General features: G+C 40.4%; 1 protein-coding gene and 1 pseudogene across 1 annotated transcript; both read left to right on the top strand.

The window, feature by feature from the left end:
- Nucleotides 1-30680: 30680 nt before the first annotated feature.
- Nucleotides 30681-32688, top strand: LOC124236792 (eukaryotic peptide chain release factor GTP-binding subunit ERF3A-like; annotated as a pseudogene).
- Nucleotides 32689-42500: 9812 nt separating this feature from the next.
- On the top strand, nt 42501-106570 carry METAP1 (methionyl aminopeptidase 1). The gene is made up of 11 exons (XM_046656858.1): nt 42501-42700; nt 79051-79102; nt 84533-84645; nt 85551-85611; nt 89635-89726; nt 90811-90894; nt 92746-92884; nt 94420-94551; nt 97566-97709; nt 101821-101886; nt 104900-106570. Exons 1-11 carry the CDS (start codon nt 42587-42589, stop codon nt 105061-105063), a joined length of 1161 nt encoding a protein of 386 aa, XP_046512814.1. The 5' UTR covers nt 42501-42586; the 3' UTR covers nt 105064-106570.
- Nucleotides 106571-111501: the final 4931 nt, after the last annotated feature.

Here is a 111501-nt window from a genome sequence, read left to right as displayed (position 1 = left end):
GTCACCTGATTCCCCACAGTTACACATTCAGGTTATTTCGTTTTCTCCTATTATGAATAGTGTTCCAATGCTTACACTCACGAGAAGTTTGTTTTCATATTTTAAATGATGTCTTCATCTAAATGGAACTAAGTGGTTTTTAGGATACAAACAGAATTTTGACTCTTCATACATATTGGAATTCACATTGCTCTCCAAAAGTGTTGTATCACTATAACAATTCACAACAAGTTTACAAGCATTGAGTGTTAGAAAGAATATATTGTTAATGATTTTTATCACTAGTTTCAATATTTATTCATGGCCTTTACCTTTGTTCCTCTACTTTCTATTTTGGAAAGTTTTAAATCTACAAAATTTTCAAACAGTGCAATAGGCACTCATCTGTAAAACTCTTCATCTAGATTCTTTACTTGTTAGTCTTCAAATCAATAAGAATTGATAAGAATATTTGTGATAATTGAAAAGTGTGTAGCAGCCAATGGGACCTGTGCCTGAGAGTTATAGAATAGTTAATAGGAGATAGAGTCTTTAGGTGCAAAATAGATGGGCAGGCAACAAGGATATATTTGATTTGTATCATCAAAACATCAGTGATGGACAATAAGGAGGTCAAAGGCAGTTGTACCAATAAAACATAATCTTTTGCTGAATTCTTTGACATGAGCCAGTTTTCAGAGCCAAAATCCATTGACTGAAGGAATTAGGTACCCAGGAGAATAGAACCATGGCCAGGAATAGGGAAATGATTTCCTCAGTCCTTCCCCAAATGGATCTATGGCTATTTATTTGAGTAATTGTACACTTTGGAAAGGGGAATACTCAAATATTTCCAACGTTCTTTGGCTTGGGTCTGACTTTGCATTGATACCCAGAGCCCTGAAACATCATCCTTGCTCTCCTCTTAGGATGAGGGTAGATGGGGTTCAGGCAAAAATGGAATCTTGGTCAGGCACACAGTAAGGTCACTCTATCCACAAACCCACCCAGTGGTTATTTTACCAGTCCCCAAAGCTGTAATCAGAATAGACATAAGCCGTTGGTAGTTGGAACTTTGGCTCTTGGGGGAAACAGCTATCCTGGTGGGGAAGGCCAAGGGAAAACCTCCGAAACCCTCCTCCCACTCCAGTTAAGATAATAAACCAAAAGTATCCTGGGAAAGATGGTGATTGTTACTACAACTCTTAAAACTCAAAAGGGGGCCAGCATGGTGGCACAGCAGTTAAGTTCACACGTTCCGCTTCAGTGGCCTGGGGTTTGCCAGTTCAGATCCCAGGTGTGGACGTATGCCATGCTGTGGCAGGCGTCCCACATATAAAGTAGAGGAGGATGGACACTGATGTTAGCTCAGGGCCAGTATTCCTCAGCAAAAAGAGGAGGATTGGCAGCAGATGTTAGCTCAGGGTCAATCTTCCTCAAAAAAAAAAAAAATTGGGGCCGGCTCGAGGCCGAATGGTTAAATTTGTGTGCTCTGCTTCGGTGGCCCAGGGTTTCGCTGGTTCCCATCCTGGACGCGGACATGACACCACACATCAAGCCATGCTGAGGTGGCATCCCACAAGCCACAACTAGAAGGACCCACAAATAAAAATATACAGCTATGTACCAGGGGACTGTGGGGAGAAAAGGGAAAAATTTTAAAAATCTTAAAAAAAAAAAACTCAAAAGGATGCAGGGTTGGTAGTCTTCATCATATCTTGGTTAATTCACCAATCTGGGCCAAACAAAAACTAGATGGATCAAAAAAAAAATGACATTAGACTTTTGAAATTCAAGTCAACCAACTGGGGTTGCTGCGGCTGTACCAGACATGGTATCTTTGCTATCACAGATTAACATGGCCTCAGTGCATGGTATATATCCTTTAATTTCGTGAAATTTCTTTTCCATCCCTATCTAAAATGGGAATTAGAAAGAATTTGCATTTACATGGACCAGACAGTATATGTTTATAATTTTGCCCTAAGGCTATGTTATAATATAGTATATTATATGCTTCTGTCATCATATAAGCCAGTTAGATTTCGAACGTCTGGACATCCTGTAGAACATCACACTGACCCACTATGTCAATGACATCCTGCTAATTATGATGAGCAAAAATGGGCTAGCATATTGGAGACCTTAGAAGGACATATGTGCACCACAGGGTGAAAGATAAATCTACTAAGATTCAAGAGCCTGCATGTCAATACAATATTTTAGAGGTCCAGTCATCAGGGTCATGCCAGGATATCCCACCCAAACTAAAGGACCAGTTATTGCATCCCACACCTCCTCTAATGAAAAAGGAGGCACAATATCAGATTTGCCTTTTCAGGTTCTGGAGGCAACATAGTCTACATTTGAGATCAAATGACAAGAAAGGCTTCAAGGGGCCACCCGGTGGCACAGCAGTTAAGTTTGCATGTTCCGCTTCGGCGGCCTGGCGTTCACCAGTTTGGATCCCGGGTGTGGACATGGCACCACTTGGCAATCCATGCTGTGGTAGGCATCCCGCATATAAAGTAGAGGAAGATTGGCATGGATGTTAGCTCAGGGCCAGTCTTCCTCAGCAAAAAAAAAAAAAAAAAAAAAGAGGAGGCTTGGCAGCAGATGTTAGCTCAGGGCTAATCTTCCACAAAAAAAAAAAAAAAAGAAAGAAAGAAAGAAAAGCTTTGAGTAGAGCCCAGAGGAGAAAGGGCTTTGAATCAGAACCAGACTGTGGTGTATACAGCCCTGCCTTTTAGACCATATGATGCAGGAAAACTACAACGTTAGAGGTATCAATGGTAGGAAAAGATGTCATGTGGAATTTTTGGCAAGCCCCAGTGGAATAATCACAGTGCGGGCCTCTAGGGTTCTAGAGCAAGGCAATACCATTTGCAGCAGAGAATTATACTCCTTTTGAAAAACAATTTCTGGCATGCTGTTAGACCCTGGTAGAAGAGAAGTACTTAACCATGGGACACCAAGTGACCATACGTTTGCAACTACCCATGATGAGCTGCTCCTATCAGACCTATTCCACCAAGTCACAAGGTTAGGCAGTCTAACAACACTTCATTATGAGATGAAAGTGGTACATCTGGGATCCAGCATACACATGACCAGAGGGCACAAACAAGTTGCATCAGATCCTCTCTTTCAACTTGCACGATGGCTATATGGGGAATTCCTCATGATCAGCTGGTGGAAGAGGAAAAGCTCAAACTTGAATCATGGCTGGGTCAACTCAGTATGTGGGTGCAAACTGAAAATAGACGTGTCACTACAGACCCACGTAAGTGTGGCCTTAAAAATACTGGTGAGTGAAATTCCTCCCAATGAGTACACTGTGCACTTATACTTCCACAAAGTGGAAAGATAAGAGGCTCAGGGTTAGAACATATATAAACTCATGCCAGTGGTGAATGGCTTGGGCAGCTGGACAGTGGCTGGAAAGAAGAAATATTAGAAAATTAGAGTCAAGTGGATCTGGGCTAGAGCATGTAAATAAACATGAAAGTGGACACAAAGTATGAAGCTGTTTGTGTCACATGTTAATGATCACCAGAGCATCCACCATGGAAGAGACACTAAACAACCAAGGAAACAAAATGACTTGGCTACTTGATGTTAGCCAGCCTTTGTCATCAGCCACCTCAGTGTTTGCACAATGGGTGCATGAACAGAATACCCACGGCGACAGGGAATGGAGGTTGTGAGTGGACCCAAAAAGATGAACTTCTCTTACCAAAGCTGATCCAGCTACTGCCACTGGCAAACTCCACCTTACTAGACAAGAAGAGGAGTCATCAACCTGTCGGAAGTAATTGACCTTTGATGATGAGGAAGAAGTGGGACTGCTGTTAAGCGGGAGGACAGGGAGGATATGCTTGGTGCCTAGGAGATCCACTTGGGTGCCTCTTGGTACTTCCTTGCCAAATTGTGATGGCAAATGGACAAGTACAGAGATTCTGGCTAGAGAAGGGCGTGGTACCCTGGGAATGAAACTCAAGGTTTTATGAGTTATCCCTTATCCCTTTATCCCTTTATGGGATAAAGATCCGGGGCAAACCATGGGCAAACTACCAAGACCCGAAGAGGTGCTCTCTGAAGGGGAGGGGAGTTTTGAGTGGATAGTGCAGGAGGGAGATGATGAGGCTCAGCCGCAGCCCTGACATCAGCGCCTGTGCTGACGGCTGAAATTCGTCCTGCTCGTCTTATGCTTCTAAATTTCCTGGAGTAAACAGGTCTGCTGGCATCCAGGGTGAGGTGTTCCAGAATGTACGTGAAGAAGTGGATCTGAGCCGCACAAGACAAAACTGCTGTGAAAACCCTGGTGAGCCACCGAGATTCCCCTCCAATGAACAGCTTGTTGCCCCAAGCTCTATGTCACAGCCTGCTTCCCAGGGATCCCAACCAGCAACAATCCATATACATAGATAATAGTTTAAAGTTTTGAATAGTTGTGATTTGATATATAGGTGTAGAAGAACACCTATATTTAGTACATTTTAAAGAAATATTTTTAAAAATATGTACCAGCATTTGAAGTGACCTGGAGAAGTTAATGATTAAATTATACTTTATGATTAAATTGGAAAATATATAATACAGTGATTTGTCATAAAATCTTGAATACATATATTAAGCTGAATATATAAATCAAAGAATGAAAATTATTAAGTTGCAATGTGACACATATGGCAACTTAAGCTGTGATTTCCATATTTTTTTCTAAATTGCTATATAAAGAATTCATATAAAGAATCGTGAAAGGATTATTATTGCTGCTTAGGATAATACAGTTAAAGAATGTAGCTGAATACTAGTGTACTTAGATGGATGGTTTACTCATTTCTGCATTTGGAAATGCTAAAGTCCTGAAATTATATTTTATGTTATTGTATGATGTCCCTGCTATTTTTGCTTAGATTGAGAACAGGTAAAAATCCAGCATTCAGATAAAGTGACTCCATAGTCTCCAATCCCCACCACCAAATTCTAGTCTCTGCCTGCTAGGGCAAGACCTTCCCACTAAGTGACTCTATGTGACGGTATTAGTCAGGGCTCTCCAGAGAAACAGAACCAGTAGGCGGTATATATAATATATAGTAATAATATTCTATTATAGAAGCAGTATATATGACGTATGGGAATTGGCTTATGCAATTATGGAGTCTAAGAGGACCCACTATCTGTCATCTGCAAACTGGAGACCCAGGACAGCCAGTGGTATAATTCAGTCTGAGTCCAAAGGCCTAAGAACCATGAGCACTGATGTTCAAGGGCGGGAGAAGATGGATGTCCCAGCCCAAGTAGAGGGAAAATTTGCCCTTTCTCTGCCTTTTTGTTCTATTCAGACCCTCAAGGGATTGGATGATGCCCACCCACATTGATGAGGGCATCTTACTCAGTCTACCATGCAAATGCTAACCTCTTCCAGAAACACCCTCACAGACACACCCAGAAATAATGTTTTACCAGCTCTCTGGGTATCCCTCAGCCTAGTCAAGTTGACATATAAAATTAGTCATCACAGTGACATTAGAATAGTGATCTAAAAATAATATCTGGGACTCATCAGCTTAAATTAGAGTCGGACTCTTACTCACCCAGCCTCCTCCAATGTTAACCAGATGTTTTATTTTTTAAATAAATAAAGTGTTGCAGATACGCAGATACTGTTGCAACCCCTTTTGCATTCCTCCCACATCACACTTCCCTCCAACTCTTCCCCAGGGTCCTAAAGCATGAATCTTTAAAAATCTTTTTATGCACTGCTGGTCATATGTAATTTATAACAGTTAGTAATCTTTCCTGGTTTAAAATGATTGCTATTTGCCAGCTTCAAGAAAATCTTCAAGAACTTACTGTTAAGGTACTTTATCAGAACCTGCCAAATGGAATTACTAGTTTGAATATTAGTAATTAATATGACACCTAATTCATCAAGAGATTTTGGATAGAATTGATGAAAGTATGAAAATTACAGTTGTATAAGAAGAGGGAATATGTTTGTGTGACTCTCAGTTAAATCAGTCTTGGTGATTTCCAGCCCAAAGAACATGATATGATCTTGACTGTGAATCTGCTCACTGCACGTTGTCGTCCATGTGCTGGTAACAAAGAGAAAGTATTGGTAGTCTGATCCAGCTGATAGTACATGGGAATTCCTGAAGAAATAACATCCTGTATTTACAACTTTTGAGGCTCCTGTGAGTGAAAATAAAGTTCATAACAGCAAGTATAAACTTAAGGACGTACCTCAAAATGTTTTGTTACACCTAAACAAAGTAATGCTTCAGAGGTGGGGGAATGAAATGGATGTCTCCTGAAACTAAAGAGAATGTGTTACTTAGGGAACCAGCAGAAGCAAAAGGGGAATTACTTGTAAATCTCTTTTAATTGGAAGGACTTGGAAAAGACAAGAATACAAGTAGGTTTCAGAAACAGGAAAAGTGAGTGACTTCAGAACTTGCATCTTTTACGTGTGCTCTGCAGGTCTCTTCGTTCTCTCTCACTGCAAGCTTCACTTTGGCTTTCTCCAAATTGAAGGAAACGTGGCTGCCAAAAACACTAAAGCTCACTGACATCCTACAGACTTTGCCACCACAACGGTACTGACTCCCACGATCCTATGTTAAAATAATGCCAGGGAAGGAAGAGTTCTAAGAAGTGCCCACTTCTGGACCAATCAGTGGAGTCCAGCAGGGCTAGGCTGTTATCATTGGCCTAACCTGGGTTATATGCTCACTCTTGGACCAGTCAACTCGGCCTCGGGGAGAGGTGGCATTTGTAACAAGTAGTAGCTTTTGTTGAGTCAGAGGGTTGGAGGGGAGGGAAGCGCAGGTTAGAGAAAGGCGTAAAGAGAGGTGTGCTGCCAAAAAAGGAGAGTTTAGTGTAGAAGAAAAGCCAAAACAAGAGCTTAAGATCATCCACAGATGACTAATTAACCAGATCGACCATTATGAGATGAGTAAGCTCTAACAACAATAGAGTAAAAACTAAAGCATATTTTGAAAGAATAATAATATGGAAATACCCAGAAGGATACATGTTCACTGTATTAGCTGGGGAGCGTGCAGAGGGAAGAGGCCATGGAGAGATTTTCACTTTTTACACTTCTATAGTGTTTGGAATTTTTACGAATATATGTACATTTGTAGTATATCAAAGCTAGTGAAGAAATAGCAAGCAAAGACGGAAGACCCAAGATTCCTTAAAAGTCTTTTAAGCAACAGTAATAGGGGAATATTACATACTGGGAAACTAGCAGAGGAGTCATGTGATGAAAAGTACACCCGAACCTACAGAATGTAACAGTCACTGATTCTGCAGATTTGACATGAAGAGACAATAGCTATTCTACTCTCTGGGAGAAGAGTATCTGCAAGAGAAATAACATCCAAGCTGATGAAATTGGCAAGGTACTGCTCTGAGGTCACACAGTACATTGGAATCTAGATAGATAAGAATGAAAAGTAAGTGATTAGAGGAATCTGAGGCAAGAGGAAGTAGGCTGGAGAAGGTTCCAAATTTATAAGACCAAGTTGTTCAGATAGACCTGTAACCAATAATTTTTTTAAATACTAACAAAAATGGGGCAGGTGGTAAATTTAGGTGGTTCAAGGAGCTGAAAGCAAGGCGTGATATAAACTGATGAGTATGCTTCCCCAGTGAGAATGGAATGAAGAAGTGTAGTGTGTTGCCTGGTTAGATAGAACTTTTTGTTTTAACAAACTTAAAAATTGCCAGCTGCTACTCTAAGAGGAGGTAGAATTTCACTTTACAGCAGATCTTTTTTCTGAGAGGAATCACTGAAGTGGCTGCTTTTAGTTCTGTGAATGTAAGAACACAGGCACCCCTTACCCTTTATTTTGTGGCTTGACAAAGGCTCCCCTTCCTAATGTCTCTTGATATGCAAATTTTCATAGAAAGCAAGGAGGCTCCTGGTTGGAAAGGAACCCCGACCTTGACCTCTTCTCTCTCTTTTTTTTTTTTTTGAGGAAGATTCGCTCTAAGATAACATCTGTGCCAATCTCCCTCTATTTTGTATGTGAGTCGCCACCACAGTGTGGCCGCTGATAAGTGGCATAGGTCTGCACCCAGGAACCGAACCAGGCCTCTGAAGCACAGACCATTGAACTTAACCACTAGGCCATGGGGCAAGCCCCTTAACCTGTTCTCTTTTGATATTCCAACTTATTGCAATCCCTTTGATAGATTGAGATGGTCCCAACTGATGCCTTCTGGCAGTAAAGGACACCAAAGGCCCCAAGAATTAGCCATGAAGACAGAGGACGTCTTGGAATAGGGACAAAGCCCTATGTGGCATAGCACATGGCTCACAAGGAAGCTTTTCCCCTCCCCACCTCACATCTTACTTGTCATGCAGAGTGTGTTCCCAAATATAAGTTAAAATCCTATAGCTTTGGGGGCCCAAACCTAAAGTGACCTGTGTCCTATTTGGACTAGCTTAGCTATCATTGCTGTACCAGTAGATAAATCATAACCGCAAGCTGGGGCTGTCAGTGAGCTGGTCTGCATCCCTAAGTCTCTCTTCTGCAGCTCAACAGTTTGGAATTAGAACTGGCCTCTTTGAACTGAGTAAGTTTCTAGGCTTTTTAATAGTTCAGGGGGAAATGCCCAAACAGAGCATACTCTCCTAATAATAAATAAAAATGAACAAAATTCGGTAAAGATGACAGTGTAAATTTAGGGAAGCACAATTGGATTGTGATTTTAACCAAGAACTTAAAACTAAACAGTTGCAATATATTTGCCTGAACGACAGTTGTGCTTTAACAAAGGATAGTAGGTTGGTGATGATCTCCTTGTCATCTTTAAAAGAAAAGTTCAGAAAGATAAATTTGACTGTGTGGCCTGCATATTCAGAGCCCTGGAACACAAATATGGTAGCTGACCTGTGGGCCAAGAATCTCCCTATATCAGACTAACAAAGTTGGTGACGCTTGTCATTATTGAATTGGCTGTAAAACTCAAGAACAGCCATATAAAATTAATCCTGCTAATTGCTTCGAGACAAATGCTAAGGAAGGTAAGTGGAGTCCAGTCCATAGTGCTAATCTCCCTTCTGCTTCACCAAACATGTTTCTTTTCCTAAATTCTTTATCCTGGCTAATGATAAAATCATCTTCCAGTCACTCTTTTTCTACAAATCTTGTCATCATCCCTCCAACGACTGTCTCTCTCTCTCTCATCCTCCACGTCTAGTAAATTATCAGGAATTAACAATTCTTTTAACATTCTCAAATGTTTCCTCTCCTCTTCATTCTTACTGTGGTAGTGCAGTGGACATCTTTATATCTATAGCTCAGCTTTCTCCTTCTGATAATGACAGTACTTCTCTTCTCTTGGTGACCTGATCCTCTCCTGCTCTAACCATGTGGTCCTCCTGGGGTCCCTCTCATAGGTCCTCTTACTCCAGCCACAAGTGGAGGCAAATGACCCAGGGTAGGAAATTAGCAGGAGGGGCATAACTGAAAGAATGCGCTCAGAAACTTAACCTTCTGCAAGTCAAGGTTACTGTAGTGGTCATGGGAGATGACTCCCCAACACTGGTCCCTCCCCAAATGATTAGTCTAAGTCGGTCAGTCTCCATATTGTTGACATTTGGGGTCAGATATTTCTTGTTTGTGGGGGGGCTATTCAGTGTGTTGTGGGATATTTAGTAGTATCCACCCACTAGATGCCGGTAGCACCCTTCCCCCAGGTAGTGGCCAGGAAGTCTCCAGATAATGCCACATGCCCCCTGGAGGGCAACATCATGCCAGGTTGAGTACCACTGATCTCAGCCATTTATGGTAATTCCATTACTTTTTCAAGTGGTAGGTTTAGGACTGGGCCGGTCTCCTGAACCTTGCAGTGCGGCATTAAGGACATGTCCACTAGAGGGCTTCCGGGAAGATTTCCTCACTCCTAGCAAAGTGAGCCCAAAGGAACAGTCTTTTCCTTCTGAGAAGAGATAGTCTTTTTCTTGTTAGAAGTTGTGTCTGCGTATACGTGCTTAAACTGTTGCAAGTATCTCGTGACCATAAGGGAACAGGCTGTAGAATAAAGCCAATACGGAAGGAGAACTGGGAAAATGTAGAGAAATGCAAGAAACTTGCATCCTTAAGTACTGAGCTGGTGATTTCCCCTGCGTGCACCTGCAGGAATCTTATCTCTGGACTACTGCATATGTGGATGTGTAGTATATCATAAACAGCAGGGTATGCAGTATACTTCCATTGGGGGGGATGTATTTTCGAGTATATATATATATATATATATATATATATTTATATACACACACATACACACATGTATATCTACATACATATATACTTTTTTTTGCCTAATATTTGTAGGAGATGCCTCCGTGTAAATATATGTAGATCTGCTTCATTCTTTTCCTTGACTGCAGGTTGTTTCATTTTATAGGTGAAGCATGATTTATTTAACCAGCATCCTGGAGGCTTTTACATATTTTTTAAAAAACATTTTTCTAATGCAAAGAACGGTTCAATAAACTTCCATATACTTCACATATGAGTATGCGTATGGAACAGATTTCAAAGGAGGAAATGTTAAGTAAAGTGTATGTGCGTATGTGGTTTTGATAGATATTGTAAAGTGTCCTGGGCAGCAGATAAAGCAAATAACACTCATGAGCGACATATGTCAGTGCCCCCTGCCTTATACCCTCATGGATAAAGTAAGTTGTCAAGCTTGTTGTGCTTTAGTAATTTCATGAAATATGGTATTGTAATGTTGTTTTAGTTTGTATGTCTCTTCTAATGAATGAAGTTGAGTGCTTCTTGCTATAAGAACTATGTGTAATTTCTAATTTTATGAAATGTCTGTTCATGTCTTTGCCCATTTTTCTGCTGGGTTGTTAGGTCATTTTATTATTGACTTTAGAAGTTCTTTTCGTTTTAAGGAAATTTTCCCTTTGTGACATGAATTGCAAATATTTTTTGCCTCGTTTATGGTTTGTCATTTTTCTTAACTTTTGATGGCTTTTTCTATTCAAGAAGTTTTAAAAAGTCTTCTGTGATTCATTTTGTCAGTCTTTTATGGCTTCTGAGTTTATTTCATACTTATGAAGCTCTATCCTACTGAGTCATTTTTTAAGAAATCTCTCTTTTGTGAAGTTTTTATGTTTTTATATTTTAAGTGTAAATCTTTGATCTATTTAGAAATATTTTGAGTGTAATGTGTTATGCAAGAATCTAACTTTATTTTTTATGAACTATTATCCGATTGTACTATATGTTCTTTTCTTTCTTTTAGTTTTGTATTTATTTATTATTGTAGTTTTTCCCATAGTTGCATCTATAAGCAGTTTTATCCAAGACTGTTTTTTGCCCCAAAGAATATTATTGATGAATTCTCCTTGACTACTCACCCTCTCTTTACTTGGGAACTGTTAAACTCTCCTGTAATATTAAGGATGGGTACACTCTCTTTGTTATAACAACCACTATACCTTACTGTGATACATAATATGTATGAACCCAGCTTCTGGAGCCGGAATATCAGGTTCCATCTGTTGCTTACTAGCTGTGTGCCATTGGGCTTAATGTCTCTGTGGCTCAGTTACCTTACTGTGAAATGAGGCTATTGTGAGGATTAAATGAGTTCATGCTTGTAACACATTTAAGGTGGTGCAGTCAAGGCTCTGTAAGTGTTGGCTAGTATGATTACTCCCTTTTTGGCTTGGGAGAGAGAGGAAGAGGGCTGAGGCCATGGGCAGCTTGAAGACTTTGTGGATCTTGGGCTTCTAGTTTAAAAATGAACTCAGGTAGTGTTGCTCAGAGATTGTGTTCTTAACCTCTAATGTTTATGCCTCTCTCTTTAATTTTTCTTCAGTTTAGTCCAGATTCTTCTGTATTTGGAAGATGTTCCTCACAATTTTTTAAAAAGTGTTATTTTAATTTTTTAACGTGGAAGATTCCAAACATTTACAAAAGTAGTGAGAATAACAACAAACCACATTTACCTCTCACCCAGCTTTAACTGTTAATCAGCTTGTGGCCTTTCAAAGTTCTTGGTGTGAGGTTGAAAACCTTTCCCTGGTTTCCACACAAGTGAGGCTATTGTCCTTGCACCAGGAGAGTCAGCATCTGTGGGCCTGTACCTGTCCCTTCAGATTTCCTGGAAGTCTTAAACTCGATACTTGAGCTATCCTGCTTTAGCTGCGTTTTCCTGCAGCCATAACAGCCTTCTCAGGCTTTTCCATCTGTCCCATCCTTTTTATTTCCACTCTAATTGCCTCACTTTGCACCTTCATCACTTTTTAACAGTTATTGCAGTAGCAGCCTAACTGGTCTTCCCGTCCTCAGACTTCCACCTTCAGTCCACCCATCACCCTGTTGAAAGATTATTCTTATATCTCAAGGCTCATTATGACGCTCTATTCAGAAGCCAACAATTGCTCTCAGCTGCCTACAGAATAAAATTAAAATTACCTTTTTTCTATAAGAATCTGAGGTGGGCCTTTTCAGTCTTTCACCAGAGTATCTTTCACTACATACTATAGTTCTTCAATTCTAAGGTGCCATTGATTATGACAGATCATTGATTTAGTAACAGTTTTTGAGTCAGGGACCAAGGGGAAGGGTGGAACCTACACATCATGGATAAGATACATCATTGATTTCACAATTATTAAAATGTAAGGACATATTTAATGATTCCATATTTAATGATTATTAAAACAGATACAGTATTAAGGTAACAGCAAAAAATGGATGGCATATTAAACTGGGAAATTTGAGGAGAGTTTAGTAAAGGAATTATTTACAAGATGTGGGCAAGGGTTAGGGGGCCAACAGGACATGGTGCAGTATCCTGAGGCCAGCTTTGGGGTGGAAAGGGAGCTCTTAGAAACTCTAGGTCTGAAAGGGCAAAGAAGTGAGCATTACCAGCACCCAGAGAGGGAAGAGTATGGAGCAGGGCTCTAGATGAGAGCTGGGGCCTGGCCTTTCACAAAGACAGCAGCATGGGAACTCAGCAGGGAGTGGGCTGGAGAATAAATAACCCTATTTCACTCTTCCCCACCCTACTAGCTTCAAGTTAGCTGAACCCAGTTGGAAGCCAGAGGAAAAGTAAGTCTACCAATTCAGGTTAACTTCCAGAGGCACAGAGCATGATGGAGCAGAATGGAGCACAGTGCAGAGGGGATCCAGAGGGGCAGATGGAAGACCTCTGGCACACCTGCCATCCCAGTTGCTCTCCCTTTTAAATCATAGATTAAATCTCACATGTCTGTGTATTTGCCCTTTTGCTGTTTATCTAGTCTTCAAGCCCAGCTTGATTTCCACCTTTTCCATGAAACCTTCTCTGACTTCTTTAGTCAATTTGTCCTCCAATTGGCTCCCATAAAATTCCATTCAAAAGATCTAAATTTTACACTTTATTAAGAGCTGTCTACATATTTGTCTTCTTGATATATTATAAACTCTTTGATGGTAAGGGACATTTTGCAATCATTTTGTCTCTCCCCTTCCCCTGAAGACGCACAAGCCACCTGTCACAGTGTCTTCTACCCAGAGTCAGATATTTCAGATCTGGAAAAAGTCCTAGAACCAACTAACCCAACTATCTCATTTTATAGGTGAAGAAACTGGGTCTCAAATCAGTGTTCCTAAGAACCAAATAAATACTAGTCGAAGTGAAAGTGAAGTTTCAGCCAGGAAGGTCAACAGACGTCTTCAAGAGTGCTTTGAAAACAAGTGGGAAGAAAATTACCTCCTTGTGGAAAACCTACGGGGCCCTGTCACCTGGAATAGGTCTATGATTTTGGTTTTCACTCAGCCCTCATTTCCCTTATAAGAAGAATGAAATAAGCTAATGAATAAAAGTGGCTTAGCAGACGGCCTGCCACATGGTCAACTTAAATAAAAATGATTATTTGCTCTAGGGGGATTTGGTGAGATAATTGTCAATAATTGAGAAATAAGGGAAATAAGATTTTTTTCTGATACTTAACCTTGAAATTAAATTCAAATAAATGGTGGAACATTCATACAATATAATAATACATACCTGTTAAAATGATAACATACATTTGTAGTTATTGATATGGAAAAAGGTCTATAGAATATTGTTGCATAAAACATAGGTTATAAAAAATCATGTATAATGTGATTTTTCTTTTTCTTTTTAAATTCACGGTGATCTGGAAGGATGTTCACCAAAATGTTAACAGTGGTTTAACTGGAGTAGGTCTCTTGGTCAATTTTATGTTCTTTATGCTGTTCTGGAAAATATCTGGAACAAATGTTTTACAACTAGCTTGTATGGTTTTTAGAATCAGAAAATAAATGTTATTTTTATGTCAAAAACAAAAACCAATAATGAGTAAAGTTACCTTAAACAGAATGGTTTCTAGACCAACTTGACTAGACTGTAAAAGATAGAAAGCATTAACATATCTAAAGAAAGAACGTATGAATGTGTCAGGGAGCAGGGTGCTGAATAAGAGGAATCAGAAAAATAAACTTAGGCAGTATCCATCCAAATACTGTCCAAGATGGGGAGAATCATGGCCAGTGGAGAGGTTTTATTGACAAGACCGGTCCTATTGCGTAAATGGTTATCTCAGATACTCTCGGCCAGATGGCATTACATTATAATGAGAGAGAGAGAAGGAACAAACACACCATGTTGGAAATGAGAAGGAGAATGAAACCAAAACTCTGGGAGAGACTTTTAAAAATTACACCGTGTTATATGCAACTTTATTGCAAAAAAAATTTAAAGAATTTAACCAAGAGGAGTCGTGGCTAAATCCACTCATAACATCAGAACAAATTGAGAAGATGGTCAAAGAGTTAACTCTCCCCAAAACGAAAGGCCCAAATGGCTTAACTTGTAAATTATATCAGATTTCAAGGAACAGATACTATATATTCTATTTAGATATTTTGGAAAAAATATAAAAAGTTGGAAAAGTCTCAACTCACTTTAAGAGGCTAACATGATTCTGACATCAAAACCAGACAAAAACCAAAAGTTAGAATGAAATCTACTGAAACAATCACTCAAACCTAGAGGAAGAAGGCGGGTGGGAGGTAGGCAAAATGGGTGAAGGAAGTCGAAAGGTACAAACAAACTCCCAGCTAGAAGATAAATTAGTCGTGGGGATGCAAGGTACAGAATGGTGACGAGAGTTAATACTGTATTGCATATTTGAAAGCTGTTAAAATTTACTAATCTTAAAAGTTCTCATCACAAGAAAAAAACATTTTGTAAGTATGTATGGTGACGATGTTAACTAGACTTATTTTGGTGATCATTTTGTAATGTGTACATATACCAAACATTATGTTGTACACCTGAAACTAATACAATGTTATATGTCAATTATACCTCAATAAAAAAAATAGAGGAAAAAGAATTCCAAATAAAATATTAGAAAAATATACCAATTGTGTCTTAAAATGAATCATGGGAAAGTAAGATTTATTTAAGCAATACAAAATAATGCATTTATTAAAAGCTTATCAAACACATATCATGTATGTCATATATAAAACTGATGATATGAAACAGTTAAAGGAAAAAGTTTACAAACTCATTTAGATAAATACTAAAAATATATTTAATAAAAATTCAAGGGCCAGTCCCGTGGTGGAATGGTTAAGTTCACGTGCTCCACTTCAGTTGGCCCCGGGTTTTACCAGTTCAGATCCTGGGTGCAGACATGGCACCCCGCGTCAGGCCACATTGAGGTGGCGTCCCACATACCACAGCTAGAAGGACCCACAACTAAAATATACAACTACATACTGGACAGATTTGGGGAGAAAAAGCAAAAAAAATAAAATAAATAAAAAAATAAAAATTCAGTGCCTACTTCAGATTCAAACTAGAATTGCAGCCTACACCCTTGTTATCATAATTGCTTATCTGAAACAAATAGCCAAAGTTATTCTTAACAATGAAATACCACAGGCATTCTTTCAAAGCCAGTCCTGGGCATTTCATTCTTTTTGAAACCTGTACCAAGATGATAGTTGTTATGACTCTCTACATGGTTCAACTTCAGTAGTGTTCCTGAGCATAGCCCAGAAATTCAAATCCCTGCAAGGCAGGGCAGGCTGCATGAATGCGTGACCCAGCCAGAATCTAACAAAATACTTTTGCCACAAAAAAGAAGAATGCTGTCTCCTGTTTTCAAGAAACATATAACACATGGGTATAAGAAAGATTTTATTTCCCTCTGGACTTTACTACAAGTAACACAGCAACACAAGTGTGGTGATAAATGTTGACTGACAGCATTAGCCAGGGGGAGTGATTTATCACTACTGAGCGACGGCAACTGTGTGTGTGCTGCTGGCAGGGCAAGCACCTGCACCTTCGGGCACGATGCTGAAACAGAAACGGGAGAGCACACAGGCAAGGTGATCCTGGGGTGGGGCTCTATTAGTCTGGGTCTTGCATATAATTGTGAACCACATCTGTGGTACAAATCAGAGGTGGGCCTCAGGGATGTGGCATGGGGCACTGTCCGTTTATGAAATGGAAGCAATCATTCCATAGGGAAAAAACTCCCTGAAAGGATTGAGTTGAAATGTTTTATTAAGATCAATTTCATACAGTGACCAGACTTGTGGTGTGTTGTCTGGTAATATTTGGCTTTGGTTTTCTTTAGTCCCTTTGTGATTTGAGCTCTCCGACCTCTGCTTTTGTTGTGTGTGTGTGTGTGAGGAAGATTGGCCCTGAGCTAACATCTGTGCCGATCTTCCTCAATTTTACGTGGGATGCTGCCACAAGCTGTGCTAGGTCCGCACATGGGATCTGGGCCTGTGAACCCCAGGCCTCTGAAGCTAAGCACGTGACCTTAATCACTACGCCGCAAGGCCAGCCCCTCTCACCTCTGCTTTTTGCCTTGCCCATCAATACAATCTCCTGCCACCAAGATTTGCCCCCAACATCAGAATTCTTTGACCTCGTGGTCACATCTCCTCGATATCTTTTTCTCTTCAGTACTCATGACATTTTCTGTCCTGAAAATTTCTTAAAGTCTAGTCTTCAGCTTACGTAAAACAAATTAATTACAGATAATTTTGAAGTGTAAAATTCTTGAAAGCTTTTTCTTTTACTTAAAATGAAGAGCATTTACACATAAGTTCAGGAAATAATAATAGAAATTACTTATGCTTTACCATGTGTCAGGCAATGTTCTAAGCACTTTACCTGTGAAATCTCGTCTAATCCTCACCATAACTCTAGAGATAGGCACTATTATTACCCCCGTTTTCAGATGAGGAAACTGAGGCACAGAGACAGTAAGTGTGTTGTACAGGTTCACCTGCTAACAGGTGTAGAGTCAGAATGTGAGCCCAGATGGTCTGGCTCCCATCTCTGCTCCTGGCCACTTGGCCATGCAGCTGCAAGATCACAGACCAAGACGCTTAAGGGGAATATCCCTTCTTTTACACATGCCAATCGTTCATTTTCTTCTTCATTTATCATACTATTTGGAGTGCATGCTATGAAAAAAAATGCTCTTCTGGGAATGGTACAGACATTACAAAGCAATCAAACAAATGACCAACAAGTGCTACAGAAACCAAGGAAATGTATACACTCAGTATGAAATAAAACAGTTTAATCAATTAAATTAGTGGTTTATTACAATCAGATTTGCAGTTAGCCTTTATCTAGTTCATGGTAAATTATTCTTGAAACCCTAATAAATGCTTTTCACATTTCTAAAAAAAACTAGCTTAAAACTTCATTTTATTTTCTCTATTTAATTCTGTTTTATTTGGATAAAACATTTGCTCTAAGCAAATCTAATTTAGTCAATTTTTGGAGCCAGCCTCATGGTGCAGTAGTTAAGTTCACACGTTCCACTTCAGCAGCCCAGGATTTGCCAGTTAGGATCCCTGGTGTGGACCTAGCACTGCTTGGCAAGCCATGCTGTGGCAGCATCTCACAAAAGTAGAGGTAGATGGGCACGGATGTTAGCCTAGGGCCAGTCTTCCTCAGCAAAAAAAAGAGGAGGATTGGCAGCAGATGTTAGCTCAGAGCTAATCTTCCTCAAAATAATAATTTATAATAATAATAATTTAGTCAATTTTTACAAGTTATCATGACAGATTCAGTCTTTATTTGCTTTGTTCTTCAGTCCTATGAATTACTGACAGCTTTCTAAATTATTCCAGGATTCTGGATTTCAGTGATTTATTTGTGCAATAATTTCTGTGAAGTTGTTGAAACCTGGCATGTTTCTAGTTAATTACACATATTAGAATAAGCAGTGGGCTCTGACATGAAGTCAATTTTGCTTTTCTCGTCTCTACAGTATTTCTGTCTGCTTGCTCCTGTCTACGGGGATGCCTTAGTTCTGTTTCAGTGGTGGAAACAGCATATGTATTTGTGCACATTACTTGAAGATCTCCTTTAAATCTGGCAGATGGAACTGGGAAAGAACAATATGTCAACTAGTTGTTGAAGCATAGCAAGAATCCCAATTTGAAATTAGGTTAGTTTCAGGTATGAGCAGGGATGTCTGGCAAACTGGTAGGGTGGGCCCACCAGAAGCCATTTATATGAGGACAAAGTTGCCTCTTGGGAGAAATCACCTTGAAGAAAGACCAAGTCAGAAACAAAGGACCTGAGACTATAAGACAGCCTTAGTGGGAGGAGGCGAGGCAGCCTGGTGGCTATCATTAGCTCATTCTCATTTACAAGTCCTCTAAACGTGTGTCTGGGGCCCGGGAAGTGAGAGGGCTCTAAGCAAAAATTGAAAATGCTGATAGAGAACAAGCATCTTCCTTCAGTGTCCTCATGGTGGTGCTTGGTGAGATGCGGGCAGGCAGAGCAATGGCTGAGACCAGTAAAAACTGCCGTGCCTGGGGCCAGCCTGGTGGCGCAGTGGTTAAGCGTGCACATTCCACTTTGGTGGCCCAGAGTTCACTGGTTCGGATCCTGGGTGCAGACGTGGCACCGCTTGGCAAGCCATGCTGTGGTAGGCATCCCACATATAAAAAGTAGAGAAAGATGGGCACAATGTTAGCTCAGGGCCAGTCTTCCTCAGCAAAAAGAGAAGGATTGGCAGCAGTTAGCTCAGGGCTAATCTTCCTCAAAAAAAAAAAAAGAACTGCTATGCCTGTTGGAGCACAGCAGAAGCTGAGATACCTCATGGAATAGTAGCAACGTCTGCAGGGAACTTGGTGCCTGCAGTGCGCATCAAGTGATCCAGAGACCTCCCTGAGCATCAGCGGAGCCCAGCAGAAATTACCATGCAGCAGAACAGGACCAAATCCTTCTAGAGAAACACAGTGCTGATGGAAGAGCTCCAGGTTCCAGTGAGCGAATGTGGTACCTGGTGGGTGGTTGCTGAATTGGGGTGTGTTTGTGAGCATATGTGAGACACCCACTGAAGGTGCCTAAAACACCTCAAGAAAGTGTGATTTCAAAAGGGGACTAAAGTCCTGCATTATGCAGATGATAACATGAGCGGATGACTAGTGGGTTACTCCTCTTAATGTGATCTTATTTGCATCTACCAGCTAGTGGAAGCTGGGCAAATGGATATATAAAATAATCGAGAGATCAGAAGTCATCACCAGAACCATTAGGGATATTGAAGGGGGCCATCTCGGAATTTGTGTCATAATAATTTAGAGACAAGTAGAAAGTGTAATCTCATTGCGTAGTCACAGGCTACCATGTTATATAAGGTCTTATTTAAGATGAAATAACCCAGGCTTTGGGAAATGTACCACTTTGCACTCTAGTCAATGCTGAGAGAGCACAGTCAGAGCTAAAGAGACGACCAACAGCCAGTGGGACTTTCTTCCACCCGGTTGATGTCTTGGCACCGCATAAGATTCCAGAACCCCGAACAACCCTAGGTAGGTTACCGTCAGGCTCCAAGACTGAATAAGGCTAAATTTCCACATGCCTGGTAGAATGCTGGTGGTGGGGCTCAGAACCAGGAAGTACTTTGACGTAGAACATTTTTTGTCCATCTGTATCTGTGAACTGAGATTCACAGCTACTATGCTCGCATTATCAGAAAAGAGAAAAGTACTGAGATCACTTCTAAGTTTCAAAGTAATCATGGTGGCTATGACACGATTTTTCAAATCATAAGCCAAAAGGGTATGGTAGGGAATCTTAAGGACGGGGCATCAAAGTAAGGAAGACAAATATCTGTCTTACAGTCAGAGCCCCCTTCCCCACAGAGTGAATCTGGAAGGTCATCTGGGTACTAGAAACTCACACCAGTGTGTTCTCATGCTGCCATGGGGCCTACTGTAGCCCTATACCATTCTGGTGACTCAGCTACTCTTTGTGGCTGCTATTCCTGCTACTCCATTCTCTCCATTGTCTTCCTTAGCTTTTGCCATTCATGGTTTCTGACTACTCTTGACTTTTATTGTCTCATGGCTTCTGATCGTTGCCTTTTCTCTGGATGTTTGTTTGGTTTTGTTCTTTTCACTTGTTGAATTCTACCCCCATGATAAACTGCTGACTCACTGTGTGTGTTATACACAGCGTTTGCAAGAGAGAATATTGGTTCATTCATTCAGTTATTCATTCTGTTGGGCAAAGCTCTCACACCTGGGTCACCTCTGCTGCAGCCAGGGCTGTGGGCTCTTGAATCTTTCTGAGCCTACCTCACAAGGAAGGTGGTAGAGACAGATTCTGTGAGAATAATAATAAAGGGTTAACATTTACAGAGCGCTAACTGTGGGCCAAACATTGTTTCAGGTGCTTTACAGTTGGTCTGTTCAAACCTCTGAATAAAATTCCCATTTTTCAGATGAGGAAGCTAAGGTGATTAGAGTTGAGCAATATTTCCAAGGTCACAGCCAACAAGCAGCAGAGCAGGGGTCTAGCTAGGCAGTCTGGCTTTTAACCACTGCATTTCCAGTTCAACTGACTTTAAAGAAACCTACGCTGGAGCTGCTGTGCATAGCAGCTGACCACTGAAGATTCCAATTCTGTGTCCACAGTGAGGAGCTGTCATTGGCAAGGAGCTCCCCAGCCGAGGACTGTTTTCCAGTCCCTTTAAATCTAAGTAGGAGCATATGACTGGTTCCAGCCAATGTGAACCGAAGTGACGTGCTTTCCATTCAGGTCAGGGAGTATCTGATGTGACTTCCTCATGCTCTGTTTACCTTCCATGGAACCTTGGAATCCACGTATTTAAGATGGCAGTGTCATAAGATGGGAAGTGCCTTGTTCCTGGAATGACCACTTGGAGAAGAATTGCCTAGGAGAGCTGCCCAGTCAGGAAAGTGTACTAGTCTTTGCATGAGCGAGAAATAAACTTTAATGGACTGAGATTTGGGGGTTGTTTGTTAGCCTACTCTGTAAATACACCATGTAAGCACCCATTTCTTGAATAAAATTCGTAAATTTGTTGGTAAATATGTGGTTGAGAAGTTCTAACCGTATAAATATTTGGACACTGATTTTAAGTTAGATGACCTAAACAATTTTGACAAAGGCTCTGGAGAGAAAATTTATAACTCCTTACTGGTCTTTACTAAAAATTAATACATTACAGCAGTAATTAACTCTTCTATTTTGCATGTGTGGCCATATAGGCAAATATTATAGTATGTTAGGGCATCTTTACCTGGACTTCCTAGAATTATCATGCAAATCATCATCATTCACTGGGAAACACTGTGAACTGCTTCCACATTTCCTGGATCTAGATCCTGATACATCTGAGATAGCATATTTCCCAATGTTATGGGCTGAACTGTGTCCCCTCCAAATTCATATATTGAAGTCTTAACCCCCAGTACCTCAGAATGTGGTGTATTTGGAGGTTCAGATAGAGCCTTTAAAGAGGTAATTAAGGTAAAATGAGATCATGTGGATGGGCCCTAATCTAATATGACTAATGTCCTCAGGCAGCACAGATCAAGGGATGACCATGTGCGGACACAGCAAGAAGGTAGCCATCTGCAAGCCAAGGAGAGTGGCCTCAGAGGAAACCAAACCTGCCAACACCTTGATCTTACTCCTAGCATCCAGACCTGTGAGAAAATTATCTCCTGCTGTTCAAGCCCCCCAATCTGTGGGATTTTCCTATGGCGGCCCTAGAAAATTAATACAGCCCCAAAGGCCCTTTGTCCTTCAAAATCAACATTGTGCTTCTTCAAGTCTCCCACGTCGTCACAGGTATAATCTTGCACAGTGTGGGCAAAATCCTTTATGTACGTGCCAATCTCTAAATACTGTGAACACAAATGCTTTATTTCACTAATTCCACAGGCAAGAGCTCTTGGCTTTTATCCTTTGAAATTCTTGTGTATTAGAAACTGTTCCTTTATTTTCCGAGTTGAGACAGATAACTCTTCAATTAAGCAGAAATGTCCCCACTAAGCTGCTGATCACATTTCAGTCTTTGAATATCACCAACAGCGTTAGAAAGATTCTTTTGATAATTTTCACAAATTTGTGAAATGCTTTCTTCCTAAGTGAAACAGAAGAGAGAGAGAGAGAGATCTTACTATGGTAAATATTTTCCTTCAATATTCAAGACTGTTGACAGCATAACACAGTTTGTTTGGGGACCTCTATTTTTGTTTATTTTAAAAGAAAATCGAAGCCTTAGAAGAGTGGGTTCACTTACATCAGACCTTTCGGAGAGCCCTCTGAAAGTATTTTACGGTTGTGTCCTATTCAGTTTTTATAAATTATAGAATCAAGTACTTATAGGTAATACCAATGCTTTAAATAAGATGAAATGACCTGAGGAATTAGAAGCCTATCTATTCATCTTTGTAAAAAATATCAGAATCCATGGAGAAAACAGTAATAAATATAAAATTAGTTGAGAATGCTTATTAATATTCTTGTGGCAAAGACTATTATTGAAAAAACTTGCCTAATTGCACCAAATGTTGGAGATAAAATATGGTTTAACTGTAAGATAAGGAAAGAGAATCAAATTGCGTTAATCTGTTGCATTACTCATTTGATGCCGACGTGACTGTAATAAAGCAAGGTAGATAGCTTATGCAATCCCAGGTTGCACACTGACACTCTTCAAACTATCAAGGGACACAATTAAGTAGCATCACACAGTCACACTGGTCATCCTCACAACAGCAGCTGTACTCACAGCTGGATGAAGTGGCATTCTCACAAAGGCATTCTGCCCTAGGTAGCATGTCTGACCTCTCCTTTGAGCCTTCTCTGCCAGCCCTTGTAGATCTCACCTCTTGCACTGCTTTCAGACATGCCCAGAATGGGCTGAAATGGAGTCCGGCCTTAAATCAAAGTCCATGAATAGATAATATAAAATTCCTAATTTATATGCTCCATGGTGTGTATTCCTATGAGAGATGTAAAGCTATGTAAACAGAGTAACTAGAAAGCAAAGCAAAGGACCATTTTGCTAAGAAGGGAAGCAACAGAAGTTAGTAACCTCGTGTCTTCTGAGCGAGTATACCACCAAGCAGGGCGAAAAGGCAGCTGTCAAGGACCTCGTAAGAAGCTTGGCTAAGCTCTCAGATAAAAAACTAACAGATTTATGAAACAAACAGATGCTGGTCTTTCATTTCCAAACTGGTTTGGTGTAGTGGCATTGTCGTTCCTGCCATCTTCTTGGAAGGTATTACAAACCGTTCTGTCTAATTTGAGCCCCAAATGAAAGCTATAAAAGAGTTGTACTCCCCCTCGCTTCCTTTCTGGGCCTCTCTTTGCAATAAGGGTTGCTGTGACCATAAGCAGAACCCAGAAGGCTGTTTCCTTGCGTATGAACGTTGTGTTCCTTGGTAAGCGAGTCTCAATCTTTCAGATCCTGCCAGCCAATGGATAACTCCTCGCCTTCACAGTTAAAATGAGAAAAGAAGTTCAGAATCTGAAATGTGGCTTTGGTGTTAAGGCATATGGCAAACAGTCCATAATTTACGGATATTTGTCTAACTCTAATTTCTCATAGATTTCACTCTTAAATTTCTCACCAGCACTCAAGACAGAGAACCAGAATGATTTTCTGCACGTCTCCAAATCCACTTTAAAAAGAAAAAATTACTTTTGGTTCAACTTGTACGTGTAATCAATCTTAGAGAAGTCTTGTAACACCTTGTAGAATACGTCAGCAGAAATAAATTCTAGCAACTCTTCAGCATCTGTTGCTGCCTCACAGGGTTAGCAGATGATGCCACTTGCCATTTTAATTTGTTAAATGTTATTGAGGGAAACTGGACTGTAAGGTGGAGTGCACATTTCAGATTCAGCTTCTTAGTGCTTGGTTGGTATTCACCCAAGGCATTGCATTTCAGAGTTGTTTTAACACAGAATTTGAATCAATTAATTCTGAGGCTGAACTGGAACTGATACATGTGTCTTTTGGGCCAGGAGTCGGGCTTCTGAATCCAGAACTTAGACACTATTTTCTAGAAACGCATGTTGAAAAATCTTCATCTTTATAGTTGAACTGAAATCCAGAACTTGTAATGAATTAAAAAGAAATAGGAAATTTTGGACAAATAATGTCGGTTTCACATTACTATAAATAGCATAGTATGTAAGTTAAAGACATAATGATTTTCTCTTTAAAATAGCTTTTCTTCTTCATTTTAAGAAAGCATACGTTCATTAGGGATACTGGAAAATATAGAAAAGTATAGAGAAAAAAAATCTATTTGTCACTGTCCCACCATCCAAAGATAGGTATTATCCATATTTGGGAATGTTTCCTCTATACTTTTTTCATGCTTTAGTTTTGAGTTTCTGTGTGTTCTTATAATTTTTTATTCTGCCCTTTTCAGTTAACAGTATATAGCAGCATTTATCTATGTTAATGCATATCTTTATGGACAATTTTAAATGGTCATACAATTTTCTACTAAGTGTAGGATCCATAATTCATCTAGTCCCAGATCATAAGATATTTAAGTTGAGCCAAGTTTTAACTTTCATAAAGTACGCCTCTGTGAACATCTTTGTGCAAAGAAAAGGTTCTTAATTTTGAATTTTGGATTATTTATTCAGGCTATCTTTTCATAAGGGAAATCATATTTAAAGACCTTTAAAGAAAAAGGGCACTACCGCCAGAAATCCAAGAGAATGCTTTGCTTTATTGCATTCTCACCAGCATGGGATAGTGTAATGTATATGGGACTTCCTATTAAACATGACACTATGACCATATACATTTATTTTCTCTTCTACTCAAAGCTTCATTAAAGAGGCAGTAAGGGGCCAGCCTGGTGGCGTTCTGGTAAGTTCACACAGTTTGCTTTGGTGGCCCGGGGTTTGCAGGTTCAGATCCCGGGCATGGACCAATGCACCGCTTGTCAAGCCATGCTGTGGTACGCGTCCCACATATAAAGCAGAGGAAGATGGGTGTGGATGTTAGCTCAGGGCTGTCTGCCTCATCAAAAAGAGGAGGATTGGCAGCAGTTAGCTCAGGGCTAATCTTCCTCAAAAAAAAAAAAAAAAAAGAGGTAGTAAAAGAATGAAATCTATATTCAAACTCATAAGATCAAAGAAAATGGGAACAAAAACATGAGATTTGGACCAGAGGAGGCTGTGATTCCAGGAGCTGACCAGAAGAGCAAAATGAAAATATGCAGACTCTTTGCTGGGAGTTGAGGAGGTCAGATATATATAACTTCTTGGCAGGAGACAGGAGAATTACTTTCTTGAATAACCTAAGATCAGGAGAAGAGACTACCAAATAATAACGTTCTGGGCTCCTAAAACAAGTGTTGGCTTGTTGTCTGAAATATTCAGAGAGAAACTTGGAGAAGAGAAAGGATAGAAAATATAAAAAGGAGCATGAGAATCATATGGGACATGGAGAAGAAATTGAACGTATGTGTAATTGCAGGTTACTTTTAACATATATGTAAGGAGAGATGACTAAGAATTTTCAAAATCCAGGGCTAGCCCGGTGGCGTAGTGGTTGGGTTTGCGCACTCTGCTTTGGGGGCTGGAGATTTGCCAGTTCCGATCCCGCACCACTCATCAAGCGATGCTGTGGCAGGTGTCCCACGTATAAAATAGAGGAAGATGGGCACAGATGCTGGCTCAGGGCCAATCTTCCTCACCAAAAAAAGAATTTTCAAAATCTGACAAAAGGTATCAAGCCATAGAGTAAATAAGCTCTAGACTCCAAGCAGGATAAATACAAAGAAAATCATGTCTCAGCACATTGTAGCAAAACTAGTGAAAACCAAAGACAAAGAAGGAAATCTTAAAAGCATTCAGAGGGCAAAAAAAAATCACTTTCAAAGGAACAAAAACAAGACTAACAGCTGGCTTCTAAATAGGAATCCATAAAACCAGGAGACATTGTAACCGCCACTTTAAAGTCTTTCTCAGGAGTACCTCCATGTATTCCTCTTTATATCTTTCTTTTCTTTTCTTTTTTTGTTTCAAAGTAACTTTAAAAATTGAGATATAATTTCTATATCATAAAATTCATCACTTTAAAATGTGCAATTCAGCAGGTTTTGGTACACTTACAAGGTTGTACAATCATCACCACTATCTAATTCTGGAATACTTTTATAACCCAAAAAGAAACCCTCAGTCTCACCCCTTTCTCTCTTCCCCCTGACTCCTGGAAACTACTAATTTAATTTTTTGCATCATAGATTTGCCTATTCTGGATCTTTCATATAAATGGAATCATGCAACATGTGGCCTTTTGTGTTTGGGTTCTTTCACTTAGTATAAAGCTTTTGAGGTTCACTCATGTTGTAGCACGTATTATACATCATTCCTTTTTATGGTTGAATAATATTCCATTATGTGGATATAACACATTCAAAAAACTTCACTCATCAGTTGATGGATTTGTTGTTTCCATTTTTTGGAAAATAAATGGGTTTATTTCTAGACTCTCAATTCTATTCCACTGATTTATATGTCTGTCTATAAGCCCATATCACACAGTTGTTTATTTTTTTGAAAAGCAATTATGTACTCCTGACATTTATTGGATTCTTGTCAAAACCTTCAAGAATACAAACTCTGTGTTGTCTGTCGTTCAGTGGTATATCCTGAAAATCTGGGATAGTCCTTAGGTTATTGTAGGTGCTCAATAAACACACGATATAGTTGAATCTGGATTTATTCTTCTGTTTTTAATCATTTCCAAATATGGAATTTTAGAAAATCTTTCAGAGGTTTTCTAAATATCTAATTTTATTTTTTCCAGCTATTATTTGACCAGTTTTATTACCTTCAATTTTTTACTTTTGCTCTTTGATTCATCATTTTTTAATTTATTTTTCTCCAAATTGCTACTTAATTTCCCTAAGATTATTTATTCAATCATTCTTCCCTTTTATATTACTTTGTAACACTTTTATCATATATCACATGTGAGTAAATTCTCCTATATAGGAGAGGGACAAGGAGAAACTAACTGGAAATGGGGTGAATTAGAATTTGAACTCAGACATTCCTATTTTTCTCACTTCATCACTCTGCTTTCTAAACTATTTTGTCCCATGGGACTGTATTATTATACTGGTACCATATACTGTTTTACCTATGGTAGAATTAGGCTTCTCTTTTAGTTTATTATTTCTCTTCCACAATTTTGTGGCTATCCTGTACTGTTTATAAAAAATGAATAAAATTGAAAATCATTCCAATAAAATTAACAAAACAATAATAACCTATTTTACTGGTATTTTAACTGTAATTATAACTAAGCCATATATTAACTTGGGACAAACTGACATTTTTTAACGTCTGTCTTCCTATATATAAATAGTTGTGTGTGTTTCCATTTATTTAAGTCTCTCAGTTAGGTTTTCTAAATTTCTTCCTCTTGATATTAACAGGTTTTCAACAAGATACTTATTGATTTTTTTTTCTTTTGAGGAAGATTAGCCCTGAGCTAACATCTGCCACCAATCCTCCTCTTTTTGCTGAGGAAGACTGGCCCTGAGCTAACATCTGTGCCCATCTTCCTCCACTTTATACGTGGGATGCCTGCCACTGTGTCACTTACCAAGCAGTGACATGTCTGAACCCCAGATCTGAACCCGGGTACCCCCGGGCCTCTGAAGTGGAATGTGCACATTTAACTGCTGTGCCACCAGGCTGGCCCCTGCTTATTGATATTTTTAAAATTGGTATTATAGGGGCTGGCCCCACAGCCAAGTGGTTAAAATTCGGCGTGCTCCACTTCCACAGCCTGGGTTCACAGGTCCAGATCCGGGCACAGACCTGCTCAGCTCATCAGCCATGCTGTGGCAGCAACCCACATACAAAATGGAGGGAGATTGGCACAGATGTTATCTCAGGGCTAATCTTCCTCACCAAAAACATAAAATAAAATAAAATTAGTTTTATAAAAAACCTTTTTTTGCTATATTTTCTAGTTTCTTATTTCTGGTAGATGTCATTTATAATTGTGAAAATCATCCTCTTAAAAGCACTAACAAACATTTGTCAACTAATATTTACTGTGTCCATTTTTATTATGGCTTTAGCTGTGTCTCATATTTTGAATACTTTAAGAGCCTGTGTATTTATGTGTAAGGGTGGGTGTGGAAACTTTTTCCCCTGGTGATGATTCCACATACACATTGGTAAATCAAGACTAACAGAAATTTTGTTTTTCATACTCACAATTTAATCAAAGCACCTGCTAAAATGCATTTGGTACTTTATAACTGAATAAGAAGAACAAGATATCATTGCTCAGAATTGTAAACAGCCTGTTATAATAATTTAAGAATTATATTGCAAAAAAGTCACCCTATGGTAACATAGTAAAGGAAAATGACTTCTAAAGAGGTTTTAGCAAAATAAGCTAATTCTATTGCATTTCTTGGGTAAAAATCATATTGGAGACACCAGTTCCTACATCTGTTGTCTAATGAACACATCGATATCATGCATAATCACAGGGGTATGTTTTATGTGGATCATGGCTGAAGTGTACGTTTATGTGATTCCGTTGTTCTGTTATTTTGTTACTCTGTGCACACGTAAAAACTACGCCAGTATGTACGTTATTAATATTCATTTTAAAAACCACTTTCTAGTAGAATTAAAATACGTACATGCTAAAATAAAAGCATTTGAATCAAGGTCAAGCTATCACCTCAAAGTAGGTCAGGCAACTTTCGCAATACCTGTATGTCGAGCACCAGCTCTGCCTATAATTAAAAAAAAAAAGTTTATTTTACTACTCATGAGAAAAATTAGCCAGCATACATAAAATATTATTTTGTAACTACCTTTCATAGAATGAGGCTAAATTTCTTGAAACAACCTCAAACTTAGAGAAAAGTTGTAAGGACAGTACAAAAATTCATTTTTCTTAAGCCATTGAGGAGTAAATTGCCTAACTGGTGTCCCATCACCCGTGATCCCTTACAATGTATTTCCCACAACCAGGGCATTCTGCTACAGAACCACATACTACCATAAAAATCAGAAAGTCACCAGTGATACGTTATTACCAGCTAAGCCCATTCAAGTCTTGCCAGTTTTTCAAATAATGTGTTTTAGAGCAAAAGGATCCATATCAGAATCATGAGCTGTTTTCATCGTCATGTTTTGGCTTCCTTCATTCTGAAACAGTCCCTTAGTCTTTCTGCTGTTTTTGTGACCTTAACTCTTTTCCTGTCACAAGGCAGTTGTTTGTGGAATCTTCTCAGTTTCGTTAGTCTGACGCTTCCTCCTGATTGGAAGCCGGCTGTGCACCTTTGGAAGGGGCACACCTTCTTCTTATTGAACCCTATCAGATGTACAATTTCAATTTGTCCCATTGCTGATGGCATTTACTTGGATTACTTGATTAAGGTGGTGTCTGCTGGCTTGTCAATTCTGAGGTTAATTTTCCTCCTTTATATTTGATAAGCATTTTGGAGGGAAGACCTTTGAATCCATGTAATTATTCTATTCCTTAACAAACTGTCAGTATATTCATTTATCATTTTGTAGCCGTGTGACTCATTGTTCCCTACTTTAGTCAATGGGCTATAATCTATTACTAGCATTATCATTATTTTGGTTCCTTTTAGCAGAGACTGACATTTAGAAGCTGAGATCTGGGCACAAGGTATGCTCCTCGCCATGGGGATGTACAAGTCTCAGCCTCGCTCAGTGGGTGGAGCTAGGGACTGTATGCATTTATACACACATGTGCTTATGTTTACGTTTTATGTATGTCTATATCCATCTATATACATTGAAAACCATAGCTCACACTGATTCCTCCAATTCCAATTCAACACCGCAGTGTTTGTTTTAGCTTTCTACCTTTCCGTATTTGTAACTGCCTTCGCTGACAGAGAGAAAACTGGCTTCAATTATCTTTAACATATTTATTTATTTGATGGATGCAGCATACACAGCCAATCTCATTGCCACTGCTGCCCTCAACTGTGCACATTTTCTTCTTACCACATGTGGGCTCCAACACCCCACATCAGTCTCCCTGTTCCACAGGGATGACTTCCTCGCTTAACTCAGGCTCTGACACCCTGCACCTTTTCCCCAGAGACCTGCTCCTCACAGCATTCAGGCTCTGACTCCCCATGTTGGTTCACCCCTCCGGGGAGATGCCCACCTTACCCCCATCAGCCTCTGACTTTCCGTGTCAAGCTGCCCCTGTACAGGCATCCTCCTCACCAGACTCAAGGGCTGACTCTCCTTGCCAGGGTGTCCATCTGTGAGGACACCCTTCTCACTCCGCTCAGGTCATGATACCCAACCTGGACCATCAGTCCGCAGAGATGTCCTTGACTCCGTGCTGGGGCTCTTACACCCTACTCCAGGCCATCCCCCTTAGCGACGCCCTCTTCACACTGTCAGAGCTTGAGCAGGATGAAAAGGGAGTCCCCAAGAGAGGCAGCCAGTGTGGGCGTCAGCCTGAGCTGGGGGAGTGAGTTGTTACTTAGCACCACACTGCCTCCTTGCACGGACCCCCTCCACACCCTGTTTAGGTTCTGATTCCCTATTCTGAGCTATGTGGACACCTTCCTCGCTTCTTCTGAGCTCTGACACCCTGTCCCAGGTGGTTCCACTCACCCTCCCATGGACACTATCCTCACCCTGCTTGGTGTTAAGGACTGAATCTCTTGGAAAAAGAACTAAGGGGAGGACTTGCTCTTTTACATATGAATACTTGTTATAAGCTACAGTAATTAAGGCAGTACAGTATACAGGCAAGGGATAGCCAAATAGACTAATATAATTTAATAGTCTCAAGACGCAAATCCCCTCACATGCAGACACTTGATTTAAGACAAAGATGGCATGCAGAGCAGAGGGAAAAGGGTGGCCTTCGATAACCGAAGCTTTTATGTCCTGTGTAAGAAATTGCTGCCTTCCACCCGGAGGAAAGTGCCCAAGAAACGATGGAGGAGGAAGAGGAAACACCAAAACCTAACTCTGTGGTTGCACTGCCAGGTGTGCCTAAAAAAGAACATGTACACATAGTATTCATTGGGCGTGTAGATGTTGGCGAGTCAACCATGGGAGGACAAATAATGTCTTTGACTGGAATGGTTGACAAAAGACCTCTTGAGAAAGATGAAAGAGAAGCTAAAGAAAAACCGGGGAAACTTGGTACTTGTCTTGGGCCTTAGACACAAATCAGGAAGAACGAGACAAGGGTAAAACAGTAGAAGTGGGCCGTGCCTATTTTGAAACAGAAAAGAAGCATTTCACAATTCTAGATGGCCCTGGCCACAAGAGTTTTGTCCCAGATATGATTGGTGGTGCTTCTCAAGCTGATTTGGCTGTGTTGGTAATCTCTGCCAGGAAAGGAGAGTTTGAAACTAGATTTGAAAAAGGAGGGCAGAGAAGAGAACATGCAATGTTGGCAAAGACAGCAGGGGTAAAACACTTAATTGTGCTGATCAATAAGATGGATGATCCAACAGTAAACTGAGCAATGAGAGATATGAAGAATGTAAAGAGAAACTAGTGCCACTTTTGAAAAAAGTTGTCTTCAATCCCAAAAGGCACATTCACTTTATGCCTGCTCAGGACTGACTGGAGCAAATCTTAAAGAGCAACCAGACTTCTGTCCTTGGTACATTGGATTACCATTTATTCCATATCTGGATAATTTGTCAAACTTCAATAGATCAGTTGATAGACCAATCAGGCTGCCAATTATGGATAAATACAAGGATATGGGCACTGTGGTCCTGGGAAAGCTGGGATCAGGATCTGCTTGTAAAGGCCAGCAGCTTGCAATGATGCCAAACAAGCACAATGTGGAAGTTCTTGGAATCCTTTCCAACGATGTAGAAACGGATTCTGTAGCCCCAGGTGAAAACCTCAAAATGAGACCGAAAGGAACTGAAGAAGAGGAGATTCTTCCAGGATTCATACTTTGTGATCCTAACAATCTTTGTCATTCTGGACGCACATTTGATGCCCAGATAGTGATTATAGAGCACAAATCCATCATCTGCCCAGGTTATAATGCGGTGCTGCGTATTCACACCTGTGTTGAAGAAGTCGAAACAACAGCCTTAATCTGCTTGGTATACAAAAAATCAGGAGAAAAAAGTAAGACTTGGCCCCGTTTTGTGAAACAAGATCAAGCACGCATTGCTCGCTTAAGGACAGCAGGAACCAACTGCCTCGAGACCTTTAAAGACTTCCCTCAGATGGGTTGTCTTACCTTACGAGATGAGGGTAAGACCATTGCAATTGGAAAAGTTCTGAAACTGGTTCCAGAGAAAGACTAAGCGTTTTCTTGATAACCCTGCACAATACTGGGAGGAAAATTGACTGCAAAAGCCTTTTTCACACCACCTGCTCTTATTTTCTGCCCATTGACAAACCTCTTCCCATATTTTGCAAAGACAAAGTTCACAGCAAAAGTCCACATTATGTCGGCCTTCTCATATTGAGAGCTCTGCTGTGCCACTGTTGAATTTTTCCTGAGATTTTTTTCTTCCCCTCTCAAACTTGGCTTCCCTGGACAGATTTGGCAGTAGCTTTGTAAGTGATGTGGACATGATTGCCTACAATAATGAAAACCAATAGGAATTTTTTTATTTTTCATTTTCCCCTTAGGCATACTTAGTCTTTTTTCTCCCCCAGGCAGATCATCCTGAGTGTGCGAACGTGTGTGTACATGTTACAAAACAACTACCATGGTAATAAAATATTCAATTTGAAAAAAAAAAAAGAAATCACTGCCTTCTACAATGTCATGAAGATATATTCCGATGTTATTATCTTGAAGCTGTATTGTTTTAGCTTTCACCTTTATATCCACAATCCCCTCACACTGAATTTTTGTGTGGCTATCCAGGAAAAAAAAAAAAAAACGAAATGTGGCCCGACACAAAAGTCTCAGGGAGGTCAGACTTCTGCGTGGTGGTCAGGTACAGAGACGGGCTGTTCCAAGAGGAGGGTAAGTTGAGGCCGCAACTGTCTTGAGGGCCAACCTCAGAAGGTTTAATGTTCATTTGATCCGGGGGTGGTCACCTGAGAAGAAGACGGAGGTGGGGAAGACGCAAATCCTCACGTGGAGCCCTTGTTGCTTCAGATGGAGCAGAAAGAGGTTAATCTCTTGGTCAGTAGGTCCATATTACAAGCCATCCACGTGAGATTTTGAAAGCAAGATTTCAGGAAAAAAAGCTTCTGGCTCTGTTTCCTAAGGAAGGTAGACACTGCTGTGATTTCATTGGAGAACGGGCTTAGTAAGGGGCAGCAGCAGCATCTGATAAGCGATGCCTCCAAACCCCACCTCTGGGAAAGGGAACTCCTGAAAAACGACTGGGCTCTCAATAGGCCTTAATGGCAAGCACAGTGAAAACACTGCAGCGTTTCAGCTGACACAAGTGCAATATTAAGGCATTATTGAGAAGCTAAAAAAAAAAGTGAATATTAGGTAGCATTCGTATGTGCATATTCCCATTTATTCATTTATTTATTCTACAAATATTTATTGAATGTCATAGCCAATACTGGTTAGATGCTGATTAAACTCATTTCCCTATTTCAAGGCCATAGCTAAACTACACTTTCTAGCACCCCTCAGTGTGAGATGTGGCCAGTGATTGACTGTGGCAATGGAATGGGCTAGAGTGAAGCAGAGCACTCCTTGGGTTGGCCTGTTACATCTCATGCCCAAGAAGGAACAGTCACATGCCAGCCTATCCTCGGGTAAGGACTCCAAGGACCTAGAAAGGGTAGAGATGAAAGATGGATCTGGACTCTCTGATTGACTGAGGGAGCAGGGCTTCCATGGCTAACCTATAGCTGACTCTGACGTAAGGGAGATATAAACTTGGATTTTCTTAAGCCACTGAGAGTTTGGGGATTGTTTGTTACAGTGGTTAGCCTTCCCTGATTAACACTGAGGCAGTGCCTATTCTATGCCGGCCTCCATTCTGGGTACCAGGGACACAAGAGCAACAGACAAGAGAGACAATTTCCTGCTCTCAGAAGGTATATTATATACTGAACAGGAGCAGACAATAAACAGTGACCGTTTACCTTTGCATGGTGCTCTACAGTTTACAAAGTGCTTTCCTAGGCATCAACTTATGCGATTTTCATACCAATGTTTTACACATGAGGAAACAAAAGCTCAAGGATCTTAAGTGCCTTACATAAGACAAAGAGTTAGGAACTAGCCACATGGATCAGAGTTTTCTGACTGCCGAACCATTGTTCATACTATGATGCGGATGAATTTTCACAATCATAATGAAGAACGGTGACGGTAAGATATGAAGACTAAACACAGTATAAAGCCATTATAAAGTTTTAGGACACTCTTGGGAACAATAAACACCAATTTTAGGATAACGACTCCCTTGCAGGAGATGAAGTAGTGGAATGAGATGGGGGAGGGGTACATTGAGGAGTTTGACTGTCTTGGCCATATCCCATTTCTTCAGATAGATGGTGGGTACAAAATGATTCTGGATTCTCTTCCATTTTCCCCTTCAGATCCTTTTTCTACTCTTCTCAGTCTGGTCCTCTGCTCTGGGAGGCCGACTTGTATGGTCCACTGAGGATCAGTGAGGCTCCTTATCCTTCCAGCTTTAGAGTATTGGAAGGAGGGAAGAGGATGAGGTCGCAAATTCCTGACTTCAGGGTGGTTCGGGCTGGCTAGGTCTCTGAACCAAAAATTGCAGCTCTGTTAGAGGCCCTTTCCTTCCAGCTCACCCTGGCTTTTGGTATTTGCCCAGTCTCCTTACTCCTTCAGGACTAGCCCAGTTGTTAACTCTCAGCTATTGCACCATTCCTTTTGGTTTTCCAAGACACTGCCCACGCCTTAGTATACAGCTGCTTTATTAAACTCTTCACTCTTCTCAAATTACCCAGCCGAAGAGTGTCCTCTGCTTCTTGCTGGGTTCTAACTGATAGACTAGGTATTCTTTTTCTGTGTCTCTGTCTCTCTCTTGCTGTACAGACACACATACACACACACACACACACACACACATCTTCTTTTTCTTTTTTGTGTATTTGAAATAATTCACATTCACAAAAAACTTAAGAAGGAAAAGCATTTATTGAGCATTTATTATATGTTAAGCATTGCAATAGAGATAAATGTTGGGAATAGAGACAAAAGTAAGACATAAACCTCCTGTCACAAGGAAGTCACAGTCCGGTAGGTGAGACAGCCGAGGAAATAAAGTCGATGAAGTGTACTGGTTAAGACCATGGGATTTGTAGTCAGATAGGGTTGAGCTCAAGTCCAGGCTCAGTTGCCTACTGGTTACATGATCGTGATCTTACGCTAGAGAGATAAAATTGGGGTTAGTTCTAGTAGTCTTCCTCATAGGGTCCTTGTGAGGATTACAAGTAAACCCATTAGCATCTATACTTATAAATGTTTCCATATGCTTAGCATAGAGTAAGTTCTTAACAGATGTTGCTTTGAATTATCGTCAATTGCAACAATAGCACTTTGTATCCAGTTTAGAGGTAGCACAGGGGAGGCACTGATCGGCTACAGCTGAGGAGGTCAGCAAGCGTTTAATGGGTGAAGTGATGTCTGAGCTAGATCTTGAAGAAAAAGTAATTTCACCAAGAGATCAAACAGGGAAAGGCAGACCAGGCAGAGGGAGCAGCATGTAGAAGAGCACCGAAGAATGAAATAGCACTGTGTGTTCAGGGCACCATGAGCAGTTTGCTATTGCAGGAGGGTCAAGGCTGAGGCATGAAGAATAGTGAGAGATGAGGCGAATGAGTTAAGCAAGGGGTAGAGACAAAGAATCTGGTTTGGACTTGATCCCGCAGGTCAGGAGCATCTGGGAAGGATTTTTAAAACTTTCTTTTATTTTGAAATAATTCCAAATTTACAGAAAAGTTGCAAGAATTGTAAAAAATACCTCTGGTATACCCAGGTTCCCCAACTGTGAACATTCTGCCACAAATGCCTTGCCGTTCATTTTCTCTCTCTGTCTCTAGAATATACATGTATATTCTGAACCAATGATATGACTACAGTATAACTGTCAAAATCAGGGAATTCTTAAGGATGCAATACAACCAACTTCCTTTATAGCAAAAATATTTTTTTCTTTTGGTCCAAAATCCAACCCAGATCCAAGTTGTCATGTCTCTTTAGTCTCTTTTGATATGGAACAGTTTCTTGAATCTTTCTCTGTCTTTGAGACACTGGCATTTTGAAGAGTACAGGTCAACTAGATTGGCTTCAGTTTGGGTTTGGCTGATGTTTCCTCATGATTAGAATCAGTCATGCATTTTTAGCAGGAACACCACAAAAATACACCGTGTTCTCAGTGTTTCATATCAGGAGGTGCACAAAGTCGATTTGTCCCATTACTGGTGATTTTAACTTTGATAACATAGTTAGAGTATTTTCAGGGCCGGCCCAGTGGCGCAGTGGTTAAGTGCACACGTTCCACTTCGGCAGCTTGGGTTTTGCCCGTTCGGATCCTGGGTGCAGACATGGCACCGCTTGGCAAGCCATGCTGTGGCAGGCGTCCCACATACAAAGTAGAGGAAGATGGGCACGGATGCTACCTCAGGGCCAGTCTTCCTCAGTAAAAAGAGGAAGATTGGCAGCTCATGTTAGCTTAGGGTTAATCTTCCTCAAAAAAAAAAAAAAGAGTATCTTCAAGGTTTCTCCAAGGTGAAGTTATTATTTTGCTTTTTAAATGATAAATATTTCGTAGGGAGTTACGTTGAACCTACATAAATATCCTGTTCCTTAAAAGACTTTCACCTAATCATTTTAGCATCCTTTGATGGTTCTTGCCTGAATAAATTATTACTTTAATGGTTGCCAAATGGTGATTTTCTAATGTCATCATTCCTCCCATGTTTATTAGTTAATGTTCTGTTGTAAAGAAGAGCTTACTTTTGTCCCTCATTTGTTTGTTTATGTATTTTTATCAGTATAGGCTCATGGATTACTATTTTCTTCAATGGGTTATAATTTGACACTATTATTATTTATTCTGATGCTCAAATTATGTCTGGTTTGGCCAGTGGAGTGCCTTCAAATTGGCTTCTGTGTCCTTTTCATAGTCTCAGTCATTTTTGAGCTCTACTGTATGTTGTGGTAAAATGAGACTTTCCAGACTTATCTTGTACTTTCTCTGCTCTGGCCCCGGAAGGAGCCAGTTCTCCAAGGAGCTCTGATTCCTTTTAGTGGAAAATGGTATCTAGACACCCAGATCTGGAAATTAGTTGTGTTCATTGTCATTAGGTCCTCTTAGTGGTCAGAGCTTTATACACACACACATGCACACACACGTCTCTATTCTCTATCAGTCAAAACCTTGAGTTCACATTGATACTTCTAATTCCAATACAACACCACATGATCCATTCTAGCCTTCATCTTTTCCATATTTGTAATTCCCTCTTCAGGCATTGCAAATTTGGCTCTCAATATCCTTAATTTAGTTACTCATTTGCTCATTTCCCCTTCATGTACCAAGCCCCTGAGCTCCTTGACTGTCTCCTTAGATTTGGCCTTGGCGGTCCCATGGACCCCCATAGCTCTGACTGTTTCATTGGACCCAACTCTGCAGGCTCTGCTCACTTCTTTGACCCTGTCTCCAGCTCCACACTCCCTACATTGGTGAAGGCTTTGAAGCAGGGAAGGCATGATCAGATTTGTCTCTTAGAACTATTAGTTTGATGCAGGCTGGATTCAATGGGTCAGAAGTAGGTAAGAGGCCACAGGCATAGTCCCAGCAAAGGCTTAAAATCACCTAAACTAAAGCTGCAGCTAAAGAATAGAGAGAACAGAGAAAATAAATACTTTTAGAAGATACAATCTATAGGACTGAGTGATTGATGTGGGGGAATGAGGAAGAGAAAGGAGCCTAACTTTTAACTTGGGAGATAAGAGTAGAGAGAGGATGTCACTAAGCAAGATAGGGAATTCAGGAGAAAAAGAAGATTTAAAAGGGGTGGCAAAAGCGGGTAACTAGCAGAGAATTGTTTCTTTTTGGCCATGTTGAATTTGAACCGTCCGTGGACACTGGAAGTAGACTAGCCAGCTGGACAGAAGCTCTGGGCATGTGCTTAGACACCACCTCAAAAGCGCTTTTCTCTGTGCACCAGTCCAGGGAAACAAGAGCCTTCAGGGCCAAAGGACCCTTCAGATATGCCAGCTCTCACTGGAGGCTCGGAGTCGATTCTTCCTCCTGGAAGTGTGCTGGCTGAACTTTGCCCACAAAAATTAAAACAGAAATTGGATGTCCAGTGGGAACTTTGAATTAAAATCTCAGAAGAAAGGGAAGAATAACACAGGGACTATGCCTGACATAATTTAGTAAAAATCTCTTATGTTTTGTCAGTTTTTTATGCTTAAACAAAAGGGATCTTGGTAATTATCTTAAGAACAGCCGGAGGGCTGGCCGGGTGGTGTAGTGGTTAGGTTCAAGTGCTCCGCTTTGGGGGCCCAGGGTTCGCCAGTTTGGATTCTGGGTGTAGACCTATGCACCGCTTGGCAAGCCACGCTGTGGCAGGCATCCCACATATAAAGTAGGGGAAGATGGGCATGGATGTTAGCTCAGGGCCAGTCTTCCTCAGCAAAAAGAGGAGGATTCATGGAGGGTGTTAGCTCAGGGCTAATCTTCCTCAAAACAAACAAACAAACAAACAAACAAAAGAACAGACAGAAAGGTGGTCTTGGGAAGTTTATCTCACTCAGCAGCTTGTCTTGTTGGGGTGAGGAGGAGCAAGGAAGAAGTTGCTGCTGGCAAGGCTAACTAATAATGATAATAAGTATGATTTACGGAGTTCTCAAGCACTTCACAAAGTCTATCTCATTTAATTATCACAAAAATCTATGAGGTAGGTACTCTAACCTGTATTTTTCAGACACAGAAGATGAGGTTAAACAGGTTGCTCATGGAAACATGACTCAGGGAGAGGCGCTGGAGGCAGAGGTTTCAACCTAGGTCTGCCTATCTTAACGCAACATCTGTGCTCTTAACTGCCTCACAGGGCTGCTTTCCATACTAGGAAGCAGCAGCCTCCGGAGAAGACAGCCAGCAAGAGGTGGAGAATTTCCAGTCTCCCTGTGCCCTGGACTAGGTCTTCTGGACTAGAATTTTCAGAAATTCCTGTGTCTCTGTTTGATGAGGTCAATTCTGGATACAACCCATCAGGGGTCAACATATTAGAATTCCTCCAGAGCAAATGGACAAAGACTGCAAGGGATCTAAACATACTATAAACTACAAGGGAATAGTGTAAGAACTGACAAACCATAAGACATGATAGTGGCAGATACATAATGAGCTATCATATAGAAAAGGAATAGGACATTGTTTTTTCTAAATCTAAGAGTAATTTATGGCATAGTGCTAAGTGAAAATAAAAAAATATATTAATAACTGCAAATAAGTAAACATTGAATATGCATATGGATAAGGGTTGAAGGTAACAAGGACAACAACACTGACGTGTTTAGGAGATGATATTGTGGCCAATTTGTATCTTGGCTTTGTTGTTTTTTGCTGAGGAAGATTAGCCCTGAGCTAACATCTGTGCCCATCTTCCTCTAATTTATATGTGGGACGCCTATCACAGCATGGCTGACAAGTGGTGTAGGTCCACACCCAGGATCTGAATCCATGAACCCAGGCCACGGAACCAGAGAGTGCCAAACTTAGCCACTATGGTGGCCCCTTGGCTTTGTTTTTTTCCTGCAAAAAAGAAATTTTAACAAATAAAAGCAAACACATAAAAGAAGAAATACAAATGCAATAATCACAGAAAAATGTTTGGACTTATTATTTAATAAAAAATTAAAAAATATCATTTTCCATTTATCAAAATGACAAGCATTAAAAATAGATAATACCCAGCACTAGTAAGGTCTCAGGAAATAAGATCTTTAGTATAGTTCTGACCAGAGTGTAAATTTGTGCACACTTTCTGAAGAAAAATTTGGCAAACTATAAGAAACAATAAACAGTGACACCCTTTGATGCAGGAATTCCACTCTCAAGAATATACTCTAAGTAACCCAAACACCAATGTGATTATGAAATTCAGTTAATAAGAGAAAGACAATAATTTCAGAGACGCACAATGATAAATTTAGGTAAGATTATTTTAATGATAAAATCTTAATGGCAAATATGCATCTTCTTTTCTTAAAAATTTACAATTTTTATTTTTCCAATATAAGATATAAGTATATGCATATGTACAAATGTTTGCTGCCTTGATATCCATTTTAAGTAATTCCTAGTATAAAATTATTTATATATTAACATTGTTTCCATTTAATGCTATACTTTTTCTTTCCTTAACAACAACAAAAATCATGAATTCAGTAAGTTCTTTGGATGATGAACCAAAACAGATTAAGATAATAATATGATTGATGAGAAAGATACAATTTTAAATGTCTTATTCTTTCTCACTGAGAAAATCTTCAATTAAATGATGATTAACATTGCTCATTGAAGTTTTTTTTTTTGAGGAAGATCAACCCTGAGCTAACATCTGCTGCCAATCCTCCTCTTTTTTTTTTGCTGAGGAAGACTGGCCCTGAGCTAACATCCGTGCCCATCTTCCTCTGTTTTATGTGGGACACCTGCCACAGCATGGCTTGACGAGCCAGTGCGTAGGTCCACACCCGGGATCCCAATCAGTGAACCCTGGCTGCTGAAGCAGAACATGGAACGTGGGAAACCCTGCACCACCAGGCCGGCCCCAACATTGAAAAAAAAAAAAAGGAATATACTCTAAGTAAAAGAGTATTCAGAGAAGCCTTGTTTATAATATCTAAGAATTACAAATAACCTGAATGTCTATTATTAGTGAATTTGGTTCAGTAAATTATCCATACAATATTCTGCAGAAATTAAAATTATGTGGTAAAAATATACTCAACCACATTAAAGGAAGTTCACAACATAACTGAAGAAAGCAGGTAACTAAATACTCTGCAGCATATAGTCCAGTTTTTGTTAAAAAATATTTTATATATATATGCACACATATATAGCATATATACATACATATATACATACACATAGGCATTTATTTGGTGGTTGATTTCTTTTTGCTTATGTGTATATAACATTTTAAAATTTATTACTTGATTTTATCACATTATTTGTACTGCTTATATATAGCAAAATAAAGTTATTTAAAATAAAATATGAGCTTTTCTTCTCTATTAAATATGGAAAATTGTTCTAAAAATATGGATTGGTTAACACAAAGTTCACAGCACTTAGCTGATGATCAATAATAGGAGTTCCTCTCTCCTCCCTAGTGACAGCAGGTATTCAAGCACGAGCTACAAAATGGCAGATCTGGGATGTGGTTGGAGATAGAGACACCAGGTTTGCATCAGATGACCTCTAAAGCTCCTCTGAACTCTGACATTTCATGATTAATACGATTCTCCCCTTTCTGCCTCTTAAAGAATCAACTGGGAATAATACAAAAAATTATTGTTTGTGCTGAGTATCTAGTAGCTGTTGTGTTACTATTTCCAGCACGGTAGACTGTGAAGGGAGTCGGGGGGTGTGGGAAAAAAATGGGGCACGAAGGAGGACCAACGCAAATCTCAGCCCACCTCCTCACTGACAGCTCTCCGGCTCCCTTTTGCGATAATAAGCCGGGGTCCCTGGGCCTCAGAGCAGACGGTGTCAGTGAGAAACAGAACTTCAAAGAGAGAATTAGCTCCCTTATCCACGGGTGGACCAACGCAGAGGAGCGGAGAGCCCTTTCCCACCGCCTGGGTACGTGGGGGACACTTAGGACCCCGCGGGCCAGTCAGCATGGGGCGACTGGGAAGCTGCCTCTCTAGGCACAGACAGCGCGAGCCGGGAGGGCCCCGCGCGCCGGCCGCACCCGGCTTTCTGCGCCGGCAGCGGGAGGCCGCAGTCGCGGGGTCAGCGCGGGACGGCGCCCAGCAGGGTCTCGGCGGCGCTCGCCCACTGCCCCCACGTGCGCGCCGGCGGCCAGGAGGCGGGGCGAGGGCCGCGGGGCGGGGCGCCAGCTGCGCGCGCCGGGGGGCGGGGCGGGGCGCGCAGCGTGGTCCCCGCCGGCGGCGCTCCGCCTCCTTTCGCGCCCAGGCCCGCGGGCCGCGCTCCTCCCCCGGCTCGGCCTCCCTGCCCCCTGCCCTCCCTCCGCCCGGCCGTTCCTCCTCCCTCCTCCTCCTCGTCCTCGGAAGGCGCTACTCCAGCAGTCAGGCAGCATGGCGGCCGTGGAGACGCGAGTGTGTGAGACGGACGGCTGCAGCAGCGAGGCCAAGCTCCAGTGTCCCACCTGCATCAAACTGGGCATCCAGGGCTCGTACTTCTGCTCGCAGGTAGACGCCCGCTTCCCCGCGCCGCCGCCGGCCGACCTCCTCCCCTCTCCGCCTGCCCTCGCGGCCGGTCGGGACGCTCCTCCTCTTCCCCGGGCGGGCAGCCGGCCGCGCTTCTTCCGCCCGCCTCCGCAGCCCGCCGCCCCCTCCCGCCTCCGGGGACCCCGGGCTCCTGGGGACCGGACCAGGCGGGGCGCACGCGGGGCGGGGGCGCTGTCTGCCGGGCCATGTGGGCTGAGGGCGGAAGCGGACTTGCCCCGAGTCGCCGGGCCGCGCTGGGGCGCCGCGTTTAGGGGCCGGTTCCCGCCGCGCATCTTCTGCCCCGGCAGGGGCCGCCAGGTGTGCGGGCCGCCGGGACAGGTCGGGGCGCCAGGGAAAGAGGGCAGCCCAGCCGTGCAAGGCTCCACGGCTGGAGCTCCCAGCGGGCTCTGGTCTTGGTCGCGGGGGGCTGCGGGGCCGGTGGTCACCCTGGTCCCGGCAGGATTGGAGGTCGGAAGAGACCCGCCGGGCTTTGAGGAGGGGGCTGCCTGAGGACGGTGGGAGTCACAGAGAGGAGGAGTGGTGGCTCCAGCCCCACCTCTGTCCTTCGGTGCCTCGACACTTAAGCAACTTTGAGGGTGAGGTTGGAGAGGGGTCTGTGTAATTCATTCTTTTCCTTTGGCATCCCAAATTATTTATTGATTTAGCACCCCTTAACAGTATGTCACCTCGCTTTTGCTGAATTTCCCACTGATTGAAAAGGACAGTTCCATTAAGGGTTATGCTTCAAGGCGGTGGTGAATGTTAATAAGTTTTGTGCAGTGGAGCAAACAGCCTTGAATGGGGTCCTGACTGAGACGTGTGCCCGCGTCGATGTTCCCTGAAGAGTCCTAGCGTTGCGGCCGCCCTCCCCGCTCAGAACGCTGGCGGGGCGGCGGCGTGGCTCTCAGCTACAGCCCACGTCCGTCGAAGAGACGTGAATATTCAGGTATTAAATTGGTAGTGTCCTGCGGGGAGAAGAGCATGAACAGAGAGTCTGAAGGCCTGGTTAGGGCCCTGCCCTTGCCAATTAGTGTGCGAACTTGAACTAGTCGAGTTACCTAACCTTTCTGAGCTCCAGTCCTACCACTGTACAGAGGGGAAGATGATACATTTCCTTACATATTTCACAAGGTTGTTCTGAGACCCAAATTATCTAACGAGCGTGAAATGTTGGTAAAACCTAAGGCATTTTTTTAAAAAAAATAATTCTGTGGTACAATTAACACTGCTATATATAAAAATATAAATGAATAGAATGAAAACAAATATATAAGAACAATAAATACAAATAATATAGATATTTCAAATATAAAATATATAAACGTGAAGATGTATGTAAAATAAGTAAAATCCTTAAGATCATAACACTTGTAGATAAGCCATTGTAAGAGGTCCTTGCTATGTTGTATAGGTCTTGTTTTTAGATAGGATTTGATCCTTGACCTTGTTAGTATCTTTTGGAAAAAGTTGCACATGGAGAAGTGTTGCTCGTTCTAAAAATAGCTTTGGGACTACTCAACATGTATGAGTCCTTTTGTTTCTTTAAAACTTTCAAATTCTAATTTGTTGAGGCCCACGTGGGACCTGGACTTAAAACAAAAAAAGACTAGTTTGCTTTTGGAAATTGTGTACCATCTGAGTAGATCAATGTGATTTACGTTGTGTTTAAAGTTAGGTGGCAGTTTGTAATGCTAAATGAATTAATATGTACAGCCACTTACCTGTTGAGATTTTAAAAAGATCTTGTGAATCTGTATTCATGAAGCATAGGTGATATTCTCTTAGGCATGGTATTAAGTAGAAAGAAAGTTGACTCATTGGGGTTTGTGGGAAAATGCAACACATTTGTGAAAATATACAGGGTCTATTCACTATGACAAGATTGGAGGTATTTCATGTTGAATTCTGCAGGTATGTTTCTGGTACCACTGCTATATCTCTCGTCAAACAGATCCTGAGTGGCTCTCACAGCTGTCTCTCTTCATTCCTATTACTACCTCCTATGATCAGTTTTGTAAAATTTCTGACTAAGTCGGTTGTAGTGGTCTCTTAATTCATTTCCCTACTGTAGTTCCCCACCTTGCAAACACCCACAAAAAACCAACCAAACAAAGCCTTTTGTACAGAAGGCATTTTTCCCCTAGCGTAACAGTCTGCTTATCCCCCACCCGTAACAGAGTTACCATTGCTTGCAGGATTCTAGCCCCATAAGGACCGCTTCTGAGTCTAGCTTTATTCTCTTGCACTAACCAGAGGTTGTATTTTTCCTCTTTTCTTCACCCAAAATGTTACCTGTCTTCTGAAATCACAGCTATTCTTTCGGTCCCAGCTTGAGACTTTGATCAAATCACAAACTTTTCCTAAGCCAGTTTCCATATCTGCAATGAAACCAGGGCTTCTCTTTGCCACTTCTCTGATCATCTTTACCAGAAGTGATCTGTCTTCTCTCTACTCCTTGCTTTTCTGGTCCCCAGCCTGGCTGGCTGGCCAGCTTGTCTTTGAACAAACTGAGAACAAAACTGCAAGAGGCCATAACAGAAGTAAGTCTTTCCCAGCTGCTCTGTCACACTACCTTGTTTATTTCATTTATAACATTTTATACAGTCTAATTATCTCATTTGTTTTCTTATTCATCTGTCTTTCAGTCAGACGGTGAGCTTCATGAATAAGTTATTTTGTTCACTGTCCTGTTCTCATTTCTCAACACAATGTTCTCTGTGTAGCAGCTGGTCAATAAATGCTTGAATCAGTGAATAAATGTATCAAAAGGCAGAGTAGAGAGGTAGACTGCTAGATCTGAATCAGGACTCCATCGTTTACTCGCTGCGTGACCTTGGGCAAATAACCTGTTTTCTGTCACATGCTTTTAAAATGGGGCCGTTAATAGTACCTACCTCAGGGTTTTGGTGAAAACTACTAATTGTATGTAAAACACTTAGCACATTAGTAAATTTAATCAATGTTAGCTCTTTTTATTGTTTGACTATGTTTTATGCTTAAGAAGGTAAGAATATTTTTATCTAAGATGCTTAGTTTTAAGAAAAGTTTTGGTCCTTTAAGTGAGTAAAACTGTTGTACTTGAAAATCGAGTTTTTCAAGAGTTCCTGAAGTTGATTGTATTTCTTTATAGAAGCGTTCATTCTTATTTAATGTTAGTTTATCTATGTCTTATATTTCCTAGGAGTTTGTGAGAGTTTTCTGAGGATGGAGGCTGTGCTTTACTCATTTTTGTCTTTCTCCTAGTGCCCTTGCACACAGTAGGCACTCGGTACATTAAATGAAAGAAAAGAATTCAATGGGCCTGAGAAGGCAACCAAGGAGCATTCAAACCCTTAGTGAACAGCCAGGGGCAGATATTCTCTTGTCCTTAAAGGATCGGCTGAGAGGGACCTGAGTGATTTGCAACCATTTATAAGGCACAAGAACTAAAAGGTAGTATAGTGTAAGTGGAAGGAGACTGGGTTTGGAGTCAGACCTGGGTTTAAATCTTTGCTACCTTGTCCTTGGGTAAGTCATCTCGTAATTTCGTAAGACAGGGCTAACGGTGCACCCTCTTCATTGAGTTGAGGGGAAGGTGAATAAGAGAGAACGTGCAAAGTGCCTAGCACAGTGTTCAGGAAATGGTTTTATTATGCATGTAGCCTCATCCCTAATACTATTACAGTCAGTTATTAGGGAGGTTTAAAAATGTTTAAGAAGAGGTATCATTTGTTTATGAAGATTTTGAGCAAATCCTTGCAACAGGTTCTTTCAAGGAAGCGGTGGCAAGGTAAGGTGATTAACTAACTGGGTCTCTAGGAAGAAAGTGAGTGGCTGGCATCTTGTAGGGTGGAGTTGGAAAGTGAGGAAGGAATTGCCCTTCCAACATGAAACATCTTTGAAATGCAACCCTCCCTCTGAAACTCTTTCTCCTTTGGTAACAGAGTTCTGACAATGTGCAGTGTTTTTGAAGCTCATCTTCATTATCAATGGAGATATTACCACATTCTACTTTTTATTTATAGGAATTTTCTTTAAATTCCTCACATTACCTCAGACCACCCCTAGATATTTCTGTAAGATAGGCAATTGGGTACAACTGTCGTAGCTTCTTATAGGCAAAAGGAGACGATGAGGGTATAGAGAGATTGTGATTTTTTTTTTAAACAAAAATAACTTTACTAATATCTTTCTTGTAGAAAAATTAGAAAGTACAGGTGAAAAGTTACCCAGTGATAATTTCTGTCAAATTTTTGTTGTGTATTCTTATAAACATATTTATGTATTGTTACATACATTTATGTGCAGATATGTATGTTTTTATAAAAATGGCACCATAATATGCATAATCTTAGGGAATTTGCCCATCCTTATGTCTTAACCAACAAATTGGGAGTGTCTGTCATAGCTGCATTTATATTGTCCTTTGTAATGGTTGAATAGTATACTATGTTATAGATTTACTGTCCTTTATTTACTCACTTATGGTTGAATTTAGTTTCTTTTCAACTTTTTAGTTGCTATTAACTTCTCTTCAATATATGGTCCTGTAAAATTTGAATCATTTTGATTTACTCAGGGACGTAAAATAATGATAGGACTGGTACATGAACCCAGGATTGAACCATCCCAAGCTGCTGGTAGTTCTCTCAGTGGAGTCAATGAATTATTAGTGGTTTGAGGGCCTTCTGGTGGTCAGTGAGGATCTCCTTTTATTGACATGCTTGTGTTGTAAATATTTATGTTGGGGTTTGGCATGAAGTAACACTGATGTTCCAGTACAACTTGTAAAAGCAAGCATCCTTTCCTTGGTAGGTAATCCAAACTTGAATAGGTCTTTTAACTCTGAGTTACTTTTTTAGGGCTTGAAGGGCTATTGGAAGAAGATGTGGTCTTATACTGTTCATATAGTTTGTGGATAGAAGTTTTAGTCACTTTTGGTGTGTGTGTGTGAGTCTTTTCACATTTGGCCTACTTGTCAACTTTTTAGTTTGATCCTAGTAAATTTGATGGGGGACAGGCACATAGCACACAGCTAAGCACGTACCCAACTCTAGATGTTAGGAGGGAGAAGCAGTAGTGTGGTGACTCCTTCTGTGTTAATGAGGAATTGTTTTTGGTGTTCACAGCAAACATATTTAGTACATGTAATGTAGGCACGAATACTCTACCCAGCAACCATTGGGATTCTCTCCATATTAAAGTTTTAATGTAATGGAATGTAAATATAATTTTAACCCATTCCGCTTGATCCTGAGTCTTCCTGACCTCACACTTAACATGACGCTTTCTCTTATTCATGCTTGGGCAGGGAGTGCTCCCACCTCAACAATTGTAAGTCTTTTTATTTTGATTTCTTTGACTGGGATCAGTTTGTGTCTTGCTTTGAATAAAAAACAATTCAGCACACTCTGTAAGCTGGGCCTGCCTTCCTCAACATGTGTGTTTGAACCCAGGAGAAGGGACGCTGTGAAACTTCCCCTGATTTCCATGTTGCCAATAAGTTCTCTCCTTGCACCACTATTCACAGTAGCTAAGTTGTGGAAACAACCTAAATGTCCATGCACAGATGAATGAATAAACAAAATGTGGTGTATATATACAGTGGAATACTAAAAAAAGGAACTCCTGTTGTATGCCACAACATGTATGAAGTTTGAGGACATTATGCTAGGTGAAATAAGCCAGAAAGACAAATATTGCTTGATTCCACTTACAGGAGGTATCTAAAGTAGTCAGATTCATAGAATCAGGGTGGAATGGCGTTTTCCAGGGTCTGGCAGGAGGGGGAAATGGGAAGTTACTAATCAACGGGCATGAAGTTTCAGTCAAGCAAGACAAATAAACTCTAGAGATTTGTTGTTCAACATTGTCCCTACAACAATGAAAATTGTATTGATGCTTAAAATTTGTTAAGAGAGTAGACCTCTTGTTAACATGTTCTTACCATAAAAAAATTTCTCTCCTGTTTTTGTCTCTAGTAGCGTACCTGTTTTTTTTGGAGGAAGATTAGGCCTGAGCTAACATCTGCTGCCAATCCTCCTCTTTTTGCTGAGGAAGGCTGGTCCTAAACTAACATTCCTCCACTTTATATGTGCCCATTTTCCTCCACTTTATATGTGGGACGCCTGCCACAGCATGGCTTGCCCAGCGGTGCCATGTCTGCACCCGGGATCTGGGCTGGCAAACCCCTGGCTGCAGAAGCGCAACGTGCACGCTTAACCGCTGTGCCACCAGGCTGGCCCTGTAGCTTACCTGTTTTATTGCAAGGTCTAGTAGGGACTTCTTCCTGATGTACCAGAGCTGTGCCATGTCTGTTGGAACACATTCCTGAAAACCCTGTCAGCTGGGGTCTGCTAGTATGGTATTTATCTGGGTCATAGGCTCAGGCCTCTGAAGAGTGGTTAGGATATAAATAGTAAGTAAAATTATGACTTCAGCAATTTCCTTACCATCATAAAATGGGAGGCAGCAGAGACTTCTCCATATTGTGAACCTGTATTTAATGATTCTGCCTTGGTAAAAGGTGCAAAAGGCAACTCTTTGCATCACATTTTGAAGGTTACCCTGTTTTAGCCATCAAGCTTTGAGCTTCATTATTCAGTGAAATATTAGATATAAGTACTATTAGGTTTTGGATATGGCATGGCTTTTTGTTTTGTTTTTTTTTTTTTCAAATTGGGATTTATTTTATTCCTGATTATTTTGCTAAATGGTACTAGTGATGGGTTTGACTATTTGAATACTGATAACTTTGCACCGTTCGTTACTAAACAAATGTAAAGGAGAATATAAATGCAGTTATTATGTGAATAATTTAGTGAAGCTTTTTTTTGTGTGTGTGGGGAAGATTGACCCTGAGCTATCCATTGCCAATCTTCCTCTTTTTGCTTAAGGAAGATTGTTGCTGAGCTAGCATCCGTGCCAGTCTCCCTCTGTTTTGTATGTGGGATGCCACCACAACGTGGCTTGATGAGTGATATGCTGGGTCCGCATGTGGGATCTGAAGGATCTGAACCTGTGCACCCCAGTCTGCCGAAGCAGAGTGCACGAACTTAACCACTACATCACCAGGCTGGCCCCTTGGTGAAGCTTTTGAGTCGAAGTTTAAGTGTCTTAAAGTCAGGATCTTAGAAATAGTTTTTTTTTTTTTTTTTACTAAATTGTTTTTATTAGATGTTGAATAGAGCAGAAAACAATTAGTAGATCATCTGTTAGATCTAAAAAAACATGATACAGAAAATGCTTGTATACCTGCCACCTAACTTACTGAAAACTATATTACTAGAAGGACAGGTAAAACCAGAAGGCTCCTGTGTCCCTCAGTTAAGAGATGCTCCCTCTACTGAATTTTGTGTTTGTCACTCATTTGTGTTTCCCTGTGTTTGATTTCTTAGATAATGCATTGTATATTTTGGATGTTCTTGAAATTTTTATAAGTGAAATCACTGCAAGTATTCTGCAGCTTGCTTTCTTTGTTAACATTATGTTCCTGAGATTCATCCATGTTGCATGTAGCTCTAGTTCATTTGTTTTCATTGCTGTATGGTATTCCAGTGAATTAACATATAACAGTTTATTCGTTCCTTCAGTAATGGAAATTTGGGTTGTTCCAGGTTTTTGCTATTATAAACAGTGCTTCTCTAAACATTCTTGTATGTGACTCCTGTGCCTGTGTGCAAGAGTTTCTCTTAGGTTTACACCTACGAGAAAAATTCTTGGACTATAAGTATGTTGTGTTCAGCTTTGTTTTGATGCTGCCAAATTGGTTCCCAACATGATTGTACTTATACTCCCACCATCAGAAAGTTTATATTGTTCTATATCCTAGCTAGGACTTGATGTTAACAGACATTTTGATTTTTGCCAGTTGGGTCTTTTGTGTTACTTAATAACGACATTCATCGGGCTATTTCCATATCTGTAAACCTGCAAAAATTACACTGACCTCAAGGGACTTATGGTTACTTGTACAGACAGGAAGTAAATGATGAGGTGCTAAGTGAAAGTTGTATTTATTCTTAATTATTTTCAACTTTATTGTTTCCCTAGCTTTTTATTGTGAAAAACTTCAAACAGAGAAAAGTTTAAAGCAGACTATTAGAACTAATTGCAGTTTACCCATCACCTGAATTAACATTTTGCTCTATTTGCTTTACTTATGTATGTTTGTGTGTGTATTGCATTTGTCGAAACATTTTAGAATAGGTCACAGACAGCATGATACCACACCCATTAAATATTCGGCATGCATCATCTAACGACAAGGACATTCTTCTTTCTTAACTACAATGCCGTGATTACTTTTAAGAAAATAGGCAAGAAATCTCTAATATCATCTAATAGTCAGTCCTATTCAGATTTTTCAGTTATCCCCCAAGCATCTTTTATAGCTGTGTTATTTTGTTTTCTTGAATCAAGATCCTGTCCCAGCTCACAACTAGCATTTGGTTGTCCCATCTCTTAGTCTTTTAATTTAGAACAATCCTCTTATCTTTATTGTCATGTTGCTTTTTTTTTTGTTTTTTAAAGATTTTATGTTTTTTCCTTTTTCTCCCCATAGCCCCCCGGTACATAGTTGTATATTCTTCGTTGTGGGGCCTTCTAGTTGTGGTATGTGGGACGCTGCCTCAGCGTGGTTTGATGAGCAGTGCCATGTCCACGCCCAGGATTCGAACCAACGAAACACTGGGCCGCCTGCAGCGGAGTGCGCGAACTTAACCACTCGGCCACGGGGACAGCCCCTCATGTTGCTGACTTTTTGAAGAGACTGATCAGGTGTCTTGTAGAATGTCACACATTCTCAATTATCTGATTATTTCCTCTAATGTCTTTAAGTTGTTCTTTCATCCCCTGTATTTTTTGTAAGCCAGCAATTAGGTCCAGAGGCCTAATTAGATTCTGTCAAGATTCACTTGTTTAGAAGACTCATAGGTGTTGCTGCATACTTCGCATTGGATCACAGCAGGAGGTACAGAATACCTGGTCATGCCACTCCTAGAGGCTACCAGCTCACTGCTGTAAAGATACATTTTCCACTTTGCAATTGCCATGGAATCTGTGGGATGATGATACTCCGGCACTGTGAGAATACGCATTTGTTCAACAGTCTTTCTCTTGGTGGTTTTAGCATCCATGATGAGCCTTGCCTGATAGTTATTTCAATGGGGGTTACATATGGTAATTCTCACCCTGCCCCCATCCCCCATTCTATCATTTAATAGCTGATTTTTTTCCTATACGGAAGTTTTTCCTAATCAACTGGTAAATAAACTATGTTCCACCTAAAAATGGTAGTATAATATTCTTACTAAAAAGACATGAAATGGTAATATACCGATCACTTCCAGTGGTCAAAAATGTTTGTTGTTGTTTTCTCATTTTTCGGTTTAGGGATCTTTGGACTTTTTTCCTTCATTGAATATTAAAATCAGTTACAGTCCGTATTCTTTTTTTTTCTTTTTTTAAGATTGTATTTTTCCTTTTTCCCCCAAATCCCCCTGGTACATAGTTGTGTACTTTTTTTTAGTTGTGGGTTCTTCTAGTTGTGGCATGTGGGATGCTTCCTCAACATGGCTTGACAAGCAGTGCCATGTCCGTGCCCAGGATTTGAACCGGCGAAACCCTGGGCTGCCACAGCAGAGCGCGCAAACTTAACCACTCGGCCATGGGGTTGGCCCCAGTCCCTATTCTTTTTGATGTTTAGATTGACTGTCTCAAATTTGGTCAGTGGTACCACTGTGAAAGTGGCTTCTATATCCTTTTGACTGTCTCAAATTTGGTCAGTGGTACCACTGTGAAAGTGGCTTCTATATCCTTTTGACTGTCTCAAATTTGGTCAGTGGTACCACTGTGAAAGTGGCTTCTATATCCTTTTGACCCTCCTCCATTAGCCTCTGATTGCCTCCTAGCTTTCTGGCACGAGACAAATCAGGTTTACTTTGTAATTTCCCTATCCGAGATCTGGAATCAGTCCTGTCTCCAAGGAGCCCTTGTTTCTGGTAGGAATGTCTTAGAAATCTACATCTGGGTCCTAAGTGTGCTCCATGGTGCTGAAGTGTCCTTGCCTGGAGGAGAATGGGTAGTGACATATTCGAGGAACTTTGCTGATGGCTCTGTGGAGGACACAGATAAAACTGCCAAAGGGCAGTTTTTCAAAGAGGCATGCTAAATAGGTGAAAAATGGTATAGGTAAGGACAGGTCCTAGAAGGTCTCCTAAAGGAGGCGGGCGAGTTAAGAACTGGATTTTAATGAATTAAAAAATAAATAAATAAAAATAAGAAGGTAAATAAAAAGGAGTGTATAAAGGCAAAGGAGAGGACATTCTCTCCAGGGAAGGATGTGTTTGTGGAAGGAGGAGCAGGCTGAGGCATGTGTGTTACAGCGAGTACATTAGCTGTACTGTAGTGAAGAATCCAAGCACAGAAATATAAGGACGTACAATGATGGTTAGCAGGGGTAGAGACCTGTCTGTTCCATTGAGTATGTTTTTTCAAAATGTAAATATCTCCTTTTGCTTTTCATTAGAAAAAGCTCTGCATGATTTTTGCTTAAATTTAAAACAGAATCGTATACGGTCATGTCACTTAATGATGGGGTACGTTCTGAGAAATGCATTGTGGGGCAGTTTCATTGTAGTATAAACATAGAGTGTACTTAAGCAAACGTAGATGGTGTAGCATACTGCACACTAGGCTACGTGGTACTAATCCTCTGAGAACTCTGTTGAATATGTGGACCATCACTGACTCAAATGTGGTTGTGTGGTGCATGGCTGTAAAGTGCAACTCCGTGATCATATCCTGAGAAAATGTTAACAGTTTGCTTTATTATTTTTCCAGACTTTCCAGACTGTGTAATACATTGAGTTAATTTAAGAGTGTGGATACTCTGTCAAGAGGGCCTGCATTTAAAACATGGCTTTGCCCTTAATTAGCCGTCTCTTTTTTGAACATGTTAATTAATCTGTCTGCACCTCAGTTTTCTCATCTGTAAAATGGGATAGTAATAATAGTACCTACCTCTTAGAATTGTTGTGAGGATTAACTAACTGCAGGTGTGTATTAACACCCTTATGATGTGTTACAACAATAGTGAGTGCCTAAATCAGTGCTTGGCATACAGTACAAACCCTGGTGTCAGCTGTTGTTTTTATTTTTTCAAAATAAGAATGGGATCATTGGTCTGTATTATATACAGATATACAGTTTTGTAACTTACTTTTTTAAAAAAATGTATCTTATTGTGGTAAAAAATGCATAGAAACTTCGCTGTCTTAACCATTTTTAAAGGTACAGTTCAGTAGTGTCAGGTATATTTACAGTGTTGTGGAACAGCCCTCGACAATATCTTACAGAAGTGAACCTGTATACCCATTAAACAACAACTCTCTCTTGCTCCCTCCTGATACTCTGTTCTACTTTCTGTCTCAATGAATTTGACTGTTTTGGATTCCTCATGCAAGTGGAACCATATAGTATTTGTCCTTATGTGACTAGCTTATTTCACTTAGCATAATGTCCTCGAGGTTCATCCATGTTGTAGCATGTGGCAGGGTTTTCTTCCTTTTTAAGGCTGCAGAGTATTCCATTGTATGTATACACCACATTTTATTTATCTGTTCATCCTTGGTGGACAGTTGTGTTGCTTCCACCTCTTGGCTTTTGTGAATAGTGCAGCTATGAAATCTGCACAAATCTCTCTTTGACCCTGCTTTCGGTTCTTTTGGATATATATCCAAAATTGGGATCATTAAGTAGTTCTATTCTTAATTTTTTGAGCACTTGTCATACTGTTTTCTAGAGCGGTTGCACCATCCCACTATGCTTTACATAGTGGTTTATAGTTCCGCCAAGAGTGCACAAGGGTTCTGACTTCTCCAGATCTCCACCAATACTTATTATTTTCGTCTTTTTTGATAGTAGCCATCCTCTTGAGTGGGAGCTGTTATCTCATTCTGCTTTTGATTTGTGTTTCTCTGATGATTAGTGATGTTGAGTACCTTTTCATATGCATGTTGGTCATTTGTGTGTTGTTCTTGGAGAAATATCTATTCAAGTCCTTTGTCTATTTTTTAATCAGGTTATTTGATTTCTTTCTAGTTGAGTTGTAGGAGTCTTTCGTATATTCTGGATGTTAACCCCTTATCAGATATATGATTTGCAGGTCTTTTTTTTTTTCCATTCCATAGGCCACCTTTTTACTGTTGATTGTGTCCTTTGATGAACAAAAGTCTTAAAGTTTGATGTAGTCTCACTTGTCTATTTTTGCTTTTGTTGCCTGTTTTTTTGTCATATTCAAGAAATCATTGCCACATTCAGTGTCATGAAGCTTTTCCCTTATGTTTTCTTCTAGGAGTTTTATAGTTTTGGGGCTTATGTTTAGGTCTTTAATCCATTTGGAGTTAATTTTTGTACATGGTGTAAGATAAAGGTTCAACTTCTTTCTTTTTGCACGTGAATATCCAGTTTTCCTGGTGCCATTTGTTGAAGAGACTGTCCTTTCCCCATTGAGTGGTTTTGGCACCCTTGTCAAAGATCATTTGACTTATATACATGAGGGTTTAGTTTTGGGCTCTGTTCTACTCCTCCTTAGTCTCTGTATCTGTCTTTATGGCAACACCACACTGTTATTTTTTTTTTGAGGAAGATTAACCCTGAGCTAACATCTGCTGCCAATCCTCCTCATTTTGCTGAGGAAGATTGACCCTGAGCTAACATCCATGCCCATCTTCCTCTGCTTTTTATATGTGGCATGCCTGCCACAGCATGGCTTAACGAGCAGTGCATAGGTCCATACCCAGGATCTGAACGGGTGAACCCGGGGCTGCCTAAGCTGAAATTGTGAACTTAACTACTGTGCCACCAGGCCGGCCCCAAATACTTGGTTCCCATCCCTGGGTGGGCGCGAAGTACCACACTTTTGATTATTGTAGCTTCGTAATGTGTTTTGAAATCAGGAGATGTGAGTCTTCCAGCTCTATTCTTTTTCAAAATTGTTTTGACTGTTTGGGGTCCCTTGAGATTGCATGTGAACGTTAGGATGATTTTTTTTTCAATTTTTGCAAAAGAATATCTTTGGGATTTTGATAGGGATTGTGTTGAATCTGTAGGTTGCTTTGGGTAGCACTGAGATCTTAACAATATTAAGTCTTCCAATCCATAAACATGGGACGTCTGCCCATTTATTTGTGTCTTTAATTTTTCTCATCAGTTTTGTAATTCTCAGTTTAAAAGTCTCTCACCTCCTTTGTTAGGTTTATTTATAAATATTTTATTCTTTCTGATGCTGTTGTAAATGGACTTGTTTTCTTAATTTTCTTTTTTGATTGTTCATTGTTAGTGTATAGAAACAGTTTGTTTTGGCCTGTTGATTTTGTATCCTGCAACTTTATTGATTTTATTTATTAGTTCTAACAGTGTTTCACTTTAGAATCTTTGGAAGTTTTCTACATATAAGATCATGTCATCTGTTAACCAAGATATGTTGCTTTTACTTTCTTAGTTGGATGGCTTTTCTTTTTCTTGCGTAATTGCTGTGGCTAAGACTTGCAATACTCTGTTGAACAGAAGTGGTGAAAGTGGGCATCCTTGTCTTGTTCCTGGTCTAGAGGAAAAGCTTTCATTCTTTCAGCTTTGGCTTTGATGTTAGCAGTCAGCTTTTCACATACAGGCATACCTTGTTCCGTTGCACTTTTCTTTACTGTGCTTTGCAGATATTGCATTTTCTACCAGACCCTCCACCAGCAAAAAGATTGACTGGCTGAAGGCTCAGATGATAGTTAGCATTTTTTAGTAAGAAAGTGTTTTTTAATTAAAGTATGTCCTTTGTTTAGATGTAATGCTATTGCACACTTAATAGACTACAGTATAGTGTAAACATAACTTTTACATGCATTGGAAAACCAAAAGATTCATGTGACTCACTTTATTGTGATATTTGCTTTATTCCAGTGGTCTGGAACTGAACCTGCAGTATCTCCAAGTTATGCCTGTGTGGTCTTTATTATGATTCTACTCCTAGTTTGTTGAGGTTTTTATCATGAAAGAGTGTTGAGTCTTGTCAAAGGCTTTTTCTATATCAGTTTAGATGATCATGTGGTTTTTGTCCTTCATTCTATTAGTGTGGTGTATTGCATTAGTTAATTTTTATATGTTGAACCATCCTTGCATTCCTGGACTAAATCCCCTGTGGTCATGGTATATAATCCTTTTAATTGCTGTTGAGTTTGGTTTGCTAGTGTTTTGTGGAGGATTTTTGCATTAATGTTTATCAGGGATATTAGCCTGTAGTTTTCTCGTGGTGTCTTTGTCTGCTTTTAGTATCAGGGTAACACTGGCTTCATGGAACGAATGCACTGGAAGTTTACCCTCCTCTTCATTGATGGTTGAGTCTTCTCTTTTTCTTAATTTGGCTAAGAGTTGTCAGTTTTGCTGATCTTTTCAAAAACACCAACTTGTAGTTTTGTTTGTTTTTTTCTTTTCTATTTTAGTAATCTCTGCTGTAATCTTTATTATTTCTTTCCTTTGGCTGGCTTTAGGTTTGGTTCTTTTTTTCCCTAGTTCCTTGAGTTGTAAAGTTAGGTTGTTAATCTGAGATCTTCTTTTTTAATGGAGGTATTTGTAGCTATAAACTTCCCTTTAGCACTGCTTTTGCTGCATCCCGTAATTTTTGGTATGTTATGTTTTTGTTTTCATTTGTGTGAAGGTGTTTTCTAATTTCCCTTGTGTCTTCCTCATTCACCCCTTGGTTGTTTAAGAGTGTCTTGTTTAATTTTCGCATATTTGTGGATTTTCCGGTTTTCCTTCTGTTTTGCCTTTTTTACAACTTAAAACATTGTAGACTTCTTTGTATGACTATATGTAAGGTTAATTCCATTACTTTTGATGACTGTATAGAATTCACTGGCATGGTAGAATCATAATTCATCTAACCCATTTTATATTGATGGATATCTAAATTCTCTTTAATTTTTTACAATTATTAGTAATACTCGAGCGTTAAATTGCATGTATGTTTGCTCCTTTGTCAGGTTATTTTCTTTGGCTAAATTTCTGGAAGTGAAATTACTGGTTCAAATTATGTTTTTGTGTGTGGGTACATATGTTTTTGTATATTGAGTATTTGTGTACATTATATTTTGATACATGTAGCCTTCTTGGTACCAGTTGACCAGTCAGCACTCTCACTAACATTATATAGTGTGTTTGTTTGCTCCTACCCTCATCAACATGAATTGCTGTTAGTTTTGAGATTGTGGCAAAGAGAAAGATAATACAGGTTCTGAAGGGGATAGGAGTGGTGGGTAGGTGGTCACATGAAAACCATTTGATCTTAATTCTGGGAGCACCTTGTAGAATGGTTTGGAATAGGAAAAGATGAGAAGAGAGGAGAGGGCCGAGGTAGGGAGAAAAGTTGGGAAGCTGTTCTGGTCGTTGGCAGCTCAGTAGGGCCTAAAGGAGGGTGGGAGATGTTGGGATTAAATACACAAGAAGAGTGAAATAGGAAATGACTGTTCTGTCAGTGAAATGAAAACACACATCTCTTAATTCTGGTGGTTCTTTTTTCCTCTCTAGTGATTCACAATCCTGGAGTTAAATAAGAATCACCTACGTAGCCTATCCTCAGGGATTCTGATTTAATTTGAGGTGGGGAACAGCATGAGTGTTTTTAAGGAAAGGCTTTCCAGGTGCTTCTAATACATAGCCAGGACTGAAAGCCACACTGCGGCATATCAGCTCCTAAAACTGGTAGACATATGTTGATGCTAAAGAAAAAGTGTGTTCTCTTGGGGTGAAAACTCAAGTTTTACGTACTAGTTATAATAGGTAATCAATAGACAGTGCTTTGGCTGTATTAAATAGGTGGAGAACAATGCAGTGAGACAAAGTATGCTCAAACGAGTACAGAACAAGTACATGTGACCTGTTAGGCTTGGGGGTGGGATGGGCAGTGGTGTGGGCACTTTGTAGGGAAGGAAGAATTTGAAATAGACCTGAAGGGATAGGTAAAGCTGCTGAGGACACAGATTAAAGGTGTGTGTCAGGAGCAGGTAGACCAGGCTGTGGAAGGGAAAGTGTGGTGTTCGTCTGGGGATCTCTAGGTCCAGTTTAGTTAGGTCATTGGTATAGTTTTCAGAGAGAAGGAGGGAAAGATTGCCCAGTTAAGGCGTCAAAGGGTGATTCTTCAGGGAATGGATAGTCACTCAGGGTTTTGAGTGGTCCTAGTCTGGTAATGAATGGGAGAAGAAACAGAGTGAGGTTGTGGTTTAGGGAAGGAGCAGTGCTCAGTCTTGAGAGTTATTAGGAGATACAGGAATGTCCTTGACGCCTCAGCGATTTTGAAGACCACGACCTGGTTGCTTCATGGCCTTGGCGAGTGAGAGGAAGGTGGGTGTCCTTATCCAGGTGAGAAGTGTTTGTTACGAGTATTTGATTCCTTCATTTACGTGAAGCCTCATGTATCTTGAAATACAAGCATTTAGCTAATTAAGCTGTTTTGTGAGACCTTCCCCCAGTTTATTTGAGGATAATCCTTAGTCCTCTTATTAAAAAGCTGGGATTTGATGAAAGTTTCATGAACCACTCTGGTTCATATAAAGCACTCTGAAATCCTCTGAGGAAAATACAAGACAATTTGGATAGCTACTCTTCAATGAATGAGTGGAATTTCAAAATGTTAGTTGATGGTGGCTACAATGAAAATAAAGTTGGGAGGAAGGTTGATGTGGGACAGAGTTGATCCAGGGCATTATAAGCTTCTTCAGAATACCAGGTAGTCTGAAAAATCCAAAGCATGTTCTGCTTTTCCAGGAGTGTTTTCATAATTTTGTTGAAAGTGTTCTTTGCTGAGGTAAAATCAAGGATGATTATTTTTAAATCTCGGTAATTGCTCCGTAGCTTATGACTTTAGGATAAATATGAAAAGAAAATAATTTTCCATGAATACGTAAGGTGTATCTTAAGTGTTGCTCATTACATATTATCTTGAGTTTTTTACTTTGTGCACCATGAAGTGAGAACGGAGGAGAAAGGTTATGAAATATGGTTCTTTTAAAAAATTTATGCTGCTTTTAGTTTACCAGAGAAGCACATCCGCAGTAGAGAATGATTGTTAACTGAATTGTAGAGGCAGTAATTGCTAAAGAGTTTAGAAGTGTCATTTCTCACTGTGGGACAGGAGAGTTTCACAGAGAAGATGGTGTTTAAAATCACTTATTGTTGTGTCCCCTGTACTCTTGAAGGAAGATAAGGTTTGAATGGAGGAAATATACATGTCTTTGCTGTGTACGTGAAAGACACATGTAGAATTGGGCCCTGGAGGGCAGCACCAGCTCCCTGCTCTCAGGTCAGTCAGAGCAGCTCTTTTCTCTGCTTTAAATACTGAAGATTGTTCTAGATTTCCTTTGACAAGAGTTCAGTGATCACAAGGGGTAAAAAGAAAAATGGAACCTGCTCTGATACACTCCAGATGGCAAGCATTTGCAATTAAAAGTGAAAAGTCTTTGTTTAAAATTCAGGAAGATTGGGTTCTGGATGTAGTCACGTTGTAAATAACATTACCTTCTGAGTGAAGAAACTAGGAACAATCAACAAATAATGGTGAATGTGTAGACATCCCCACTGTGCAGGGTGGGTCCCTGAGGACGACTTAGGAAGGAAATGAGATTGATGTGTGAGAAAGGAGTGATCTGATTGTCCTCTTCGTGCCCCTCTGTCAAGCCTAGTTACCAGAACCGTGATGTCTCCTAGGAAGGAGCTGAAAGAGGAGCTCTGTGTGTTTTGGCCACTGCCACTGTGCGGATACTCACTTAAGGGCAGAGAGGAACTTGTGGTCATGCTGTCAGCAACAAAGTGTAAATATGTTGCCTTAATGTTGTATTAGTTGGTTTCATGTCTGCTTCAGATGACAAGATGCCTTAACTCAAGAAAACGATTTGTCTTTTAGGTGGGTTCTTCATGTGGCTAGAAAATGGCATTCAACTTAAAATACTGGCTGGCTGTAGGAAATGAACCTTTATATATATGCACTGTACGTTTTAGAGGTTATACTAATTACTTTTTAAATATGGTTTTGATTCTTGAAAAGATATTGCTTAGAGTCAAATATTCTGTAATCCTCATATGCCCATATAGGTAATCTCTTTCAACAATTTTTTTTCCAGTTTTATTGAGAAATAATTGACATATAACATTGCATAAATTTAGTGTGTGCAACATAATGATTTGATGTAAGTATATATTGTGAAATGATTATCATAGTAAGTTTACTTAATATCCATCACCTCACAGTTACAATTTTTTTCCTTGTGATCAGAACTTTTTTTAATTTTATTTATTTATTTTTTATTAATGTTATGATAGATTACAACCTTGTGAGATTTCACTTGTACATTTTTGTTAGTCATGTTGTGGGTACACCACTTCCCCCTCTGTGCCCTCCCCCCACCCCCCCTTTTCGCTGGTAACCACCGATCTGATCTCCTTATCAATATACTACCACCTATGAGTGGAGTCATATAGAGTTCGTCTTTCTCTGACTGGCTTATTTTGCTTAACATAATACCCTCTAGGTCCATCCACGTTGTTGTGAATGGGCCAATTTTGTCTTTTTTTATGGCTGAGTAGTATTCCATTGTGTATATATACCACATCTTCTTTATCCAATCATCAGTTTCTGGGCATGTAGGCTGGTTCCACGTCTTGGCTATTGTAAATAATGCTGCGATGAACATAGGGGTGCAACGGACTCTTGAGATATCTGATATCAGGTTCTTAGGATAGATACCCAGTAATGGGATGGCTGGGTCATAGGGTATTTCTATTTTTAACTTTTTGAGAAATCTCCATACTGTTTTCCATAGTGGCTGTACCAGTTTGCATTCCCACCAACAGTGTATGAGGGTTCCTCTTTCTCCACAACCTCTCCAACATTTGTCGTTCTTGGTTTTGGATGTTTTTGCCAATCTAACGGGGGTAAGGTGATATCTTAGTGTAGTTTTGATTTGCATTTCCCTGATGATTAGCGATGATGAACATCTTTTCATGTGTCTATTGGCCATATTCATATCTTCTTTTGAGAAATGTCTGTTCATGTCCTCTGCCCATTTTTTGATCGGGTTGTTTGTTTTTTTGTTGTTAAGCAGTGTGAGTTCTTTGTATATTATGGAGATTAACCCTTTGTCGGATAAGTGGCTTGTAAATATTTTTTCCCAATTAGTGAGCTGTTTTTTTGTTTCAATCCTGTTTTCCCTTGCCTTGAAGAAGCTCTTTAGTCTGATGAAGTCCCATTTGTTTATTCTTTCTATTGTTTCCCTCAACTGAGGAGTTACAGTGTCCGAAAAGATTCTTTTGAAACTGATGTCAAAGAGTGTACTGCCTATATTCTCTTCCAAAAGACTTATTGTCTCAGGCCTAATCTTTAGGTCTTTGATCCATTTTGAGTTTATTTTGGTGTGTGGTGAAAAAGAATGGTCAATTTTCAATCTTTTGCATGTGGCTGTCCAGTTTTCCCAGCACCATTTGTTGAAGAGACTTTCTTTTCTCCATTGTAGGCCCTCTGCTCCTTTGTCGAAGATTAGCTGTCCATAGATGTGTGGTTTTATCTCTGGGCTTTCAATTCTGTTCCATTGATCTGTGGACCTGTTTTTGTACCAGTACCATGCTGTTTTGATCACTGTAGCTTTGTAGTATGTTTTGAAATCGGGGATTGTGATTCCGCCGGCTTTGTTTTTCTTGCTCAGGATTGCTTTAGCAATTCGTGGTCTTTTGTTCCCCCATATGAATTTTAGGATTGTTTGTTCAATTTCTGTGAAGAATGTTCTTGGGATTCTGATTGGGATAGCATTGAATCTGTAGATTGCTTTAGGTAGTATGGACATTTTAACTATGTTTATTCTTCCAATCCATGTGCAAGGAATGTTTTTCCATCTCTTTATGTCATCGCCTATTTCTTTCAAGAAAGTCTTGTAGTTTTCATTGTATAGATCCTTCACTTCCTTGGTTAAGTTTATCCCAAGGTATTTTATTCTTTTCGTTGCGATTGTGAATGGGATAGAGTTCTTGAGTTCTTTTTCTGTTAGTTTATTGTTAGTGTATAGAAATGCTACTGATTTATGCACGTTAATTTTATACCCTGCTACTTTGCTGTAGTTGTTGATTATTTCTAATAGTTTTTCTATGGATTCTTTGGGGTTTTCTATATATAAGATCATGTCGTCTGCAAACAGCGAGAGTTGTACTTCTTCGTTACCTATTTGGATTCCTTTTATTTCTTTTTCCTGCCGAATTGCTCTGGCCAGCACCTCCAGTACTATGTTGAATAGGAGTGGTGAAAGTGGGCACCCTTGTCTTGTTCCTGTCCTCAGAGGGATGGCTTTCAGTTTTTGTCCATTGAGTATGATGTTGGCTGTGGGTCTGTCATATATGGCCTTTATTATGTTGAGGTACTTTCCTTCTATACCCATTTTACTGAGGGTTTTTATCATAAATGGGTGTTGGATCTTGTCGAATGCTTTCTCTGCATCTATTGAGATGATCATGTGGTTTTTGTTTTTCATTTTGTTGATGTAGTGTATCACGTTGATTGACTTGCGGATGTTGAAAGAACTTTTAAGATTTATTCTCTTAGCAACTTTCAAATATATCATACAGTACCATTAACTATAGTCATCATGTTGTGCATTGCATCCCTAGAGCTTACTTTTCTTTTAGCATTTTAAACAGATTATTTTGGCATTTAATTCCATATCTCTGAATAACATGATTATATTGCTATGTCTTGATAGTTTGGTTTTAGGCCTTCTCTCTAGGCTTCTTGGAATAGAAGATGACGATTTAGCTGTTGCACCCCTCACCTGTCATATACTTGTCTTCTGACCTGTAAATGGTTTTGACCACGGGGTCATGTAGTGTACTTGCCACGTAATAGCTGTGTGACCTTGGGCAAGCCATTTAACGCCTGTGGGTCTCAGTTTTCTCATCTGCAAAATGGGTATATAAATAGCACCTACCTCATGGATGTTAAGAGTTAACCTTTGTAGAGTACAGTCACGCGGCACTTAATGGCAGGGACACCTTCTAAGAAATGCCTTGTTAGGTGAATTCGTCATTGTGTGAACATCACAGAGGGTACCTACACAAACCTACATGGTATAGCCCACTACACACCTAGGCTAATAGGTACTAATCTTAGGTGACCTCCAGCATATATGTGGGCCGTCGTCGACTGAAATGGCATTACACGGTGCATACTGTAATTAGCATAGAGACTAGCACATGGCAGACACTATGTAAGTGTCATCTATTCTTCTTACATTGTGATTACTGTTCTTTTCCTGTTCACCTCCTTTACTTAGCTTTTTATGTACTTATTTTTAATTTACCCCAGCCCTTCCTTTGGCTTTGTAAACTCTTAGTATAGTTAAACATAACTCGGTATTCTGTCACTTGGTTCATGTTCCTGGAGTCTCTTCTGGAGTCTTCTGACCTCTCCACCTGGATTAGTGGGTCTCTAGCTCTGCTGTGTATTTTTCTTGGGGGGTGGGGAGGAGATCATCTCTTATCACTCTAGGATTTTCCTTTACCTTCTCTTTTGTGGTATTCCCTGATTCCTGCCTCCTGCTAAATATTTCATGGAAAATGTCTTTGAAAAATCACATTTTGAGTATATATTTTTCTTTCTAGGGTTATAAAGCATTTGTTTCTAATTTAAAACTCCATATGGGTGGCAGGTTTATTTTTTATGGCCTTTAGTTAGAAATAATTTTGGTCTTACTTTAGAGTTATATGTATAACTCCACCACATTATATATCAATAATGGTGAAAGCTATCAAATAGCTATTTTACATGGAATACCTTAGTTTGGACCAAAGACAGGTACTTTTAAAGGCAGTAAACTGTCATTTAGGGATGCATTTTATCAGTTGAGCACTCATTTAATGTTAATTGATTGATTTTGGCAACTGTTAAACCTTCTATTTGTTGAAAGTTTTGAAATAGAAACAGCCAAGTCTTAGAGTTATGAAGCCACAGTGTGGCACTGTGGTTGCTGGCTGCAGTCGCTCCAGAACTTATCAGACGGGAATGTATCTTTTTCGTAAAGGATGTTTTCCTGAACTTTTTAACGTCACCCCGTCCCTTCCTGTTCCTTATGTCTAGTAGGTCTCCCAGAATAAGCAGGTAGTTTTTTGTTTTCTTTATTTGAAAATGAGAAGGAAAGGACCTCTTGGAGCCCGTCAGAAGGAGTTAAAAAACCATGCTGTATAACATTCTGGCAGTGTTTGCTCATTTTTATTATTTCGAGGTTGTATTTTACCAACACAAAGGACTAGTGATCTAGTGGAGTGCCTTGCTTAGCATTTAGCAACTTTTCAGTAGTACAATTGACAAGTTCATGAGTTCATTCTGTTTATGTAAAGTCCATCCTAGGAGCTGCTGAGGCATCAGGATGGTTCCATTCTATTCAGTAAAGTTTTGATGCTGAATATTTTTCTGTGTATGTGTTTTAATTCCATGAAAACCTTGGAAATCTTCATTAGAGTAATGTTATCTCTATTTTAACAAAAGGTCATACATATTAGTTGCAGAGAATTTAAAGTGAGGGGCACCCCCCCCACCCCAAGTTTATCTCTCACTCCTTAGGAGCGATCACTGTAAACATTTGTTTTTTTTTCCAAACATTTGTTTTTATTTTATTTTTTTGTGCTTTTTTTTCCCCTCCCCGAATCCCCCCAGTACATAGTTGTATGTTTTTAGTTGTGGGTCCTTCTAGTTGTGTCATGTGGGATGCCGCCTCAGCGTGGCCTGGTGAGTGGTGCCGTGTCTGCACCCAGGAAGTGAACCAGTGAAACCCTGGGCCACTGAAGCGGAGCGCGCGAATTTAACCACTCGGCCATGGGCCCAGCCCCTAAACATTTGCTTTGTATCTCTAGGAGTTTTCAGAGTACATGGTACATCTCTTAATCAGCTTATTATTTAATGGAGTTCAATAAGAAGCATTCTGTTTTCCTGTCTGTGCTTGATAACATGGGTTACTGTAGTGTCTAATAAAGAAATAATTGCTAACTGGTAAGAGAATTAACATACTTTGATATAAGCTCTGTGGATGAAAACATTTAATCTTTTGTAGAATGTTTATTATGTTGTAAATATGATTCTGCTTGAGACCAGTCTTGTGTTTCTTCTTTTGCGTTTATCCTTTTACCATTTCTTAGTATATACCGAAAATTTTTTATATATTTTTCATATTTATAGTTTTAAAAACCCTAAGTTAAAAAATTTTATTTAACCTTTCTGTTAAATCTGTCTCCTTTTACCTTGATCTCATCTGCTTCTTCCTCTCTCCTCTGTGTGTTGCTAGACTGTTTTTTTTTTCTTAACAGTTACTGGTTTATTAGAAAGGATGCAACTCAGGGACAGCCAGGTGGAAGAGATGCATAGGGCAAGGCATTAGGGACGTGCTGCTGACCTGTATCTTGTCCCCTTTACTGAGCTGTCGCTTCCTCAAAGCTCAGCTGCCTTGTGAGCCTTGCCGCTATCTGGAAAGTGAGTGGACTTTGGAGCAGAAAGCCCTCTTTAAATTTCAGCTCTGTCACTCACTAGCTGTTTGAGTTGGTTCAAATTATTTAATCCTTCCCTGCTTTAGCTCCCCCGTCTGTAGAATGGGAATATTAAGATCCAGTTCCTAGGGTTAGTGTGAAGTCTGAATGAGATAAACCATGTAAGGTGCCTGACGGAAGAAAAGGCTCTCAACAAACCGAAGTTCCCATCAGCGAATGTCGAAAGGGGGCTCGACGGGCTGTCAGCCATAAGAGAAGGTGATGTCCTGCTAACCCAGCTTGGTGGGAACCCTCCTCCACAGAGAGTCACCACTTGGTCCTTTCTACTCACTAAGAAGATGACAGGGCTGTTTTCATTTTTGAGGCAAGACTGAAGCAGAAGTAATGGCTTCCTCTCTGTTATGTATGGGCCATAATCACAAGGGATGGTAGTAACGGTGAAAGGGCAGGTAGACAGGAAAGGGAAGGGAGAGCAGCAAGAAGAGCCTGAATGAAAATATCCAGCAATACATGTCGAGAGACACAAAATGACCACGACTTTGCAAAACAAATATTACCAAGCAGCATTATGCAGCATAGAAGGAATAATCCACCATAGTCAGGGAGGTAGAAATCATTAAATAATATGAAAAACTATTAATATAATACATCAAATCATTGTGTCAAATACAAAAAAAGATATTGCTTCTGTAGATGCTTAAAATATGTTTGATAAGATTCAACACCAATCCCTAATTATTATTATTATTTTTTCTGGTAACGAAGATCAGCCCTGAGCTAACATCTATTGCCAATCTTCCTCTTTTTGCTAGAGGAAGATTGTCCCTGAGCTAACAGCTGTGCCAGTCTCCCTCTATTTTGTATGTGGGACAAAAGTCAAGTCAAGGATGGCTTGACGAGCGGTGTGTATGTCCACATGCAGGATCTGAACCCATGAACCCCCGGCTGCCGAAGCACAGCACGTGAACTTAATCACTACACCACTGGGCTGGCCCCACTAATTCTTATTTTAAGAGTGGAAATGGAAAAAAATATTTCCTTAATAAAAGAAAAAGTATGATTCCTCTGGTTTTATTCTTTTTCAAAGTTGTTTTAGCTATTCTAGTTTGTTTGCCTTTTCGTATAAATTTTAAAATCGTCCTTTTCTATATCTAGAAAAAAAATCCTGTTGGGATTTTGATTGGAATTGCTTAAAGCTTACAAATGAATTTGGGGAGAATTGACATCTTTCTATGTTTAGTCTTGTACTCTATGATCACAGGATCTCTCTCTGCTTGTTTAGGTCTTTGATTTCTTTTATCATTTCTTAGTTTTCAGCATACAGCTCCTGTACATGTGTTGTTAAGTTTATACTGTATTTAATTTTGGGAGGAGTGATTGTAAATGGTGGTGTTTGTGTGTAATTTTCCAGTACATTGTCAGTATATAGAAATACAGTGGGTTTTTGTGTGTTGACCTTGTGTTTGTGACCGTGCTAAACTGGTATTTTAGATCTGGGAGTTTTTTCCTTGGTATTTTTAGATAGATAATTATGTCATCTTTGAACGGGGACAGTTTTATTTCCTCCTTTCCAGTCTGTTTTCCTTTTGTATATATTTTTTCTTGCCCTGTTGCGTTGTAAGACACCCAGTGTGATGTTGAAATAGGAATGTTGAGAGTGGATATCCTTGTCTGGTTCCTGATCTTAGGGAGAAAGCATTGTGTCTTTCACGTTAACTTTAAACTTTTTGTAGATGGTCTTTATCAAGTTGGGGAAATTCCCCTCATTTAGTGAGAGTTTTTATCATGAATCGATATTGATTTTTGTTTCCAACTGTATTATAGATTTTTATGTTTCTCCTTTTGCTTCTCTCATTTTTTGCTTCATGTATTTTGAAGCTCTGTTGTTAGATGTATACAATTTAGACTGCTGTATCATTTAGTTAATTGGCCTTTTTTTTTTAAGATTGGCACCTGAGCCAACAGATTATCTTGCCAACCTTTTTTTTTCCTCCTCCTTTTTTCCCCAAAGCCCCCCAGTACATAGTTGTATATTCTAGTTGTAGGTCCTTCTGGTTGTACTATGTGGGACACCGTCTCAGCATGGCCTGATAAGCAGTGCCATGTCTGTGCCCAAGATCCAAACCAGTGAAACCCTGGGCAGCCCAAGTGGAGTGTGTGAACTTAACCACTTGGCCACCGGGCTGGCCCCTGACCTTTTTTAATCATTATGTAATTTTCCTATTTACTCTTAGTAATTTTCCTAGTTATTGTCACATAGGTCCCTGAAGCTCTGTTCATTAAAAACAAATCATTTCTGTGTTTGAATGGGATAATTTCTTTTGCTCTTTTAGTTCTCTGAGTCTGTCCTCTTTCGTCTCCATTATGCTAGAGTCCATCTAGTTAGTATTTTATTTTGGCTATTGTATTTTTCAATTTTAAAATTTTCATTTGGTTTTTCTTTGTATCTTCTTTTATTTGCAAAGATTTTCTCTTTTTCCATTGGTTTCAAGAATGTTCTTGATTGCTTGTTGGGACATTTTAATAATAGCTCCTTTAAATTCTTTGTCAGTTAATGTTGGCCTTGGTGTCATCTTAGCACTGGTGTCTGTTGACTCACTTTCTTGGGAGTTCAAATTTTCTTGGTTGTTTATGTGCCAAATAATTTCGGGTTGTCTTCTGGAGATTTTAGATATTGCATTATGAGATTTTGAATCTTGTTTCAATCTTATGGAGAATGTTGATATTTCTGTTTTAGCTGGCTGCTGATCTGGTTAGATGCAGGCTGCAAGTTGCCACCTGCTGTGGTTTTGACTTCAGTTCAGTTTTCATAGCTTTTGCAGGCCTCTTCAGATCTGTCCACTGTTTGGTCTGAGACCTAGAAGATGGTCTGTCTACTAGTTCTGTTCTCACAAGCATCAGTATGTTGTATTATGAACAACTTTATGGGGTCACTTTCTGGAGCTCCTTCCTGGTACTCTCTGGTTCTGTGGGAATCCTTTTTTTGTCCTCTGGCCAGAAAGCTGGGGTTTTAGTTACCTGCTTTGCTGCACACTTCTACAACTGTGCTTGTGTCTGGGGACAAGTGGCAGGAGGATAGAGAGAGAAAAAGCAGTGGGTTTAGCCACACCCTCTCTGGACCACAGCTTCACTAATCAGAGAGGAAAATGCCTCTTCCCCAGAATTTTGCCTCCTACACGCTCATGTTGTGGGTCCCACCTCAGGATCGCTTGAGGTCTGGGGTATGAAAGGACAGAAAAGAGAAAAGGTGGATATCTGTACTCTTTGAGCACCAGGAGTTTCCTTTCCTGTTCCTTGCCCCAGCATTAGTGGGTTTCTCCTGGAGGATGTCTTGTGCCTCTGTGGTCACTTCCGTGTTGCCCCTGGTGATTTGGCAGGGGGCAGAAGATGGTAAACTCGTCACCAGTCAATTGGTACGTCACAGTTTGGTCTCTATCTTCCTGGCTACTTTTACTTTTCAGAGTCCTCAAATAGCTGCTCAGTGCATTCTGTTCAGGTTTTATCATGGGACTAAATCTGTGGATCTGTGAGTTTTGTCTCCTTTGCAGTGTGGCTACTGATGTCTCAGCTCAATGTTCTACTTTATATTTAAGAATTTTTTTTTAAAAAAGCCTGGCTTCCTAGGGGTTGCCTTTGTGTCTGCATAGGTTAGTATTCTGTCAAAGATTGATCACAGGTTGTGCTAAGACACCCTGAGCCAGTAGGCTTCTGTTCTCTGTGCTGGTCTGTGCTTTCTCTCTGTGGCCGAGAGGGTGTTCCAGCATGAGGCTCTGTGGTCTCTTGCATCCCCTTCCTTGAAGCCCAGGTCCTACGGGCAGTGATGCTAGTAGGATACAAAGCCACAGTAATCACTAGCTGCCTAATTGCTGTAAGTTTTGATAAGCCAAGAATTCAGACCAGGGTTGACACGCACATGTTAAAGATAAATACTTAGGTGCGTCATCTTTTTAAATTTAAAATTTAAATTGCCTTTAAAAATAATAAAATTGATGATAATTAGAATTGCACACTTATTATTGGCCACACATTTTACACAGTTGTTTTCCCTACCTTCTGATTGAGGAAAGTAGAACTTAGAGATAGTAAGATTTTTTTCCACAGTATCTTACAACTGATAAGTGACCAAGCTGGGATACAAGGCTGTCTGACTTCAAAGTCCATGATTTTAAGCTACTGCTCTAGACTTAGTTTTGAGATTGAATGTTTTAGAAAACCATGTGGGTTTTGAGTTGTCCCTGCTTATAAACCCTGTGTGAATTATGTATTATCCTTAGTAATAAGTAGGCAACGTGTTTTTTTGTAGTAGTAAACAATTAAGTGAAGATGCTCGTTTTTTGGTAATGTTTAAATGCTTCTCTTACCTCTCCTCTCTGATGGTTCCTTCCCCTTCCCTTTCTTGATTTAAATTAGTATGTACCCTCTCTTCTTGAGTTAAATTCATACGTAAACTTCTATGTTCTCTATCATGGGGATAGAGATGTTATTTTATTTAAGGAAATATATGTCAGCTTCTGTGAGGATAAAAAAAGATGCTGGATGATGCAAAAGTATTTTGTTCACATAACCAATTTAGAAAAGTTTTATAAATAGGTTGTATCAGGTTGCCAGTTATGTACAAGCAAATCTCATTTTGCACTTCTGATAGGCATGAATTTAGTGACCACAGTTTAGTTAAACAAAGTCAGTCTCCTGACGACACAGAGCCGTTACACAGAGTGCACCTTACTGCTCGCTCTTCAGTCCTCGGAAGACTGGTAGATGACGGTTGTGCATCTCGATCAGCGACTAATCATCCACTTTTTTCAGAGCCCTAGTGATTGTCACTGCATCTGTCACTCAGTTCTCATACAGACAGCACAGCCTGTAGTTGTGACGCTTTCTTGTTTCTCAGTGATAAACTGACGTGACATTTTACAAAATGGATAGTTGAAAGAAGGAATTGGCCAACAAAGATGAAAGTGCAGCAAAGAAATGAGATCATGCTGGGAGTGAAATCTACATGGAACGGCAGTGGGGTTGTAGAAGTAGCTGACTGCGCCGAGGTGTGGCAGTGTCCACCGCGCTGCTAGAGGCTTTGCCCCGCAGCCAGAGGCACTCCCTGGGGCGGACTGGGATGTGCATGAAGCAAATGGTTGTGATGAAAAGGATGACGGTGTCTCAGGGTAAGTGACATGACACAAAACTACATTAAAAGAACTCATGGGACGGAAAGTGCAAAGGATAAAATTTGGAAGCTCTTCCAAACCTAGAAAGGACTGTGACAGTTGGCCAAGCGTGAACAAGATGCCCACTCTGTTTCTTCAGTTATATGATGGTAAAAAGGCAAACAATGTTCGAACTATTCTTGATAAGTTTTTAAATAACGAAATAAAACAGTCTAATTCTCAGTATTCCTAATGTTTTAAATTACAGTGTACTAAATAAATATTAGTTTTGCTTTTTTATCCAGTTCCTGGTATATTTGTAACTGACAGAATTTTTAATATTTTGACAAAAAATTTTAAAGGTCATGGAGCCGTGGTAATTTTCGCTGTTGATTATGAAGATTGGTTTGCGTGGTTACAGCTTGCACGGTTATTTTTCTGTTTCTGCACTAGTATGCAAAGCAAGGACTGCCTGTGTTAAAAACCAGTTTTATGAAGTTCTTCAAAACCTTTCTGTGTATTGTTTAGAAAAGAGATTTTTTTGTTGTTGTTGTTGAGGATGATTTGCCCTGAGCCAACACCTGTTGCCAGTCTTCCTCTATTTTGTATGTGGGATGCTGCCACAGCATGGCTTGATGAGCGGTGTGCAAATCCACACCTGGGATCTGAATCTGTGAACCCTGGGCGACTGAAGTGGAGCGTGCGAACTTAACTACTAGGCCACTGGGGCGGGCCCCTAAAAAGGAGTTTTAATTTTGGGTTTGTGGATGGAGATCAGGGATGCCATGAACTGACATCTTTATCAGGTTGCTCCTTGGTTTAAAACCCTCAAATGGCTTTCTGTTGTTGTTAGAATAGACTAGCATCCTTAACATGCTCTGACCCCTGCCTCTCTTGTTAGCTCCTGTCTTCCACCTCTTCTCGTAGCACTGTGTATTTTTTCTTTATCCCTAAGGCTGAAACTATGTGGTTAATTGTGTAATAGTTGTCTAAAATGGTCAGGAACCGGCATTGTTCCCTGCTGAATGCCCAGCACCTAGCACTGTGCTTGGTCATAATGTGCTCTCTGTGTGTGTGCGCGAATGGACAAGCAGAATTGTATGCACATGTTTATATGTGCTTGGATGTGTTTTTTTCTGTGGAGGGAAATGATTGCTTTCCCAAGATTCTCAAAGGATTCAGTGATCTAAAAAAGTTAAGTATTGCACAACAGGAATTGATACAGTGAAATGGATACCCAACCTAGATGGCATCATTAAATATTAAAGATGTTCAGTTTCCAGTTTGAAACTGTATTTGAATATCTGGACACACAAAATAGACATGGCCCCGAGCAAGCATTTTAAATTATTACATTGTCTATAGAACATAAAATTTCATTTTAAAAAAGATTATCTGTGGTGGGTTATATTAATATGATAGCCTTTTGAAGATCTCTATCAGTTATTGCATAGCTATATGACAACAGAATAGACTTGTTGCTGAGTGGGAGAGAGATTGGTAACTTGGCAAATTTCTTCTTCTATAAAATTGTAAATTTATTCTAGTTTTAAAATCCTGTTTTCCTTTTAAAATTACATATTGATTTTTCTTAGATGGTAATTCATTCATATTTTTTAAAGGGGTTTTTTGAGCAGTGGACATATATATGTTTTAAAAATATTTTATATCATAATCTTAATTCACAATAAGGTAATTTAGATATTTCTTGATTGGGTTTATGTTTACTGTCTCAACAGCGTAGAAACAAAATGTCCATAATTAATAAAATAATTTTTTGTAACTTTTTAGTCAATTATTCAAATTATTTCACACACCTAGTCAAATGCTTCAAACTTACAAATCCTCTCCCCCCTTTCCTAATTCCCGTTCTTTTAGCAGTTTCTTTGGTCGTTTACTAATTCATCCCCAAACTCTCCCACAGTTGTGTAGAAACTCTTCTCAGTACTTTTAGATACAGTTGGCATGTAATCAGTCTGATCTTGGGAACGTCTCTCTTGGAACTCTGACCTCCTCTGTCAGAACTTCCCGCTCCCCAGGCTTGCCTCGTGGCGGTCATCCTACAGCCATCTTCAGGCCTTGACCTGGAGATCCTTTACCTCTCTCTCGCCTGCATTGCATCTTCCTCTTTCTTGGTTTATTCTCATGTTGTATGTAATGTCTCCTCCAGTAGCTTCCTGAGCAAGATTGGAAGGTGAAGTTCTGAGGTTCTGCATATCTGAAAATATCTTGCTATCTCCTGACACTTGATTTTCAGTTTTTCTGGATATAGAATTGTAGTTTTCTCAGAATTTTCATGTTATTGCTCCATTTTCTTTTAGCGTCCGGTCTATTGAAGAGTCTGGTACCGCTGGGTTCCTAATCCTGCATATTGCCTCCCCCCTTCTCTGGAAGCGTGCTGGATCTTCTCCAGTTCCGGTGCTGGGAAATTTCGTGTTGTATGCCTTGAAATTTCATGTTGTATGCCTTGAGCAAGGTGATTGTTGTCCATCTTGGGCCTTTTCAGTCTGGAAACTCTTTTCTTTCAGTTATGGAAAACTTTCTTATTTCTTTGATCTCTCCATTTTCTTTCTGAAACTTTTATTATTCATATGTTAGACTTGGTTTAATCCTCTGTTTCAAAAGTACCGTCTCTTTATTTTCAACTTTTTGTCATTTAGCTCTGCTTCTTGGGGAGATTTTCCTAACTTTATCTTTATTTTGAGATATTCATTTAGACTGTCATATTTAATTTCTAAGGACTTGTAATCTCTTCCATAATTACTTGTAAAATAGAATCATAGGCTTATAGAGCTGAAGGGTATCTAAAAGATAGTGTAGATAATGAAACCCCTTTCTCTCCAGAAATCTCTTCTGTATTGTTCTTGACATATTTTTTTTCTCATTTTTCCTGGTCTTTGCTTCATGTGCAAATTTCAGTGATGGCAGGAAAAGGGATAGCCAGGTTGAGGATGCAGACTGTGCTGGTGCTTACCTAGTAATTGGAGTAGCGTATGATTTTGGATAGGGGCTTTATGTGCTGGGCCAGGAATCTGTCTTTAATGTTTTTGGGGAAGAGTGTTTATAGTGCTGCTGCATCAGTGCCCAGGAAACAGGAAAGCCGCTGTAGCCAGAGTTTTCATTGGGCAGATGGCTGATTTGTTCTGAGCTGGCACCGTGAAAATGAGTTGAAAACTGTACCAAGCGTAGTTGGTGTGCAGATGGCTTACCTGGAGGTGAGGAGCGGCGGCCTGAAGGCCTTGCGGTGAAGAAGAGCAGTGGGGCGGTGCCGCTGACGAGCAGCCAGGGTGGGCTTGGCCTCTGGGCCTGGCAGCCTCTGGGCCTGGGTTCCAGCACCTACTCTGAACTTGTCTCTTCGCTGCCTTCCCTCCCCTCCCTGATCTCTTCGCTGACTGTCTTAGTACCATAGGCCAGACTGGAAGAAGGAAAGACAAGTGAAACTCCAGTCTGTGTCCTCACTTTTGCTAATCATGTCTCTGGTGAGGAATAGTTTGGAAAAGGGAGGAAGAGATGTTGAAATTATTGACTGAAGTTGGTTTTCTTAGCATAAGTCACATGCCTTTGCTTGCCTTATTTAAAAATTACCATAGATAGGGGGGTGGCCCCGTGGCCGAGTGGTTAAGTCAGCGCTCTCCACTGCAGGCGGCCCAGTGTTTCGTTGGTTCGAATCCTGGGCGTGGACATGGCACTGCTCATCAAACCACGCTGAGGCAGCATCCCACATGCCACAACTAGAAGGACCCACAACAAAAAAAGAATATACAACTATGTACCGCGGGGCTTTGGGGAGAAAACAGAAAAAAATAAAATCTTAAAAAAAAAAAAAAAAAAATTACCATAGATAGTTGGGAGTTGACTCCATAAATAAGATCACGTACGCAGAAAAAGCTTTAGAAAGACTGTCCTTGGTCCTTCGCCTGAGTCAGTGTAGCAGTCAGGGTCGTTCCTGCGGCCCCCTGACGTTGCTGGGTGTCTTAGTTCCTGTGGCTGCTGTAGCAGATCACCACAGATTTGGTGGCTTCATCCAACAGGTTTGTTCTCACACACTTCGGACACCAGAAGTGCACAGTCAGTTGCACTGAGCCTAAATCCAGGTGATGGTGGGGCTGCTCCCTCCAGAGGCTCTAGGGGACAGTCTGTTCCTTACCTCTTCCAGCTTCTGGTGGCAGCGTCATTTCTTGACTTGTGGCTGCATCACTCCAGTCTCTGTCCTCCTGGCCACATTACGTCTTCCTTTTCTGCATGTGTGAAACCTCTCTGTCTTTCTCCTATAAGGTCACTCGTGATGGCATTTAGGGCCAACCTGGATAATCTAGGATAACCTTGTATCCTAAAATTCTTAATTTAATCACGTATGTAAAGACTCCTTTCCCAAATAAGTTAGCATTTACAGGTTCCAGGGATTGGGGCCTGATGTCTTTGGGTGGCCATGATTCAGCCCATCACGTCACCAGTGCCACCTTCGCCCCTACCGCCTTTGTTTGGTCTGTTATTAAACAGGTCAGTGATTGATTTGCTTATGTCACTGAATTTTTCTTTCTCATAATCCAGTGTGCTTTCTAACCAATACATTTTCCAAAAGTAAAGGTGCAGAGTTTTTTATGATGTCTCTGATACTATTTTTCTTCTATGATGAGGAGTCTGGAAGTGGACATTTCGAGCCTGGAGCGGCAGTTCCACTGCCTCGTCCAGGACCCAGGCTTCCTGGTGTGTGCTTGTTGCTTTGAGGTCACAGGACTGCAGCTTCACCTGAGGCAGCATCTGGGTTTGAAGCCGGGAGCTGGGAAAGGGCAAAGAGTAGGAAATAGGTACCTCTTTTCTAAGGAGAACCTCTTTTCTAAGAAGCTTTCCAGAAGCCCCACCCAACCAACAACTGGGCTTACATTTTGTTGGCCTGCCTGGGTCACATGGCCACCTGTGTCATCAAGGAGGCTGGGAGTGTTTTTGGCAGGGGACAGTCTGTCCCAGAAGGTCATAATGAAAACAGTTTACATTTCTATCTACAAGTAGAAGAAGGCTTTTGTCTGTGTGATCTCACTAATCTTGGTTCGTTCTCCACCATATACTGAGAACCTTTTCAATGCTGGGCACAGAGACACACACGAGGATATCAGTGGCTCTGTACATTCATACTGGCTGTGTGCCAGACGCTGTTAACTGCTTTTGTGTATGTCATCTACATTATCCCCTTTAATCTGCTCTGTTATCTTCTCCTGGTGATATCAACCCAGTTTATAGTTGGTATCAGTCTCTGTATAGGTGAGGCAACTGAGAATCTGTGAAAATGATTAGCAGTTACTGTCATTTACAGATTGAAGACAAAGGTTTAGAGCTTATAATGGTATAGCTAGTCCATGGTAGAGCTTAATCTCACCCGTGTTTCTAGTTCCAGGTTTGGTGCTCAATTGATGTCCTGAATTGAGTACATACACTCCCACACCCACACCTGCCCATCCTATCCTCACTGGGGAGCAGTGAGCGAACCTGGCCTTCAGCCAGGCCATCCTGAGTCTGAGTCGTTCTTCTGCCAGGGATGGTGCTGTTATGTGACAGACAAATCACTTGGCTTGTCTGTGCTTCAGTTTGGTCATTTGTGAAACGGGGACGATGCCCTCCTGCCGGGCAGGGTTGGTGAGGTGGGGTGAGGTGGTGCCGGGCGCGGCGTGCACGTGTTTGGTGCAGTAACTCTTAGTTGTTGGCGCGGTTGTCCTCATCCCACAGCTGCACCCTGACTTCCCTTTCTTTTTCTGTCTGTAATAGGTGTGTAATGCTGAAGAAATCTCTTATTCCCATTTTAGTTCTTGGAACTTTTCCATTAATTGTGATATTCCTCTCTTGTGGCAAAGTCATCGAATTTCATTTTTCTGTGAATTTCCTATAACTCCAGGGTGGAGAGAAGTGGATCTTTTTGCCTGTTGTGAGTGGTTTTGACAGTTTGGCAACAGAAAGGGACAGCTCTACGTCCGTCCTCCGTTAGTTTTCTGTAGCTGCCGTAACAGGTAACCACACACTTGGTGCCTTAAACACAGATTTATTACCTTACAGGTGTGTGAGTCAGAAGTCTGACACGGGTTTCAGGGCTCAAGGCAGGTGTTGGCAGGCCTGCAGTCCTCTGGAGGCTCCAGGGGCAGTATGCGTTTGCATTTTCAGTTTCTAGAGGCCACCTGCTTTCCTTGGCTCGTGGCCCCCTTCCTCCGTCTTCACAGGCGGTAATGTAACGTCTCTGACCCTGCTTCCTTCATTCCGTCTTCCTCTGACTCCCACCTCCCTCTTCCACTTTTTAAGGACGTTTTACATTGATTACATTGGGCCCATCTGGATAAAACAGGCTACTCTCCCCCACTCAAGGTCAGCTGATTAGCAGCTTTAATTCCCTTTACCCTAGGTGTAACCTAGCGTGTTCACAGGTTCTGAGGATGAGGACAGGGACATCCTTGGGGGGGCCGTTATTCTGCCTACCACATCTCCCATCCTCCTCAGGAGAGCTCAGTTTTAGCTTCAAAAGTGAAAAGATGTTTACTGTTGTGGATACCTCTTCATACATTTGAAGTCCGTTGAGGTTGTAGACACAGGGAGTAGGTATGACCTGGGTTTTCCTCACTTCATGTTGCGGGCTGTGGAGGATTCAAGGAGAAGAAAGGGGAAGCGGTGAAGATCCGGCCCCGGAGGGAGACTCTGACCTCTCCGAGGCCTTGGGTAGACCTTGAGGGAGAGGAGCGTGGCCTTTGGGTAGACCTTGAGGGAGAGGAGCGTGGCCTCGGTGGTATAGTGTGGTTTCATTACTACAAAGTCCTAGGGATGTTTTTTGTGGTTTTTTTTTTCTATTTTTGTCTTAGCTTTTCTCTTTTCCCTGACTTACTCCTTTATGTTTGCAAAGTCGAAAACATTTGTAAGAATTTGTGAATTTTCTTAGTATTTGTATTGATTTGAGCAATTTTAAGTTCTTCAAATGAGAGCCTATAAAAATCAAAGCATAAATAAGATCTATGGTTGAGTTCATTTTTATGATTTACTACTTGGGTTCATTACTTGAATTCATTTTCCCAACTCAGTACTTCTTACTGGGGTCTAAAATATGTCACATGCACATATTTTCCTAAGTGAAAGCCTGGTGTTTCTAGTCATCCATCCTGATGGAGCAGCAGGTACTCGCTGAAGCTGCACGAGTGCCGCTTGGGGGCCCTGGGGTACCGTGTCTGACTTGACTGAGTCTCTTCCTCGCGGAGCCCGCGGTCTGGCAAGGCTGTCAGCACCCCGAAAACAAAGTGGGTGTGACTAAGTAGGAATCAGGAAGAATCTGTGAAATTTTCCTGTTTTTTTTTCCCTAGTATGTGGTTGACTAATTGATTCATGGTTTTTTTCAAATATTTCAAAATAATTAGGTGACATAAGATTGAAATATAACAGACTAGTATTTATAATATAGGCTAATGTTTCTTGCTTATTTGAAGTAGTCTAAAGTTTAAAAATTCAAATGAATTATTAAATAGATATAATCATTTCTTAAGCTTTTCCAAATATTAAATATAGTGAGGTCACAGATTTTGATTTTTGCAAATAAAGTTTCCAATTACTATTTTTTTTATACAGTGTTCCTTAAAATTCTGATTAAGGAAGGCCTGACACTAATTTTCATGCTTGCTCTTCTAGGAATGTTTTAAAGGAAGTTGGGCTACTCACAAGTTACTACATAAGAAAGCAAGTAAGTAAAATCATACATCTCTATGCCATTCTTCTGTCTCCTAAGTGGCTTTTGTGCAGAGAGAATTCTTCCAGTTCTGAAAGTGTATACTGGCATGTTCTGAAAGTGTAATCCCAAAAGCTAGAATTAGGACCTTTTTTGTTTCACTCTCTGTAGTGTGTAACTGTGTAAATAAAATGTGGCTGAGCTGTATCTCTGATAATTTTGTATCATGTGTGTAACCTGAAATCATGAGATGGTTGCTAGGATAGGTGGGTCTTGCTTGAGCAGTAGCTGGGAATGTCCTGGTCTCCGGCACCCTCTTCCCTTGGCTGGAAGTGCTGGCCTGTGGTAGGCAGGGGCCTGCTAGCTGACTGTCTTCCTTTAGCCAGACCTCTTGTTTTTATTTAGTTTCAATTTTGATAGCTTTTTCAACTCAAAATTATATGACTTTGTTTTTTGGCGTTTTAATGTTCGTGCTTGCAGTCTCACGTTTAATTTTCCTGTTGGGAGTTGCTTTGTGAGACGCCGCAGAGTGGAGCTCTTGCTGCTGCTTAGCTGTTCTTTCAGCCCATGGGTCTCTCACCGATTCAGATGGCCTTTCCTGCTCTGGCTGCTCCTTTTGTGAATTCGAGTTGTCTTCAGCGTGGCTGGCTGAAGACACCCTGTCACAGTTACCTGAAAATTGACAGGACCTTCTGTTCTTAGAGCATCGCCATCTTGATGGACGAAGGCTTGGCAGACTGTCCATGGTTCTTGGTAGAAGGTTTCTGTTTGAACCTACCGATCTTGTATTTTTATTCATTTACTTGTATGTTTTTTAGGAATTGGCTGATTTCATAAAGTTTGGTAGATTGTTTTATATATATAAAGGTATATATATATATATATATATATTCCTTAAAATCTCATTGAGGTCAGTTTAAGCACCATTTGAAAGAAAAGGAAATAAAAATTTAAAAAGATATTTTCTGTGGTTGTGGAAAGTCAAGTCTACATTTAAGGAGAATGCTAGGCTCTTGTGAGAGGAAATGTGGTCAGAGATGAGGAGAAATGATTGTGAACAAATGAAAGAGTTTATCACAGCGTGAATGACAGGATTTGTTACCTCAAATCAAAGTATAGAGATAGGTTTGAATAATGCCGTTTAACTTCTTCACTCATACGTTAAATACTCCATTTCTAATGTGTTAGGTGTTTTTAGAGCTCTTGGGGGCAGTGATTAACATTTTGTACCCAGGAGGTTAAAGCGTAGGGAAGGGAATGGTTGAGGTGAAACTGTGTTGGTAAGAGCTTGGCCTGGGTCTCTGCCTCAGGCATTTGCTCACTCACTAAAGTGCGCTGGTTTCTTCAGTGCTGGGTTCCTGAGGGTAGAGCATTCCATTGACAGTTGATGTTTCCTTAGTCGAAAGAACATGATTCTTACTGCATCGGACTGAGATTGTTTAGGTTTTACTTATACGTCCAGTGTTTAGATGGTGTCTTCTTGGCTCTTTCGTGGTGATTTTCTTCAGGTGGTGAATCGAATGTTCTTGATCCCTTTGGGCTGTGTTGGATGGAGAAAGCCCCGTTCTTTCACACCCTAATAAATTGACCCCCGCGACAGCACTGTGGATGACACTCCTGGAGGGGGAATGGTGTGGGGAAGGGTGATCTGCAGAGCTGAGAAGAGATGGAAACTGAGGGAAACTGTTGGGCTAGGAGGGAACCAGGTGTCTTAAAGGATAGCACCTTATTCCAAGAACAGTGGTGAGATAACAGACAGCAGGCAGTTCATGTCAGGGTTCTTTTCCTAAGTGTAATGTGTGCTGATCTGTAAGGATGCCTGATTTATATTTGTGTTCATGTGGGGTATTGGTCTATAATTTGCTTTTAATATCTTTGACTAGTTTTGGTGTTAGAATATTTTTGGACTCATAAAATGGGAAGTGGAAGAGGTTATGTAGAACTGGTATTTTGTCCATCAGTAATGTTTGGCGGAATTTACCAATGAGTGCCTGGACCTGGAGTTTTCTTTTTGTTTTTTTAAAGATTGGCACCTCAGCTAACAGCTCTTGCCAGTCTTCTTTTTTTGCTTTTTCTCCCCAAATCCCCCCAGTACATAGTTGTATATTTTAGTTGTGGGTCCTTCTATTTGTGGCATGTGGGACGCTGCCTCAACATGGCCTGCTGAGCGGTGCCATGTCCGCACCCAGGATCGGAACCGTTGAAACCCTGGGCCACCCAAGCAGAGCTCGCGGACTTAACCACTCGACCACCGGGCCGGTCCCCTGGAGTTTTCTTGATTGCAGAAGCTCATGAGGCCTTAGGAAAATTTCACGAATGAGTTCAATAAAGAACTCAAGGGCAGGGGCCCGCCCGGTGGCGCAGCGGTTAAGTGTGCACATTCCGCTCTGGCGGCCCAGGGTTCGCTGGTTCAGATCCTGGGTGCATACAGGGCACTGCTTGGCAAGCCATGCTGTGGCAGGCATCCCACATATAAAGTAGAGGAAGATGGGCATGGATGTTATTTCAGGGCCAGCCTTCCTCAGCAAAAAGAGGAGGATTGGCAGCAGGAATAGCTCAGGGCTAATCTTCCTCAAGAAAGAAAAACAAAACAAAAACACAAGGGCAGAATTTAGTGTGTGTGTGTCATGGTCAAGAAGACCAGTTAGATTGTGCAGCCCTCAAAGGCACTTGATATGGATGCTTGAGTGTGTATCTCCCACACTCATCTCCTGCTGAGTGTACATTGCAGTATTTGCTTTTAGTCTGAGCTGTAAAAGATGTAGCACCTCACATCTCAGTCCTGTATTATTCTACTCTCTTTTTATGTATCAGTGATAGATTCAGTGTGTTTCTTTGTCTCCCATTTTCCTAAAGTAAAAGGTGGAAGCATTTGACAGGTACCTTTTGAATAGCCAAAAACGTGATATAAGAACTCCCTTAAAAAATTCTGAATAGTACTTTTTATTCTACTCATCTACCCCTCCAAACTGGTGTGCTTGATTTTTCGGTTGCAGAGGGGAGGTGTTATGTAATATTTTAGAGCGCCTTTCACCAAGCATCCTGAACATGGATCACTTTAAGCCTCACCTCCAAGTGCTGAAATCATAGATTTGTTGTGAGGATTAAACAAACAAATCCATGTAAATCATCTTTGCTGAACAGCTATTTAGGTACCATCTCTGGACGAACTGAGTGAGGATTCATCAGAAAACCCTGTCCCAGGCAAAGCTTAGACACCTGCAGTCCTTTGTCAGCTGACTGGAGGAGGCAGGCCGCACAGAACCTTGTAAAGAATGGAGCCTGGCTGTGATGTGCTTCGGGCCAGACCCTTCCCGTACCCGGTGCTCTTTGACACTACCTGCAGCTTTCCTGGCCCTGTTACTCTGTGATGTCTGAACGACAGCTTACAGTGTTTATTTATGCTGTCCTGTGCATTCACACTCTTTTGAAAAAGAACATTAGTGTGCAATTTTGTTACCAACCCCCAGTCCAATTCATATTTGTTAGGTATCTGCTACCTGTCTAGGACTTACGGCTTAGATCAAATTGATCCTAAAATGTAAACTAAGTTACTTTTGAAATGTAAGTTTCCCTAAGTAAAGTATACCTGGAGATGAGAAGAGAGCTTGCCAGATTTCAATTTTACTTGTCGAGATAGCTTTTGGGTTATATTATTTGTTCGAGGTCTGCTTTCAATTCTTTTTTGAAGATAGATTGTGGAAGGAGAAGCAGATCAGCAGGAAGCTGTGAAAGATTTTACATCCATCCCTCTCCTTGCTCCCTCCACAGGAGTGTGTGAACGCACAAAGCCTGCATTTGATTGCTAGGCTGTCCTAGGTCTCAGGTGAAGATTATTCTTGAGGCTCGTATTTCAGAGAAAAGCAGTTGATCAATTCATAGCTGAAGCAAGTGTCAGTTGGCCTGCATTTCAAACTATTTTCTGTAATGTTTGACTCCAGTGGCAATGAGTGGAGTCCATTTTTGTCCTCGGATGAGAAACAGTTTTCCTCTTGACGTTAACATTCACGGTGGCTTTCTTGAACTGCAGAGGAAAGAAAGATGTTTAAACAGCAGCCTAGTAGAGCTTTTCTTTCCCTTTTCTGTTCTCATTCTTAGTTACTATTCTTGTTCTGTTCTATTCCTTTCCTTTATATGTAGTATTATAATTGTGTCCTCTTCCAAAGTAATGTGACTGGATTGGGTGTATTTTTGCATTCTTGTCACTTGTACCTCCAGGACCTTTCACTCCCAGGTTGCACATGCTCTGTGGAGAGTTCTGGGCGGAAGCCAGCGTTCCCACATCTCTGCCGTGGGAGCCACATCACTTCAGTGTCCTCGTCTGAAAATGAGGAAATCAGACTCCGTTGTCTTTTTGTTGTTAACTCTAGTCTCCACGCTGTATGTTACCCCCCAGAACTCATTTATCTGACCACTGAAACTTTGTGCCTTTTGACCGCCTGCACCCGTTTCACCTTTCCTCTCTAGCTTAACATGATATGATTCCCTCTCTTCTCCAGTTCATATTTTCAATAGATTGTTTAAAGAGGGAGTTTTATTTTTCTTGTACACTTTAAAATTATTTGAAGTCTGACTTTTAAAACCCGTGATAGCATGACATCGGGAAAAGGAAAAGATGGGTGCGCACTGGGAGGTGTATAGGTCTATACATGGTGTGGGAGGGATTTGAATTCCTGCTGTTGGGAGTCTGGGTAGTAGTTTCATTTTACTTTGTGGATAAGAGATGCAGTCAGTGTGCTGACATCAGTCACACGGATCTGTTCTGTGTGAGAAGGATTCTTAGGTGCTTCTCAGGTGCATTAGACAACATGATGTAGTGGTAACTAACCTGGCGGGGGTGTGTGTGAGTGAGTGTGAGTGTGATTATTTTCTTCATTTTCCTACTGAGTTTTCAGTAACTTTCTGTTGATTGTTCCCTCCCCTTATCTTTGTCTTTTCCTACCTCCTTCTATTACCCTCTTCCTGAAAAGAGACAAATGATGCTCATAAAATTTTCAAAGCAATCTGGAATACTGACTTGAAAGCCATGCGTCACCTATTTGGGAAATTTTTGTTTTTTATTTTAAATTTGCTTTGGGATTATTTAGAATCTGTTCTGAAGTGAGGGCACAGAATCCATTTGTAATATCTGCTCTTAGTTGGGAAGTTTTGCCTAGGCTCAGATTTTATATTTCAAAAAACAGTCTTCCTATAAATTGACATTGTTGAGAGAATACCTTTAGCATTTACTTGAGAAAAGGAGTTCTACTATGAGCTGTTCCTATTCGATATTGTTTAAAATCTTAGAATATGTTTAGGTTAGGTGGAAGTTTGTTGGATTTCTGTGCCTAGGCCCTTTGGCTTGGTTTTCAAACAAGTGATGGTTAAAGTATGCTGCTGCTCAGTAGCTTGACCACTGAAGTGTTTCTTTTTCTCTCTCTCTCTCTCCATCCATCCGTCTCCCAGAAGATGAAAAGGCCAAGCGAGAAGTGTCTTCCTGGACTGTAGAAGGTGATATTAACACTGACCCATGGGTGGGTTATCGATATACTGGTAAACTCAGACCACATTATCCACTGGTGAGTAAGTAAGGTAATAAAAATTTAACATTCTTTTAAACCATTTTCAGTTTCCTAAAAATGATACTGTAATTTTCTTTCAGTTATGAAGCATCTAGTGAGGATTAAGTTTACGTTCTAGCTCTTGAGCTTTTATGGTATATTTGGAAGTTAGTAGGGATACTTGGCAATCATGGATGAAGTGGAAAAAATTTAGATGAAAGGATTAAAACTTCTTTAATATTAAAAAAGAATGAGGTGCAATAGATATTTTCTGGCTGGCACAATGATAGTGCATATATTACTACTTTTCTAAAATTTTTTTTAACATGATTTATTTCTACCTTAATTTAGACATGGCTTTTCTGCCACTCCCACCCCTTCCTATGTTCCTGGCAGACAGACTTCAGAGTCTTCACATAGGAATGTACTTAAGTTGAAATATATTTGTAATCCTTAAGTGTTTAAATTCTCTTTAATTTTTAAAGTTTGGAAAAATATCAAAAACCTAAGAAAGTCTCTTTAATCCTCCCTCCCAGAGATAGTGACCGGGAACATAATGGTGTATGTTTACTTTAGGACATTATTTTATTGTTGGTTTTGGTTTGCCAGTTTGTTTGGAACACAGGGGCACCTTGTTGTCTGTGTGTAGTCTTGAATCCTTAATGGCCTTGGCCAGTCTCCTCTTTCTTAAATAGCCTAAGAAAGCAGGTGGCATTATCTCTGGGAAAGTAATGCTTGACTTTGTGAAATAGATAGGATATTTAAGATGTCATTTAAAACTTTATTTTTCATTTACATGAAATGAGTGAACTTTTTTCTTGAGTGCTTTTTTCCCCCCTTTTATTTTCTTTTTAGTAAATTTTAATAGTGAAAGTTACTTTTATATTTGAGTTGGTTCTAACTAACCTCTTTGATGTTTTTAGATGCCAACAAGGCCAGTGCCAAGTTATATTCAAAGACCAGATTATGCTGACCACCCTTTAGGTAAATTCTGCCATGCTGATTCTTCACATTTTGACTTGGGGGCTTGATGACTACCGCAAAGCAAAGGAGTGCTTTTTTTGTGGAAATTTTTCGGTACTGGATTTCTAATAAATGCAAATAGGTTTTTTTTTAAGACACACTAGAACATTTGAGAGAATTAAAGATTCTTTCCTCCCATTAGAAATCTACCCAATTCTGAAAACATCGTTTATGTAGCTGTTCAAGGCTACATTCAACATAATACTGTATTTTGTGTTGTTATATCAATTTCTAGATTTAAAAAATAGTTTTGATTTTAACATGTCTTCCTACCTTAAATAAATAATATCTGTTTAGATAAAAGCAGATTGTGGAGGCCTTGAGTGAGTGCCTAAGTGAAGACCCTGGGCTGTAGCGGTAACTGAAGTCGTAGTGTGGTCCTGAGGGTGATGGTAGTAATGATGGTGGCGATTCTGTCACTGACACTTACTTTTTCATAACTGTGTGTTGGGTTCTGTGTGAGGTTCTTTACACGTGTCCCTCCGTTGGAACTTTCAGCATCCCTGAGGTGGGTTCTCTTGTCCTCTCCGTTTTGTGGATAATGGTAGTGAGACGCCCAGAGAGGAGAGGGAGTTATGCACAGGCTAGGGGAGCAGTCTCTGACTTTAGGGCTTGTGCACATAACTTAAGTTAGACTATGTGAAATTACTGATTTTGCAAGTCAGAAATGGTTGAATATCAGCATTTTAATGTACTAAGCTAAGCTACCTTTGCCTGGTTCCCTAAGAAGTGGGGAACTAAGTTCTTATGAATATCATTTTGAGATTTAGTTAAATGACTATTTCAGATAAATTGAAGGAAAAGACAGTCTGAATGAAAGAATACTGTCGAGGATATGTAATTTCATTACTCTCTAATCTTGAATATAGTTTTGAATTGCATTTTTTAAAAATACATAGACAAGATAAATTCTGATAGGGTAAAATGTTACACAGTGAAAAGAGAGTCCTACTCCCCAGAGGGAACCCCTATTAACAGTGTCTTTCAGAACTTTCCAGAGGTCTTGCTTGTATGTACACACATCAACACCCTCCCCCCAGTTATACACAAAAGGAACAAACTATATACACTTTTTCACCTTGTTATATTTTCTCAATGTATCTTGGAAATATTCCGTATAAGCCCATCTGGAGCCAGTTCTTTTTAATGACTGAAGAATGTGTAGATGCATCATAATTTATTAAACCAGGTCCCTACCAATTTTTCTTCGCCCAATTTGACTGCAGTAACCATTCTTGTAATTACATCTTTGTGCACATGTGAGAGTATTTCTCTAGGTTAATTGCCCAAAGTAAAATAGCCGGATCAAAGGATACATGCATTTTTTATTTTGAGAGATACTACAAATTTCAGAGATTTTGCTAGTTGTTACTCCCATTAAAAACATAGGAGAGTCTCTTTTCCTCTATCTTCCCCAGCATAGCGTGTTATCAAACTTTATGATCTGTGCTAATCTGAAAGATGAAAAATGGTATTTTGCTCTTATTTTAATTTGCATTTATAAATTATGAGTAAGGTTGAGCATCTTTTTAGGTGTTAAAAGTTATTGTATTTTCTTTGCTTTGAACTGTCTATTCGTATCCTTAAGCCTTTTTTTTTCCCCCGGGTAGATTACTAGTGTTTGCCATAGTGACTTAAAATTACCTTTTCTGTATTAAGGAAAATAATCCTTTGATGTATGAGCTATAAATGTTTTTTCCCATTTGGATATTCACATTTTGTCTTTGTTTATAGCATTACATGTATGACAAACTTTCAGCATTTCTTCTGTAATAAAACTTAGTGTTTTCTTTTAAGGTGTCTGTGGCTTTATGATCTAGAAAGACCTTTTTGGTTCAGGGATTATAAAAATATTTTCCCTCACCATTTTTTATGGTTTCACTCTTTTTGTGTGTGATAAAATTTCTGGTCCATCTGAAACTTATTATTTGGAGTTAAATAGGGATACAACTTAATTTTTTTCCCAGAAGAATATCTGGTTGTGACATCACTAGTTATTGAAAAAAATCAAGCCTTCTCTTACTGATTGAAATGCAACGTATATCATTATATTAAATTCTCACATGTCTTTGGGTCTGTTTTTGGATTCCATTCTGTTTCATTAACCCATTTGTCTAATCATGTGCCATTGCCAAACTCTTTAATTCTTGTAGCTATATATGATGTTTAATATTTGGTAGGCCTTGTTGCCCCCACCTTTCCTCTTTTTCAGAATTTTCCTGGCCATTCTTGCATGTTTGTTTTTCCATGTGAAATTTAGAATCAGCTTGTCTGGTTCCCAAAAATATCCTGTTGCCATTTTTTATTGGGATAGTGTTAAATTTGTAGACTAATTTTGGAAGAATTGACACCTTTACAATATTGAGTCTTCCTATTCAAGAACAGGGTATGTTTTTCTATTTTAAGTCTCTTTTTATGTCTTCTAGTGGTGGTTTCAGATTTTCTTCATTAGGTCTTAAAAGTTTGTTCCTGGATACTTTAACTTTTTTAGTTATTCTGTGAATAGTATCTACTAATATATTTCCTAGCTCATTGTTTGTGTTTGGGAAAGTTACTGATTTTCATATGTTTATCTTAGACTCTGCTAACTTGCTGCATTTCTATTTCTAGTCTTTTCCTAGATAGTCCCTTGTTCAAGGGACATATATAATCATCTCTGAAATTGATAAAAATTTTGTCCTTTTCTTTCTAATTTTAAGTCTTTTTTCCCCTCTTGTTTAATTACATCTGCTAGTACCCTCAGAACATTGTTAAATAATAGTGCTGATAGGAAGCATCCATGATGTCGGTTCTTGACTTGAGATTCATAGTTCTCATGTTACGGTGGTAGTTGGCCATGCTATCAGAATTATCTGCCTGGATGATCATTTATTTTTCCTTCCTTAATCTATGGCTATGATGAATTTCATTAATAGATTTGTTGATGCTGAACCATCCATGCCCTTCCAATATGAATCTCACTTAAGTCATGATGTATTATATGCTTTTTGGATTCTGCTGATAATACTTTGGAATTTTTATATTGGTATTTATAAAAAAGATTAGTCTTTTTTGTCAGATTGTGAAAGAATACTTTTGAATGTATGAATAACTTAAGCTAATTTTATTAGTGAAGATTCTTAGGACAATATTTTTCAAGCTTTTTTTTTTGAGGTAACTACTGCCAGTCCTCTTTTTGCTGAGGAAGACTGGCCCTGAGCTAACATCCATGCCCATCTTCCTCTACTTTATATGTGGGACGCCTGCCACAGCATGGCTTGCCAACCGGTGCTGTGTCCATACCTGGGATCCGAACTGGTGAACCCTGGGCTGCCAAAGCAGAACGTGTGCACTTAACAGCTGCACCACTGGGCCGACCCCTCAAGCTTTACTGACCATGATGCACAATGAGAAATGTATTTTAGATCTGTGTATATGTGTGTGTATATAAATTAATAATCAAACATTTCACAACAATACTTACCCCTACCCTGTATGATATAGTCTAATTTTTTTCTATTCCGTTTATTTACTTTTAAAAAGATTTTAGTCATAGCCCACTGAAGGGCCACAAACAGCAGTTTGAAAAATATTGACTTAGGTCCCTGTTTAAAAAATAAATGAGTGTAATTGATTCGTCAATTGTTGGTATATAGTTGCTTCATAAGATGATGATCATGAAAGCAGTTTGTAAATTGTATGGTACTGTTCAAATGTAAATCATTTAGTGATCTTATTAACATATCGCCTGTCATAGAATAAGTGCTGCATATTGACTGATTTCTAATGGATCTGGAAGTTTGTTCTTTAGAATTCTTTCCTTCAGTTTGTTTAGCAAATTTCCTTTGCATATTAAAAATCTGACTTGGACCCTCCCAAATTATGAAATACCATTGCATGAAATGGTGAGGTTTGACTATTATTTTGTCATCAGGGAGATAATTGTGCTAATAAATGCTACATCTTTCTGTTGATTTGGTTTTACTTACTGATTTTCCTTTCCAGGAATGTCTGAATCTGAACAGGCTCTTAAAGGTACTTCTCAAATTAAATTGCTGTCATCTGAAGATATAGAAGGGATGCGACTTGTATGTAGGGTAAGTTATTTTTTCCCCATGGAGTAAGACACGTTTAAGCATTTAGGAGAAATGAAGTCAGTGATTTGCTGATTTACAGAGGTAGCAAATAGGTTGTAAGACTGACTGGCCATACTTACTTTTCATCAGACTATTGTTAGTATATAATTTTATGCAACAGTTGTTTTCTACATAAACAGCCTATTTGAAAATTAATATGGCAGGTAACCTATATTTAGTTGACAATCTGTTTCTTTTATCCCTTGTATTTTTTTTTTTAGAGAACCAGGTTTTTATGATTCTGTCATTTTCTTTTTGTGAATCATCATGACATAGGGCAAAGTTTAAACCTTTAATAAAGTTAAGCTAAAGCTGCTGTTGTGAAATACCTATGAAGTATGGTAGTAGTGGCTAGTACTTATTAGTTGAAATCACATGTTTGTATTTTTCTAAAGAAAAATAATATTATTCATTTAGTCCTGAGCTAACATCTTTGCCAGTCTTTCTCTATTTTATATGTGGGTTGCCACCACAGCATGGCTGACGAGTGGTGTAGATCCGTGCTGGGATCTGAACCCACGAACCCTGGGCCACTGGAGTGGAGTGCACTGAGCCTAAGCATTAGGCCACAGGGCCAGCCCCCGTTAAAGTTTTTATTCTGTGCTTAAAAGTGATTTGATAATAATTTTCTTTGATAATCTGGAGAAATTTGTATTTCTATCACTTATTTGCTTTGATTCTTTGAGGAAAATCATTTGTTTATTCTCTTATCTTTCTCCCTTCCCTTCTAGGAATTTAAAATGACTCAACCTTCAACAGTTGATCAATGTTTAGATTACTTAGGATGTGCATTTTCATGTAGAAACCAGTCAGGCTGACTTATTAAGCTATTTGCTGGCTAGCCCAATTTTGTGTATATATTTACACGCACACATGCATTTATTGATGGGTGTTAGGAATACAAACGGTTTTGACGTGAAAATTCAGAATTATAATTTTCCAGGTGAGAGCCATTTGCAATCTCTCACAAAAATCTAAGGTAGTACAAAGATTACAGATTGATTTCTGTCTCATTTCTTCTTGGTGTGTTGCTTCTCCTTTGCAGCTTGCTAGGGAAGTCTTGGACATTGCTGCTGGCATGATTAAACCGGGTGTGACTACTGAAGAAATAGACCATGCTGTACACTTAGTAAGAACTTTTATGCTTTGAAAACTTTTTTCACATTGGATTTCTAAAAATTAAGTAAACTTAAGTTCTGGATGTCTAAGGTAGTGTGGCTAAGCTAATTTGAAAGCAAGTTTTTACTGTTTCAAATACAGAAAATATTCAACAGTAGTCATTATTCCCATCTTTAAGTATCTGTGAGATTGAGGTCGGAAGTGAACTTGAAACATTTTGTGTGTGAAACCTCAGATTTCATAACATCTTAGTTTAGCTTTTAGAAAATGATTAATTTTATTAGTGCTTTAAATAAGTCTTGTCACCAGCATACATCAGATATTCTGAAATAAGAAAGAATACAGCTTCTGAAACTAGGTTAGTAGAGAAAGATGTTCCCTTTCATAGCCATCGTGACGAGGCAGTGGGCGGACCAGACGAATACTTGCAGTGGGCCTGATGCAGGGGCCTTTTTAACAAAGACCACCTGTCCGTCAGGCAGAGCCCTTAAACCCTGTAGCAGGTGCGTGCACACATTCTGTAAGTCATGGAAGAAGAGCAGTGACTAATCAGTGAATCCTATGGCAGACTAATTAAAGCTGCTCTGGTAATCAGACAAATGCAAACCATAGAGACCTACTAAGTTAGTGACTGTTTTAAGATGTTTATACCCATTGCCTGTGTGGAGATGCTGAAACTGGTTCTCTTTTACATGATGGTGATACTGTAAACTGGGACAACTCTTTTGAAAGGGAATTTGACAGTGTGTTTTGAGCTATAAAAATGTTTATAAAAATTTTTTTCAGAATTTTATATAAATCCTGATCTTTGGGTATTGTTCTGTATGCTATAGAATGTGTAGTGTGCGGTAACAGCATTTTGAGTGCTTCCTGTGAGCCAAGTGCTCTTTTATGTCTTCTTTTACTAACTCATTTAATCACAACAGCTCCACCAGGTAGATGCTACTGTCATCTCCACTTTACAGATAAGGAAACTGAGGCAGAGAGAGGTTAATTAAGTTATTCAAGGTCACACAGCATGGAAGTGATAGTGTTGGCATTTTAAGTCAAGACTATTTGCTTCTGTGTGCGTTTCACCACAGTTTATGCTGCTGTGAGAAGTACAAAGTTTGTCGTTAAACAAGGGACCAGTGACAGGCAGGTAGCTATGGTTTGTAATCATTTTTGTAAGTGAGGAAACAGTTTAAATTTACAATAATAGTGGAACTGCCAGTAAAATTATGGTACATTGCACAAATTTTATTGTGTGCCACTATTTAAAAATTATTAGTCTGAAGACTGTGTGGCAGTATGGAAAGAGAAGTTAGGTAGACTATGACTACCACTGTGAAAACGTCCAAGTAAAATGAGATGTTACAGAGACCCAGACCGTTCTCCTCGAGGTCTCTGTGCTGCTCTGCGGGAGTGCAGGCTTCCAGTGTCTGCGGGAGTGCTGCCCCAATGCTTGCTTCTGCTGGGTTCATTGTTTGCTCATAGGCATATAGGCCTGTGTGTCTACAAGAAATTTCAGCTACATCAAAGTACATGTTAAAATTTACTTTACTTATTATCTTATTACTTTCATTAATATATTTTTCATAAGGAGTAGTTAATTTTAAACTAGAATCTTCATATAGTAACTTTTGTATACTTTGCACTTATCAGTTTGTCTAACTGGCACAAAAACCCTGTGGTATACTGTTTAAGGTGATATCTACTACTATTTCTAAAATAAAATATTAAGTAAGTTCTTCTCTATGAGCATCTGTACAACAGATTTTTTTCACATTTTTCAAAGTTTAAAATCTGGTTAACTGCATACAGATTAATTTTTTCTTTTGCATATTCCAAATTATTTTCTCTGTATTTTAATTTATTATAGGCATGCATTGCCAGAAATTGCTATCCTTCTCCCCTGAATTATTATAATTTCCCAAAGTCTTGTTGTACTTCAGTGAATGAAGTGATCTGCCATGGAATTCCAGACAGACGGCCCTTGCAAGAAGGTGATATTGTTAACGGTAAGAAATACGTTATTGTGACTTTTGTCACCATGAACAAAGAAACAACAAGGTTTGTGAGTCTAATAATGACTTGTGGTTTTCTTCACTTGCTTCCTGTCTTTAACTTATCTTTTTTCATGTTTAAAATTTAAAATATTAAATCTGGGAGACCTTTTGTATGGTTTGAGATACTTACTGCTTTTAAGATGCTTCTGTTGTGATGTGTTTGGTACAGCATGTGTTCCTTTAATGCGGATTATCATATGTGATTGGGAAATAGGTGAAAAATATCAGTGAAATGTGAAAGCAGTGTTAATTCAGGTGGCATTTTTCTTTTTTTCCTTCCACTAATGGTTTTGAAGAGATCAGGGCAGTCTTTCCCTACACGTAAAGAGAAATTCTTAGTAATACATGAAGAATTTAAGAAAAAAGCTGAAAATCCTGTAGAAGTGTTTTCTTTGGTGTAAGAAATTTGGAAAGTGGCTTTAGGGACCACTCAGTTAAGCTGTTTTGGGAAGCTGCACGTGCAGAGGAAGAAGCTGCCAAGACATTTCCCTCTGTGATTAACAAGTAGTGAAGAAGGCCCCCCCAGGTGGTGTTTTTAATATTGATGCACTTGGTCTCTTTAGTAATGAGGTGCCTTCAAGGACCTACATATCAGATGAGGAAGCATGAGTCCCACTATGAAATGCTGCACGGAATGCACTGACCCTGACTCTGGCTGTGCCTGGCAGTGGAGACGTAACTGACACTGTTTTTATTTGGATTGCTGCTAATTTAGTTACAGTATCTGTTTTTAAACTTCCGTAGGTTTTGAGGAGTCTGCCCAACCTTGTTTTTCGTAGAAGCCCTGTTATTTTTGTTACGTGCATATGCATTAGGTTTTGCAGTGATGTATGTGTTGTGCTGGAGCCAGTACACCTTACTGCAGTATTGTAGGTTGAGTGAAAACCCTGGTTTAAGAATACTCATTTAATGTGCCCTCTGGTATGCATTTGGTGTATTATAGGGTGTAGTTGAAATTTCTGTTCTTAAACATGGGGACACAGAGAAGGGTAGGTATTCACAAATAAGTGAAAGGCAAATGAGTTTTTGAAGAATAAATGTAGAATACTGTAAATTTTTCTATTTACTGATTTACTAGGAGGAGAAAAAAACTCCTTAATGATAATATGTGAAAGCAATTTTTTCTGTCTATTGTCAAAATGTAGCAAAGTCCTTCATTTAATGTTATTAACTTGGGTTATTGATCTTGCATGACTGTATCCTGGATTCATTTTTCTTCTGCTGTAAATGATCTGATTACTACCATGAGGGTATAAAAGTCCACTGTCTGGCTTGTGCTGCGTGACCTGTCCCTGTTCTCCATGGTGGGTTTACTTGCATTACAGACAAGGAGTCTATTGGGTGATGACTCTGTATCTGTTGGTGTCTGATTTGAGAATGCAGAACTATCTTTCTTGTTAAACTGCTTGATGCTGACATGTAGGAGAAACTTCTGTTTTGAAGTAAAACCAAATGTGATCTTTATATTTGCACACGTTCTTTTGCAGTGGACATCACTCTTTATCGCAGTGGTTATCACGGGGACCTGAATGAGACGTTCTTTGTTGGAGACGTGGATGAGGGAGCGCGGAAACTGGTTCAGACCACTTATGAGTGCCTGATGCAAGCCATCGACGCAGGTCAGCCTCGGTGCAGGGCCCAGCTGGAACCGCTGTGTGTTGGTGGGCCTCAGATGGCTCTCGCTGCACCGGCACTGCTTGTCCCCACCAGCTTTGCCTCTCCCTACCTGAGTTAGCTTTGGGTTTTAGCAGTACTGGGTTTAAGGATGATTTGGGAATCCCCTGATGAGGATAGACTGGATGATTGCTTATCATCCTCGTCTCTTCTGTGATTTATCTTCCTTTTCTCTGGCTGATAAATGAGGAGTGTATAGGTAATTCTTGAGTGCAGTTTTTTTCCTACTTTCTTATTCTTTTGTAAGTACTATATTCTTCTTATAAAAATTTAAAACAAGATGCGAGATGATGAGAGAGAAGTGAATGATCCTCCTTTACACTTGTCTCTCCTCTTTCCTTTTCATATCTCTCTTTTCTCCAGAGGTATCCACTTTTTACATTTAGGTTTTGTCTCCCCTGTGCATTAACACACACGCATGCACACAAACCCATGTGTACGTGCTTAGTTAGGTTAACTGGAATCATAATATTTGTAGTATTCTCTAATTTGGTACTTTTTAAACTAATAATATCGTAGAGATCTTTCCACATTGGCCCGTGTACCTGCATGCACAGATCTACCCCATTCTTTTAATGCCTTTATGTTATATTCCATAGTGCAAACCTTCCTCCAACCAGTTCCCTACTGGATTTTGGAGTTTTCCAGGTGTCTTGCTGTTGTAGTCAATAATACCTTTGGGTAGAGGTGTATTTCTGTAGGATTTTCCTCAGGCTGTCTTTGTCCATACAAACCGTTCATTCAGGTTTTTTGGGTTATATGCTATATCTTGTGAGGAGAGAGAAGGAAAGGCATATTGTAAATGTTAACAGATGATTGAAAAGGACAGTTTGAGGGCAAACAACTTTTCAGTTGAAATTCACAGCATTTCAGCTTTATTTTCTTGTTTAGTGTATTATGCGCACCCACCTCTCCTCCCCCAGTAAACCGGTTGTATCATCAACAAAGTATTGGACAGGACAGGGTTCTTAGGCAAACGTATAGTTATCTCTAATAACATAGATTCATTATTTTTGTTGTTTTAATCCATTTAAAATGCATGGAGGATGAAATTTTTACTAATTTGGTAAAGTTGGAGGAATGAAAAATGAAAGCATGTGATATTTTCATGTATCAATATGTGAGATTTTCTTTTCACTTACTACTCACTCTTGATTATTTAAAAACTTTTAATACTCCTACTGGTATTGTGAGATGGGTGCTTAAGTGTTTAGTTTCTCATTTGTGGAAGCTTTAGGTTTTTTGTGTGTGTGAGGAAGATTAGCCCTGAGCTAACATCTGTGCCAGTCTTCCCCTGCTTTGTACATGGGATGGTTCCCCAGCATGGCTGATGAGTGGTGTGTAGGTCCGCACCCAGGATCTGGACCTGCAAACCCTGGGCCACCAAAGTGGAGCGTGGGGAACTTTAACCACTCAGCCATGGGACTGGCCCCTGGAAGCTTTAGTTTTAAATAATTTTTAGAGTTTCTGCCAAATAATGTGTTCAACGTTTATATCCTTTTTGCTTCTCTGTGAGTTGGTTGAAATAATCAGACAGCTGGAATGTTGTTGTTATAAAAGACACAGGTGTAAAACTTTCTGAGAAATTACCAGAAACCAAAGTCTTCATAACAGTAGCTAGGAAAGAACAAGAATTGCTTAGTCTCTGGAAAATGCTATTAAAATACGCCTTCATATGTATCATCTCTGCCCCTTCTTTTCCACTCAAATCATTTGGCCGCTCACCGTGGTGCAGAGCACTGGAGAGCTTGACCAGTTGTTGAAATTAGCCTGCTAAGTAGGCTTCTCATCCTTCACTTTAATGGCATTTTGAGCCTGGTCATTCTTTGTAATGGGGGGCTGTCCTGTGCATTGTAGGATGCTTAGCAGCATTCTTGGTCTCTACCCACTACATGCCAGTTGCACCACCACTCCTGCATATGACAACCAAAAATGTCCCCAGATATTGCAAAGCGTACCCTTGGGACCAGAGTTGCCTCTAGTTTGAGAATTAGGGAGGAATCTCCATCTCAACCTCCCTCATCATTGTTTAACAGAGGTTTTCTTTGTTGTATACTGTGTGACATGGGTTAAATTTTGCTTTCTTCCCCACCTGCTAGGGCTGATAGGAAGGTGTGGGTGGTAATGCAAGAAAATCATTATGAAAGTTGGCATGGTTCCTTAAAATCGTTATTCTCCCAACCCTCAAACAAGTTAAGCTGGAACATGTGGTTAAGAGCAAGTAAATGTTAATTAAAATGATTCCATGAGCTGTTTGCTCAGAAGTTTGATTGACTAGAGAAGATATGTTGTACGTGAACCTCAGGTGGGAAATGAGATAGGCAGAGTAGGAGACTGTAGGGAGTCAGAGGGTCCCCAGAACCACTACTAGAATCCTCAGGAGGCTGGCAGCACCCACATCCTGGGGTCTCAGTGCTAGGAGAGCTGTAATAGCAATGAGAACCACATCTTCTGTTTTGGTTTTCATTGAAACAATGGTAAAAGTCATAAAAGTTGAACAGGGCAGGTGATATTTAGTGAGAAGTACCTTTCTATACCCTGCCCCCAGGACCTTCTGCAGAGGCAATATGAATAATTTGAGAAGCACTTTTACGGGGATAAAGAAGCAGGGGAAGTAATTCTTTGAGAAGTAGACCAGATTAGAGAAGGAGAGGAAGAGATGTGTGTTTTCCATTCTCTTGTTTATTCAGAAAGCAAAAGGTGCCTTTCCCCAGCCCCTTAGTACTGTGCACGAGTCCCCTCTTCTGCATCAAAGGAGGAAGTCTGGGTGCTACTGGATTGAATCTCAGCTTTGCCATTTGCTGGCAGTATGGCCTCTCTATGCCTCGGTTTCCTCATCTGAAAGTTTCGGCATGTAGGCGAATAAAGCATTCAGAAAGCTTCCTGGCACATAGATGGTAATTGTTAGTAAATGTTAGTTATTATTGCTCTTTGTCCTGAGCCTTTTCTCTTCTTTCAGTAAAACCTGGCGTTCGATACAGAGAATTGGGAAACATTATTCAGAAGCATGCCCAAGCAAATGGGTTTTCAGTTGTTCGAAGCTATTGTGGGCATGGAATCCACAAGCTTTTTCATACAGCCCCGAATGTACCCCACTATGCCAGTAAGTACTGTCCAAAGATTTGGTATTTGCTAACCATTTAGTCAACAAATGTTTATGTGAAGATTTAATAGGACCTCCTGTTTTGTATTTATTAGAGTAATCTCTTGGCTGTTATAAATAGACCCCAAAATGTCTATTTGCTCATGATACACATTCATATCGTGCTCATATAACAGTCCAGAGCGTGTGTGTTTGCTCACTGGGGGTGAAGCACTTATTCTGTGAACCAGCCTCTGTCCTCTTCAACCTATAGCTTTAAGAAGGTCACTTTGGGAGTTGCCCCCCTAATCGATAGATACTGGGGAGGAGCGGGGCTTGGGGAGGCGGGGGTTGGGGGGGCGAAGCGTGGAGGATTATGCTTGGAGGTTTTAGTAAGCCAGCCTGGAATTGGCATAAATCACTTATATTTACTTTGCATTGGCAGAGACTTGGTCACGTGGCTACACTAATGCAAGGGAGCCTGGGAAATGTAATCTACCTGAGTACTCTGGAAGAAAAGTAAATGAATTTGGTGAACAGCCAACAGTCTGCCACGTGTATAGCCATCAGTATTCTGATTCCTTAAATGAAATTGATTCAGCTTGGTTTGATTTGAGTTCTTACTGTGTGTCAGATACTGTACTATTTGCTGGTGTAAATAGAGGGGAATAGACAAAGTACCTTTCCTCAAGTTGAATGCTGTCTGATAGAATAACAGAGGAAGTGTGGGGCCATTAGTGTCTTCCTGAAACCTTTTCTCTTAGAGTAGTAAGACATGCAGGAAGAAATCTGTTATTTAGTGGTAGAAATGAAGGCTGTCCACAATAAGTGACCTAAGAAGGAATTTAACAAATACGTATGAGCCACTGCCGTGTGGACACTGATCTATCTCCTTGTACTTCCGTTTTCCCATCTGTACAGCAGTGGTGAATGCACCTGCCCAGGAGCTGTTACTAGGATTAAGTGAGATCATCCATGGAAAGCACTTAATGTTAGCTTTTAGGAGGAGGAGAGGATGATGATACACATTATCTCATTTGATCATCATAACTCTATGAATAATTTCTTAGCTCTATTTTAAAAAGCAGATTCCGTGCTTAGAGAAGTAATTTATTTACTCAAGTTCACACTAACTAGTAAGTAAATGCCAGGCCTAGGATTGCTGCCTGGCTTCTGTCTGGCTCTCTGGAGTCAGTCTTGTCTCCTGTACTTGGCCCCCTGGGTCCTGTAGAGAAGGAGTGAACTGCTGAGATTTTGGTTTGGTGATGAGGGCGAGCATTCCAGGTGCGGGGGAAGCACGATGGGTGCTTCAAGTTGAGACTGAACAGAGGTAAGCTAAGCTTGGGCTGAGTATTGTGTGTTAAGAACTAGCAATAGGCAGTGCCAGACCGAGGATATTTGACTTCTTTTATAGGGATTTGCAGAAGCAATTTTGAGCAGAATGGCAAGATGAAGTTGCTGTTTTGGGAAGGCAGGTTTGGCAGTGGTGTCTAGAAGGTATTGCAGGTGTGAGCTAGTCAGGCTGGTCAGCCCCATGAACGGCTGTCGCCCTTGTGCAGTGTGAGGCGGTCAAATCCTAGCTGTTGGTAGTTGTAAAGAGAAGGGGAAATGAGTGAGAAACCTGTTGACAGGAGAAGCTGGACAAGTTGTTTAGAGCACAGCATTTGACATATATCAGTAAGCGTTTGTTAGCAGACCACATAGTGCTTATGTAAGCCGTGACTTGTGCTTGAAATAAAAGCTAGCAACAGAAAATTATTAGCTGACTTCATTCCTTCCTGGAAAGCCCTGTGTGTGCATCCCCTTTAACAGAATGGAAGGAACTGTTCTGATTACGGTGGCCTATGTGCGCTTGTGTGTGTAAAAAGAGCGTGTGCAGGGGAGGGAATGAAAAAAGTCCCTTACTTGCAGAGGTGACAAACTCAGGTTTGGGTATGGATTATATACAGAGAGGCTGTACGGGTCAGTGATGATGGTGTTAGCAAAATATGGTGCCACTGATAGATATACAAGCGGTGCCACTTGAGTTTCATATTAAACCATTTAATTAGAAATAAAAACAGTTCTGAAAAAAGCAGGGACCAGGTATTCTTGATTTCATACATTTGCTGTATTTATGAAAAGTCAGGTGTAAGTCAGGTTTTTGTAAATCAAAATATGTCGTGATCGCTTTAGGGAGTGTTAAAGGAAGCTGCTGAGGGAATCCCTGTAGGCAGAGGCCCTTTGAAAGGTGAGTGATCTCTGCTTTGGCTGGTACCTCTATTCCTAACCAGCCAGGGAGGAGCAGGGAAATGGTGGTGTAACTTCCCTCCACCCTCTCCTATGTAAGACAAGTCCTTGTTCCAGGAGAATTTATTTGCTGCTTTGTTTAAGTCATCATGGTTGGGGAATAATGGTGATAACACCGTCTGTTTAGAGTGTATATTGCAATAATTCTGTGAGATAGATGGTAGAGCACTTAAATTTTTTTAAGTACTTAGCATATTGTCTGCAATAGTGTAGTCACTCAGATAATTATATTTGTTGAGTGAGGTAGGTTGAGAAACTGAAACCATGAGCAGAGATGCCTGGGTGTTGTGCGTTTAATCAGTGGCGGAAACCAACTCTGGAACTTAGATTGTCAGTGCTGTACGATGGAAACAGACTATGAGGCACTGTGTAATTTTAACATTTCCAGTGGTCATATTCAAAAAGTAAAAAAAGTAGGTGAAATCAGTTTATTTAATCCGTTACATTCAAAATATTAACATTTCGGCCTTTAATCAGTGTAAACATTACCGAGGTGTGTGGCACGCGTGTTGCCTTTGGCGCAGGCGGGCGCAGGGTCACGCCGACGCCTGGGCTCCGGCCTCCTGTCCCTTTTTCTTTCCGCGACACCCCGCCGACCCTCTTGACGTTTGCTTTTTAACATCCCCAAGGAAATACGACCAATCCTGTGTACACGGGAAATGGCATGTCATTGGGAGATCAAGTGCATGAGATTAGGAGGAGTCCCACTCGGCTTGCCCCTTAGATTTGATCACACTTTCAAGTCCGGCTGTGGAACCGCAGGCAGTGTACCTGGGCGGCGCCTCGGGTGGTGGCGGCGCAGCGAGGAGCCGCTGCCCAGGAGGGCCGCGCGGGCACAGCCGGGGAGCCGCCGCCGCCGCGCTGTCCACCCGGCGCCAGGGTCGCCGTCGCGAGGGCCGGCCGCCTTAGCCGGAAGCCCCGACAGCCTGCGCTGTCGCCCTCTGGTGGGCGGGAGGAGCAAGCGCAGGCGCTCGTTCACGGGGCTCAGCCCGGTTGCGGTTTTTAATTTGGTGTTTCAACTGGCTCTCCGTTTCTGTCTGAGGTTGTTGAAAAAGGCCTATCTCTATTTTAAAATTTTTGTCTTTTTGAGAGGATAGCAGGTCAGGATACTTTAATTCATGGTTGTGTTTCTCATGATGATTTTGAAAAATCACTGTTTCATTAGTCTTGACCAAAAAGCTAAAAAAGTGTTTGGAGGGAGAAATAGAATTTCTGTTTTCAAATAAAAAGGGGTAGTCTTTTCAGCATGAAGAAAAAATAGGTTAGTGTGCAGAGGCTTTGTTCCCCTTGAAGATAAGAAAAAGAAGACAGCTTATAAAACTGTGAAGATCATGCTGTTGTTCCCCTGGCTGTGCCCTCTCCGCACCTGCTGAGAGGCGGGAGCTTCCAGCATAATCTGAAACATCTGCTGTTCTCCTGTAAACTCTTCCACCCGGAGGATAAGAGCACTGCGCGTGGCTCACGATTGCACTTCTACTCCTGCGGTGACACAGTTGGTGGCACTTTTCCTTTTATAGAAGTGACACAGTTGGTGGCACTTTTCCTTTTATAGAAGTGATAACCACATCTGAAATCCAGCCTACAGACAGCTCTGTGTTTCCTAGAGAAAACAGAAGCAGAATGGAATATGCCTTGGACAGTGTATGCCCCCAAATTGGTAGTTATCAGTATAACACCTGTTTGATGAATGATCTCCTTTGAAAAGGGGGATCTGGAGACGAGAAAGTAATTAATGTGAGAATTGCCAATGGCAGTGTAAGTTGCGTACTCTTTTAGTGAGCTGTTCAACAGTGTACCGTTGGTTTTTTGCTATGTTTTGAGATTTTTTTCCCTTTAATTTCAGAAAATAAAGCAGTTGGAGTGATGAAGGCCGGCCACGTATTTACAATTGAGCCAATGATTTGTGAAGGTGAGAGAAAAGGATGCTGTAACATTGTTTAACAGAGATTTTATTTACTTTGGTTACTTGTGATCAGATTAGTAGTCTGCTCTACTTACTTTTTTTTGTTTCATTTCTACTCCCTGTCCCATCTTGAACTTGATTCAGTGTCATGTAGAGAGCTGAAAATTGTAAGGGTTCGCAAAAATGAGCAGTACTTTCTACATGGTAATTCTGCTGTCAGTAGATGCTGAAGTACTTGAATCCTGGTCCCTTTTCATTAAGATCCTGTCAAAGGGTGCACTGTAATCGGGAGCCTCCATCAAGCCTGTGTAGAATTCATACTTGACATGAGGGGCATGCGTAGGGGGGGAGGAAGAAAGAAGTGAAGCCACTCACTTTGAGGGAGACAGTTATATGATTTAATTCTCTGCACCTTATGAGGTGGTGCTATCCCCATTGTACAGAGGAGCAGACTGGTCCTTGAAGAGGTCGAGTAACTTGCCTGAAGCCACCTACAGTTAGTCAGTTCCATGGCAGAATTTGTGGACGTCTAAACTCACGAGCCATTCTGCCTCTTCAGGGCCTGCACTCACGTCGTGAGGTGGCATCATACAACTGTCGTGGGGAAGGCACAGCACAGACACACCTAGCACTGGTAGTTTTATGTCCTCACTGGTGTTATTCCCTGTGATAGGCGCGTGGCAGTGATGATAGACTCAGTGGCATGATGCGAGCTCCTCCCAGAGACTGTCAGAGTAATGATCAGGGGCTGCTTCCGGAAGCCTTGGCCTTTCCTTCCCGCCAGCTCTGACCCTGTTGTGATTAGGGGATGGAGAGTGAGGCAGTTATAGCAGGGCTAGCGTGTCTTCCCAGACACCTCATCTCTGGATCTTTCCAGGCTTTTTTTGTTTTTCTTTTCTCCCCAAAGCCCCAGTACACAGTTGTATATCCTGGTTGCAGGTCATTCTACTTCTTCTATGTGGGGTGGCGCCACAGCATGGTCTGATAAGCAGTGTGTAGGTCCACGCCCAGGATCCGAACTGGCAAACCCCGGGGCCGCTGATGTGGAGCTGCAAACTTAACCACTATGCCTCCGGGCCGGCCCCTTTCCAGGCTTTTTTATATCCTGATCTTGGGTGTGGCATCTCCTTACTCTACCAGAGTCTCTTGGTAGAAGTGAGTCACTAAAGGCAGCCCACCCTCGAGGGGAGCATGAGGGGAGCATTGGAGGTCGTTGTTGAGGCTGCCTTCTTAACTGGATCCTCTCTTGCCTTTTCTGTAAAGTGGAAATTACAGTCGGTGGTATCCTGCCAGCTCCCCAGGGCTGCTGTAAGAATTAGGTGAGATGACTTATATTAACACAGAGTGCCTTGTGTACTTTAAAGGGCTGTACAACTGTAAGGTATTATTTTTGCCGTCCTCATGGAATAAGAATAAAGTTCTGATCATGTGTAACCAATTCGAAGGGCAGTAAGTATATAAGGAGAGAAAGGCAAGACAGTGAGAACAAAGTGTGGTTTTGGTTACTTACCTGTTTTCATTAATTGGCCCCTGGTTGATGAGGCATAATGTGGTGTTTCAGGAGTAAGCAAGTGACTTCGTACAGAGCCGGTTCAGATCGTCAGCTATGCTTCACTGCCCTCAGCTAGGTGAAGTCCCAGCTCCAGAGTGGGAAGTCTTGATCCAAAGAGGACTTTGAATTTCCTCAGAAGAGTAGCCAAGCATGTTTGACTTGACAGTAGTAAAGACCCTGTTTTAGCCCATGACAATAAAATCAAGGAAGTATTAGGTCTTAAATCCATTTGTGAAAAGGTCATTCATTACACTGAAAAATACCCATTTACTTACCTTCAGATGTTTCACAAAGCGTGAGTTAACTTTCTTTAAGCTACCTCGTATTTTTTTCTTAGACTGGGGTTTAATATTGCAAAAGTAGGTTAATTCATTGCGGAGTTTGTGTTACGGGATTTGTTTGAGTCAGTGAGACCTAATCTTTGAGATTACTCAGAATAAAGAAGGTATTGATTTTTTTTGACATCTAATTTGGAGACAAGAAAGTCTCCACAAACATTTTTATAGTAGTGTCCAGAATTGTATAACTTCCTCATTCTATCTCCGCCTCCCCGCCCCGCCCCCTAGTGTAGCGTTTCTTCTTTCACTGTCCCTTCATTTCCTTTCTCTAGTGTCAACCCCTCTCTGACCCATTCTGCCTCATAGTAATTTTTTTATTCTCTTGCCAATCTCTGCTTCTTTCTCTTTGCCCTTCTTTCTGGTTACCAGGGTGTGATCTACAAAAATGTCACAGTATAGGGCTGGCCCCGTGGCCGAGTGGTTAAGTTCGCGCGCTCCGCTGCAGGCGGCCCTGTGTTTCGTTGGTTCGAATCCTGGGCGTGGACATGGCACTGCTCATCGGACCACGCTGAGGCGGCGTCCCACATGCCACAGCTAGAAGAACCCACAACGAAGAATACACAACTATGTACCGCGGGGCTTTGGGGAGAAAAAGGAAAAAATAAAATCTTTAAAAAAAAAAAAAATGTCACAGTATAATCTGCTCTGTGCCTGCCATTTAAAAATATATTAGGAATTAAATGCTATAATAAAAGTATAACAAGTTACATTATTTCCTTTACAGTATACATTGGCTATAGTTGAGTCAGATGCCAAAGTTATACCAGGAGAGAGCTAAATTCATTAATTCAGGCTTTTACTTGTAGTACTGTGATGAGTGGTATCAATGTTTTCTACTGGAAACATGTGCCTTTATTTTGGAAATACCATCTTGGTTTGATATTTGGGATTTGATGAAAAATGTGAAGTTATAACACACCCGAGGAAATTTAAATATTGTTACTTCATTGGACTAAAGACCGAAATGAATTTGGGAAGGCTTTAGCTAAAACAACTGACGGAATCTTAGTGGTGAAATTTCTAGTTGGTTTCTGCAGCATCCACTCGTAGGAGTATGTGCAAATACACTTACCTAGAGTTTATTTAGAAAACTAACTGAGAATTATGGAATTGTTTTTGTTTGTTGAAGGTGGATGGCAGGATGAGACCTGGCCGGATGGCTGGACCGCGGTGACACGAGACGGAAAGCGGTCTGCTCAGTTTGAGCACACGCTGCTGGTCACGGACACTGGTTGTGAGATCCTAACCCGGCGGCTCGAGAGCGCACGGCCTCACTTCATGTCCCAGTTTTAACTTCTCCGAGAGGGCACGTCTCAGTGATACCTTCTGGCTGTACTATGCATTTCACTGAGAGCTCACAGTGGAGGAGGAGGTTTTTATTACTTGTTTGTTTTGACTATAGATAAGGAAGGGCTACAGCATTTGATGTGTGTCCCTAAGAACTTGTCTTGAGTCTGAAAAAGCTGAGAAGAATAAAGGAAACATTTCTCAATTCCTTTCAATGCTCTCTCCCCCAAATCTCTGCACCCCTGTTTTCTCAGTTGCCCTTTGAGCACTTTTACTTAAACCTGCTTCTAGTTGTTTCTATCACTGCCATGACTGGGCTGTCAAGAGCCAGCTGATTGTTGAAGATGAGAATTCTTGAAACTTTAGCAACATCTGTGGCTCCAGATGTTTTTATTATATATGTATGGAAATATATATGTAGACATTTTAAATTCCATGTATGTATTATCCGACACTGTGTGACCTGGGCTTTGTGCGGACTCTGCTCTGACAGGGTTCTGCGCTGTCCTGAATGGACCCAGAGTCCGCAGTGGTTTAATTCCCAGCTGGGAGTTGGCCTCCCCTCCTCCCCATGCTCGCGATTTGCCCTTGTAATTGTGTGTAAGGAAGCGCCCAGCCAGTGAGGCCCTCTCCCCAGTGTGGACTCTGTCAGGGAAGGGATGTGCCAAAATTCACTTTGGAAAAAGGTTATCAGGTTTTTAAAAATCTGGTTTATGGCAAAAATAGCCATGCTCCAAGTGGTAGCTGGCTGTTGCAGAGCATGAGAATTTCGTAATACACTGCTATTTCAGGCCTTTACATGGTCAAAATGGGAGGAAAAAGTCTCCCTTTCTTTCCCTCTCTGTTTTATTTCCAGCGCATTCCTTCAAGATGTTCAGAGAAGGGTGGAGGTTGCACTGTGGAGGCTGACGGGGAAAGACATTCTGAGATCTCTCGTCCCGTGAGCAGAGTGGGTCAGGTGGGCCGTGAGCTTGAACACTGAGTGAACCTAGTGGTGATCAGAAGGAGCTTCTTTGAGGACTGGACTTTCCCTTGCAGTAGGGATGCAGCTGTCCTTGGTGTCCTGAGAACACTCACCATATTAGTTGAGAACCTCATTAGAAATGACCTCAGCTGCCCAATATCTATGTTCCTTTCAGTAGTTCAGTCTGAACGGGAGTGCATCCAGTGAAGACATATCAGATCACAGTCATCGTCATTAGAGCATACTTGATAACTGGGTATCTGGTAGCTTTCTTGTAAGACAGTTTGATACCACTGACATGTTATACTTGTATGAGAACATCTTTCCCAGAGTGCCTCAGACCTTTATTGCTTTAAAAGAATTATGATAATGTTTTCATTACTTTTATTATTTTAATGATTTAGTAAAGTGACCGAATCTGGTATAGACTTTTTGGGGTATGTGTGTGAAATTTTTTATCAAACTGTAATATTTGTGAATGGAATGCCTTGCAACATGAATGTTAATATAATTGTAAAGGGAGATTAAAACGTTTGAATGATTATCCTGTCATGTAGTCATTAATGTGCTAAATTTGTTTGGGATTCAGACGGAAGTGGTGGGAATGGGGTGGCTGATTTCATAATCCAAAGTAAACTCACGACCATTTGAGTAAAAATACTTTTTCAAGGTTAATGGCTGTGTAAACATTCCAGTACTGTGTGTAGTTTAGCAGAGTCTGCCAGCAGCCTTTGAGATGCAGCTGTATTTTTGAGAACTTTTAAGACAGAATGCTGAGTGTTTAGGGGAGCATTTTATGTACTGATGGTGGAATCTACAGGGTGGACTTACTCAGTGTTTATCATTAGAAAATAAGCTCAAGTGAAAAAATCTTGGGATCATTTACCACACTGGTGATGATGCTGTTCCTAGTTTGGGAGCTTTTAAAAGAATATGGGCTATAGTCTAATTGTATATGTCTAATGACACTTGTTTATTAGATTTAGATGAGAAAACATCTAGTTTCATAATTCTGCCAACTTTTTAAAATAAGTCAATGCATTAACTTGTAAAATCACCCCCCCCCCAACCCCCTGCGCCAGTCCTCTATCCCTCTTGAAATTATAATTTAGAAGAAGGGAAATATGTTTGCCTTTTATCTTAGTTTTGTCTTTTGCTGATCAAATGGATTAAGGTCCATTAGAACCTGTGCCCCAGCACCTTCACACACTTGCCCTCCACGTGTCTAACTTAGGAGGAGGCGGCGGTGGCTCAGGAATTTGTTGGCCGTCTTGGCTTGATTCCTCAGTTTGTCTAGAGCCGCTTCTGGTTTTTCACCAGGTTTGGTTAAAATTGAGAGCAGGACGCTCCACTTTGTTGAAGTCCCCAAATGTACCCTCATGGTATCTGTAAGCTATTTCTTTATTTTTTTCACTTCCAACTTTTTTTTTAACTTTTTTTTCTTTTTGCTGGGAGAGATTCGCTGTGAGCTAACATCTGTTGCCAGTCTTCCTCTCTTTCTCCCGAAAGCCCCAGTACATAGTTGTATATCCTAGTTGTAAACAGTTTTTTATTTTTAATATTTTCAAGTTTACAGAAGGTTGGAAGTATAGTACAATGAGATAGTCATGTACCTTTTCCTGTATTCAGCAATTGTTATTTTGCCAGTCTTTCTCAGCACTTTTCTTTGCAAAGAAGCGGCATCATACTTCACCCATTACTATTACAGCTTGTCTCTCAAACATGAAGACGTTTCCTGTGTGACTGTAATATGATCACCATACCCAAGGGATTTACCAGTGACGCAGAATTGTCTAATGTATAGTACACATTCAAACTTGAGTCTCAGTTTCCCCCGACATTTTCTTTAAACTTTTCTTCTTTTTGTAAATCCAGGATCCAAGCCCACCGCGTTTGGTTGTCGTGTGTCTGTAGTCATCTTTACCCTGGAATGACCTTCCCACCTTTTCCGATCTTTTATGAAATTGACACTTGAAAAAGCAGGCCAGTTGGCCTGTGGAATTCTGTACTTCTCTGATTGTTTCTCACAAGTAGGTTCGGGATAAACATTCTGTCAGAAGATTCCATAGATGGCATGTGGCACGTCCCATTCACTGTGTCACATCACACTGGGAGGCATATAATGTTGTACGTTATTGCCAATATAAATTTGGTCACTTTTTTTCTGTCAGATCTGTCCATTTTAAGAATATCCTCAAGCAAATAATGTGGGAGGAAATACTTGGAGACCATTTGGGTATCCTGTTCACTTAGTGGTTTTAGCATTCATTGATAATCGTTGGCAGATCCATTATTTTATTACACTGGTGGCTGTAAATTGGGACTTTCTGAATCTAGCATTCCATCTATTAGCTGGCACTCTTTTACAAAGAAGCACTTTTTATCCTCCACCTACCTGCTTTTTTTGAGTATCAGTGTGGACTCACTGATTCTTCTTAAAAATTTTGATTTCTGTAATTGTTCCACACTTGGCCTGCAAGAGTACCTTTAAGCTTATTCATAGGTCGTTTTTTTTTAAAGATTGGCCCTGAGCTATCATCTCTTGCCAATTTTCTTGTTCTTTTTTCCTTCTTCTCCCCAAAGCCCCCCAGGACATAGCTGTAGATTCTAGTTGTGAGTGCCTCTGGCTGTGCTATGTGGGACGCCGCCTCAGCATGGCCTGACCAGTGGTGCTGTGTCCATGCCCAGGATCTGAACCAGTGAAAACCTGGGCCGCTGAAGCAGAAAGCGTGAACCCAACCACTCGGCCACGGGGCTGGCCCCTATTCATAGGTGGTTTTGCCCTGTGCCTGTCTGTGCTTGAGCACTTTCTTGCTTTTTGCCATAGCAAGATGTTCTGGGTTTATCATACAATTTTCCTGCCCCTGACTGAGAATTGGCTGTTCTCCAGGGAGCCCTAGTTTCTTTTCATGGGGAATGGTATTTGGAAATCAAGATCTAGGTGCTACTGGGGTGTCAGTGTTTCCACGCCCTTTCAGGGAACAGAGCCAGGAAATGCATTTTTTAAAAATAAATCATGAGTTCATTCTGATACTTTCATTTAAAATCTAACACTAATCTTCCTCACCCTTCCCTGTTCCATATTTCTATCTTCCTTCTCCTATGGTAAGAACTTTGGTTCTGAACATCAATATTTACCTATTTGCTTGATTCTACAAGACATGTAAAATTATTTCAGAATTACATCAAAATCACTACCAACAAGGGCCAGCCGGGTGGCGTACTGGTTAAATTCGTATGCTCCACTTACGCAGCCAGGGGTTCACAGATTCGGATCCCAGGCATAGACCTACGCACCGCTCATTAAGCCATGGTGTGGCAGGCATCCCACATAAAGTAGAGGAAGATGGGCATGGACGTTAGCTCAGGGCCAGTCTTCCTCAGGAAAAAGAGGAGGATTGGTGGTGGATGTTAGTCAGGGCTAATCTTCCCCTAAAAAAAAAAAAAAATCACTGCCAACGGTAAACTTTTTAAGTGCAAAATTTGTGATTATTTCTATTCTTGGAACATATTTCACTAAAGGGGTTCTGAGTATTGGTTTAAAAATTATTTGAAGTAATTTTGATCGTACTGTATTCTAAATTTGCTAAACCTTGAGCTACTTTTTAACAATGATGCAGTGAATCTTGGGGACAAAACATGCAGTAGGGGGTAGGAGGATATTTTAGGGGTCTGGCAGTTAGAAATACTGGAATTGTTTGAGATACTGTGATAAAATTCTGTCTGTATTTAATGGTGTTTGACTTCTACCAAGCTCTCTAGCTACAAGAGCAAATTACACCACTTGTAATGTGGATGTGTAGCCCATTTTCCAATATAGTAGGAAAAAAGTCTGCACATTAATGTTTTAGGAAAGAATTGTCTCACAATGTAGGCTGCATTATGCTAATATTCTAAAAGTTATGTGTTTTGTTTCATTTTAAAAATGAACATCTAAGGAAAGTTTAGCTTAGCGTGGAAGGCTCCGTGCTTGGAAATTCTCTGGCCCCACTGTGTTTGAACTGTGAGGGGCAAGCAGCCTTTGGTGGTAGCCACCTCCCTTCTTCCTTTTGGTGCAAAGTATGAGAAAGAAAAATAGTGGTTTGCATTTGGTTATTTTTCAAAAGAAGACAGGAATAAGGTGGCATTGTCTCCCTGTTAACCTGCTGTTTTTCATTTTGGGGACTGTGGGTGAATAACAGAATCTGTGTATGGCAATTCTGTGGTTATATTAAACAAGTGTCAGCATTAGTCTATCTTAGTAGAGTATGCGAAAAAGTCGGTATGTGGAGCACTCAGGAAGGGCTCCCTGGGCAGAGTTTCACTTATCACTAAGATGTTTGTTATAGGTCAAAGTACTGTAATCATTTTCCCTATGGATGTCCAGCCTTTTTCCTGCTGTAAAGCTTCAGTAATTGCTCCCATCTCCAGGTGATAGCCTTTTGCCTATTACTCTGGCCTCCTCATCCCACTCCCGACAGCAAACACATGCCAATACTTACTTTCCAAGACTCGTAGGTACATTTGCACTCTGGGGCCTTGAGAAGAGTCCAAGACCACCATCAGAACCCCAGGGCTCACATTTCTCTGATTTCTAAGCAGGCTCCATGGCCAGGACAGATCCCCGTACTTCTCTGTGGAGATCTCCTATTTGTGGGATGATACCACAACTTAGCAACTGTTATAACGTAACTGTTATATATAATGTAACTGTTATAATGTAACTGTACGGCAAATTTGCTTTACTTCAGTAGTTAGGCCAGAGGTCAACAGAAAATTCGGGCTAGAATTTTTAAAACTTTTTCAGTAAATCTGAACCCTGCGTGATTCTGAGGAAACAAAATAGTTGGATAAAAATCAATCTGCTTAAATGCCCATTCCACCTGCTTTGTTCCCATAAAGAGAAGTTACACCCAAAGAAATCTGTATCATGGAGGACTTCGTATGTCCCTGTTCACTTCATAGTTGTTCTTTAAAGACATGATTGCTTTGGTATAATTCTGTGCATTTATTATCCAAATAACTATTTAAACATACGTAATGTTTTCTAAATATGTTTGTGGCATACTTTTTCTAAAGGGTATTTGCTGACAAAGAATCTGATTTTGCATGTTAATTGAAACAAAATTGGCTGAATCCAAAACTGGTCTTTTTCCTGGGTCAGCAAAGTGTCTCTAGGCCCAGAGAACTGTCAGTTACTTTAGGACTTTGATCATTAGCCTACTTGGCAGATAGTAGCCAAGCAGAAAATGTTCTGAAGCATTCCCTGCGTGTAAAATGTGTTCCCTCTTCATCAACAGAACATTTTCAGAATTAGCAGCTAAGTATAATTTTGCATTCAAATGGGATAAATAGAAGTAGCATTATGTATATTTTTTGGAGGTGTTTTTTCGTTTGGTATATGTTATACACGTTAATTGGCTTCACTGTGAGAGTTTAGGACATAATGCAGTTTTTTCCTCACCTCCATCCCAGAAATCCCCATCATTCCACACATTCTA

The sequence above is a fragment of the Equus quagga genome, chromosome 3 (assembly GCF_021613505.1).
Source record: "Equus quagga isolate Etosha38 chromosome 3, UCLA_HA_Equagga_1.0, whole genome shotgun sequence".
In the NCBI taxonomy this organism is placed as follows: domain Eukaryota; kingdom Metazoa; phylum Chordata; class Mammalia; order Perissodactyla; family Equidae; genus Equus; species Equus quagga.
The sequence above is the reverse complement of the archived record's forward strand: the minus strand, read 5'-3'. Positions and strand labels throughout refer to the sequence as shown.

Coding starts and splice junctions, on each gene's coding strand:
- METAP1 (XM_046656858.1), top strand. CDS start 42,587: ATGGCGGCCGTGGAGACGCGAGTGTGTGAGACGGACGGCTGCAGCAGC. Junction 84,646..85,550: donor TCAGACCACATTATCCACTG/GTGAGTAAGTAA, acceptor TGATGTTTTTAG/ATGCCAACAAGGCCAGTGCC. Junction 101,887..104,899: donor TGAGCCAATGATTTGTGAAG/GTGAGAGAAAAG, acceptor TGTTTGTTGAAG/GTGGATGGCAGGATGAGACC.